This window comes from Dermochelys coriacea, chromosome 7 (assembly GCF_009764565.3).
Source record: "Dermochelys coriacea isolate rDerCor1 chromosome 7, rDerCor1.pri.v4, whole genome shotgun sequence".
NCBI lineage: Eukaryota > Metazoa > Chordata > Testudines > Dermochelyidae > Dermochelys > Dermochelys coriacea.
In genome coordinates this window covers 1,721,068-1,856,899 of record NC_050074.1, presented here as the reverse complement: position 1 = coordinate 1,856,899, position 135,832 = coordinate 1,721,068, and the positions used below count along the sequence as shown (strand labels likewise).

General features: G+C 42.9%; 4 protein-coding genes and 1 long non-coding RNA gene across 14 annotated transcripts; 2 read left to right on the top strand and 3 right to left on the bottom strand.

The window, feature by feature from the left end:
• Window positions 1-16,344: 16,344 nt before the first annotated feature.
• Window positions 16,345-25,426, bottom strand: LOC122460876. Its single transcript, XR_006282467.1, has 3 exons — window positions 25,194-25,426; window positions 22,724-23,061; window positions 16,345-17,953 (listed from the first exon to the last, which is right to left on the bottom strand). It is a non-coding gene; the product is annotated as an uncharacterized LOC122460876 (long non-coding RNA).
• ACOX2 (acyl-CoA oxidase 2) lies at window positions 20,951-52,641 on the top strand. Its single transcript, XM_038409606.2, has 15 exons — window positions 20,951-21,031; window positions 22,780-22,948; window positions 25,623-25,785; window positions 28,802-28,953; window positions 29,842-29,949; window positions 31,738-31,857; window positions 32,422-32,537; window positions 33,380-33,552; window positions 34,869-35,031; window positions 36,109-36,299; window positions 39,190-39,351; window positions 40,428-40,533; window positions 43,999-44,216; window positions 48,431-48,563; window positions 50,063-52,641. Exons 1-15 carry the CDS (start codon window positions 21,014-21,016, stop codon window positions 50,123-50,125), a joined length of 2,055 nt encoding a protein of 684 aa, XP_038265534.1. The 5' UTR covers window positions 20,951-21,013; the 3' UTR covers window positions 50,126-52,641.
• KCTD6 (potassium channel tetramerization domain containing 6) lies at window positions 52,169-61,451 on the bottom strand. Of its 8 annotated transcripts, none has more exons than XM_043517940.1 (4): window positions 59,813-60,159; window positions 55,757-57,597; window positions 54,736-54,843; window positions 52,169-53,561 (listed from the first exon to the last, which is right to left on the bottom strand). In XM_043517940.1, exons 3-4 carry the CDS (start codon window positions 54,760-54,762, stop codon window positions 52,875-52,877), a joined length of 714 nt encoding a protein of 237 aa, XP_043373875.1. In that variant the 5' UTR covers window positions 54,763-54,843; window positions 55,757-57,597; window positions 59,813-60,159; the 3' UTR covers window positions 52,169-52,874. The 8 variants fall into 8 exon arrangements, with proteins under 8 accessions (XP_043373875.1, XP_038265536.1, XP_043373876.1 ...); XM_038409608.2 differs by having other exon boundaries at window positions 57,496-57,597; XM_043517941.1 differs by lacking the exon at window positions 59,813-60,159 and having other exon boundaries at window positions 55,757-56,370; window positions 57,496-58,432.
• A 3,145-nt stretch (window positions 61,452-64,596) lies between these two features.
• PDHB (pyruvate dehydrogenase E1 subunit beta) lies at window positions 64,597-72,457 on the top strand. Of its 3 annotated transcripts, XM_043517937.1 has the most exons (10): window positions 64,597-64,730; window positions 64,779-64,841; window positions 65,120-65,227; window positions 65,318-65,380; window positions 65,469-65,504; window positions 65,651-65,936; window positions 67,465-67,575; window positions 68,339-68,430; window positions 69,523-69,664; window positions 70,313-72,457. In XM_043517937.1, the coding sequence occupies exons 1-10, from the start codon at window positions 64,647-64,649 to the stop codon at window positions 70,456-70,458; spliced, it is 1,131 nt and encodes a 376-aa protein (XP_043373872.1). In that variant the 5' UTR covers window positions 64,597-64,646; the 3' UTR covers window positions 70,459-72,457. The 3 variants fall into 3 exon arrangements, with proteins under 3 accessions (XP_043373872.1, XP_038267614.1, XP_038267613.2); XM_038411686.2 differs by lacking the exon at window positions 64,779-64,841 and having other exon boundaries at window positions 64,628-64,730; XM_038411685.2 differs by having other exon boundaries at window positions 64,677-64,841.
• Window positions 71,907-128,731, bottom strand: PXK (PX domain containing serine/threonine kinase like). The gene is given in 21 exon segments (XM_043517936.1): window positions 71,907-77,684; window positions 84,030-84,089; window positions 85,480-85,549; window positions 86,234-86,262; window positions 86,265-86,319; window positions 87,541-87,618; window positions 88,632-88,680; window positions 92,191-92,269; window positions 92,742-92,859; window positions 94,485-94,646; window positions 96,142-96,170; window positions 96,173-96,193; window positions 96,196-96,241; window positions 97,107-97,211; window positions 99,779-99,853; window positions 100,524-100,597; window positions 101,039-101,116; window positions 104,991-105,177; window positions 113,687-113,734; window positions 115,527-115,577; window positions 128,524-128,731. Coding segments are annotated over 21 exon segments (1,557 nt in total). The 5' UTR covers window positions 128,626-128,731; the 3' UTR covers window positions 71,907-77,643.
• Between the last annotated feature and the right edge of the window lie 7,101 nt (window positions 128,732-135,832).

Sequence of the window (135,832 nt, the reverse complement as noted above, 5' to 3'; positions counted from 1 at the left end):
TTTGTACACAGTAGATTCCTCTGCAGAGGTGTTCTTCTGGCATGGCTGGCCACTCCTTAGCTACGATCCAAAGCACAAAGCACTGGGCTTCTTTGTCTCCTTGGGCAACCAATGCCAAAATGGCCTTTTCTCTCTGCATAGAGTCTCAAAGTTTTCTCTTTGTTTTCAAAGTCAGGAAGCTCTCCTGCAGCTCAGCTTGCTACGTCCACCAGGTTGCTGACACCGTGTTATTGTGAGCAGTCTCCCCCAGCCATGCTAGCTAAGTGACTATCTCCCCCACTCAGTAGTTTGATGCCTTGCCTGTCGCTTTACTTTCATTGTCTCTCATGGGACCTCCAAGTAGGCCAGGCCACATTCCTTTGTCTAGGGCAGGATGACTTACACGCTACCTGCCAAACACATTTGAAGAGCATCTTTCCAGCATATATTTATAATGTTTCACGTATCACCCATACATATGCCACACAAGCCTTTTACTGACCAGCGTGTTGCCAATTTGCATACAACACCTTCCATGACACCTTTTAGCCACAGACCATGACAACAGCACTGGGGTGCTCCAAGGGTCACAGCTGCCCCTTCATACAACTCTTTGGAAAGACGGGTCATTGTGACTGATTTCACTGGGCTGGGCCATAGTCACTAAGTATCTTTACATGCAGGTTTCTAGAGCATCCATAATGAAAAGGAACATGCTGTTGCAGCTGATAACCCCCTCTCATTGCCGAATGCCGTCCCCAGCAGAGGTGGGCAGGAAACAGATTTCTTATCCCATGAAAATGTACAAGACTTTGACATTGGTTCCTGCTCTGCACTGGGACAAACGCTGAGATCTTCCAAAGTTTTCCATGAAAACTGAGAGAGGGACCCACCCCAGAACAGCCAGTAGCTGTGAGGGAGCAGGGAACGATCTAGGATGGGGAAAACCAGTCCCTAGTCTGAATCAGGCAGAGAAGAGACTTGGGCCTGGGTCTTCTTTGTCCCCAGCCCTGATTCCCCAGTCTATCCTAGGGTGGGGGCCTCTCCCATGCCTTCTTTCTCCTTGCTCCCAAAACTCATCCAGGGCCTGAGAAACCTCCCAACGAGAGTGTCAGCAAAACTGACACATTCCCGGGAAAAGTTTCACTTTTGACGAATCAGCATTTTCCAACAAAAAGACTTTTAATGGATCAAGTCCCAACCCCTCTAATTACCAGCATTCTAATTCCAGAGAAGAGGCGCTCTCCTGGCAGCAAAGGCTAGCGTGGCCCTGTGCAGGAGAAGGCTGGGTGCTCTGACTGCAGCCTATCAATGCAATCAGTCATGTCATTACCAGCACTGTTCCCTGGCATTCCTTTGGAAACCCTGGTGGAGTGACAGCAAAGCCTCACTCTGCTGCGCTCACTGTGTGATAACCCAGGCAACGCCATACAGATCAGCTAAGTAATACAACAAAGAGCCCTACCATGGTGCTGTACCATACCCAGCGGGGGCAGACGCCACATTCACTGGGCATCCAATACTAACAGTTGACATGGAAAACAAAGAGAAAGCACCTCTGCCTGTTCATTTGGGAGAAGGAGAAGCAAGCCCCCTCCATGTCTGGCATTTGTTTTCAGGGGAGATATGTTGTCCCATTTGGGCACATTTCCCATTTTCTGTGCGTGTGCCTGGATGCACGATATGAACAAACCAACACGCAAGCAAGATCCCAGGCCTTTGGCCAGAGACAGCCACATCCCAAAACCAGACAGGCTGAGTTTTCACTGTCACTGTTAACAGATAGTGGTTTATCGCTGACTAGGTGAACATGGACATCAGGGTCCAAATTCCTCTCTACAGGGACACAGAATAATTAACATTTTATCACCAACTGCTTTTGCCTTTCTTTCCATTCAGTAAGATGCACACATTTATAAATCAATAACTAGTAATAGTTACTCCTCTAACCTGGTCATGCTGCAATGTGTATTATCACAGTGAGCAGCAGACACCTTGCATCGCCTGGGTTGAATGCCTGCATACGAGCGTTAGCAAGAACAGGTCTCATTCTTAGCTCCAGCGTGGAACTGAGATCTTGCTTTGGATTAAAATAACTGGACAAAGTCTGTGATAGAGAAACATAAGGGGAAGGTGCGGAAATAAGAGCTGTGGCAAGATGAAAAAACTTTTACTGTGAAGCCATTTTGCTTTGGATGCTGCAAACAAATATTTAAGGAGTTTATTGAAAAGAGAAAAGGAGTACTTGTGGCACCTTAGAGACTAACAAATTTATTAGAGCATAAGCTTTCGTGAGCTACAGCTCACTTCATCGGATGCATTTGGTGGAAAAAACAGAGGAGAGATTTTTTCCACCAAATGCATCCGATGAAGTGAGCTTGTAGCTCACGAAAGCTTATGCTCTAATAAATTTGTTAGTCTCTAAGGTGCCACAAGTACTCCTTTTCTTTTTGCGAATACAGACTAACACGGCTGCTACTCTGAAACCTATTGAAAAGAGTTAATTTAGAAGGAAAAATTGGCTAAAACAATCGATAATAATTCTTTACCCTTCTAGGGTCTCAAGGACTGCAGTTAAATCCTTAAATTAATTAATTAAGTCCTGAAGCATCCCTATAAGGCAGGTATTAATACCTCCATTTTACAGGTAGGGAAACTGAGGAACAGAGCAAGTGAGTGAGGAATACTGAAACCTGGAGATGTGCTGAGCTCCTCTGAAAAGCCACCACCCAGCAAACCAGCATCAGAGCCTAGAACTGTGTCTAGGAGGTCCACCTGTCAGACCCCCTGCCCCGCCCTCACCAAGAGGCAAACTGCTTCCCTAGACAGGAAATTCACAGCTACACGTCAGAGAAGATGCTGACTGACTCATTCCCAAAAATGTTCATTGCTCAGGTGCCAGATCACTATGGATTGATAACCACTATTTGTCATTGCAAATGTGCTGCTAACAGAGCGTCCATACGTTAACTCAGACACAATTACACAAAAACCGATACCTGTTTCAAAAAGCCATGGTAGCAGTATCTTTTCCGTCAGCAGCCTGTTTATTAGCATGGCCCCTATGCACCATAAGCCTTGATATGAGAGCCACTGTCTCCTTTCTATCCTTTTGTAAACGTTTTCTTATATTTATTCTCCAGCTGCTTACCAAGGGCTACCTGCCAACCCCACATGCATGGTTGTGACTCCCACTGAAGTCATGGGAGTTGTACCTGTTTAACTGAGGTACCTGATTTAGGTAGAACACACTACTGTGCGTGTGTATAAACTGGGATTACACAGACAGCCCCCTTTGTGCCCTGGTAAAATGCAAGCACACCTGTGTGCTAATAACGAAATGACTGACATGCTGCACCCTAGTGGCAGGATGGAAATAAACCACCCACAAACCTTAGGTGACATTCTGCGTTTCTACAATGTGTTTCTATTGTAATGTGGTATGCAGTGGTGTTGTACCCTTGTAGGTCCCAGGATATTAGCAACAAAAAGGGTGAGGTAATAGCTTCTGAAGTTGGTCCAATTAAAAAAAAATATATGACTTCACCCACCTTGTCTCTCTCTTGCACATGTGATTTTAGGATTTTACAGATGTTCTTCTACAGTAGAGCCCTCTGAGCTCCAATTGTCTATTAGTCACATCTATCAAAACCATACTGTTTTAGATCTAGGAAACTGCTACATTAAGAGAGAACGTCTGGATCTGTATTCAGCTTGAGGTCATTATCAGTCCCAAATTAAACAGATGGCAAAAGTCTGTAGCAACCACAATACAGCATTCTGTGCTGTAAACAGCAGCAGCTACATGCCCAAACAAGAAACGGTAAAGCTGGGACACCACAATCCAATACAAAGCGAACTGATCAAATCCCTTGAGCCAGAAAGCGCAAGTCATCCGCTGCTCAATGTGTGTTACGCATCCTTCTCTCTGCTCCATCCACAAAGCTTGTCAGTCTGTTACAGGGCTTCTCTAGAAAGACTATCTCTTTAGCCCAAGTTGCAGAGACTCATGCTCTGACCTCCTTGGTGTTGGCCCTGATGATATCACTCACATTTGCACTACTGAGGGCATCCAAAATATGTGGAAAAAAGAGCTCTCTCTTCCCCCAACCTTCATAACAAACAGGAAAAAAGCCCATTGGCATAATGGAGGTTTGGAAAAAATGCAAAATCCCAACTCCTATCTTCTGGCACGAGAGGAATTATTAAAGGTAAAATATGAGGAATTGTTCCATTTGGCCCACCCTCCTTAAGAGAGAGCTCACAAGACTGCTGTTTAGCGCAAGCTTACCTTTGATTGTCCAAACTGGTCACTGCATTAATTGTTGGCCTCTTGCAATGGATATAGCAAGATGGCTGCAACTGACACAGACAGCAAGGACAAAAAGATTTAGGCCTATTTGTGCTGCCGACTGTAGTTACAAATTCCAACCAGGTTTCAAATTGCTGTTATATGGCTCTTGGCCTGATTTGTAGAGCTCCTTAGAACAAGGGACCAAGTAACTTCTCAGAACTTCACCTTTGTTCTCTTGCTCCCCTGAGGTGGATTTCCTAGAATTGTTAGTACTGATATGTGTCATTTTAGATGGTCTCTCTTTTTAACTCTCATGACCACACTTCGTGGAGCTCATAAATTATTGAAATTAGTAATAGTCTCTCCCTGCTTAAGCCCATGCTTATGGTGCACTCGTTTTCACTCACCGCCAAGTAATTTGGTAACTGTGAACAAAGAGGTTTTTTTTTCATTGTGCTGTGAAATGGCTTTGGGATGTCTGCGCATAATCATTTTCTACCACAGCTTAAGCTTTCCCTTTTCTGCAGCACGAACACGTTGAACATTAAGCTACCTTGCAAAAGGCAATCCTAAGAGAGAGGGCTTTAATTGAGAGCTCCATTCTGCAATGTGCTGAGTGCCCTCCACATCCTAATAAGTCTTAACCCCTACACGGCATAGAGAAAATTAAACAAAATAGTTAAACCTACAGTGAATGCTTTTGTGCCTTGTTCTGAACTGAGCTGGATGAAATGCAATGAAACCCAAAACTCTCCTGGCTTTAGATTTTGCAATGGAGGCTCATCCCAGATACGGTGAAGACATTCACTAAGACTATGGCTACACTACAGCTTAAGTCAACATAAGTTATGTCACCCAGGGACAGTGCTTAATTTGGGCCAGGGCTGAGCCCCCATGGGGCACCTCTAGGCTCAGCAGTTCATAGCCCTGGCTATGTAAAAAAATTGCTTGAGCCCCGGCATCTCTTTCATTACAAATTAAGCCCTGCACAAGGGGTGAATTAGCCACCACCCTGAGCGGCATAATTTATGCCCATTTAAGTGGACAGTGCTATGTCAGCAGGAGGGCTTCTCCCACCAACATAGCTACGGCCACTCACAGGGGCTGGAGTCATTACAGCTGTACCGCTGTAAGCTCTCTGGTGTAGCCATAGCCTGGGATTCACACACCTTCTCAGAGATCCTAAGGCCGATCTTTCATCATACAGACAGATCATGTGAAACTCATGGTTTTAACATGAAACTAGTAGAAATTCTGAGTGGACTAAAATGTTTGTATGAACCTCTGTAAATCAAAGGTGTTGAGTTTCACATCGCTCTATTTTGATTACTACACAATATATTCTCGAGGGTTCTGTTGACACTAGCATTAAAACAAAGCCATGAACTCTGTGTTTGTAATTATGCTGCAAACCATGGCATTATAGAATTTCCCATTATGAAAATGACAGTGGGGTTAGAATTCCGATACCCCGACTTCACAAGGACAGAACTACCTGAGCTGTAGGAAGCTCGCTGTTAGCAAGAGCAAATATATTACACACACTGCTGAACCCTTCTGATTCCAGACAATAGAAAGCAGTGGAAAAATACACATTTAACAGCCAGCTCTTTGTTAAATATACATATGGCTTTCAGTAAAGTGAAACGACATCTCTGAGTGAGAACTTGAGATCCTAGCTGCATTAAACCCTATTTAACTCAGTCTCATCTGTCATCAGAAAACACTCACCTCCTGAAAGGCATTTTTAATAAGTGGAGTGAAACCCAAAATCACAGGCTTAATGCCAGCCGGGGCTTGCCTTCCTCTGAAGATGCTGGAGGGTGTGTCTTTCAGCAGGTAGAGTATTAAAAGGGCCTTAAAGTTTGAGGGGAAGAAAGGACAAACATTTGAGAATAAGGAGAAATGAAGTTAGTACTTGTTATCTCCTTATTTGCAACATTACTTATTCTCTTTGGTGCAACAGATTCAGGTAAGAAGTCAGGTACATTTCTTTTTGAACTTTTGCTTGGAATGTCTTAGCTAGGACAATTCAAGTGCAGCTCAATTCTTGAAAAGTGACTATGTAAAAACAACAATTTCTTGCTCAGCAGTTCTAGTCCTTGAGTGTTTTCCTAGTCATAATTACTTATAGATGTAATGCTTCTCAGCCATGCAGATAAGAGAAAGAGTGCTGGATTCTTTTCTCTCTTTTTTGTGCATCATCAACAGAAGTGTTCACTAAGGTTTGAACTACAGAGTCATTCAGGTTTTTCATGTTCTAAACAGGATGGGCATTATGAGCTATGTATACAGACTGGGGTGAGGAATTTACCTATTGTCATATATAGAAAACTGTGCTCAGAATTTGTGCTGCAACATTCAACTCCAAGGGGCTCCCTCCTCAACCAGGGGAGACCAGCTCCAAGCAGCTCATGGTGCACAACCCAGGAAAAGACAAATGGTGAAACAGTCAGACAACAGCAGCGAGCATTTCCCCACCCTGAATAACCATGAGTCACCATGCTAGAGACAAAAAGAAAAGAAAAAAAATCTTTTTAAAAAGGAGGCTTGAGACTGACATCAAACTGAAGGGCAGTCGCTTGACGGGTACTGTCTGTGAAACGCTGGATCCCCTACATGGGCGGGAGGGGACACATTGGGAACTTGTCCAATGGCAATAGATAACTTGCATTAGAAGAGGGGATTTATCTAATATAGAAGTGGAACACCTGAAGTTGCGCCTTTCTGTTTATTTTCTGGGTCACTTGGCTATGTGGCATTCCCTTGCTATTTCATCTCTGACTCAGTGTTTTTTTTCTATTAAATAAACTTTTTCTTTCTTGCACCCCCAGGTGTCTGTTGTGCGGGCTATGTGGAGTGTGCGTGCCAGTGACCAGATATCTGGGGAGCTGGTTTCATTATCCTAGGGGGGAAGAACTAGAGGGGAGAAACCCAAGTGTCTGGTAGTTCAGAGCTCAGGAAAGATAGATTTGGGGAGACACGGGACCAGAAGGGCTGTTGGGGTCACTGGAGTAAGTTGGCTGGTGGAAGCCAGCATGACTCCCTCATGCGTGTGGGCTGATTACCGGTGGGAGGGCTTTGAGCCATCACAGCCAGCATTGAGGCTCCACAAGATGACAGAGCAGGCACGTCCAGAACCCTTTACTGGTGTGGGTGATCCCCAAAACATCACAATTGCTTTTCTCTCTGTCTGCACCAATGGGAAATAGAAGTCTTTGCGTTTACCATCCCCCTGAAGACCAACTGCACCTTCATCTCTTTCCACTTGTAACTGAACTCAGCTGTTTTGAATGAAAATGGAAGTTACATGCTTAATGTCACCAGGCATTGTGCACAAAATGTGTCTTGGCATCTTTATGGCAGGCCTGCAGTTGGATAGGTATCAGCAACCCTGTTACAGTATTTATGATGGGTTGTTTCCGTATACTGTACAGATCACAACAGCCACCAGCGCATTCTAGGAAGGTGCAGCGGTGTTCCTAGTGTTGGCCAAGCTGCAGAAAAGCAGGTAACCAGATAGAGCAGATTGCTGGAAGGAAGCTCTCTGCTAGACATATGTCATATGTCTTTAAAAAATAATCTTCAGGATCTTACAGTTAGAGAGAAAGCAAACCCAGTGCACGCACAATAGCAGTGTGGTGTTATAACTGAGAATAAACTTGATCTCACCTTCAGAAGTGGGTGCTATAGGAAGCAGAAAGCAATGCTAGGCATCACTTTGAAGCATGATAAGCACTGTGAACATCATGTTCTGAACTTTTTTTTTTAAGTATTACAGCTAGATACAACAGTTTCCAATGGCGTTTCAGTGGGATCTTGACCCCCTGTAGCTGTAGGCTGATGGCTCTTTGTAGTAAACAGGAGATTTCCCTGCATGATGCTGCATGCTCCTATCTTTTCTGACTCCCCATTAACGTGTTACAATGATTTGTCCCTTCGTAGCCTTCTTGAAGAAATCAGATGCTCTTGAGTTCTTGGGAAAAATCCGCAAGCGCCGTGATATGGATGGAGGCTGTGCTGGTGGGAGATGCACCTTTGAAGAAGACAACGATGTTTTTGATGACACAAGCTTTGGGGTTAGTAGATGGCATGCTGCATGGGAAGCTGGAGGGCTTGAATCACATTACCATAGTAATATGGGACGACTTCATTTGTTCCATTAAGGGTCACTGTGGTCCTTCATTTGCCTTAATTCATGTAGGGCTAGAAAAATGTAATCATAGAAATGCAGGGCTGGAAGGGACCTCAAGACAGCATCTAGTCCAGCCCCCTGTGCTGAGGCAGGACCAAGTAAACCTAGACCATCCCTGACAGTTGTCTGTCCAACCTGTTTTTTGCAGTGCAGATATACCCTATGATGACCTTAGATTAAGACCTTGTATCATCCTGGTACATTGCATAATCTGTAGTGACAAAACTCACCCTGGTGCAGAGAGCCTATACAAAGACGGAGGCAAAACATAAGGCCCTCTTAAACCTCCAGGGCAACAGCAGTGTTCAAGTCCTGGTACGAGCTCTCTAAACTTCACCCACAGTGAATCATGTTCTTGCCCTGCTCCAATGATCACCACTGCACCATATTCCAATTAGGATTCAATATTCACTAACAAGGTAAAGGCACAATATGTTATTTCTCTTGTGGTAAAGGGATCGCTAGTGACTAGTTTATGAGAAAGGGCAACTGATGTGGCAACTGTCCCTATGGAAAAATATTTTTGGGGAAAAGCAACCAAAGCAATGCAAAGTCAGCTGGATTTTTGTTTGTTTGCCCATTGTCACCCAGGTTGACATATGTACTAGAGCAACCTAAAAAAATGTAAAAAGAACGAGGAGTACTTGGGGCACCTTAGAGACTAACAAATTTATTTGAGCAGACTCATGATGACTCATTACACAAACTAAAAACTATTCCCCATGCTAATTTCCCTCTACTGCTACTCACACCTTCTTGTTAATTGTTTGAAATGGGCCATCCTGATTATCACTACAAAAGTTTTTTTTCTCCTGCTGATAATAGCCCACCTTAATTGATTCGTCTTATTAGAATTGGTACGGCAATCCCCATTTTTTCATGTTCTCTGTATATATATATATATATATATATATATATCTTCCTACTGTATTTTCCACTGCATGCATCTGATTAAGTGGGCTTTAGCCCACGAAAGCTTATGCTCAAATAAATTTGTTAGTCTCTAAGGTGCCACAAGTACTCCTCATTCTTTTTGCTGATACAGACTAACACGGCTACCACTCTGAAACCTAAAAAAAGTCTCTCTTTTTGTTTCCCAAGGAAGAGTTCTTGAATTTTTATCTCTTTAGGAGCTTGTTACAGCGCCTTCACTACTCTGGGAAATATCAGGTATCTAGATATTTATACCTAGATCTACATTTTAAAGAGTGAAATAGGTTATTTTGCATTTCTTCTACCAAGTCTGACCTATTAACTATCATAGGCAGTGATGCTGTAGCCATGTTGGTCCCAGGCTATTAGCGACACAAGGTGGGTGAGGTAATATCTTCCATTAGAGCAACTTCTGCTCGTGAGAGAGATGAGCTTTTGAGCCACGCAGAGCTCGTCTTCTGATCAGAAGCTCGTCATTCTTGCCAACGGCAGTTGGTCCAATAAAAGCTATTAACTGTCAACCATTTTCATGGATTTACGGCCAAATGGGACCATCCATAATGGTCATCTACTCTGATCTCCTGCATAGCACTGGCTGTAAAATTTCATCCAACAATTCCTGTAGTGAGCCCAGTGACTCATGTTTGAACCACAGTCCTCTGTGCCAGTTTTCCAGGCTGATATTCAAATAAATTAAAATCCCCAGTTCACATCATCCACAATAATGTATTGATTTGCATTCTTCTACAGCCCCCATTTCCAGGCCATCTGGGTATCACGCATTTAACTGGAAAATGGACCAATTCATCTTCAGCCAAATGTTTGACACAGGCCCTAACTATGACTAATATTTATACTGTGATAGAACCAAGAAGCCCCAGTCAGGCCCTGAGGTCTAATTGTGCTGGGTGTTATACTGAGAGAAAGGAAGACAGAGATTACACGTCTAAAAGCCTACAATGTAAAGAGATGAACACCAGACAAAGGGTGGGCGAAGGGATGCAACCAACAGGCAGAAGGATGGGGTGAGGCTGGGCATGTCATATTAATGACAGGACTTTTTGTCTTTACTGTATTTGTTTTCTCTCTCTTATAAAAACTGAAGAGTCAGTGGGACTGTGGGGCAGTCAGGGTTGCAGCAGGAGACAGGGAGGAATTATGGGAGGGGGAGGGAAACTGAAGAGCAAAGACGAGAAGGTTGTGGGAAATAAGAAGCGTAATAGGAATGAATGGTAAGATTGGGCATTTGAATGGCTGCGGTGTGAGAGAGGGGTAGGTGAAGCCACTCCTGGGAATGCAGCAGGTGACGGGTGGGGAAAGGCAGCATCACCAATTTTCTTTCTTCCCTGCCCAACACTTTCAGACTCAGTTCCACCCAGCGACGGAGTCTCCACTGGAGCCCACCATGACGCCGCAGGTACTTTGCTGTTTGACTCGCTGGATTGCTTTAACCCAGAAGCGCTCTCAGGAGCACAGTTCAGAGAGGTCTTTGATGAGGAAGGAGAATTAAAAGCTGCTGTGATCTACAGACTCATCAAGCCAAGGCAGAGGAGGCCAAAGATGAACCACTTGTAAAGCAGATGACAAATCTCATACGCTGGTGCTCATGGGAAATTTTAACCAGAGAGAGAGAGAGAGAGAGAGAGACGTCAGCCTTAACAACTACCATTGCTAGCCTTGCCCTAGATACCCAGATTAGTTACCTCAGCATTAGCAGTGTCCCCGTGGTAGTTCTTCCAGTCAGCACAGGGAATGTTGGCAGGTCAGAAGTAGCATAATCTGTATACCTAAGGCAAAGTTAGCACGTTTTAAGGGTGATCATCTCTCTCTCTCTCCCTCATTAATTACAATCTTCTGCAAACATCAGGCCACGAAACTTGTCACCCCTACTGCTTACAATCACTACCTCTGGTGGGCTATATTTATTTGTTTTTCTATCACCCCACTCCAGCCTCAGCCCACTTGCTTGTCTCATCCACCTGTTACACCTTTTCTTTAAGATGGTAAACTCTTTCAGGGTGCCTAGCACTATAAAGCCTACCCTGGTTGTGGCTTTGAGATCTTACTGCAGTGTAATTACTTTACTGCAGTGTAATTAGGCTTGGAAGGATTAGATTTTTATCAGTAAATGTCAATAAATGTTGATTTCACCATACACGCACAAACTGATGAAAAATATCTCCATTGATAATTGAAATTTGCATACAGGCAAAGTAAGAAAAATGCTTCTTAAAACCTTATTAGAGTTTGATTTAAAGATATTTACTTTGTATATTTTGATATGTGATGTTGACAGTTCATGTTTTGATGGCTATAAAGCTTGAGCTTTTTGAATCTCAGTGTCTACAGTCATTAAATAATTATTGTCTGCCTCCCATAATTGCCTGCAACAGTGAAAATTTAAATTGACAAAAAATACTTAACCTCCATAATTTTGCACAACTGTGAATATTTACATCAATAAAAATAAACCAATATGATCTGTCAAAATTATAAAAAAAATAAAAATTGAATTCTTCCAAGACTAAGTGTATATTAAATAATCATTTTCATTTTTCAGCTTGTCTATCTGTTCTACAGCTAGAGCTGGGAGAATTTTTTTGGATGAATAGCTTATTTGCCAAACCCTGTCATTTTGGATTTATTGAATTCAAGTTGCATTCGGCTACTAATTTTGATTAAAAAAACTGATTTTTTTAAAGAATATAAATGTTTTGTTTTGACATTTTCAAAATGAAACACTTTGACATTTGTAAAAAAATTTTATGGAAAAAACACACCTGAGAACTGAACGAAACATTTCATTCTATCTGAAATTATTGTTTCCATTTTTCGTTGCAGCAAGAAAAACTTTCATTTCAGTTTGACCAAAACAATTTCCCCCCCAATTCTTTGGTTTGCCACCAAACCGAAAAAAATCTGTTATTCACTCAGCAATGAGTGAGGAGTCAATGGACTCAATTCTTCATTCTCCTTCCTCTCTTATTCTAAACCACAGGATTTCACTGCTTCCACTGACATAATTATCCATATGTGTTCAATTAGAACAATACCCAGCTCCTGCAGACAGGTCAGATACACAGCCTTACCACAAGAAATAAATTTAGCTCTGCTTGGGTTAACTATCTGGCCAAATATACAACTAGTCAAGTGCAAAGTGAAGGTATGGCTCTTCAAAGCCTATAGGTTTCCATTCATTTCATTAATCTGCAGGAGTCTTCACCATCATCTGTTCCACCTGACAACACATCTCTTTGATTGATGCCCAACTGGATCGAGTGGATGGATTCACTGGTGAATGCCCATTTGTGGTCAGAAGAAACCCAAGGAACATTCAGTTGTCCCTCTTCCACAAGTAGAAGAAAAAGTAGCAGAAATTGGCTACTTGGAAGTTGTCTTGTCTGTATTAACTCTGATTAATAAAAGCATGCAAATAACGATGAAACACATCACTCCCTGACTCAGATATTACAGACAAAAAGACACCAGGCTACTCCCTCCTCCTAGACCCCAAGCTACTTGCATTCTAGCTACATATGTAAAAAACAAGTACCCAGAAATGCATTTATCAGGTTTAACTGTCAGAGGTGATGCACAAAACAAGTAAGACAGAACCTAGACCTAAAGGTTCAGAAACAATAAAGCTGAATATTGATTAGAATTTAAACACCTTTTATTTCAGAACTAAGAATAAAAGTGCAATGTGAGGAACACAAAGAGTGTCAACAGCGGTTTATAGATACCACAAATTACCATTTATTTACTTTGCTTTTAAAACTCTGTATTTTAATGTAAAATATTCTGCCTTGCTCTGGATTTAAAAAACAACAACAGTGTTTTCTTACATATACAGGAGTCCTAGAGCTACATTGGTCAGAAATGACAAGGCTGTTAAAGAAAATACATTATTGTCCCGGAGAGGTTGGGAGTGTTGGAGTCATGATACCCTTATTCCAGGCTGCTAAAAAGCAAGGTAAAACTCTGAGCAGAAAGCAGCTTGCAGCCTGGTTTATACATTAAGATGCTTGCGCCCTGCATAAACCAGCCATAATCAAGTTTAAAAGAAATAAAATGGTTGTGTCTAATATGGACACACAATAGCAGGCTGATCTGGTTAACAAGCTCCCTGCTCTAAACACAATGTTGGTAGTAACAATGAAAGACATCCTGTCTAAACACACCTGGGTGGAAGCCCTAAACTATAAGACCAAGAAAGAGGTGACGAGGGAATTTAAAACTATTTTCAATCAAGTCAAAAATTATATTGTGGAAAAGAATTTGTAAACAAAGTTTTAAAGAATTTGTTAACACAACCGGGCGCATACTGTTTTGTTATCAATAATGAAGTTAAAGTGCGGGTCATGGAGAGGTTTAACAGCACTTTAAAATGAAAGATGTGGAGGCACTTTACATCCTGCAGCACCTATTGATATAGCAACATGATGACAGGTTTCAGAGTAGCAGCCGTGTTAGTCTGTATTCGCAAAAAGAAAAGGAGTACTTGTGGCACCTTAGAGACTAACAAATTTATTAGAGCATAAGCTTTCGTGAGCTACAGCTCACATGCATCTGATGAAGTGAGCTGTAGCTCACAAAAGCTTATGCTCTAATAAATCAGCAACATGATGCAGGCTTTTATACACAGTTACAACCGAAGTTACCACAGAACCATCAGTGGGCGACTGACCGATGTTAACAGTTCTAACGCGCTGGCTGTGTGGAAAATGGTCTAGATGGGCAGTTTTAAAATAAAGTTAACACAATCTCTTTTTAAGATCACGTCCTAAGAGTACCTAAATCATAAGGGGCATCAGTTAATTGGGGACTGTTATGTCCGCTGTTGCTTTCACATCTGTGGCAGCAACAATGAATGTATCACTATCATACATGGCAAACTGCGTTATGTTCCTTCGAGTAAGCAGCACATCAGAACCATCACTACGGAAATAAAAAGAAAAGGAGTACTTGTGGCACCTTAGAGACTAACAAATTTATTAGAGCATAAGCTTTCGTGAGCTACAGCTCACTTCATCGGATGCATTTGGTGGAAAAAACAGAGGAGAGATTTATATACACACACACAGAGAACATGAAACAATGGGTTTATCATACACACTGTAAGGAGAGTGATCACTTAAGATAAGCCATCACCAACAGCAGGAGGGGGAAAGGAGGAAAACCTTTCATGGTGACAAGCAGGTAGGCTAATTCCAGCAGTTAACAAGAATATCAGAGGAACAGTGGGGGGTGGGGTGGGAGGGAGAAATACCATGGGGAAATAGTTTTACTTTGTGTAATGACTCATCCATTCCCAGTCTCTATTCAAGCCTAAGTTAATTGTATCCAGTTTGCAAATTAATTCCAATTCAGCAGTCTCTCGTTGGAGTCTGTTTTTGAAGCTTTTTTGTTGAAGTATTGTCACTCTTAGGTCTGTGATCGAGTGACCAGAGAGATTGAAGTGTTCTCCAACTGGTTTTTGAATGTTATAATTCTTGACGTCTGATTTGTGTCCATTCATTCTTTTACGTAGAGACTGTCCAGTTTGGCCAATGTACATGGCAGAGGGGCATTGCTGGCACATGATGGCATATATCACATTGGTAGATGTGCAGGTGAACGAGCCTCTGATAGTGTGGCTGATGTGATTAGGCCCTATGATGGTATCCCCTGAATAGATATGTGGACAGAGTTGGCAACGGGCTTTGTTGCAAGGATAGGTTCCTGGGTTAGTGGTTCTGTTGTGTGGTGTGTGGTTGCTGGTGAGTATTTGCTTCAGACTGGGGGGCTGTCTGTAAGCAAGGACTGGTCTGTCTCCCAAGATCTGTGAGAGTGATGGCTCGTCCTTCAGGATAGGTTGTAGATCCTTGATGATGCGTTGGAGAGGTTTTAGTTGGGGGCTGAAGGTGATGGCTAGTGGTGTTCTGTTGTTTTCTTTGTTGGGCCTGTCCTGTAGTAGGTGACTTCTGGGTACTCTTCTGGCTCTGTCAATCTGTTTCTTCACTTCAGCAGGTGGGTATTGTAGTTGTAGGAATGCATGATAGAGATCTTGTAGGTGTTTGTCTCTGTCTGAGGGGTTGGAGCAAATGCGGTTATATCGTAGCGTTTGGCTGTAGACAATGGATCGAGTGGTATGATCTGGATGAAAGCTAGAGGCATGTAGGTAGGAATAGCGGTCAGTAGGTCAGTAGGTTGCCAACTCTGTCCACATATCTATTCAGGGGACACCATCATAGGGCCTAATCACATCAGCCACACTATCAGAGGCTCGTTCACCTGCGCATCTACCAATGTGATATATGCCATCATGTGCCAGCAATGCCCCTCTGCCATGTACATTGGCCAAACTGGACAGTCTCTACGTAAAAGAATGAATGGACACAAATCAGACGTCAAGAATTATAACATTCAAAAACCAGTTGGAGAACACTTCAATCTCTCTGGTCACTCGATCACAGACCTAAGAGTGGCTATACTTCAACAAAAAAGCTTCAAAAACAGACTCCAACGAGAGACTGCTGAATTGGAATTAATTTGCAAACTGGATACAATTAACTTAGGCTTGAATAGAGACTGGGAATGGATGAGTCATTACACTAAGTAAAACTATTTCCCCATGGTATTTCTCCCTCCCACCCCACCCCCCACTGTTCCTCTGATATTCTTGTTAACTGCTGGAATTAGCCTACCTGCTTGTCACCATGAAAGGTTTTCCTCCTTCCCCCCCCCTGCTGTTGGTGATGGCTTATCTTAAGTGATCACTCTCCTTACAGTGTGTATGATAAACCCATTGTTTCATGTTCTCTGTGTATGTGTATATAAATCTCTCCTCTGTTTTTTCCACCAAATGCATCCGATGAAGTGAGCTGTAGCTCACGAAAGCTTATGCTCTAATAAATTTGTTAGTCTCTAAGGTGCCACAAGTACTCCTTTTCTTTTTGCGAATACAGACTAACACGGCGGCTACTCTGAAACCTACGGAAATAAAGAGAGACCAGAATAAAAACATTTCATTTCATTCGGAAAAGTAATCATTCAATGTCATCTGCACTTTGGGAAAGTTGAAGGACGGTGACTATAAAAAATGATGGGGACCCCTCTTTGTTTAAGAACTACTAAAAGGCCCAGGCTGGTTATGCCCTACCAAGATAACCAGGGATTACCTGTTATGTAGGGGGCTGAGTTAGACTGGATATTCCACAGTCTATTTAGAAAAGCTGGGTTGATTTTGAGACGGGGGCTAGAAATTATTAAGACTCACATGAAAATGGTTGCAAAACATATAACCAAAAATGAAGTGACCCACATATCTAGTGCCATTACACACAAGGAGGGCACATACATGCAACAGGGAGGCTCTGGTCTAGTAGTGATTAGGAGAAAAAGAGCAGCGTTGTGTGTCCATTTACAGGCACAGGTGGGCCGTGGAGTTTTTATAGCATGTTGGAGGGGCCTCAGAAAGTAAAAGCTTGAGAACCCGTTTGAAAACACAATACAACTTTCATTCATGGCGGTCCTGAAGAATGTGCTGAATCCCAGCTGGATTTATTTCAAATAGCCCCTAATCTAACCAGTATTGAGAATCGCTTTTCTGGTGAGGTGTGACCTTGGCTGCTTTAATGATGAATGCCCCTCGAGAATGTTTTGTTTCAGGACACAGGGGTCATTACTTAGACCTCAGCAACACTTTGCAGTGCATGCGCTGCCAGACAGCAAAAGAAGATGGGTCAGACATTGATGACAATGCCAGGATCGCCCCATTGCCAACCTTTTTACCAGCTGGCTGTCAGCCAGACAACAATGCTTACCCTTACAAAGCCTTTATAGAATTGATTTTAAACTACCACAATGAAATCTTCTCTATGCAGGTCTCCCCCAGAGGGTTTCAGGAAGACACAGAGGGAACTCACGAGAAGATCACCTGGCTGGTGTGGGTAGCAGGGGGTTTACACCGCAATTTCATTTTTCAAGAAAAAATGCTGCTGAACGGTGTGGATGTGAAAATTAAACTCACACGTAGTGAAGACACTTTTTGCCTCATGAGTGGGAATGCCGGTTAGAATTATAAAGTGCATATTTAATGCCGTGACTCTCTTTCTGGATCGTCTGAAAGCGGCTCCGGGGGTCCTTTTGGGACATGCAGAGGCTCTAATGACAGCCAACGCAAAGCGCCCTGTGGACTGACTGGGGATGAAAGTGTTTAATATTCCAGCCAGCAGTCACATGAGTAACCAGGAAGTTCTGGGGCAGTCACCCAAGCAGCTCGTTACTGGATTTGCAGATAATGATGCCTTCGGTGGAAATTATGCTAAAAATCCTTTCGACTTTAAACATTACAGTGCTGTCACAAAAATTGTTGCTATTTTCAGCCTCCACTTATAGACCGTTTCTAGTGTGGCTGTCACTTACCCATGGCCTGGCTACCCCCCAAAACAGCTGTTCTTGGGCAATTTTTCTAAGCCGCAGTTCTCTTTGCTCTTTTGAAGCTGGTTCGCGAGAGCTTTCTTCTTCTTGCTGTTGTTGGGTATCTTGGTAGATAGCATATGATGCCTTTACTAAATAACGTGCATAAAACCCAGTTTTAGGATCCAGTAACAAATATTTTTAAAAGTTTTAAACAAAATCCTAGATTTTTAATGAAAAATTATTAATGACGGTAAATTGCTGGATGAGGGATTTGAACTTCTGCAGATTCACAGGCTACTGGGTCTTAAACACAGCGGATTGACCACTCTTGCTCTAATCATGTTAGGGTACAGCTTGGCAAATTACTGTACTCATGTTTCTTCAGTATGTAAATGCATAGCAGAGCTGTCAAAACTAACCCCTTCTTTACACTAAAAGGGATGATAAGCATCTTTTAAAAACTTTACCTATGCACTGTCATGTTTATTTCAAATTACTTTTGAGTGACCAAAATCTTCTGCTTATGTATGGGAGCTGAGGGGCAGAGCAGGGATACTGTATGGTTTATCTCTCCTGAAAACTGCTCTCTGATTACTTAACCAAACAGTCAAGTTATCCGTGTTTCACATTTCACAACACTCCATATAGAATGTCAAAATAGCAGCCATTTGTAATGGTAGCAATTTTTAATTCACTTTAAGTCTTGAATATATTTAAGTTATAAGCAAATTTTAAAAATACAGTTATTTCAAAAACTTGCCACACTTACAGCATCTCAAAACTGTTGTGTAAACAGAATCAGAAACCCTTAACCTTTGCAATTGTAATAATAATCACAAATAACAACTATATCTATGGTCTTGGGTATTATTAGGAATGAGGCCATTTTGAATTTGAATGCTGACTTGGTCTAAATTCTACCATATTTGGGCGAAAATAAAACAACAAGAAAACAAACAAAAAATAGAATAAGATCTGTACATGAACCTGATCTTTAGGAGTCAAGTCTTTTTTGGAGGGGGGCAGTAATTTCAGTAGCTATGCTCAGTTTCAGTCTTTTTTTTGACACCAACATACACATCTACAATCTCTCTTGTAATTGTTACAATCAGAACAAGATGCAGAGAACTAAACTTCATTGTTATCTTCAGCCTGTAGGCGTCCATGTAACAGATTCCTGGGGCTGTTTGTAACTCTCAGTTTTCAAATGAAGAAACAGATTTTCCCATGAATTTAGCAAACTATGTCAAGGGCACCATTGCTTTCAGGAAACTAATAGTTAAGTTTTCAGACGCCCTCAGATACCAAGGCATATAGAAAGAAAAGGAAGGACTCAGACAAAATGTCACCATTTCTGCAGAGAAACTTTTTACATTTTTATCATGAAAATGGCAAGTTTTCATTTTCACTGAAACGACTGAAACATTTTAAATGAAATTAGCAAAAGCACCCACACAGCTTCTGGCCCGCACCCATTTTTAAAGAGGCATCCGAAGAAGCATTGCCTTTAGGATCTGCCTGAGGGGGACTGAACAAAGATCTCCTTTGAGTGTCTTCCCAAATGCACTCTTCATGCGTCAGGGGATTTTTACAAGTGCATACTATAAAAGTATCAAAACCTGTTTTGCTTCTGTTAGGAATTGCCTTACTCTAAAGTGAATTATTGATAATGAGGGACAAAGCAAATATTAACTGTTCTATTGTCTGAGTAAATCTGCATTCCAGTGACCTTCAGTCACACACAGATCTTTGCTCTCAGACAGTCTCCTGTTGCATTAAACAATGGTTCACCGCTGAATCTCCGTATCTGCCATGCAGTTCAAACCAAAGCTTTACGCTTTTGCTTTTGTGAAACAAATAGTGACCCCACAATATTTCCTGGCGCCTCCTTTCCTGACTACCCACTTCTGGGCGGGGCAACGAAGATCTGAAGTGGGGACAACTTCTCACTAGCAAAAAGAAAAGGAGTACTTGTGGCACCTTAGAGACTAACAAATTTATTAGAGCATAAGCTTTTGTGAGCTACAGCTCACTTCATCGGATGCATTTGGTTGAAAAAACAGCTGTTTTTTTTCCACACCCAGAAGCCCACGATGGAGGTGGCTGAGACACTGAGCCTGCATGGGGAGAAGACTCAGCCGCCTAGCACAGTAGGGAGCGTGACACTGCTTCAGAGACAGTTCCCTTTCCCTCACCAGTTGCACGCTGCCACGGCCTGCAGCATGCTCAGGCCCCCAGAGCTGTCATATGCCGGTGTGTCAGAGAGACCCCGAGGGCAACATATGCCAACCAAAGTAGGTGTGTTGAGAGAGCGGTGAACATGACTAGCCCCTATGCTGCCAGGAGGCAGGGCGGCCCTGTGAGGTGATAAAAAGGGAAACATGGTCGGGAAGGGGCAGGGATAGAGAGTGCCTGGGGGAAGCACCCTGGGGTGCAGGCCTGTGTTCTGCTGCCGCTCAGAGCAGACAATCCTAATGGTCCCCTCTGGCCTTACAATCTGTGAACCGTGGAAGGTGGAAGAATTGAGCGGGACAGGGAGAAATACTGGGGGGCAGAGAGGGAGCGGGAGGGAGATGGTGATGTGGCAGAAGCCGGAGGGAAAGGGGAATATGAGTGGGAAAGCCAGGGAGCAGGTGAGGGTCTGAGACGGAGGGAGCCAGAAGGGGGTGATGGGGCAGGAGCTCAAGGCTGGAGGAAGGAGAGAGTAATGGGGTTGGGGGGGCATGGAAGGGGACAGAGAGACAGCTCTGCCACCCCCAGGCTAGGGGAAGGGACACGAGCCCCCGCCACATGGCTAAGGAGCAGGCCTGTGTTTGTGTGTGCGCATTTACGTTGAATTTCCACCCCAAAACCATCTCACACCCACACACATTGCAGGGCTGGGGTGTCCCCAAAGGGGTGAATAGTCAGTGGGCCAACCAAAAACAAAACCATTTTTAAAAATCAACTGCCTGGTGTTTTTGGGGGAGATGCCTGTGTTGTGAGCACTTGGGGTCAGCCCTTCTGTTCACTGCAGTGGTGGCCTGACACCACTGGAGCAGATGTGAGGTGCCACCCAGTAGAGGTCACTGGTGGTGCACAGCAGCCAGCGTGTGCTGCACAACAAGGAGTTAATGACAAAGCCTGACACGGAGAGTACTGGGGAAGGGAGTTTGCAGTCAGCTGCTGAGGAAGTTGGGACTGGACTGGAAAAGCAACTTTCCCTTCTAATGGCTCCCAAGGGGAAGGTAGGTGAGTGTGCGTGTTTGCATGGGTGAATGAAGTGCAGCTAAACCAAAGTAGGAGCATGAAGCTGATGGTTATTGGTTACCTCTAAGCTGCCACGTTTGCTTTTCACTGTACAGCAAGGGCAGTCGATTACATTTGTTTTATTGGGCTGCTCTGGTTGGAGCGACATTTCTATGCCTAGACGATAACTGGCGGACCCTGAATTCAATGCCTTAAGATCATGCCAGGTGTTAAGATCCATCTTACGAAGGGCTTCGAAAATTGAAATGTCTAGGAATGACAGATAGGTTTATGAAGCCAGACAGCCTCTCATCAACTCCGGCTGAACTGGGGATCCGTTTACTCAGCAATAGAATTGTACGTTTGTGTAGAATTACGGTTATATGTAGACAGATTTTAAAGCCAGACGGGACCATTAGGATGCACAAGATATAGAATTTCACCAAGTGATTTCTGTATCAGTAACATGTGGTTGAACTAGAGAGTATCAGAGAGTGTCTGAGAGAATAACTGCAATTAATTGAAAGAGAGTATTCTATTTTCCTTTCCTTTCCCTTGAATTAAATGATTCTGCAGTCATTAAATCCTTATTTTTCAGCAAATCTTCTAAACAGCTTAATCTCAATCCAAAATTAAAGTACTATCAACACATGCATCTCATTTAAAAAAAAAAAGTGTCCCAGCTACAACTGTGCTTAATTGTGTTAAGTAGTCAGGAAGCCTACTTCTTGCTCAGTCATTACCGATCAGGGTTAATAAACAACATGTTGGATAGGGGACATTAACCAGGAAAAAAACTGAACCTAGTGACCTTTTCTCCCCCTGACTTTCTCCAGAAAGAGCAGTGGGATAGTTTTAAGGGAAGAACTTCTGTTTTAAGGGTAAGAGACTGTTTATGGCCTTTTTTTTCCATTCAACATGTAATGGAGGAATTGTGAGTATGCTTCAGATATGTTGTGGTCGTGTAAAGGGAGCTTTTCAAATTGCTATACAGTGTATGCACTGTAGCTGCAGTCCTGCAACTGGATCTCTGGGAGCTGTTGAAGTCGGGTCACTTGCTTGTGTTCACACATGCCTATGCATTTTCCTGCAGTGTCGCAATGTTTGGGGTGCAAAGGCTACCAGACACATTTAGAATGGGGTATGGGGACGGAAGGGTAGTTTTTATAGGAATTTTTAAAGTAAAACGTAACAGGAACCTCTTTCCTTAAACTCTTACATTTTGAGTCCTAATCCAAGATGACCATGTGCCATCAAGTGCCCTAAACATCATCATTCTATGCTGCCATATGGTGGGGTTTAAACAGTCATGCAGATCCACATATTCTATTAAATTGTCATGAAAATTTATCTGCATGGGGACAATATCTACTCCTGCACCTTTTGTGTTGATGATGGATGCCAGTGACAGAAAACGTACAGTATTCTATTTGCCAATTCACAGGGGGAAAAGAAAGTGCCTGCCCTGCACACATAGGATTTTGCCAGGCTGAGTTAGTATCTGCTCAGTGGAAGCCAATCAGCTGGTGCTTTTACAGTTCTTTTGGTTGCACAAAACATCACATTATCAGAAAAATCCAGCAAAATAGCATCAGTCCTCTGAACTGAACTAAGCATAATTCATCCTCATTGTAAGACCAGCTCTAGACTTGCAAGTAGCTAATGAAAATGCTGCCATAGGGGATGCTCACCTGGGTTTTGGAGGGCTGACAGATTAATTCATACCATCTGTTCTCTGGGATTCCAGCAATCTCAGATGGCCCAGTGGAACAGGAGTGGCTATTTCAGGAGCTCTGGTAGCAGAGATGTGAATCCCAACCTTAAAGCTGAAAGGCAGACTGCCTCCTTCAGTGTGGAGAGGCTCACTACCATATTGGATGGAGGTGCTGACAACACCAGGACACGGAGGGCAGTAGGTGAGTGGCCTTTAAAAGACTTGATGCTTTCTGGATGAAAGAGACACTTCCATGTCCCTGTTATGTCTGCTTCTTCTCTGCAGTGGTGACTCTTATACCCAGTGATGAACCGTCTTCTCAGATCAAGCAATAAAAAATTAAAGCAAAGAAAATGTCATAAGGGGCTTTAAGAAAGAGAGAGGCTTGAGGCCAGGATTCTCAGCTGATGTAAGTCAGTCTAACACCAATGGAGCTACACAAATTTACACCAAACTTTTCGCCCCACTTTTCCTCCTCCAAATCTCTGGGTGTCTTCGTAGGGTGTAATAAATTAGGAAAAACATATAATTGAGGCTAAGATTTTGTCATGGGTATTTTTAGTAAAAGTCAGGAAGAGGTCACAGGCAACAAAGAAAAATTCACAGAAGCTGTGACCTGTCCCTGACTTTTACTAAAAATACCCATGACAAAAAGGGAAGGGGCTGGGCAGCTGTGGAGTGGCTGGCAGCTCTGGAGCCCCCACCACCCAGGGGGGCTCAGAACTCCAGGGATCCCCCCTCCCCAGCAGCCAGGGAGCCTGGTTGTTCCATGATTTTGGAGGGAAAGAATGGCAGGTTTGGTTAGGGATAAACTAAATGAGAAGAGAAGGGGAAGAGAGGGCAGGGTAGAAGGGGCAGCTGTGGAGGGAAAGCTGAGATGCAGCGACCGCGAGGAAGCAGGTTGGAGCAAACAGCCAGTTAGCACAGAGCAGAGACAGTCCAGTCAAAATGGCCGATAGTTCTCTGAAGGGCCAAAGGTCCCTACTTTAGCTGCTTCTGTAGCTGCTCCAACACGCTCAAGTCTCTAGCTGGCTCCTCTCTGCAGTTTTATAGGCTGGGAGGTGCATTTGAAATTGTTCTAAAGGTCACAGATTCAAAACCCCGGTCTATATACATATTTCACAATGACCATCAAGTTCAGAACATTACAAGCTTTCATAAAAGACCGTACTCAACATATTGTGATACACAATGTTGTATGGAACCACTTGATTCAATTGCTTATTCTTTGGGGTTCAGACCCCTTGTCATAAATCTAAAGGGAAGGGTAACCACCTTTCTGCATACAGTGCTATAAAATCCCTCCTGGCCAGAGGCAAAACCCTTTCACCTGTAACGGGTTAAGAAGCTAAGGTAACCTACCTGGCACCTGACCCAAAATGACCAATGAGAGGACAAGATACTTTCAAATCTGGAGTGGGGGGAACAAAGGGTTTGTCGGTCTGTGTGATGATTTTGCTGGGAACAGATCAGGAGTGCAGCCTCACAACTCCTGTTAAGTTAGTAAGTAATCTAGCTAGAAATGCGTTAGATTTCCTTTTGTTTAATGGCTGGTAAAATAAGCTGTGCTGAATGGAATGTATATTCCTGTTTTGTGTCTTTTTGTAATTTAAGATTTTGCCTAGAAGGGATTCTCTATGTTTTGAATCTGATTACCCTGTAAGGTATTTACCATCCTGATTTTACAGAGGTGATTCTTTTACCTTTTCTTTAATTTAAAATTTTTCTTTTAAGAACCTGATTGATTTTTTCATTGTTCTTAAGATCCAAGGGTTTGGGTCTGTGTTCAACTGTACAAATTGGTGAGGATTCTTATCAAGCCTTCCCCAGGAAAGGGGGTGTAGGGCTTGGGGGGATATTTTGGGGGAAGACGTCTCCAAGTGGTCTCTTTCCGTGTTCTTTATTTAAAACGCTTGGTGGTGGCAGCATACGGTTCAAGGACAAGGCAAAGTTTTTACTTTGGGGAAGTTTTTAACCTAAGCTGGTAAGAATAAGCTTAGGGGGTCTTTCATGCGGGTCCCCACATCTGTACCGTAGAGTTCAGAGTGGGGAAGGAACCTTGACACCCCTGTTCTCGCCTGGGGGTGTCTGGACCCTGACTGTCATACTCCCTAACTACAAGTGGGTAATTGATTTGACTGGTCCTTCCTACCCTGCTGCATAGAGAGCTGGGATCCCAGAGTGCATTGCTCCACATGATGCACATGTCCCCTGGGCACTGTCCCCCAGCTGAGGCAGTATGGGACAGTGGCCAGGGTAGTCCCAGGATGCACTGGCACAAAGACAGTGACGCAGCATGATATGGGTGGGCAGGCAAACACAGTTGGATACAGGGTTGTGTTACGAAACACCGGCTGTGTGGACACAATACAATGTGGCGTGATAGCCATGTCAAATGAGCATGTCATGACCAGGTTACTGTACTGTAACTTGGTGCTTGTACTCACCATGCAGACAGGACTCTGGAGGTAGCAGCTTGCAGCCATGCCAATGCCAAGGAGGGGGCCAGAGCGTGAGCATGTGTGGTCTGGAGGAGGTTTCTGGCCTTGTCATGCGAAGGAAGGCTGGAAAACAGATCACTAAAATTAAGCTGTGAAGGGAAGAGGGAGATTCTGTGAGTTTGATCAGGTCGAATCCTTGCCTGTGTAGATCACATAGCTCTGCCTCACCTGAAATAGATGCTGGGACCAGGGTTGTCTGCAGAGAGCTTTGCCAGGTGAGGCTTTCCCTGTGGGCAGCCAACACCATAGTAAAGCTTTCCATGGCTGCAGCTTGCTTTCATACACAGCTCAGGGTTTGCTGAGACTGATCATATTGGGGCAGAGGCACCCCAAGCAGTATTTCCGCAGAGTGAGCTCTCCTGTTCTGTTTTACAGAGGCAGTTATTCACAGTGACCCTGGATTTAGCAGAGAAAACCAATACTTTCAGAGCCAGAATGAGAGGTATGAAGCAGCAGTCAGAAAGTCTGTTCACCTCAAGGAGAAAATGCATCAAATGGGATGGACTGAAAACGGGCCTGAAATTAAGTACTGCTATAGGTAATGGCTTTAATATTATTATTTTTCTTTAAAAAAAATAATCTGCTTAAATCACACACACCCCAGTTAAGAGGCTGGAGGCTGCAACTGTTAATGGACTGATTAACAGGGGTTCCCCCACAAGCATGCTACCGATATTTACTTTAGCACTGTGCCTCAGAGAAAAGAAAAACATTAGTATAAAACTCCAAGGGAACCACTCAAGAAGTAACATACAGCTGCTCTTGCAAAGTAATAAAGGTGACTCAGCATACTGGAAATGGCAGCGGATCCAGCTTCCTCGCACTGTCCTTTCACACACCCTTCCCACGGGTGCTGCTTGTGAAGACAGATGTGGCCTGAAAGAACTCGGGCCGGGCTCCCAACTCGCGTGATCCTTTTAAACAATCCACAAGAACAACCAGAAACACATTAAAAATTCTGAGTTAAAATATGAAAGTGGATTGTCAGCATTTACCAGCAAGATGGTAGCATGAGACCTGGAATGATAACTCCAGTTCCCCATGAAAGGTTCTCATCCCCACAGCTGAAGACAGAGAATGCCATCTCAACTGAATTTTTAAGTCTCTTCCGTAGGATAAAATGCTACTCCAGTGAAAGGCCACTAGTATGAAAATCTGACAACATGGTTTGCAAACAGTCACTGCAGCTCAGCTTTTGAATTCATGAAAAAGGCAAGGAATTTACAAAATTGTTGGATAAGTTCCATTTTTTTAATAAAAAAAAAGTTTGGTTCGTGTATTTATTTAGCTATATGCATAAAGGGGGAAAGCTGTTATCCTGGGCTCTTGGAGCCTTTGATAGAATTTTTAAATGCAATGACAAAATAACCAGCGGCTTTCCCCAACCAGAAAATAAGAAAATAGCCTATCAGCACCCTGGTGATAACCCCACACATCTGCTTTCATCAGGTCCCTTTCCCCATTGACATCAATGGGACTAGTCATGTGCTTCCAGTTAAGCGTGTGCATAAGTGCTTTGTTGAAACAGGGCTGAGTGCCTTGCAGGAGGACCGAGTCCCTAGCCTGCATCTCATATATAATCACATGGCAAGTTCTTCAAAGTGCCTCACAGTGTTGGAGATTGTCAGGGTTCCTTCCCCTCTGTGAACTCTGGGGTACAGATGTGGGGACCTTCATGAAAGACCCCCTAAGCTTATTTCTACCAGCTTAGGTTAAAAACTTTCCCAAGGCACAAATCCTTTCCTTGTCCTTGGACAGTATTGCTGCCGCCACCAAGTGAGTTAGACAAAGATTCAGGAAAAGGACCACTTGGAGTTCCTATTTCCCAAAATATCCCCCCAAACCCCTTCACCCCCTTTCCTGGAGAGGCTTGAGAATAATATACTAACCAATAGGTTAGCCAAGTGAGCACAGACCAGACCCTTGAGTTTTTATGACACTAAAAACCAATCAGGTTCTTAAAAGAAAAACTTTATTATAAAGAAAAAAGTAAAAGAAGCACTTCCGTAAAATCAGGATGGAAGGTAATTTTACAGGGTAATAAGATTTAAAACACAGAGGATTCCTCTCTAGGCTCAACTTGAAAGTTACAAAAAGCAGGAATAAACCTCCCTCTTAGCATAGGAAAAATTCACAAGCTAAAACAAAAGATAATCTAACGCATTTCCTTGCTATTACTGACAATTTTTATAATCTTAGATGCTTATTTCAGGTACCGTTTTAGGAGATGTTTTTTTCCTGCCCTGGTCCCTCTGTCCAAGAGAGAACAACAAAGAGAGCACAAACAAAAACCTCCCCCCACAGATTTGAAAGGATCTTCTTCCCTTATTGGTCCTTTTGGTCAGGTGCCAACCAGGTTATTTAAGCTTCTTAACCCCTTACAGGTAAAGGAGGGATTTTATGCTATCCTTAGCTGTATGTTTATGACAGCGATAGTGAAACAGTGGAAAATATCTCTACAAACTGTTTTGAAAATTCATTTTTAATAATGTATATTCCTAGCTAGCTAGCTAAAGAGTTTATCACTACTGTGCAGTACAATCTTCCTTCAGGCATTCCCTCACACACGTTTCTTCCGCCCCACCCTAGGTGATCTTGAAGCTTTCCAAGGTCCTGTACAACAGGAAGGGGATGATCATTTATTAAAGAGAACAAGTGTCCATCAGTTTCTAACAGAGGTGCTTATGATGGCACTGCAGTAAAACAAGGTGTTGCAAATAATGTAAGGAGATAGATTAATCAGCTCCACTGAGCAAAGATTTCCACATGTGACAAAACGTGAGCTACCTTCTGTGCAGAAGGAGAAACTCCAGAAGGAAGGGTACTTCAGACTCCTTCTACCTCTTCTCACTGTTTCTATTTTATAAAAATAATTAAATATTTTACAAAAGAGAAATTTTCACCCTGTGCTACTGAAATGACATTATCTAAGTTCCTATGGGCTGCAGAATCTCAGAATGCACCATTCTGGGACGGCACCGTGCAGTTGAGCCGGTTGGCATGTTGTCAGAGGAACTGACTTGACATTTTAAAAAAGAGTTAGGTAAGTTCAAAGTTGTCTAAGTCCTAAGTGACAGCAGATGCAGCTCAGTCCGTTCCAGCTGAAATCAGTGATATTCAGTATTTTTGGTTGTGATTTAAATAGAAGGAAGAGGAAAGATGAAAGGGGGAAAAGAGAAGAAAGAGTTAATAAAAATCAAAGAAAGTTTAGGGGTTGGATGGTGTTTTTTAGAATCTCAGTTCAATACTACTAAGCTGATCCGAAAAGTCTTTCCAATTAAAAGACAATGAGGTGTAATCATCAAACAAATAACTCTCAAGCAAGGTATGCTATTAAAGACAAAACAGAACCAGCTTTGAAGGATTATTTTTCTCGCACTTCCCGTGTAGATGTGTTCTGTTACAAAATTAATTCAAAAGATCAGTAACAATGGGAACTCAGAACTGGTAGGTGCTGAAGATTTTTTAAAATGCCTTATGCATTGGGACGGTTGCATTAACCATATTCTTGGAACTAGCACTCATGCAGAATACTGTCCGTACGTTCCTTCCAGGGCACTTGGAGGAGACCTAGCATTTAACGTCCACAGAGTCTTTAAGAACAGTATCTTGGCCCTGGGAACAGATGAACAGATTGCCAAATGGATCCCACTTGCTGACAAATACCACATTATAGGAACCTATGCTCAAACTGAATTGGGACATGGTAAGTCTACAGAGAAAATGTAGCTTTTCCTTAGGAAGAAAAACACTGGCCCAGATGCTCAATTGGTGTAAATTGGCTCAGCCTCATGGACTTCATCTTAGGATATGGCCAAAGATTGTTTACAACCTGAGACGCCCTTTGGGGCAATCAGCTGCTCCCACCCAACAAATTTCAGAGACTTGAGTTTAGAGGTTGTGGAGATGTTCAGCTGTGGATTGCAGAAGACTCCCAAAGGAAGAGAAAAAGCCTTTCTCCCTTTATAGAGCTGGCAGGAAAAAAATGGGTGTCAGAGAAAGTCTGCTGGAAGCTGAGTTTTGCTTTTTGATTCTGAAAAGTTCAGGTGGTGGAAGGGGAAGACTTGGAGTTGGATGCCAGAAAACCAGGATCCAAGAGGGTCACCCTCATCCCAGGAGTTGGTTGTGGGGATATATTTGGTTATACGTTTTCTATTCCTGGGAGAGGGATTTGCCAGATTACATCAAGGATAGATGCGCTTGGGAGATGGGTTTTAGGGTAGCACTCACCAGGCTGGGTTCCAAGCCAGAGAGTAAACCACAACATTTGGGGAGTGTCCATACTAGCTTCCAAAAAGGTGTAACTACTGCAAGTTAACTCGAGGGAAAAAACTAGTGTAAAAAAACTCCAGAAGCCTGCAGGTTAGGCCCAGCCTTAAATATCCTATGGAGAGAGCTGCAAGGGCCTGCACTGAATGTACAGTCTCTGGCAGATCCTTCTCTGAGAGGAAGGGGCCAGGTAGGAAGGGAGAGCTAATGATCTACCAGAGGTCCCGTGTCACTTTTCTGCAGTAAGGCCTCAAGGATGTGGTACCCATCTCTCAGATGACCCTTCTGACATACTGAGGGATTATGTCCATCTATCTTTGTGCAGGGACATTTCTTCAGGGTTTGGAGACAACAGCAGTTTTTGACATTTCCACTCAGGAATTTACACTGAATACACCAAAGATCTCTGCAATGAAGTGGTGGCCTGGAGACTGTAAGTACCAAACTCAGAATTACACTCTAGTGTTCCTAGTCTGCACCATTCAGTCACTCTCCCCTCCCACTCCCCGACTTAACTTGGCATGTGGATGTCAAAGCTGCCTTTGCTTGCACCCTAAAACATATTAGGATTACATTTTAAAGCTGAGCTTTGTGACTGGGTGAGCCACTTGTTGTAAATATTTATTCATGTATTTAAAAGTCAAAAGGGACCATTATGACCATCTAGACTGACCTCCTGCACAGCACAGGCCAGAGAGATCCACCCAGTGACTCCTGCTATGTAGGGAATCCTTCTTCTCTACTCCAAGTGACACTATGTGCCCAATGACTTGTGGGTGAACTAAAACAGATCTTGGAGTTACTTCCAGTCTCAGTTTAAAGACTCAAGTGATAGTGAATTTATCACCCCCTTTGGGAAGTTGTTCCACAGGTTAATTATCCCCCACTGTTAAACATTTCATCCTATCTCCAATTAAAAATTTCGAGCTTCAATTTCCAGCAACTGGATCTTGTTAAGCCTTTGGGTAAGTCTACACAGCAACTGGAGATGGATTGCAGCATGTATAGACACACCTCAGATAGCTTTAACCTTGCACACTTGGGTAGCAGAGCAGTGAAGCTGCGGGAACATGGGCTGCAGCATGGGCAGTTCAATCCTGCCTGGGACCCTGGGTACTCACTCGGTTGGCAACTCCGCGGTACCATGGTTTCACTGCTGTTGATACTCTTGCTAGCTCGAGTGAAGCTAGCTTGTGTACATCTACACATGCTGCAAGCACACCTCCAAATGCAGTGTGGAAATACAGACCCTTTGCCTGCTGTAGCAAAGGGCTCCCTCCTGTGGTGTGCAGTGATCACTCAATGCTTAAGGTGCTTGCAAGAGCTCTGCTTTATTCCGTGTCCAGTTCCAACTGACTGTGTTTAACAAGAGCTTCACCACACCTCAACCAGCATCTGTCTGAGAAGCTCAGCCCTAAAAGCCACAGTCCCCAATATCACAAGTGTCAGATGTCTTCTCCCTGCGTAGGTACTCACAGATCACAATTAACCCTGCGATCAGTTTGCTACCTGTCGGTTGCAGACCTTCCCAAAGTACCTTTAGAAATTAGAAACCAGCGAAAGGAGTGGGTTTTGTCCCCTCAGTCTGGATGTGGAAGGAAGGAAGGAATAGTTTTCTGATTACAGAGAAAGATGGAACCAGGAGTCGTGGGATCCGGGCATTCATTTCTTGTGCTAGTTTCCTTACCTGTAACGCTGGGATAACACACACAGTACTCCCTCTGCAGGGTGTTGAGAGGACAAATTCACTAATGTCAGGAAAGCTACAGAAGTGCAGAGTATCAGCACCCGTACTCACAAGCCAGTGTCTCAGGTTCCCCTTGGTTTGAGGATGGCACGTTCCACATACAGCTGCAGAACCCAAGGCAATTACTACAAAATACTTCATACTTCAATAGCATCGTAAATATTCTAGGACCTGTATGAGCATTAACTATTTAGGTAGACGAGTCTCCTCATTTCAAAGGGAAACTGAGGCAGGAGGCTTAAGTGATTTACAAAAGATAATCCAGAAAATGAACAGTGCTAGGAGAACTACTCAGGGATTTCCTGGCTCCCAAGATTCCTGCTCAATCCACTAGATCACATCTTCCTCAAGGAATCATTCACTATTGACTACTCCATGTGTTACATCAAACAGAACCAATGTCTGCTGCATTTAACTATAAAAGCATTTATTGTATCTAATCTAAGAGAAACCTGGTATTCTTTCCCCTTCTAGTGGGCAGATCAGCAACCCACGCTGTGGTTTTTGCCCAGTTGTATATTAAAGGAAAGTGCTATGGTTTGCATGCCTTCATCCTGCAGATCCGCAGCCTTCGTGACCATTCACCTGCACCAGGTAATTTACTCCAGATCCTACAGTGATGCTTCAGTTACCTTGTCTAGTACACTCTCAGCATATTTTCTAAACACTGGGCCTGAATTTTGAATAGTCCTACATGGACACCTGACAGCTGTCCCAATGTAGCACCAAGTACTTATAAAGATATTCCTGAATTTTCAGGGGAGTCTCAAACAGTACTTACAATTGTCAAACATTGGCCTAGCATAGCTATAATTCCCCCAAACCCTTTAACTGAAGAATCATTGGTAATGCCCTTTGGCAGCTTCAGCCTAAATCTACTTTCAATTGTGAAATGTCAAGGCTCCTAGCTGTGCTGCTGTATCCATTTTTGGTATTAACATTGTTCCCCAGGCAGCACCTATAAATCAGTAGATAGGTAAGGTAGGCAGACAGCCCTTTGGGACTCAGTTACCTCCCTCGCACCCTGGGAAAAGTTTTCTTCAAGGGAAGGGTCAGGGAGTTGAATGTTACTTAGTGCTAGATCTACAAACCTATTGAAGTATTAAGAAAACCAAAGTTCCAATGGAAGTAAACAGGATCCATCTTCCCATTCCTTAGGGGTCATTGTGGGAGACATCGGTCCCAAAATGAATTTTGAACACATTGACAATGGCTATCTCATGCTGCACAACATTAATATTCCCAGAGAAAACATGCTGAGCAGATTCTCTCAGGTATGTGATGTATTAAACCACAAACACTTCAAGCAGATCCAAAAACATCTAGAGTTATGGCAAAATGTCATCCTCAGATGTGCATGCAACTTCAATTGAACTCACTGGGAATTGTAGATGAGGGTGGAATTTACCTGTATCCTAAATGTACTCTGTACATCAGAAGTCACAAGTTAGCGGTTAAGGCAGCAGCTCCCAAACCTTTGCCCTGCAAGACCCCATTTTCAGATGTATTGCTTCCTGCAGCCCCAGACAGGATGGAAGGCACCATTTAAAAATGGCAGCCTCCGTGCAGCGTGATCTTGCACACACCCTACATGCAAGGTCATGCTGCGTGGAGGATGCCATGTTGCTTTACAAAAGGGCATCCTTTGCACAGTGTGATCTCCCACACGCACAGGCTGTGTGTGTGTGTGTGTGTGTGTGTGTGTAGTCATGCTGCATGGAAGGTGCCATTTTGTAGAGCAAAATAGCATCTTCCATGCAGCATGACCTCACACGTGTGGTTGTGCTGTGTGGAGAACACCATTTTGTAAAATGATATCCTCCACACATGCAGGATTGCTGCAACCTCATCCACTGATGGAGTGACCCCGCTTGGGGTCACAACCCACAGTTTGGGAACTGCTGTGACAAAGATTACGATGCAGGCAAAATATACTGGTGTCAGCAGAAGAAAGAGCATGTATCTTAAAATGGGTACTTTATTCCTTATATACTGGAATATTTAGCTCCATGTTCATTTTCCTCAACATAAAATGACCACAGAACCATCTATTTTACTGAAGACAACTATTGCCCTCCATGGATGCTGTTTTATTACTCTGTATTTCAAAGTCTAGGTTCTACCAGATGGCACCTACGTGAAACGAGGGTCTGATAAGATTAACTACTTGACCATGATTGTGACACGTGTTCAGATGCTTGGGACTGAAGTTATACCCATGCTGTTGAGGGCCTGCACCATCGCCATCAGATATTCTGTGGTTCGCCGGCAATCCAAGTTGAACCCAAGGTAATGGCATGCAGATAAACAAGGGGGACAGGTGCAGTGTCACACTGTGCCCCCCTTCTCTATTTTATGCTTTTATTCTTGTCTCCTTTCACACGTGATCTCATCACCATGTCATCAGTTTATTCACCTTTCTATTTGAGGAAGGAAATTAACATCTTCCATCGCTATATACACTAACAACTTTTCAAATCCCAGGAGACCCCATTCACAATTACTGTCTGAGATAAGATCTAAGCTTTATATACTCCAACAGCCAGGAAGGATCACTTGTTATCTTCTCCCTGATTGGCCATCCTTCATGATTACATAATCCAGCAGAATCTTGAAAAAAACACTGATGGGGTAGAGAATTCTTCTTCTTCAGTCCCATTCTATTAATGGATGCAACATTAAACTGATTCGCTAGTGAACGCAGCGTTGGTGTAGCCATGTCACTCCCAAACCTGAAGAATAGCTCTGTGTAGCTCGAAAGCTTCTCTTTTTTACCAACAGTTGGTCCAATAAAATATTACCTCACCCACTTTGTCCCTAGTGAATAGCTCATTGTACAGTGTGGAATTTTTATTAGCAGTATAAGTCCCTGTGTAATGACTGTATTAGATGGCTATTGTTCAATTGACTTAGACCCAAAACTTTAAATACTTTCATGATTTATTTATTTATTTCAGAATTCCAGTGAAAGCAAAGTCTCCTTCAAATGTGCAACTCAAACACTGCACCAGTTTGCTAATAGGAAGCTGACTAGTTTAGTTTCATGGGCAAGCTCAATTTTGGGCAAAAACTAAACACAGAAAAAAGTGAAGAATAAATTAGACAAAAAAAGCGGCAAGGTCCAAATATTTTCATAAGAAATACAGGGTTTGACCCAAAGGATAGGTATCGTATACTTTTATAATCTTTACTCTAACAGTGCACATTAAAAAAAATACACATTCTGTATTCAAGAGAGCTTTTGAAGTTTGACCATTTGGATTGGACTATTAATACTGATAACAAGACAAGATGATCTGTAAGTGTGTGTCTCTGTGTAAGGAAGTTGTTGCTGTTGCCAGGGCTTTTCCACTTCTATTTTCAATTATTCTTTCCCTCAGTTGAAGAAGAAATTTTGCTAAAGCACCTTTAACCTTCTGTGCCTTTATTACAGAAACATCAGTGGGAGTTGGTCAGTTTGTGAGCTGCTTTCAGACCAGAGGATCCTGCTTGCAAAGCAAAAATACTTTGGGCTCCTTAGATTACAAAGGCATTTCAAACTAAACTAATAATAATTGCTGTCCACAGCCTTCCATACTTTATAATCAGAAATCATCTTCCTACAGTGATCCAGAGGCAAAAATCCTAGACTACCAGACTCAGCAACAAAAGCTACTACCTCTGCTAGCAACAGCCTATGCCTTTCATTTCATGAATGCCTACGTGAATGAGTTTTACAACAAAGGATACACCGAGATCAAACAGGGGAATTTTGATTCACTACCTGAGGTAATCTGCAACAAAAATAATAAAATAATCATTACTATTATTTGCACACACTGTCCCTAGATCTCAAATAATTTACAAAGCACCCCACTAGATAGATGGGAAACTGAAGCACTGGGATCTTAAATTATTTGCCCAAGGCCTACAGAGAGATTACAACTCAGATCTGGACATTATCTGCATGCAAGAGACAGCATTTGAAAGGTTTTTTAGCTTGAGAAAACATTGTTTTAATGATCCGACAGATCAACGTGGCTCAGATTTACTTCAGTCTTTCCACACTCTCAAAAAATTAACTTCTGGGCTAGGATTGCCAATTTTGGTTGCACATATTCCTGGACGTTTAATCACATGACAATCTTTAATTAAAGATTAATCTTTAATTCCTGGAGACGCCAGGACAATCCTGGAGGGTTGGCAACCCTATTCTGGGCTGAGAACCAAAGTATGTAACTTTGGGGGAAAACCAGTGAGTGCCTGTAAATTGGGATGAGGAGTGCGCTCAGGGTAGGGGGAACAAGGCATGAAGAGGTGGGGGAGGGGGGCGCGAAGCGGAAAGAAGCAGACCAGACATGGGGCCTTGGGGGGAAGGGGCAGAGGTTGAGCACCCCCAGAGAAATAAGGAAGCTGGAGCCTGAGACTCCCCCATGTGAATGCTGCAGCATGAGCTAAAAGGGATCTAGTTCATATCAATGCACTCCTCTTCAAACAGGACTAAGTTAATGCAAAATAGCTACCTTTTCGTTCCACATGGGAGAGTTACAGTGTAGGAATGCTGCAAGTCACATGCCCATAGTCAAACTGCGGGGCCATGTAGACATAGCCTATGAATCACCTGGCAACACGGTTTAGAAAAAGTGCACATGGTGTGAGCATGTGCAAATTTGCAAGGACACAAGTGGACAAAAATCAGGCCCTTGAGTTTGCATGCAGCCAGAGGACCTACACTAAAGTAGTCAGATTTACCAGAGAATACTGTAATTTAGCTTTTTATAAACTTTTAATGGCTTTCATCACAGAAATTGTGTGGCCAAAGGCCAAATTCCTTCACTATTAACAACGTGTCTGCTTTTTATACAGCTTCATGCGCTTACTTCAGGCCTTAAAGCCATAATTACAAACTACTGCACAGCAGGGGCAGCGGTCTGTCTCAGAGCCTGTGGAGGACATGGTTACTCTGCGCTGAGTGGACTCCCTTTTTTGTATACTAAATTAGTCGCTTCTTGTACTTACGAAGGGGAAAACACAGTTCTGTTCCTGCAAACTGCCAGGTAACTATTCAGCCCTGTTTGTGTAATAGCCTGCCTCCAAGTCCTCTCACTCCCAACAGCATCTTCTCCAAAGGACATCAACAGCTTTCCTATAATGCATGCCCAAATCAAACCCATTTCACAAAAGATTCAGTTTTCACGCCCACAGGCAGGAAAGGAGGGGGAACAGTCACTGTCCGTCCCTACTGCTTTGGGTCTTGAGATTCCATGATGATGGTGGTTTGTAAACAGCTTGGATACGTTGTACCTACCTCAAGATCCTGTCATTGGGAGGTGAAGTGAAAATACCCCTCCACACAATAACAGTTAGGGAAAGAGTTTTCAATGGAATTTGTTGCCTTTTAAGGTAATTTTAAATTAAGCTTAAATTTTGAGAAGGTAAACTTGTTCCACTTAGATCAGGCTGTGGCCTGTTCCAGTGATGTTGTTTTTGCTAATTATCTGCAGCAGATAAAACACAGGAAAGGTGCACTGCTAACATCTAATTGGAGTAATAAAACATGCACTTAGCTAAAATGGGAAAAATCTAGTCCACATCCCGAGAGAGAGAGAGAGATCCACCCCACACCTCCATCACTATCCACCCACTGTGCTTGCTGGCAGTACCAGTAGCAACGCCACAGACAGGACGGACTCAGAGATGACCTCTGTACTGTAGTCTATTACTTCTGGAGATGGTCCATCCAGGTCAAGGCTGAGTCACATCAATGGGACTTGGTGGTGAAGCTCACACTGCTTCTGTCTGTCTACCTGTACACAGAAAAAGAGATTCAGTCAGAGGTGAAAGTAAGCCGGTGCACCGTACCGGGACTGGCTTTCCCAGACGGCAATTTAAAGCCCTAGGGTAGTGGCAGCAGGGCTCCGGCGGGAATTTAAAGGGCCCCAGAGCTCCAGCCCCTGCTACCGCCTGGGGCCTTTAAGTCCCCGCCGGAGCCCTGCTGCCGAAGCCCTGGGGTAGCGGCAGCAGGGCTCCGGAAGGGATTTAAAGGGCTCGGGGCAGTAGCTGCGGCTGGAGCCCCAGGGCCCTTTAAATCCCCGCCAGAGCCTGGCCGCCGCTACCCCAGGGCTTGGGCAGCAGGGCTCTGGCGGGGATTTAACGGGCTCGGGGCTCTGGCAGCTGCTACCACAGCGGAGCCCCAGGCCCTTTAAAACTCTGCCAGAGCCCCGAGCCCCAGGGTAGCGGTGGCAGCTGGGAGCCCCCAGGGCTCCTCAGTGATTTAAAGGGCCCGGGGCTCCAGCTGCGGTAGTAGCGGCTGGGAGCCCTGGGCCCTTTAAATCGCCCCCAAGCCCTGAGACTCCCAGCCAGCTCTGCAGCTGGTAGCTCAGGGGTGATTTAAATTGCCGTCTGGGAAAGCCAGTCCCGGTACGGTGCACCGGCTTACTTTCACCTCTGACTGAATCTCTTTTTCTGTGTACAGGTAGACAGACAGAAGCAGTGTGAGCTTCACCACCAAGTCCCATTGATGTGACTCAGCCTTGACCTGGATGGACCATCTCCAGAAGTAATAGACTACAGTACAGAGGTCATCTCTGAGTCCGTCCTGTCTGTGGCGTTGCTATTGGTACTGCCAGCAAGCACAGTGGGTGGATAGTGATGGAGGTGTGGGGTGGATCTCTCTCTCTCTCTCTCGGGACATGGACTGGATTTTTCCCATTTTAGCTAAGTGCATGTTTTATTACTCCAATTAGATGTTAGCACTACACCTTTCCTGTGTTTTATCCACTGTAGATAATTAGCAGACTATGTATCCAAAGGAAAATAACATCACTGGAACAGGCCACAGCCTGGTCTAAGTGGAACAAGTTTACCTTCTCAAAATTTAAGGGATTTAAGTCCCTGCCTCTTCCAGTTGAGGCCACGCCCTCTGCTCAGGACTCCCGCATACTGGTAAGTCCTCCAACTTACTTTCATTCCTGGATTCAGTATTTGGGGCTCTCATGTCAACATCTTTCATGCTCATGCAGTTTTTTTTTTTTTTTTTTTTTTTAAAAGAGGATAAATGCACCAAACACAAATTGCCTTTAACTTTCCTAGTTTTGTGGCTCATGCAGTTTTAAAGAGAACTATCTAATTATCACACAGATGGAATCATGTTAAAAGCAATATCAACACCCATTCTAAACATTCATCAGGACACAAACACTAGACAGACCCTGTGGAAAGCCAGGCCCATTACATCAGGTTGCTGCAAACAGCACACAGAAAACAATATCCCTGTTAACTGATTGGTGGGTTTTAGACTTTTGACAGGTCATAGGAACTCACTGCTCCTCCCTCACCACACAGACACCTTGCAGTTGTTTGCACAGAACAAACAGGTTCAGTGCAGCCTATTGCATCTGCAAACAACAGATTCTTTAAGGATGCATGTCCTAAAATGAAAACTAAACTAAAATTCAACCTGGGTTTGAAGTCCACTAGTTAAGCCCAACTCACAAAGCCATGTTCTTTCCCCAGGCTCTGTGCACCACGGAGGCAGAGTGCTTGGCTCCCATAGAGGAGTGGAGAGCAGCTTAGGTTACTAAGCAACCAAAAGGAGTTATCGCTTAACATGTGGTGTAGGGCCCGTCCAGCCCTGCTTGGCTAACTAGATGTCAAATGTGATACAGTCCGGGTGGGGATGCACAGAAGGAGACAGGAGCTTGTGACAGGAAAATGAGGAACCTCTTTCCCCACCTCATATCAGAGGAGAAAGGGTCCTACATTTTGAGAGTAACTCCCCAGGTTTCCAAACCATGACCCGATATGTATTCAAATACACTTCCCAGGGTTTGCATCTGGCTTCAGCTCAAGAAGCCTCAGGTCTCCTCAAAAGGGGTCACTTTCAGGACATGCTGCAATTTTGGAAACATACCGAGATGAGGACCCATTCTGTCACCCTGTTGTCAGGTTTCTGGTAAAGTGCCTTGCAGCAGTTCACTCTGGCCAGCCCATCCCTCCATCCGCCGCCTATCTGTCTTCGGTGGACTCTGGAAAGTGTCAGGCATGGACCAAGATGGACTTTCTCAAACCAGACATTTACGCAGAGGCCTATCGGCACAGAGCAACCAGGTCAGTAAAAAGGGACTGGAGGAGAAACTTTTCCAAGTTTAACACTCAGGTAGTCCTTGAATTCAAATCCTTCATCAGAAATAAGAAAAGCACCTAAATCGGCTTCTTAGCTTAAAAAAAGGAGACGGTAGTTTAAATTCAGCAAAAACTTGTCATGCCATTTTCGCAGAAATGAAGATTCCGCCCCTTCCCTTTGTAAGTGAGTCAGTTCTCTGCTCCAGATCCTATTAATATTAAATATCTAATGCAGAATAGTAGGATTTTTAAAGCCATGCATAACATGTAACAGTTAACATATTCTGAGCAGCGTTGGGTTTTAAAATCAAAATCAGTAGAAATACAAGTCACCAAATGGAATCTCTGCCATCCAGAGAGATTGCTGGGCGATTTAACTCTGTGTCATTCTAAATGTTGCCAAGAAAAATAAAATATCAGATGCTTAAGAAACTAATTCCTTCTTCAAATTGTCTGTCCAGCACCTTGCACAATGGACCTCCAACTTGGATTCTAGCCCTTGAGTACTACAGCAAATTAATAATAGGTTATACACATTTACAGATCAAGTGACATTGCGGGTCTCTAGAACCCAGGAGAAAACAGCAAGCCAAATCCTCCTCTTGTTTACACCAATGTAAATGCAGAGTACCTCCCCTGAAGTCGTTGTAGATTTATACTGTAGTACATTAGAACAGTATCTGGCTCAGCGTACTGAAGGCAGCAGCGTCAGGGACAATCAGTTATAAATATTCTGTCACAATTTCTTTAAATCTATTGCGCGCGCTCTCTCTCACCTCATTCAAAAGCTAAAGCAAATGCACATGGTTCCAGCTAAACAGAGACGTGAGCAACTATTGGTGAAGGTCCTTTAGTGGATGAGTTGCCTGAGTGTTTTTCTCTGACTTGTGGTTAGACTGTTTCAGTTTCCATGGCCAAAGATCTTTGCCTTCAGGGTACGTGAAATGAAATTCATTTAAACTACTCGCTTCAGACATGTCTTTTTGACATGGTGGGTATGTAGAGTGGTGAATATAGAGTGTGTTTATAGACATGTACAATATAAATAATTTTCTTCCCAGGCTCCTCGGAAACGCAGCAACCAAACTACAGGCTTTGGTTCAGTCAGGGGCAGAACAGTACGAGGCATGGAACAAGTGCACAATACAGCTTGTACAGGCTGCGAAGGTTAGTACAAATCCAGTATTCATTAGCCCTCCTTGGTATGGCTAATGACAGACAACAGGAACCTATGGTCAGCTTAAACAGATTTAGTAACATTCCCAATTATTTACTGTTTGAATGACAGAAGCATCTATTCTATTGTATTCTATTCCGTACAGCTTATACTAGAGCTCGTAGCTGAGATCAGAGCCCCATTGTGCTAGGTACAGTACAAACAGAGTGAAAGACACTTTCTGTCCCAAAGATGTTACAGTCGAGAAAACAAGAGGCAGGAGGGGAAACAGAATCCATAGAGAGGTGAAATGACTCATCCATGGTCACACATCAGCCAGTAGCGGAGGAACTGGCTCCCAGTTCTGTTCTCTCTGCACTGGAACGCAGTATCACAAATCACCATTTAACTCAATTGCCATTGAAAATGTTCATTTCCTTTTGACTTCAGTGCTAGAATCAGAAAAAGTTGTGGGGTCATTGGGGCAAAATTTACCCCAACATAAGTGTATTGGAGTCTCTTAGAGTAACACCCAGGGTGAATTAGGCCTATTTCCTTTTTAGCTTTAAAAGGTATTTCTCCTACCAAAAAACAGGAACCGTGATAAGTCCGATACTGTAATTTCCACCTTAAAAGAAGGCAAAGGAATAAATAAGATCAATTTAGCGAGACCTGAAAATGACCGGATATCCTGATGAAACTGATGTGAGAATTCAGACAGGCAAAATATACATTCCCCACACTGAAATGTGCCGAGACAGCTGAGTTAACTCTCTCTACACTTCAGCTCTTAAATGGAGCACACCAGGTGAAAATATAATTAGAGAAATCTCATTCAAGGGGGAAATTAAAACACTTGGAATTTCATTACGTCTCTAGTAGGCAACAGATCAAAATAAGTTCTCTGGAAAGTTTCAAATTTTGCTGCAACCATGTTAAAAATAAAGTTATCCTCTTGTACCCTTTTTATCTAAAGGAGAACATTTTTGAAAATAAAGATCTGTAGGTTATTTGTTTTACTAAAATTAAAATGTTTAAAATCTAATTTCTTCTGAAATGTGTGCTTGGATGCTCAGCATCAGTGAGAGACTGTCCAAATTAAACTGGACAAAGTATAGATCCCTCACATGGGTGGTGTATAAAGGAAACTGACCACTCAACTGCAGCAGCATTGCTTAGATGTCCCCTTAAACAGGAAACTGCACCCAATGTGCTTAATCCAGCAGCCAAAGTTCACAACAGTGCAAGTGCTTCCCACCAGGAAAATACTGCCCAATGCCTTTGAAAACATTAGAGAGGTTATTCCTCTCAGACTAATCGCACTTTCAAAAGAAACAGTGCACTATGATCTTCCAGCTCAATGTAATCTTTCAAAAGCAGAAGTAACTAAATCCACTTTGAGCAATATTGGCTCTCTCTAATGGCATGACAGTCCAGCCAGCTGCCCAGGGTGTGTGTTTTCACCCTTTCTGGTAGATGGAAGAGCTACAAGCTGTCTCAGTGGAGCAGGGTATTCAGCATGGATAAGTAAAACAAAAAAGTGCAGCATTTATTATTAGGGATGATTGAAAAACTGGAATTCTTTTCTGTGAAACAGTTTGAGTGGAACAAAGATGTTTTAGTTAGAAGTTTTCCCAAAAATTGTCCAATGAATCAATTAGATACATTTCAAATGGAAAGAAATTGAAATAAAAACTTCCATTTTGGAGCCTGCCCTCTCCTCTCCTGACCCCCAGAGAAAGGGATCAGGGCCAATAAACAAAATATTTTCATTCAGCCTTCTCTGTGCAAAAATCTGGAATGCAGGCTTGATCCTGCACTCATTCAAATCAAGGACTGAACCCCCTCTCCCCCATTGACTTCCATAGTCCATGATCTTGGTGGCGGGCGGGCAGGAATGGTAGAAATGGCCCATGCATCACAAGACTAGGATAAATAAGGGCCAGAAATGCCCTACCAACTGTGGAATAGAAGTTCAGTCAGCGGAGAGAGTGACGGACAGAATCTGACCCGGATTTGTAAATAAACAAAATACTGATTGTATCAGGTGTTTATCAAAGCAAAACACAGTATTCAATGGAAGAGCAAGAGTGAAAACGAAGTGAAGCTTGAGTTCTGTGCTGAATTCCCCAGATACATACGTGTGTGCGTGCGAGTGACCCAACCCAGGAATGGAATTAGGACACAAAGCATGGTCATTTGTAACTTTTCCCACCACACTTCCTGGTTCACTGAAGACAGCCCTGAACACGCATCATTCTGTGACATCTTTAGCGCACTAGAAAATACCAAGAGGATTTCAGAGAGAGAAAAAGATATTATTTGTATTATTTCTGGACAGAATTCACCCTCTCCACTACCCCCACATAGACTGCTCGGGTGAATCATTAAGCACAGAAGTCTAGGATTATCTCAGTTTGCATATTTCACTTCGGAGTTCAGCTGTTCAGCTAATTATGTCCGTTAGCAGTGATCATTTTTTTTGCTTTGGGTCAGCAGCCAAAAGGATTTCCATCAATTACCTCAAACAACAAAAGCATTGTAAGCTCCTTGGGGCAGGGACTTCTTTTGTTCCGTTTGTACAGAACCGAGCACAACAGGGTCCTGGCCCAGGACTAGGGCTTTAAGACACTGTAGTAATATGAATAATCAATAATAATTAATTGGAAAGATGCGCATTCATTTGTCACTCCCTGAAGAAAGACTGCAGTCTCCTTAGTTCTGAGCTCCTGGGAAGGTTGAGTGCTGCATGCTGCTCCAGTGCGACATCTTCAGTTGAATGGATTTGTTTTCCCCTCTCAGTCCACACATAATCAACAGTCTTGTGGAGATTCAGTGCGTTTCTGCTATTTCAGATTGCCTGGAATGCTCACTGACAATATTTTGAATAAGAGTAAGCCAAGTCCAGAAGAATTTTTCTAATCTTTATCACAGTGGTTCTCAAAGGGCGGGTTGTGACCCCGTTTTAATGGGGTTGCCAGGGCTGACGTTAGACTTGCTGGGGCCAAAGCCCGAACCCCACCACTCAGGGCTGGGGCCAAAGCCCAAAGGCTTTAGCCCTGGCAGTGGGGCTCAGGTTACAGGCCCCCCACCGGGGGCTGAAATCTTTGGGCTTCGGCTTTGGCCCCCACCCCGCCCAGGACAGTGAGGCTCAGATGAGCTCAGGCTTCGGTCCCCCATCGTGGGGTCATGTAGTAATTTTCATAGTCAGAAAGGGGTCACGGTGCAATGAAGTTTGAGACCCCCTGCTTATCAGTATCCCGGTGGTGATTATTACTGTCCTCCTTTCTCTTCCATGCTGTAGAAGTTAAACATGAATATGAATGGTCTAATCAGAATAAAAACTGGCAGAAAATGGCCAGTGAAAGTGAAAGGTTTTATACCCTTTGCTAGAATGTTTAGGTCACTCAGCATAGCCCTTATCACTGGAGACATTTATGAGGATGCATTCATAGTTTAATGCAACTCTTTCCTAGGCTCACTGCCACTACATCATTGTGAAAAACTTCATAGACACAGTGGAGAAACTTAGAAACGAGGCTGAAATCCAGAAGATTGTGAAACACCTTTGTGACCTTTTTGCATTACATGGTATCTTCTCAAACACGGGAGATTTCCTGCATGCTGGGTATATATCTGGGGACCAAATGGACATGGTGACTGCATCCTACTTGGACCTACTCGCTGTCATTCGGTAAGCTATGATAACATAAAAAAGTTAAACAGCAGCTTTCCCCCCCACGTCCCACAAGAGGGGGGAAATTATGTTAAATAATTGTTAAGGATGGTTAAGTGTGTCACCATCACCAAGCCTGATGGGATATCAGGTTTACATTTGTACACAAGGTCTATATGCAAGCTTTATTTTTACAGTTACACAGATTTAAACCCTTAGAGGTCTGAAGGAAAAAAAAAAGTTCTCAGATTTCATAAATTGCCTGCTTTTAAATATCTTAGTTTTTATAATTAAAATGTTACTACCAATTAAAGGTAACGTTTCAGGTACTTTAAACTCAGCATTTCAGTTTAAAAAGAGTTGCATGCAGATAAGACTTTTGTCACACACACAACTGTCAATGTGGCATTGGACTACTGCATGAGAAGCACAAAATAAAATAAAAATTAAACCAACTACAGGTGACAGTGCAAAATGTAATTCATTGACTTTATGACCGGGATATCATACAGGAAGATTTGGATGACCTTGTAAACTGAAGTAATAATAATAGGATGAAATTTAATAGTGAGAAGTGTAAGGTTATGCATTTAGGGATTAATAACAAGAATTTTAGTTATAAGCTGGGGACGCATCAATTAGAAGTAACTGAGGAGGAGAAGGACCTTGGAGTATTGGTTGACCACAGGATGACTATGAGCTGCCAATGTGATATGGCCATGAAAAAAGCTAATACGGTCTTGGGATGCATCAAGCGAGGTATTTCCAGTAGAGATAAAGAGGTTTTAGTACCGTTATACAAGGCACTGGTGAGACCTCACCTGGAATATTGTGTGCAGTTCTGGTCTTTCATGTTTAAGAAGGATGAATTCAAACTGGAACAGGTACAGAGAAGAGCTACTAGGATGATCTGAGGAATGGAAAACTTGTCTTATGAAAGGAGACTCAAGGAGCTTGGCTTGTTTAGCCTAACTAAAAGAAGGTTGAGGGGAGATATGATTGCTCTCTATAACTATATCAGAGGGATAAATACAGGAGAGGGAGAGGAATTATTTAAGCTCAGTACCAATGTGGACACAATTTTACCTTGACTGTGGCTTTAAATTATTATACTATTTAGAGAAAAATGATCTAAACTAGGAAGTTAAATAGCAACCATGCAGAGTGTCTTGTAGCTTTTAAACATCCAGTAGTACATGCTAACACTATAAATGAAATAACCCTTGACACACTGAATACTTTCTGCCGTTTTACAAGATTTCTTAGTTTGTTTCAAAGTCATGTTTGGTTATAATCAGAAAAGATGAAAAGTTTTTCAGCCGTGACCTTTAAACAAAAACAAAATTAGCCACCGAGTCATTTCTCAGATAGTATAGTAAATTGATCCCTTACAACGTTTAAAAAGCTGTTTTCACATAGGATTTACTTTCCATAATACAGCACAGCAATTTAGATATTCAGTTTCACTGGGACTTTAGACTAAGTTGTTGACCAAGTGAGATAATTGGGATTTTGCACACAATAGTAAGAATACACCCTACACAGTGGACTAGAAAATAGCAATTGAGGCAGCACACATTTTTATTAGAATTTCTAAACTAGGATTCAAAAGATAGCAAACCTAAACCGAATTTTCAAAAGACCTTAGCCCATGGAACTCATAGTCAAAGATACAGCTGAGGTCAAGAATTTAACAGGACTCAAGAAAGGAATGCCCATTTCTTTGGGATAATGAAAACATGCATGGAGTCAATATTTAGGATTAAAATGAAAACAACCAAGAGTTTGAAAGGGATACAAACACTCCAGCTTTAGGACATGAGACAATCTCATTGACAGGGGCTCGGAAGAAACTTCCCATATGAGTGGGTTGTGGCAGGTTTCCCTCAGGGTGCCACTGGAGGTTGGGTACCACTGAGCCCGCCTGACACACCAGACTGGGTTCCCTTTAACTAATTGTACTGCTGTGACAAGCTGCAGACCCACTCCCAGTCTCACTCTTTCACCAGCATACATACAGGTAGGGACACATCCAGCTGTTGTAACATGTAAACAGGCTTTCTGACTAGCCCCTGCATGGGACGGCTTCAGCTAAGATACTCAAGTGCACAGATACTCAAGTGCGCCGCCCCCCCCCCCCCCCGGAGTGCAAACCCAAAATATACCATCTTGCGCTGCACAGAGAACTGTACAGTGTAAGCTCATGAAATTCACTCCCTCCCTCAATATGGAGAGAGATATGCAACAGCTTTTTGCCCCCTCCCCCCGTCCAGTTATGAATTCCACACACTGGGTTAAGACAAAATAAAACAAGTTTATTAACTACAAAACGTAGATTTTAAGTGATTATAAGGGATAATCAAAGTAGATTACGTAGCAAATGAAACAAACATGCAAGCTAAGGTTAATATACTAAAGAAACTGATTAAAACTAGCAAATTCTCACCCTACATGTTGTTTTAGGCAGATTGCAGAGGTTCTTGAAGGCCAGCTGCTCTTGCTTGCAGCTTAAAACTCCAGGTGTTTCTTCCACCGGCCAGACACCTTCTAGCCTGGGTTCAGTCCTTTCTTCCCCAGTTCAGTCTTAGGTGTTTATAGCAGTCATCTTGGGTGGGGAGACAGTGAAGAACGAACCACATTGAGGTCACTCCCCTGCCTTAAATAGCTTTTGCATATAGCAAAACTTAGTTTCTAAACTTAGTTCCCACGCCAGTCAAGTATTACAAGATGGATTCCAGTACCAGGTGACCCTACAGCCATAACTCAAAGGCTGGTTGTAACATCCTCAGGAAGACTTACCAGGAAGGTGGGAGACTACCATCTTCTAAAGCCTATTGTTCTTCCTAATGGCCCTTTCCAGCCAGCAATCTAGACTGATTGCATTCTGTCTAGTGCACATTCCCCAGGTGTATGCACATTTGTAATAGCTGCACAGACAATATTCCTAACTTCAGATAAAAAAATGATACATGCATACAAATAGGATTTTCATATTCAGTAAATCATAACCTTTCCAATGATATCTCACATGACCCGTCTTGCTTAAAATACAACTTAATTATGTAATAATCACATCATAATATTTCTATGAAAAATAGGGGGCTGTAGTGTCACAGGTTATTTCAGAACTACCTACTACAGCATTTTCTGCAGCTGGTACTGGCTATTGTCAGAGGCCAAGATTCAGCAAAGTATTTAAGTACCTCATCACTAGTGACTACTCAGGTGCTTAAAGTCAAGCACATACTTAAATGCTTTTCTGAATCGGGGCCAGAGATAGGATACTGGATGAGCCATTGGATATATTACGTTTATCTCAATATACTGAAAGCTCTGTGTCCCTGAGGAATTCTTAACACATGTAGATTTACAGACATTTTGAAACCAACATGGTATTTAACCCATTGCTTAGTTCTTTGTTTATATGATGACATTATCCATCGCTTGTTGAGATCCTATTTTTTAAGCAGCTTTTCTAACAAGTAAATATAATTTGGAGGCATATTATTGTAATTCCACTTTAATTTCCTCCATTTATTTTTCAAAGGTACTAAAACTAGAACTTCATCATTTTGTGAGGGAAATAAACATTGTCATTTTAAAAAATAAATCCTCTGATCAAATTTTTTTTCTATTAGTAATGCTGTTTAAAAGCTTTATAAGATTAAATCTCTTAGATAACTATTTTACCAGTGGCAGCAGCATCAAGCAGTGAATTTCTAATACAATGATTAAGATTTGCATTTCATTAAAATGACAGTGCCATTGCTTTTAATTGTGTGGGGGCAAGATGCAATTGCCATGTGAAATACCATCTAGAAGTGAAACATATCCTAGTGCTGAGGACCAGCACAAGCCTAGGAACCACTTAAGCCCATCAGCCCACTTTAAGGCACAAGCTGCAGGGCCTGCTGCTTAAGTGCATCACATAAGATTCAATCCTGAGTCAGGGACCAATCCACGGAGGTACCAAGCACCTTCAACTGCCATTGACCCCAGTGGGAGAAGAGAAGACTCGGCACAATGGACAATCTGCCTCTCACAAATTAAGGTATATTGGCCAATAAGCTCTTTCAAAAACCAGGAACATTAGTTCCTAAATCACCAGGTTTCTTCACACTACAGTAAATACTCAACAGCAAATATGAAATTGTTTTCCCCCCATTCGGCCCCTGCAAAGTGGTAAGGATTTCATTAACCCTGCGGTGAGTGCAGTCCATTTGCTTCCCTAGGAATGATGCAGTGCCACTAGTGGATGCTTTCGACTTCACTGATGAAAGTTTAAATTCTGCGCTTGGCAGTTATGACGGACATGTCTACCAACGGCTTTACAAGTGGGCTCAAAAATCACCAACCAACCAACAGGTAAGGACAGTGGGCTACAAACTACCGGCACCTACACATTAGCCTAGGCACACATTATTTAGACATATAACATTCAAGGTTGAAAAATGGAAAACAGCCGGGAGAAAGCAAGTGGACTGACAGGTTGGAATTTTGAGGCCAGAACCTAAAAACAACAGTGTGTTCCTTGGGATGGAGTATTAACTTGTACCAATTACATGTATAGCTCAGAATCTGAGAGTTTAATGACTGAGGCTCTGCTCGAGCAATCGACTCCATGTGGATGGATCTGTACTGACATCAGTTGGGCACTGCACAGCCACACGTCTGTCTATAAAGAGCTACTCAAGCAGGACATCAGAGCCATGTCTGCCCTTGTTCCATGCACAGAACAACCAGTAAGAAGCATGGTTTGGTTCTGGAGCAGTAATCGGAACCTTGTAAGTTTAGACCTGCATGTGCACTGTTTGTTCAGTGAATTCAACGTTCATAGAAGGCATTGGCCTGACACTGCTAGAGCCTGAAATCCAGTTTAACCACATAATAGGTACAGCATAGTAGCGCCACTGCATGATCCTCCATTCTACTGTGCCAGTCTGCCACTGCCCTTTTCTGAAGGAAATGACTCGTAAGTGGGGACCCTTTCATTCCTTGGCAGTCTCAGCAAAGGCTGACTAGTACCATTTAAAAAGGTGTCCTGCTGCAACAAGACCACCCTGAAACCCATCAGATGGTCTTTCAGTCACTGGTGACCAGGACCAGATCTGAACAGGCAATCTAGAGGTCCAGGGCTCTATCTCCTATTACAGTAGCCAGAGCTGTCCAGCCCTCTGGCTGGAACTTTATTTTTTATTTATAGCTCTGAACTACCACTGTGAAAAGGCAAACAACATGCACAAAATCTATATATGTACAATTTAACACCATGGAAAGATATGATAGTTACACACTCTGTATTAACAGGCTGCATATTTACAGGTACTTTTATCACTACTTATCAATAAGTATGTTTATGTTTAAGCAGTACAGGGTATAAGTTTTAAACAAGGTAACTTCCCCCTTCCCCCACCCACACACTGTATTCTTAGCACACTGCCTTCATTTCTAACATCACATTAAAGGTGAGTTATCATCACTGTTCACACTACATTGGGGTTTCTTTTTTAATTTAAAAACACAGCTCACCTACTTAAACAAGATTTTACCTTAGTACTTTTCCCAGCAAACCAAGTACCACTAGCAAATTTTACAAATGAATGCACAATTTGAAGTTTGCCTTTGGTGAATATTCAAGTTAAAAATGTGCTTTCCAAAATTAAATGCTTTGCATCCTCATTTCGATGAGCAGCACTTCATATTAACAATGTTGGGGGATCCCAGGTACCAAGTTGGGGGGCATTACACACTACTGTAGCATATTTTTAAAAAATTACACTTCAAAGATCATTCTGAATTATTGAGAAATCATTGTTTCTCCTTAGTCACTGCTGATACCTTCCTATATGCTCCCTCTTCCACAGGTAAGCCAGGCCTATGCAAGTTACCTGAAACCACTTTTTCAGAGTGCTCTATCAAAATTATAAAGATCAACAGACATCATCTTCTTTGGTTCCATGTATGGTGCACTAGTTAGCACACTGCCAGTGTTTTATAAATCATAAAGAGTAACACAGAACAGTTCACTGTACTGTCTGCAAAGATCAACTGGAATTCTTAGTCATTTACATTTAAGAATGGAAGAAAGCCAAACAGGTTTCAGCTATGTCTATGGTTATACAGAGTTCCATTAGGAACTTACCTATTTTATTTTATTTTTTTTAAATATGTTCAGAGTAGCTGCAAAAGCTGCCATATTTAGCAGTCCGATTCTCAATGTTTTATTATATTCAGGTTAAAAATAATTACTTTCTTGCTGCCTGGGACGTAAGTTTGTTGAGCCCATAAAATGCATTGCACAGAATCAAGGAACTTAAGTTAACAAAAGTAATGTAAAGTCACAGCCATAGGTTCTAAAACCAGCTGCTTAGATTAAAAGCACTGTTAAAATGTAAACTCTTTGGGACAGGGGACAGAATTCCTTCTTGTATCTTGTTGAGCGGTGAGCACTATCTGCACTTAAATAACCAATCGAAACTCACACAGTATGTGCCAGCTTCAACTTGTGAAAATGATCTATTATGATGAAAGTTGCTGATACCCTTTCCGTAAACTTCAGCCTCCAACAGGGGTGTGTGATTTAGGGTTTGCTTATTAAATGGGTCTGTGGTTATCAAGTAAAAAGAACAGGTATCTCCTATTCGGGGATTAAACCAAGCATTACATTGCAAATAAATGAAGAAATGTTGTGAACTACTTATTTTACGATTTTCTTGTACTGTTGCAAACAAACTATTTTACAGGGTTCTTATATTGGAGTTTGTCTGGCAAGAAACAGAAACTGCTTGCTGGAGCTTCCTCGGTTCACCCTAAGAGCAGCCTTTTCCTATCTGAATAAAATAAAAATCACTTCATGCTAACAAACAAAACAAAAAAACCCCTATCCCCTAAGCACCAATAATAAGGGAGGTGAAGATATGACCAAAGAAAAACATGGCACTGAGAAAGGTCTCCATGGTCAGAGAATTGTGAATGAGCCAACCTGAATAAGAAGTCAGCTGACTCGGGTTTGCAGGACTATAAAACTGAAGCGTAGACGGTCAGTCTCAGTCTGCAGCCTGGGCTCCCTCCCTTTGTAGTATCACAGAGCCCAAGTATGGACATCTACACTGCAATTTTGTAGCCCTACAGCCCGAGCCCTTTGAGTCAGCTGACATGGACCAGCTGTGGGTGTTTTATTGCAGTGTAGACATACCCTAAGCCCAACCAAAAAGCTACTAAAGTGGTAGCCCAGGCTGCAAAGCCCAGGCTCTCTCTGACTGTACTCGGGATGCTGGGGTCCATATTGGCCAGATCAGTTAGACCAGATATATAGGACGTTTATATACCTAAAGATGATCGTGAATTATTTAAGGCAGACAGAAACATTACAACCTAGAAAGAGGAGTAAGCAGAATTGCATTGGCCTAGTCACTCAAAGCAGATACCAAGTTTATTTCAGTGTCTTCTAACTTTGATTCCTGTTTGTTAGTGTCTTTTATGCATAATTCTACAGAATGCATAAAAGAGGCAAGGAGCACTGTTTAGGGAATTGGGAGATAAGAATGCGGAGCCAGAGTCCCATCGACTTCAACAAAAGCAGCCCTGTGCAGGGTGATGAGAGCTCTGAGACGTTCTGGCAATTGATTTGATGAATATTTTGAAACCGGATAATGTTTCCCACCAGGTTATATATATTCAGACTCTAGATGTACCCTGGATTAGCATCCTTTAACTAGCATTAGTCCTTTCCAACTTCCCATTAGTCAAAATATATAACTTCCCCTCTTAATTTTCAACTTGGAAATTATTCCTATAGAAATATGATGATACAAGGTCCACTAAATTGAATGTTAAGAGTGAGCTAATATTCCTATGCACCAGAATAGGGAAAGTAGTAGCCTGTCCAGTTTTACTTTCCTGTATTGATATACCTTACTCCCCCCTTTTCCTAGAATAAATTAGTAGGAGAAGACAAAAAATACAAGCCCTTATTTCCATATTTGACATTTTTATTAGCTTCTTGCTGGCAGGCATTACACTTGGGAATAATATTGCACCAGGCATTAAAAGTATGAATTCTACCACAGGGATATTTTGCATTCAGAATCCAGTATAAATATTTCTAATCACATTTTCATGGCTACAGATATTTGGTTGCTTGATTTATATGCATAGAAAAACAGTTGTCATAACTGTAAAAAGCCATACTTAACAAGTACTTTAAAAGGGTAGGATTTGTTTTCATAAAATATTACAATACTGTTTATTGATTTAGAAACTAGGTTAGTTTACATGATGCTAGCATTTCCCGCATCTGCATCTTAAATCCTGTTTGTTCTTTACTCTGAGTGTTTTAGCATTAAATGGATTAGAGACCATTTAAACAGGTGAATTTAGCACTTTAGGTCGAAAGAGCTGACATAAAATGTCCTACCATACTGATATTTAAGACCCCCCTCTTTAAAAAAAAAAAAAGTGTCTTAACAGTGTGAACAGGCACATGCATATCTTTTTCTGGACAAGACAAAAAACAGATTTGCTAGAGCATGTAACTTCTCCAATCCTTAATGGTTATAAATAAATAGACTCATAAAAAAGCCCATGCTGTTGCTTTAGTCAAAACCAGATTCTCTCAGGTATGCTGTTCCAGGAAGTTGTGTGTAACCACTGAAATGACATCTGTGGAGTCATACATCAGTCATCCGTTTTCCGAGCCAGTCTACAGAAAGTCCAGTTGTGCTCCACTGTATTTTCATTGGCCCGCTCGCTCATATGGTGAACTCTTGTATTTCTGATAGAGAAACCTTGTTTTGTAATGTACTCCATCAGATGGACTCTGAGGGAAACTTCCTGGTGGTAATCACATGGCCCAAAAGTAAAGGAAACTTGGCAGTCTCTTGTGTCCATCATGTGCTTATTCCACTTGGTAAAGTGGTTTGAAATGCCTTCCAGTAATGAATGGACCTTAGTTGTGATGGTTAACTGTGTTATGATTACTGCCACTGGATTGGAATATTTGGAAAGTTTCCGTGTGCTGGACAGCTCCACTACTTCCTCAAAGGTATCCACAGGATACAAAGGCTTAGGGTCATTAAGACACTGGATTAGGGGTTCAATTTGATAAAAATCTGCTTCTTTTCGAAGCAAGTCAAATTCCTTGAAGTCCAGTGGCAAAGTCAACTCTGAAGTCCTTAAAAAGTTAAGAACATACCGGAAAAGTGGTCCATCTCGGTCAATGAAGTAATTGCCCTGAGAGTCCCTGGCAGTGGGGAAGTCTCCCCCGAACATGGCCCCAAGCATTGAATCAGGATATCTCGTTAGAGTGGTGAGGGATGTTGTATATAAGTGTCCACCCACATTTATTGTGACTGGATCAGTCATCTAGAAAGAAAGAAATTCCAGAGTTTATCAAACTACCACGAGAGATTTCTTATCATCAACACATGGCAGTTGCTGTGAAAAAGCTGCTGCTCTAGAAAGAATTGCAACTATTCAGCTTGAAATCTACCAATGGTGTTATACAGGAATAAATTCAAGAAACCTAGCAATAATCCACACCTGGCAACTTAGAAAGCTTATCTTCAAAGTGCTTTACAAGTATTAACTAAAGCCCAAGGCTCACTGTCAAATAACTACTTCATCCTCTGCAAAGTAAATATTTTCTCCATTTTACAGATGAAGAGACTGATGCACAGCGTAAGTGATTTCCCAAAGGTACGAGTCAGAATTTCACCTCTGGCTCCTTGCCTTCACAATATCCCTTTTACTCGAGAAGGAACTAGTTTAGCAGGTACAAAAGCTCTTTCCAGAAAAAATGAAAGGATGTAATGTAATTTTAGACCTAGGACCAAGAGCTTCCATTCAAAGGTGCAGCTAGGGGACATCATACAGAAAACTCTATCAGTCAAACAGTACTGCTGCATAGAGGAGGGTCCAGAGCAGCAGAGCTAGCCTGCAGCTACAGCACCCAGATCGCACCAAAAAAGGCAGGGGAGAAAAAGGATAGGGCACAATCCTGGGCACGGACTCTGACAATGAGGGCAGAGGGCCAGCCAGATAAGCAGACAGACAGAAGGGAACAGGATGTTTAGAGAAAGAAGAGAGAATGAAAAATAAGAGGGGTGTGTGTAGTTTTGTTATGAAAGGTAACGTTTAAGAAGCAAGAATATTTTTCCAAATAAAATGACAGCAAAGTAATTAAAGGAGCAGGAAGGGAGAACATATTTTTTTCAACTTTGTATACCAGAAAGGTGGCTTTTGAGCCCAACGTCAAATTGTATCTTTTTAAGAGCAATATAGCCCTCTTCTTGCTGTTGTGTTCAATAATTACTACTATTTGGCTGAAGATTAAGAACATGAACTGTCCCAACACACAATATGAAATGAAACACTTATTAAAAACAAACTTATTTGCTTATATTATTTTTACTAAGTTCATTTTCTTCACTCAACATTAAACCCTGGGTCTAAACAAGGCCAAGAGATTCGACATAAAAATCTGGAAAGCCCAATTCTATTTTTCAGCATGCACACATCTTTATATTGGATCACTTACCATATATCCCCAGTCTCCATTATCCATCTGTTCTGTTGTTTGATCTATGGCAGTCTGAGTTTAATTGAAGGCTGCTAGGAGGACACACAATTCACCTCCTATTTCCCCCTGCAGGTTGGGAAAAAACAAAAAGTGTGGCAGACTGTAAGTACTTACAAGAACAAGAACAGAGCAGAATATTTCTAATCAAAGAAAGACTTGTGCCATAAACCGGTCTCTTGCATTCAACTAACTACAAAGCCACGCCAGTACAGGTATCTAACAAAGGAGAACTTCCCTATCTGAACCTTCCAGCATATCCTTCCCTGTTACTCGACAGATTGCTGTCTCTAGAAGCAACTGGTAATCACTTTGTAGGCTGTCCTAAGCATTCCAGTTTTGTTAAACAATGAGTCTGTCTTTGAAGATGATTGAAACGGAGAAGACGACCACATTAAACCATATCTCTTTTGCCCAAGTGAAATATAAGTAGTCCCAGTTACGTAAATCAGAAACTTTATTTACCCACCTATTTGTCTGAAAGTCCATCTCAATAGGTGGGTAAATAAATTTTCTGATTTATGTAACTGGGACTACTTATTAAACCATATCTCTTTTGCCCAAGTGAAATATGTGGTCGTCTTCTGCATCTTCTATATCTATAGATATACACGTACACACACACACACACACACACACACACAGAGATATATAATTAGAATTTCAATAGTATTAATCAGCAATTCCGCATAAAATTGTACAGAAACACAAACCCACGAGGCGTCACTGTGTTTAAAAAACAGTGAGAATCTCACTGGAGTTAATGCTTCATTAGAGGGAATTGCAACTTGGCTGCAAGAACGTGAACCACAAAGTGTGAAATCAGAGCCCAAGCTGCCATAGAAACTTGCAAAGCAGTTTACTTTCAGTGCATTTTTATAAATAAATAAGAATACATTTTCAACAATATTCCAACAAGAATGGTTTGAAAAAAGTTTTAACCATAACTTTCTAAGAGATATCCTCAACAGAGTTCACTCGCACAGCCAGGGAAATGACTGCCTCCACTCCAGGAATGATGGGTGAAAGCCTAGTGCCTGGAATTTGCATGAGATCCCTTCTGGTCTTAAAAAATAAATAAATAAATAAATCTATAATCTATAAGCAGTTTGGTACAAAAATAATCCTATGAGAGCTTTTTAAAAACACATACAGACATGTTTTACTGTTGCAGTATTCAGTCTCCTTACTGCACTCCAATCGACGATCACCCAGCAAATGAAATCACAAAGCTCTGGCTGAGACAAAACCCTTCATTCTTCTGTACCTCTTCAAACTCAGACCCCCCAAAAATCTGCTCTTCTCTTTACTCCCTAGCAAACAGGGGGTCCACATCACCCACTTCTGTAGAATGTGGAATAGTTCAATGCTTTCTGCTCAAAAAAGGCTCAGTAGCAGAGTACAACGGCTCTCTCTCAAAAGGTCAGCCAGGCACTTGGAGAACTGTGATATAGCCACAGCACACACTGCATCTCAGAATGAAAGCGCTTCAGTGTCCAACTCGGCACTGTGACGGGGCAGATTAGCCCCACACTGGTACAGCGGGGGTTAATCCTTCCCTCCTAGCAGAGGAAGCCATGCCCAGACATGCTCCACCTGGAAGTCAGGTATAAAAGCCTGCAGAGCTGCTCAGTCAGGGTGGATCTTCAGAGGGGAAGGAGGCTTGTTGCTCTCTGCAGCAGAAGAGAGGCTTGCACCCTGAGACGCAGAGCCCAGACACGCCCAGAATCTGAGAATATGTAGGAAGTGACCCAGGGAGTTCTTAAAGGGGAACGGTGCTGAGACTGTTCAGGCCGGCGTGTTTTGGGAGGATCCCCACCGGACCACTGGTGAGGAGAACTCACCACTTGCAGGGCCCTGGGTTGGGACCCAGTGGAATGGGTGGGCCCAGGTCCCCCTTCCTGGGCTACCCTCCTTTGAGAGGAGCTGGCCCCATACAGTGAATAATATGGAGTCTGGCCACTAGGCTGCACTACTCCACTAGGGAAGAGGAATTAGGTTGACTCTGGCCATTGGACTGCACTACCCTAGGAATGCATTGTATGGACTCTGGCTGCTAGGCTGCCCTACCCTGATCGGCAAGGGGAAGTAGATGGACTCAGGCCTTTGGGCCACCCTGTGCAAACTACAGAAGGGTTTAGAACACTGACTTGGGCGTAGAGAGACTGCTACCTCCTGCCCCCCCGACCTAAGTGGCTGACAAGGTACTAGCACTGCCACAGGCACCTTTTGCACATTATGAAAAGCAACCCAGTTAAATATGATTAATCACATCAGAGTCCCATATTTACAAAGTGCAGGTGGAGAGCACCTCAGGGTAGTGTAGTAGCAAACAAATGCTGACCTAAAAGGTGGGAACAACCTTGGAACACCAGCTTGACTGCCATATACTAGAATTCATTTTATCAACAGTAAAGGAATTAGTGGTCCAGAAAACAAGTCTTCACAGCTTTTATTTGCTTTTAAGAACCTTCAACCTGAGCACAAAGTGCAACACACACATTACAACAGGGAGAAAGAGCAGGGAGGGTTTCTGATCAATTCTCCATTAACAACACTGGAGAAGAGCAGCACTCAGACTTGTGGTAACAGTGAGCATCAAGGACAGCTGGCTACCTAAACTGCACAGCAAACAATGGAAAGGAGATCCTCCTGTCTCCAAAGTAGGTGTGAAGCAGCACTAACATTTTAAAAAGGAAGAAGAAGATAGTACATGCTCACCGACGTAAAAGATTTTCTTTTTCAAATTTCCATTATGTAGCCGATGCCAGTCAACTGCAACCTTCCAAACCCTGGGAATTGATAAATCAAGCAAAAGCTACCCTTTTGGGTGATCATAAAGGGAAAGAAATAGATTATATATTCCTGTCTGTACCATGGTAAAAGGCTTCACTTGATCACAGCACTGCTATGTAACACCAGGGTAAATAATGTATGAAAGCAATTAGCTCAGACAAGCCCATGTGTCAAATTAAATAAAGGGCATCCAATAAGCTACATTGATTTTGTGTAGTATTTGAAGGTCACTAGACATACAGAAATCTGCTTAGGTAAAGATAATATTAAAGTGAGGAGCACATTAGAAATACTCGATAGCAGCATTAAAACTGCATCACATCATAAGTTAAAATGCCACGTGCTTCAGAAACAATTAACTTTCCTCATCAGAATTAGCCTGGAAGTTTCTAGGTTCCTCTTTTAGGCAGCTGTGTGTATAGTGATTATTTATTCTGGTCAGGTACAACTCAAGCATAATGAATATCTAGAGGCAGACTAGAATGGAGAGGAAAGCCTTTGACAGCTCTGCCTTTCAACCAATGCATTGAATTATTTTAGTTAAAGGGATTTAACCACAGAATCTTTAAGATAACTTATCTGCAACTAAAGAGAATGAATGCTTTCTCGGGGTTAAAGTCAGCAAGCTAGCAGAAGACTCCACTTAAGCCCTATTTAGCCCACAACCATTTCCCCCACTCTGTGCAGAATGTTGACCACATAATAAAAGGTTAATTGAGTGCCATCATTTTGAGGCTGATTTCAGGGCATCTAAAGAAAACTGTCCTCAATAAGCTTTTTTGGGAAAGATACACAGCACTAGAGCAGTTAAGCACGCTTGCCATTTTACCTCAGCAATGGCAAAAAAAAACCCCAAACGAATAGCAGAAAGCAAGTTTCAGAGTAGCAGCCGTGTTAGTCTGTATTCACAAAAAGAAAAGGAGTACTTGTGAGCTGTAGCTCACGAAAGCTTATGCTCAAATAAATTTATTAGTTTCTAAGGTGCCACAAGTACTCCTTTTCTTTTTAGTAGAAAGCAAGTGACTGATGACAAGTGGCTATTTGATGAATGATACAATGATCCCAGTATATCAAATCTGTGTGATCCCATTTATATCAGTGCAGCTTCGGTAAATGTTGTTTAATATTTCATGACTCTAGAGATCTACTATACTACCTTATTATCAGGCATAGTGCTTATTATAGTCATTAGTCCCATTACTTCAATGGAGCTGGGGGACAGGGAGGTAGAGACAGTGCAGGCTCAGAGTACATATTATAATCAGAGCCATCTGAGCATTCTCATGTGCACCATCCATACTGTGGATGAAGGTTCAAGCCAGATTGGAAGAGATTTGACCCTGTGGGGTTCTCAAGCTTTCTCACTGTGTGGATCCCATTTTCACCCCAATAATACAATGTTAGGAAAGCGTTTCTTCTCTTTAGCCATCTTTTCCTGCAATTTATCAGCTAGACTTGAGAACAGCCAGCACCATGTGACCTGCCAGCTGTTTGCAGACAAACTGTCCACAGACAACTGCTTTGGAGCCTACAGCTTACTCTTTTCTCTCCAATAAATCAACTAAAAGTCACTCCTAGTTCCAGTCTTTAACAGTCTTTGATACTCCAGTATCAAAATATTAACCCTGGCTGTGTGCCTTCAGTAGGTATCTTGGCTTTCTAGATCATTCAAGAATTTATAGACATCTTAAAGACGGTGTTTTAAAAATCAAAGGTTGCAAAGCTCACACTCCCACTACACGGTTAAATACATTTCGCTATTCAAACTACTCCCAGAGAGCTACTTAAGATTGGTCACTGTCTTTGGCATTCAAACATATATAGATGAAACAAATGCCCTAGCTCCAAATATAGATAGTTACATTTGTCCTGAATTGCTCTGCTCCTCAGCTGTGCACAGAGTTTGAGAGTGAATATTTTCATAGAAAATGGATAGAAGAAATTTAAGGCAGTCACTTGAGTTAAAAGAAACCAAGGTGGCACAAGAAATAGCTGCATTTGCAAATACAATGGAAATGTAATCAGAGCACAGCATTATTCTTAACTAAAATATAGATGACTTGACTTTTTCCTTAATACAACCCTGTTCAAGGGGTTGTAACTCAGCTGCTTTGCTTCACTCCACAATGAATCATGGTTTATACATTTCCAGAACCAATTTTTTTTCTAAAATAGGTTACAGACAATCAATATTTGTCTTTTTTGCTATTTAACTTTAAACAAGAAAACAAAATTCACATACAATAGGTAGCCTTCATGTTTTCATCTCTGCATGCTTAGTTGCTTTGTTATAATTTACAGCACCATCAACTCTTGATGGCGAGAGCGGTCTCAAACATTTTTTGTCAGAAAAACCCCACAAGGCTTAGTTCAGATCTTTTCTTTTAGCTACAAAAATTTCCATTTCAAAAAGGTGTTATTAGAGGAGGTTTGGGAACAAATGGATAAACTGAACAGTAAAAAGTCCCCGGGACCAGAGGGGATTCTGAAGGAACTCAAATGTGAAATTGCAACACTACTAACTGTCCTCTCTCTAACCTAATGACAGGTTTCAGAGTAGCAGCCGTGTTAGTCTGTATTCGCAAAAAGAAAAGGAGTACCTGTGGCACCTGAAGTGAGCTGTAGCTCACGAAAGCTTATGCTCCAATAAATTTGTTAGTCTCTAAGGTGCCACGGGTACTCCTTTTCTTTTTTCTCTCTAACCTGTCATTTAAATCAGCTCCCCTGCCAGGTGACTGGACCAGAAGGCTAATGCGACACCAATTTTGAGAGAGGCTCCAGAGGCGAACCTGGCAATTACAGGCCAGTAGGCCGGAATCAGCACCAGGCCAACCCCTTGCGCCGCAGTAAAGGGCAGACCGATCCGGCACGTGGATGAACAGGAGCCGCTGGGGCAGAGTCGGTGTGGAAAGGGCCCTCAGGCCTCACCACCCTACCGGCGCTCGGCGTGGGGGCGGCGAGCCTGCGAGCAGGAGTTCAGGCCACGGTGTCCCCTGGGCTGCCCGGGGATGCAGGGGGGAGCCTCCCCTCCCGCGGGTCACAGGGATGAGCCCCCCAGGGTAAAACCGGCACCTGGCCCCCGGGAGTGTGCCAGTCCCGCGCGCAGCGAGCTGCCCGAGGCGCTTCTAACGAGCTCGGCGACCCAAGCCCCGCAGGGCCGCCCCGCGCCGGGCACGGGACCCGGGACCCAGGCGTCCGGCCCCTCCCTCCCTCGCGTCCCAGCGCCGGGCACGGGACCCAGGCGTCCGGCCCCTCCCTCCCTCCCTCGCGTCCCAGCGCCGGGCACGGGACCCAGGCGTCCGGCCCCTCCCCCCCTCGCGTCCCAGCGCCGGCCCCGGGACCCAGGCGTCCGGCCCCTCCCCCCCTCGCGTCCCCGCGCCGGGCACGGGACCCAGGCGTCCGGCCCCTCCCCCCCTCGCGTCCCAGCGCCGGGCACGGGACCCAGGCGTCCGGCCCCTCCCTCCCTCGCGTCCCAGCGCCGGGCACGGGACCCAGGCGTCCGGCCCCTCCCCCCCTCGCGTCCCAGCGCCGGGCACGGGACCCAGGCGTCCGGCCCCTCCCTCCCCAGCGCCGGGCACGGGACCCAGGCGTCCGGCCCCTCCCTCCCCCCCCAGCGCCGGGCACGGGACCCAGGCGTCCGGCCCCAGCGCCGGGCACGGGACCCAGGCGTCCGGCCCCTCCCCAGCGCCGGGCACGGGACCCAGGCGTCCGGCCCCTCCCTCCCCCCCCCCCCAGCGCCGGGCACGGGACCCAGGCGTCCGGCCCCACTCACCGGCTGCGCTCGCGGCTCCCGGGCTGTGGAGGGGCCGGCGACAGCAGCGGGGACAACCGAGCGCGAACCCCGCGTTCCTCCCGCCCGGCCCGGACTCCGCCCCCGGCCCCGCCCCGCCGCCGAAATTCCTCTTCCTCCAGCTCCCGTCAAAGCCTCCCGGCAAAGAGGCTGGTCAGCGGTTCAGAGCGTGCACGGGGCTGGCTCGTCCCTCGGGGCTGGAACGGTGGGTAGCGTGAGGGAGCCCAGAGCCCTTGGCCCAAACTGTAAACCCTGTGTGTGTGATGGAGACCGCCTCAAGCCAGGGGGTGCATAGCACACCCCTGCACCCTAGTGCCAGCACCCGTCCGGGGTGCAGTAACTCCGATAGCACCACTGGGTTTCTGCTGAACAGCCTCTGGCAAGGAGTTCCACAGGTTGACTGTGCCTTGCGTGAAGAAATGCTTCCTTGTGTTTGTTTTCAACCTGCTGCCTATTAATTTCATGGGGCGACCCCTAGTTCTTGCGTTATGAAAAGGAGTAAATAACACTTCCGTATTCACTTTCTCTACACCGGTCATGATTTTATAGATCTCTCTTATATCCCCCCTTATTGTCTCTTTTCCAAGGTGGAAAGTCCTAGGTTTATTATCTCTCCTCAGACAGAAGCCGTTCCATACCCCTAATCAGTTTTGTTGCCATTTACTGAACCTTTTCCAATTCCAATATATCTTTTTTGAGACTGGGTGACCACATCTGCACGCAGTATTCAAGATGTGGGCGTACCATGGATTTATATGGAGGCAACATGGTATTTTCTGTCTTATTATCAGAGAACTATTCACAATGATTTCAAGATCTCTTTCTTGAGTGGTAACAGCTAATTTAGACTCCGTCATTTTATATGTAGAGTTGGGATTATGTTTTCCAATGTGCATTACTTTGCATTTATCAACATTGAATTTCATCTGCCATTTTGTTATCCAGTTTTGAGAGATCCTTTTGTAGCTCTTCGCAGTCTGCCTGGGATTTAACTATTTTGAGTAGTTTTATATCATTTGCAAATTTTGCCACCTCACTGTTTACCTTCTTTTCCAGATCATTTATGAATATGTTGAGCAGCAATGGTCCCAGTACAGACCCCTGGGGGACACCACTATTTACCTTTCTCCATTCTGAAAACGGACCATTTATTCCTACCCTGTGTTTCCTATCTTTTAATGAGTTACCAATCTATGAGAGGTACCTTCCCTCGTATCCCATGACAGCTTACTTTGCTTAAGGGTCTTTGGCAATGGACCTTGCCAAAGGCTTTCTGAATACCTAAGGACACTATATCCACTGGATCCCCCTTGTCCACATACTTATTGACCCCCCTCAAAGAATTCTAGTAGATTGGTGAGGCATGATTTCCCTTTACAAAAACCATGCTGACTCTTCCCTAACAAATTATGTTCATCTGTGTGTCTGCCCGTCATTAGTTTAAAAACTGCTCTTTAACATTTTTAATGTTAAGTGCCAGCAGTCTGGTTCCATTTTGGTTGAGGTGGAGCCCATCCTTCCTGTATAGGCTCCACCTAAAGAGTGTTGCAGCACTGATTTATCTAGTCTGACCCCTGCTTTGGATACACAGATCCAGCCCCGTTATGATGGATCTGTTCCATCTCATTAACTTAACTTTCAGATAGACACAGGGAGCTCTGGGTCCATCATGGCTACATCACAGGGAGACAGTGTCCCCGTGGAGCAGCATGAGCGCTGTGTGACACAGAAGACACACCTTGGCTGTGCAGAGCCCAGTCCCAGGGGAGCCACTTCAGGCTCCAGGGTGGTGTCTGGAAACCCCATTAATGTGTGTTGATGCAAGTGTTGTGGTCTTGTGACTTCACTATCTGACACCACACTCAAACACTGGGACACAGCGCAACAGTCAGAATCGTGCAAGGCAACTACCAAAGTCTCCCCAGTACCAGCTGAACCTTGGGCAGTGGGATGCAAGTGCTGCTCTCATCTTCTGGGGTGAGACCTGTGGCCTGCAGCTCTGCTCCTTCAGGCTACTACTACAAGAACGAAGCCCATGTGCAGGAGTCAGCACTTTCTCAAGAGCCAGCAGAGTGTGGAACAAGTGCCCACAGACAGTAAGGACCATTGCAAACCTCACTCCCAGGGCCGAGCTCACTTTTTTCAACTTGCAGTCCCTACTGTAACTACAGAGGTGCATAACGTGGCCAGATTTGGGAAGATTTTCACAGGCTCATCCCTGGCGCTACGGCAACCCCCCTGCTAAGTTTCAGAGCCCTGTGGCGAGGCACGGGCGCATGACATCCCTGAACGAAAAACACGCTAGTTTTTTTTACGGGGTCAAGGATAATAACTTTTCCCCAAAAGGAACAGGGAGGACTTGTGGCACCTTAGAGACTAACAAATGTATTTGAGCTTAAGCTTTCGTGAGCTACAGCTCACTTCATTGGATGCATTCAGTGGAAAATACAGTGGGGAGAATTATATACACATAGAGAGGACATGAAACAATGGGTTTTATCATACACACTATAAGGAGAGTGATCACTTAAGATGAGCTATTACCAGCAGGAGGGCGGGGGGGAAGGGACCTTTTGCAGTGATAATCAAGGTGGGTCATTTCCAGCAGTTGACAAGAATATCAGAGGAACAGTGGGGGGGAGCAATAAACATGGGGAAATAGTTTTACTTTGTGTGATGACCCATCTACTCCCAGTCTCTATTCAAGCCTAAGTTAATTGTATCCAGTTTGCAAATTAATTCCAATTCAGCAGTCTCTCGTTGGAGTCTGTGTTTGAAGTTTTTTTGTTGAAGAAGAATTGCCACTCTCAGGTCTGTAATCGAGTGACCAGAGAGATTGAAGTGCTCCCCCGCACCCACCAGGCTGAAATCCCCTTCCCCCTCTCTCAACATTACCACATCCAGCTGGAAGCAGCACCCAGCATGGCCAGCGTCAGGCCAAACCGGTGAAGTCTGACAACACCAGCAGCTGGAGACAAGTCTTCCATGGGCTCCTGCCCTCTGGGGAAGGCAAAGCTGTAAAGGATGGCGCCTCCGTACTAGTTTTGGTCCAAGCGGCTCACCGTACTCGCAGGACAAAAGGACGTTCGCCCCGCGGGTTGGCGGAACCCGCTCAATGCCCGGAAGGGCGGAAGCGAGGCGAAGACATCCCCTGCGGCCGCTTCTGTCTCGTCTCGTCTCGTCTCGTCTCGTCTCGCGAGAACGGTGAGGAGCTCCGCCCCCCTGCCGGGCAGTGACGGGGCGGTCCCGGCTTTGATTGGACAGACAGGGGGCGACGCTGTGACGTATGGGGCTGACAGGCAAGGGCAGGGGCAAGATGGCGGCTGCCGCAGGGGCACTGAGGAGGCTGGCGCGATGCGGGCCCCAGCAGGTAGGGTCGGGCCGGGCCGGCTCCGCTGCCCCCGGCGTCTCTCCGCAGGGCCTGGGGCGGCTGCCGCAGCTGCGCCGCGGGATTCACGGGTCCGCGCCGGCCGCCATCCAGGTAACGGGGTCGCCGGGGTGGGGCGCGGGCCAGGGTCCGTCGCTCGGCCGCGGCGCTGCGTCCGGCTGGGACGCTGGCGGCGTCAAGCGCTGAGGAAGTGGCCGAGCGGCGTCATGGTTTCACCTTCTGGGGGCGGGGGGGCCTCGCTGCGCCGGGACCCCTTTCCTGCAGCCCCGACAGCTTCGCTGGGGCGGCCCTCGGCGTGCGCCCGGCCGCTGCAGCTCCTCGCAGGTTTCGGGGGGCCCCGTACTTGCCCTGAGCGTTCATCTCTCTGCCAGGTGACTGTCCGTGATGCGTTAAATCAGGCATTAGATGAGGAGCTGGAGAGGGACGGGAGAGTGTTTTTGTTGGGAGAGGAAGTCGCCCAATATGATGGCGCGTACAAGGTGAGTGGACTCGTGTTGATTAATTGAATTAACTAATATTTGGAAACGTAATCTTAGCAACCCAACGTTTTTTTTTTTTTATAATTGCAGATTAGCAGAGGTCTCTGGAAGAAATATGGAGACAAGAGAATAATAGATACTCCTATATCGGAGGTATGAATAAATTAGAATCTCTCTCCTCTCCCCCCCCCCCCCCGGCTTTTGAAGTCATACTCATCCTTAGTTTCTGTTTCTTTTTAAGATGGGCTTTACAGGAATTGCTGTAGGTGCTGCTATGGTAAGTAATTTCTGACACTTCAAAGTGTGATCAGTTTTCTCTTGGTTTAATACATTTAACAGAAAAATGTTAAATGCAAAATACCTTGCTATTATGATAGTTAAACAAGTGTTTTAACTACTAATATAGCAGTCTTAATTTAACAGGCTGGGTTGAGGCCGATTTGTGAGTTCATGACCTTCAACTTCTCCATGCAAGCAATTGATCAAGTTATAAATTCTGCAGCCAAAACACTCTACATGTCTGCAGGCGTAGTGCCTGTCCCAGTTGTCTTCAGGGGTCCCAACGGTGCCTCCGCTGGAGTCGGAGCACAGCATTCACAGTGCTTTGCCGCTTGGTATGGGCATTGTCCCGGACTGAAAGTAGTCAGCCCTTGGAGTTCAGAGGATGCGAAAGGTCTGCTTAAAGCCTCAGTCCGGGATGACAATCCAGGTGAATGGAACTTTTTATAAATACCACAGTCTAATGATTAAGTGCTAGCTGCTTAAACTTATTCTCCAATTAGTCTCTGAATGAATTTTTTTTTAAAGCAAATGTAACGATTTGATTAACACCTAGGCTGTTTAAAATCACAGCTTTATTGGAAAGATTCTCCATGCCCTTATAGGAGCAATTAGGGTCTTTCCCCACACTTTTCGTAGTATAGTATGTGCAGCTGACTTCATGGCAAGTTATAGGATCAATTTGTGCCTTTCCCAGCTCCGCTTCAGTGTGTGGTTAAGAACTTCACAGAAAATTAACACACTACTGAAGTTGAGCTGTCCCAGGTAAACAAACTACACACACAAGTTTCTAACTCCTCTATTTATAAATTACTAGTTACTAACTCAGTAGTGCCGTCTTGTTGAATCTACATTATAGAGTAGAAAAGTCCAAAGTTACTCTGTCTATTAACCGTACCACATAAATCACTGTAGTATTGGGCACCTTTGATGCATTGATTTTTTTTTTTTTAAAGACTGACACTGACTGAAACAATTAACTTGGGAATTTTAAGGGGGCATGCTACATACAGTGGCTTTAATGATAGCAGGCACAAATGTGCAGTGGAGTGTCTTGTTTTGGTACCTGTCTCTAATATATAAATACCTATTACTTTGTTTATATTAGAAAAAAGCAAAGTCAGAGAAATGTGCCTGGCCCTTGAAGCAGAAAGCAGTAAGGCTTGTGATAGATTTAGTTCCTGGTGGAATTCATTAAGGAGTATTAGACTCACCTCCTGGGAAGGTTCTGTCTCCTATACAAATGAGTTTAACTACTATTGTTGAGAGTTCCATTATGTCAAAGTTCTCTTTTAAAATCTGCCTAAAACATGATATGGGCTCCTTCTTTTTCTTTTTCTTTCAGACTTCCAGGATCTAAAAGGGAGAAATCTTACACAAACTCCTGGCCTAGTTCCTCTTGTTTAAATTCAATTTAGAGCAAGAATAGGGAGATCCAGATGTTTAATTTCTGAAGTGACCAAGTAGAAAAAGAGAATTAATACTGTATTGCCCTATTAAGGAACTAGTCTCCTGCATTCTTTCCCACATGAATAATGGGACTGCTCATAGGAAAGGTTGTTGGATCAGGTCTTAGGCTTCTGCCTACCACCAAATATCTCAAATCACCAAACTTAAATGCTTACAGTTTTTGGGTTTTTTTTGTTTTGATTTACCATGTTAACAAACAGGATCATTTAGTCAAACTTTTAAAACAATGCTGTACTACTAGCTGCTCAGGTTAACTGAGACATATTTTTCATGCTGATACAAACATGCTACCTAAACTATGCTTTTATTGCATTTATTGTTTACCCTCTTGTAAGTAAGCTGAGTTTAGCATAATGGAGCCCCCTAACACTTAGGAATTTGGGGGGGAAAGTAGAGTAGGGAGGAGAGGTTGGATGATGCTGTATAGTGCTTTCATCTGGAGAAGTGCATCAAACTAACCAAAGTAAGGACTTTTGATGTTTTTTCAGTTGTAATGCTGGAAAATGAATTGATGTACGGAGTCCCTTTTGAAATGTCAGAAGAAGCTCAGTCAAAGGACTTCCTTGTTCCTATTGGAAAAGCCAAAATAGAAAGGCAAGGTAAGTTCAGAATACTCTTAACACTCCACATAATCTGATCCTCAAATTCTCCTACTCTGTTGGGTTGCTTTAATTAATAATGTATTTTGCATACAAAACACACTTTTTCTGTGGAATAGGAAAATATTTAAAGGGACAGAACTCTAGAAGTTGAGTTTGGACTTTAACATACTGTACTAACCTCATGTTAATAAAACAGAACATCACTTGGTCCCATCCTTTTGGTCACAATATCTTGGTCATTAGAAAAAAGGTGCAATTCTGGATCAAGACTGGAATGAACCAGGTAATAGACCTATGTGCTGAGTGAAATCTGTCATTTCTCTTCCTTCCTTGCATTCAGACAACCACTTTTGTTTAGAATCTTAGTGACCTTTGATGTGCTGAACAAACTTGCAATGGTTCAAATTTCTTATTATACAAAAGTTCTTTTGCAGTGATGAGAACTTCATAACCATATCATGACAAGTTGCTGCTACTAATCCTGCATGCAGAGTGAAGTGTCGGACACTTCAAATACGCAAACTCAGGATGAGTTCAGATGTTGAATTTCAGGCTATTCCTAATGTATAAATCACTTACTTCTGAATAGACTAAAAAGTCCATTTAAATCAGTCTTCAATCCTTATGTACTTACTATTTCAAAGCTGGACTGTGTTGTCTTGAGCTCTCTTAAGGCTACTTATAGCTACTTCCTCCCACATCCTGACTTCTGTAGTTAACTCGTATGTAACTTGATCCATCACCAGCTTCTGTGTTTCAGGAACCCATGTTACTTTAGTGTCACACTCCAGATCTGTTGGACACTGTCTGGAAGCAGCTGCTGTACTTGTCAAAGAAGGTGTGGAGTGTGAGGTGCGTTATGGGAGGATTCCAGTCCCTAGTGAAGAAATTCATTACTCTTTTTAAAATTGAACTAAGGCCATGCAAAATTAAGTCTAGTAAACTGTTTGCACTTCAAAGTATTCTTTCCATCACTGATTTAAACAATGATGGAGACACATGCAAGGAACATTTATCTGCCATCCCCTGACTTCCCATCGTAGAGCTGGGGCCAAATTAATACCATGTATGTAAGTCAAAATCACAAGCAAAAGGTAAGCTTGTGTTTTGAAATGGTCTGTTTATGCATGGCAGTAGCACTGCAGCTAGGCAAGATGACTTTTAGTGGGATTCCTAAAAGGTGACCAGGGGTTTGTCTAAACAGTTTAAAGTGGGTTTATTTTTAACTGATTCAGTTAAATCAAAGGCTGTGTAGACATTCAAATCCGTATAAGTCTGGCCTATATTGATCTAGCTTGTCAGGAACAGGCTATAAGCCATACTGATATAGGTCAAGTCTATATTGATTCTAGCATCTAGCCCTTTCACTAATTTAAATTGGTTTTAAAATCAATTAGTTAAGGTAAACAGATGTGCTCTGTGTGTGTTCATATTTTAAACTACCTAGAGACGGTGAAAGCGCTATTGTTTGCCTTGATCCAAGGAGGCTTAAAGCAGAAAAACACAAGTGAATGTGTGTGCAAGGCTCATTGCCTACACCTCTATATGAAGGTAGGGGATGACCAGAAAGTCAGACTTCTGACATGCTGGAGGGTGAGAGAAGAGTCTGTAGCATGATGTGGTGGCTAAAATTAGTCCTCTACATGCAGGTAGAAGCATCCTATCCCAGAACAAAATGAGTAGTTCCTCTTTGTACTGTGGGTGGGACTCCAGCTGAAATACAGAATTTAGGTACCTCTGCAGAGGAAAGAGATGGCTAAAATAATGGATGCAGAATATACACAGTTGGAGGAAATGCCCTAGATCTCAGGTTGAAGTGTTGACTTTCTTTAGCCACTTGTCCTTGAGAGGATAAGAACAAAGTAATAAGGTGAAGTTATAGTAAGATAGGCTTAAAGGACCTCTTGCAAAAACAAAAACAAAACACTTAACACTCTCTCTAAGGTGGTAAACCTCCGTACCATTAGACCAATGGATGTGGAAAGTATAGAAGCCAGTGTTGTGAAGACAAATCATCTTATAACAGTGGAAGGAGGCTGGCCGCAGTTTGGAGTAGGAGCTGAAATTTGTGCTAAGATCATGGAAGGTAGGTCAGAATAGCTTCTGTAGCTTATTTAACTTTGTATTGTACGTTTCCAAAGTTAGCTCACTAACCTTAAACATACTACTTCCATGATCCATTAGCTGGTCTAGACAACTGTTTTTGTGGGGGAAAAGGAAATTTTTAGTCAAATCAAGGTTCAGGTTTTCTGTTAGACTTTTAACCATTTAACTTAACAAAAGCACATAGAAGTGAAAACCTTTGCCCCTTTATTCTACTGTGGCCTATCCCCACTAGAGCCAGAGTTTGCAGAGGCTGTGTAGGTGGTAGTCAGTTAGGTAACCTGGTAATGTGCCCTAGAAGGGCACGTGGGACACGCATCTTCTGCTCCCCTCCATAAACTTTCATTGAATGTGTAAAACCAAGGAATCCTTGTGGCACTTTAGACTAACAAATTTATTTGGGCATAAGTTTTTGTGGGCTAGAACCCACTTCATCAGATGCATCATGAATGTGTGAAGATAGTGAGAATTAAGCAAGAATGTCTATAGGTTTAGGGTTAACACACCAAAGGACAGCTCCAGGAATAAAGGGATGGGCCCATGGATCACTTTGAGACCCTAACTCCTTTGAAGAAAGTTGTAGCTAAATATGCATTGGCCTTTTTCCTAAGACCTTTTTATTCTATTCCAGGACCTGCCTTTAACTATTTGGATGCTCCAGCTGTGCGTCTCACAGGTGCAGATGTTCCTATGCCTTATGCAAAGATTTTGGAAGACAACTGCTTACCTCAAGTGAAAGATATCATATTTGCAGTGAAGAAAATATTAAATATCTAGGTTTTATATACCTGGTGCTCTTCCAAAGTGTGTCTCAAGAGCATTAATGGAATGGACTACAAACTCTTACTCATAACAATGTTGTATAGCTCTATTGAGCTCTTTGTATTGAGGGAAAAGTTTAGGTGACCTTTTAAATGTATTTATGTAGTTTAATCTGTGTTTAGTGGGTCACCCGCTCAGCTAATTTCTTCTACCTAGCTAAGCAGTAAAGCACACTTACATGTATGGGTGCCAGACTTAGTCTGTAAAATGTGAATCTGTATTGAAAGCCTTAGGTATTACAGCAGGTGAAAGGAAAACTATATCTAAATAAGCCTCCCTCTGTGCCATTTACAAATGGTAAAAGAAATAAAGGGTCACCTGTGCTATGAGTTGCTTCTGTGGAACTTAGAGGTAAATTGCAAGGGACAATGAGAGATGCTGGCTGCAGTACATTAGTGGTTCTAGTTTAGTGGAGGAAAAGAATGTGTGTAGATGGTTCCCCATCAAAATCCCATGCTCTTAGGCAGCTGTAACTAATGAGCTGCAGGACTCAAGGTGCAGTTTCTTTAAAAATGCTAATTTATTATGATGGTGGAGCTGCCAACTCTCTGTGCAAGATCACTCTCTCAAAATGCTTGTGCTGTACAGGTGCTTTCTGTGCTTTACTGATTGTAAAGAGGAAATAAGTCAGTGGGGACTATTTTTGTTCAATCCAAGACAAGCTGCTCAACTAAGTTTAGAGGAAGATCAGTATTTAGAGTCTTAACCCTTTTTAGCAGTTTAAATACTTTGACTATACTATCAACAGCAGCACCTGTTTAAAAAACAAGTTTTTAATCTTAATTCCTCATCCATCCACTCAGTTTCACCACTCAAGTCCTGGTAAAATAAAACATCTTTAAAACAAATATATAATTTGAATAAAAAAACAGCCCCGATTAAGAGATTAGAGAGCTTGATTGCTAAGTGGTCTTAACTTTAGAAATAATGGAATGCTTGTTTGGATGTTGTAGTACAGGTTTAAACCACTCCTAACCCAAATAAGAGTAGATAGCAAAGGTGCTATGTTTAAAAAAGGAGGCAATAGTGAAGTCGTTCTAGAGAAACTAGACAAGTGCTGTTACTTTAAAAGTGCTTCCCTCTAGAACAGTAAGTAAACTTCTGAACAATGGTTTCGGGAGAAGCTAGTGATAGCAACAATGCTGACAGGCTGGGGTGACTAATTATCAGTCACTTTCAGATGCAGTACAAAACATATCTTCATGGAGGGAACTGAATTAGCCTCACTTACCTACCCAAAGAGCCAAATTTCTTCCCTTTGCATGGAAAGTCAGGAAGCTGATGTAGCACTAGCTTGTCATTTCAGTACTTATCACTTAAATACAGGGTGTAGAAGCTTCTCCTACATTAGATTCTCTATTTTACAGCCTAACTTATTTTAAAGCAGTGACCCTCATTCTGACTGGAGGAATTCCAGTGACATTTATTTTAATAAAAATATGACATCACAGGTTACATGAAACTTTATACACAATGACATTCTCTGCATAGTAAACACTGATGTGTACTTGAATTTAAAATGGATTATCTATAATCCTTTAAAGTGCAATTTGTTTAAGGTTTTGAGCAAATCATAGAATAAAAGGATCTTTTCAGTCAGCATTTTAAAACAAGTGTTCTGCAACTTCCCGAAGAAAAAAATTTCATATGGATGCAAAATTTGCCTGTGTGAAAACTTCCCAATCCAGAACTTATGTTGAATAATCAGTGCCAATTAACTCCCATTTTATTGCCTGAATTAACAGGCTGTTTCCCCAGCATATGTGGTAACTGGAAACAGCTATACGTTTAGGGTAGTCATTCCAACAGTACATTAGTTACATATAAGCATGAGAAGCATTCATGCTGCACTGTTGAATTCTGGAGTACCCTCCAATGGCAAATATGCCATAGAGACAGAGTTAAATCTAGTTTCCTCACCAGTGTACTACACTTTGGATTAAGTGCTTTTTTTTTTAAAAAAAAAATTATCTAAAGTAAATGGCTGGTTTTTGATGCAGCAAAAAATGTAATGTGCCAACTACAAGGAATTGTAGGAAAATAGGGTAGACTAATACTAGATTTTCAAGTGTTTGAAAACAAGGGTTAGAGTGGAATCAGATGTACTGAGTCAGTATCCTCATGCTTGTTCCTATTTTCAGATGGTTAAAATATTGCTTTACCTCCCTCCCTCCCCAAAAATCACTTAACTAAGAAGTTCATTTTAACTGGAATAACTGAAGTCAAGAGTTATCACCACAATATGGCAATGAAGTTCAAACAGTGTAGTGCTGTTACTCAAGAACAAGGAGAAATTTCTCTAGAAAAAGCTGAAATGGCTCTGAACAAAAACAGCTGCAAAATAATAGACCACCATGAAGTGGCTGACCATGCCTCAACTTAGGACATTTGTTCATGGGAAAAATATCCAATCCTGCTGTCAAGAGTTAACTTCAGCTGATCCTGGGAACACTGTAGTCACATGTGTCTGCTTTCTTCAAAGCTCCTTTCTGAAAGTTTTGAATGGAGCTAAGTAAGGCTTCTCGGCTGGCACTGGCAGCAGGCGAAGGGTCAGGATGCATTGCCCCATCCATTGGAGGAGGAAGTGGAGGAGCTGCTGGTGGTGGTGGTGGCGGCGGCATAGTTGACACTCCTGTTAAAATGAGACAATTACACAAGAACACACCACCACAAGATTAGCTGACCAAAAACAAGACTAAGCTGATCTAATAATTGTAGCTGCCTTGCTAGAATAGTAATAAGTCAACTAGAGAAGTCATTTATTCAAATAAATATGTAACTTCTTGAGTATTGCAAATAGGTACCAGATTGGGGAGACGGACGACAGAGAAATTAGATACGAGAAAGATCTAGGAGATCACATCCATCCACCTGTAAGTACAGGCTATACAGTCAACTGATAAGAGATCATCCAAGTCACCTCTGAAGGGAAGCCCTGGATGCCCCATTACTTGGAGACTCAAGGGGCCATAACTACAAATAAGAATCTTGCACTGGCTGAGAGGGATGAAATTAAAATGATTTCCAGGACTTTCCCCTCATCTCTGATTCCTGCGGTTTGTTTCTTAGTGCTAACACCAAGTGAGGCAGTCTGCCCCCATCTCACAAAGCCAGACCCAATAAATAAAATAGTTGGGCTGTGGCTTTAAGTCTCTTACTGTGTCCCCGGTGTAGTTACGCTGTAAAGTCTGTTTTTTCCCCTCTAGCCAGATTATTTTCTAGTCCATAAACTCTGTTTTTAAGGTCATTTGCTATACATGAAAGTATTGATAAGGGGTATAGAGACCCATTTTCTAAGAAATAGAAAAAGGCAAGTTCTTATTAAATTACTTATTGAGTAGCAATATCCTTTTATAGATTACACTGCATCACAAATTCTTACGAGGGCCACAAAGAGACCACAGTGCTGGCCAGTGGCACTTTTAGCACTGAAAAAATTTTGACTTGTATTGCTACACTCTGGTTTCTAGATCAGTTCTCAACCCTTTTCTTATAACTCCCCTGGCCCAGCTGTGCCATAACTTTTTTTTGCATATAAAAGCAGGGCTGGTGTTCAGGGGTAGCAAGCAGGGCAATTACCTGGGGCCCCAAACCACAGGGGGCACTACAAAGCTAAGTTGCCCAGGCTTCAACTTCAGCCCCAGATGGTGGGGCTCGGGGCTCTGCTGCAGTCCCACATGGTGGGGCTTCAACTTTCTGCCCTGGGCCCCAGTGAGTCTAATGCTGGCCTGCTTGACGGACCCCCTGAAACCTGCTCACCGTTCCCACAGGGGGCCCCAGGCCCCTGGTTGAGAACCACTGGTCTAGATCACATATACGCTTCACTTTCTGTAACTCAGTGCGTCAACTTTACACTCTACATCAAAATACATGGGCACGTAAGAGCCAGAGAGTTTCAGATTGGCTCCCTTGCAAACCCACATCACGTGGCCATACAAAGTCAGAGCTGGGGAATTTAGTTAGGCTTGGAAGGATTTGATTTTTTAGCAGCAAATCTGGTAAATATCAATTTCACTGTACACAAAGATGAAAAATATTTCTATGGATAATCAAAGTTTGCAGATAGGCAAAAAAGCTGCTTGAGAACTAGTTTGGTTTAAGGTATTTATATCTTTTGACACGTGCTGTTGACAATGTGTGTGTTAACAGTTTAAGCCTTAACTTTTTGAATGTAAACATACTTTAATTATGGTCTGACCATAATAGACACACGGGAAAGAGGGGAATGTGAAAGACTACAGCATCACACTTAGTCATGCCAGGTTTAGTGTATCTGGAGCACAGAGGTGAAAAACTGCCATTATCTGACAATGAACGGAAGTGATAAGAGACTAAGGGAAGCAATAGTTACCAGAGCAGAACCACATGCTGCCATATTTCCTATTAACCTCAAACACTCCCAACGACTACGTAAGAAATTAAGTCACACAGAACAACATTCAAAAGTATTCAATGCTAAGCCACAAGGAAAGCAGCTGAAGCAATCACTTCTTCTCAACTTGTTCCATTCTTCCTTGTTGCTGCTTAGTCTCAGACTAGTAAGTGGTGGTGAAAAATAAGTGCTGTAATAAAACAAGCTGAGTTCTAGAAGGAAAGGAGCTTAGTTTGACACATTTCAAGTTGTGTCAGTTTCAAATTGTTCCTATGTGGAAAAATCTACCTCAAAAGGAGAATGTTTATACAAAAAGCATTTTATTTGGCCAGTGACTTAACTGCATTCCTATGGTTATTGTACTTCAGACACTTGCATATGGACAGTGTGTCCCTTTCTCACAGCCAGCACCTCCTGCAGGGGGGGGAGAAGGGGGAAGACAATCCTCTGATGGGGAAACAACGAGCCTGTTCCTATGGAACTACTGTGGCTGTTTCAAGACTTTGTTTTACTTTCCTCCTCTCCAGTAGAAATGCCAGTGTCCAAAGAAGGACTCCCACACTGGGCAAATGTGGGAACCATCTCTCTGTTGCAGAGATTTTTTTTAAATCCATCCCTCTCTTTGGTACTGAGCTGGAAGCAAGTTAATACATATTTGAAAATCAGAGATGATCCAAATTCATCACTGTGTAATTCACTGACCTACCTGATTTGTCCTTATGCCAGCACAGATAACTGGACCTGAAAATCTAAGTTTATTAATAACTTATCCCCTCCATTTAGAGCTCACTAACTAATGTACTCACTTATGATCAGCAGAGTGTGAGGAAATACTATGAAGAGTGATACTTAAAATTCAAGGCAGAAGGAAGAACAAATGGTGATCCACAGCAAAAGCTGAGGCAGGATGGTAAAGCATTAGGTTGAAGTGGTCAGAGTAGAACAAAAGGGTAGGTGAAGTCATCCCACGTCCTTATTATTTTAACTTGTGATCAAATCGAATTAGTCATTAATATGAAATGCCACAAAAGAATCAAGAGCATCTGAGAAGGAATGATGATTGTATCAGAGGACACAAAGCAGAGAAACTGATAGGCTAGGACAGAGAAAAGACTCTGAACACAATAAAGATGGAGAAGATAACATACTAAGAGGCTAAAAAGATGAGTTGTCCAATACTGAATATTAACAACAAAGGCTGGACTTCTGTAAAGGGACAATGATAATAGTAACAGAAGGAAAAAAAACGGTGTAAACTTGATGAGAACAGAGTAGAAACGTCATCATACATCTAATAATGGATCACTATTTATAAATCAGTCCAGGGCACTAATGTTACCTAGTTTCTAGACTGGTTACTGTTTTGGAGGGGGAGATCAGTTTTACTTTTTGTACTTTTTTAGAAAGCACTTAGAGCTACATACTATGCAACGAGCTGAACTGGGAAACAGAACTGCCAGCACCACTATGCAGTAAGGGGAAACTCAGCTTTTCTCTATTACGGAGGCACTTTAGTTGATCGACAATTATAAATCTGAATTTAGCCTTCACATAAATGTAGCTATTGAAACCGTGCTCTAAGTCAGGCGGGAGAACCACCTCCAAAACATCATATTTGTTTCATTGGGGCCCATTCCATCATACACTTACACGAGTGTCTCAACTGACAGGGTCTAAGAGTTTGCAGGACCTGGCTCTAGTTTATAAAAATGACACAGTTATTTCATTTCAATCAGCACATCTTATAAAAGCGTCAGGCAACAAGTCATCTCTTTGTACCTTCACTCCCTGCTACGGAGTCATTCGGTGACTGGAGACCCTGTGGGCATGTCTGCACTGCAGTGCAAGGCCACAGGTTTGAACGCCAGCTCAGGCCTAACCTCTTCCATTTATATCAAACTGCACAGAAACTTGGGTTCCCACTGCCATGGGGGTGGAGGTTCCAAGCTGTACTGCGTTGCAGCATAAATGCAGCCTCATTGGACACGAGCTCTGGGAGGCCATAATAGCCATGGGCCAACTTTCTTTGTCCTCTGCACAGTCAAGTTTGATGGACAGTCAGTTTTCCCCACACGCACCGCAAACAAGGGTGGAGTGGCTGGATTCTGGAGAGGGTGCCAAGAAGTCTGGGATAGGGGTGGTTGGCACTCGGGCCCACATAATGCCGGTGTAGACGCTGGAGCTCCAGGTTGGGATCCGAGGTTTCAACGATTCCTAACCCTGCAGTTATAATTGAGGGTAGACACTCAAACCCTAGGTTAACAAACCAGGGTCTGCTCATTGAGTTCTACTAACACTCTGCTTACCACTGCAGTGTAAACTTACCCTTAGAGCAGCTCTACACCCCACAATAAAAACACCCTTGTCGGATCACTCAGGCTCACAGGGCTGCTTAAAATGGCTGTGCAGACATTTGGGGCTGGACCCTGGGCTTTGGGACTCTTCCTCCACATTGTGGGGCCCCAGAGCCTGGGCTCCAGCCCAAGCATCTACAGGCCAAGCTGTTACAGCCCCAAAGCACAAGTCAGCTGACATGGGCCAGCTGTGGGTGTTCAACTGCAGTGTAGACAGACCCTCACTCACCTAAATATACTTTAGTGCAGTTGCAGCTACTGTCCAGCAGGAAACTACTTTACAATATGTCAGGGAGAAAGCGACTTGATGCAAGAGCTTGGTGAGCTTTTAAAGATGCTATATTTAATTAAAATAATTAATGAAGTAGTTTATGATCTACTTCTTCTTTGTTCCTTTTCTATGCCATGAGAAGTTCAAGGTCTGTGTTCAGCTTTCCCATACAGAAACAGAACATCTTTAAAGAGAGAAATCAGCATTAGCTTACCGTTACCGATAATTCATGTTCAAAATGATGTAAGCTCTATTGAAGACAGCAGAAAGAGAAAGAGAGACAGAGACAGAGAGAGGATACAAGTCATTTTCTAGTTCTAGTGTCAGTCAGTCACACAGTTAGCTGTACAGTAGTTAGGTACCTAATGGTTATACTCATACATTTTTCTATGAATTAGAATGAATTGATTTGAACGTTTTTAAAATGCCTTTATATTAAAAACAAAAAGCAAATAATTGTGCCCATAATGTAATGAACTACACTTTTCTGTACTAAATCCTTATCGACTGATGAAACATTTTGTTTGTAACTCTCACACAGACACCAATGCCATCCATTTAAAAATGCCCAAATGTCAAACTCTGGGGGTCTTGAAAGCACTTTTAGTTACACTAAGGTATATCTTATTTAGAGTGATTCAATAATAAAGCTGTATGAGAAGCAGCCATAGGAAATAAAATCCATTCATTTTGTATGTAACATACCCATAATTTCTTTCTAACCAGAAAACATTTAGATTATGCATCTGATCTGTACACTCAAAAAAAGAAGACTTAATGCAGTGAAGTTGGCTCATGGTGACATAAAGGCAGAATATCAGACATTATGACCATCAGCAGGGCATCTTTCTCCTTGAAGGATTTAAAGCCAAAGCAAAAACACCCATAGTCAAGTCCTGCTCCTGGGGTCAACTCCACTTACAAGATTGACAGATTCTAAGGCCAGAAGGGACCATTATGATCATCAATCTGACGTCCTGCTTAACACATGCCAGAGAACTTCCCAAAACAATCCCTACAGCAGACCTTTTGGAAAAACATCCCATCCTGATTTAAAAATGGTCATTGACGGAGAATCCACCAAGATCATTGTGAAATTGTTCCAAAGGCTAATAACTATTGTTAAAAGTTTACACCTTAACTCAAGTCTGAATTTGTCTCATCTTCAACATCCAACCATTGGATTGTGTTATACTTTTCTCTGCTAGATTGAATAGTCCATCATTAAATATTTGTTCCCCATGGAGGTATATAGACTGTGATCATGTCACCCTTTAACCTTCTTTGTTAAACTAAATAGATTGAGCTCCTTGAGTCTAACACTATAAGGCAAGTTTTCTAATCTTTAATCATTCTCATGGCTCGTTCTCTGAGCCCTTTCCAATTTCTCAACATCCTTCTTGAATGGTGGCCACCAGAGCTGGACACAGTATTCCAGTGGCAGTCGCACCACTGCCAAATACAAAGATAAAATAACCTTTCTATTCCTCGCTCGCCGATTCCCGTTTATGCATCCCAGGATCACATTAGCTCTTTTTGGCCACAGTGTCACATTGGGAGCTATGTTCAGCTGATTATGCACAAGGACCCCAAATCCTTTTTGGAGTCACTGCTTCCCAGATACGAGTCCCCCATCCTGTGTGTGTGGCTGACATTCTTTGCTTCCTAAGGAACAAGGAACACCCATGAGGCAACTTGGGGTCCCTCACATTAGTAGGGAAATGAATCGACCAGAGATGTCCTTTTTCAGCCCCTACTTTCCTGCCTAGAGCAAACTTGCTCATTAAATTAATGCTTCCTGGGGTCAGGAGGCATGCAATGAAGAGTGAGTTATACTTTTATAGCGTCCCTCTATCCCTCTACTTTACGTAGAAACTCCTGACCACAAAAATGAATGGATTTTTTAAGTGAGCAGAATTAATTGCAGTCGGGAAAAAAAAATTGAACATGCAAGGGGGAAGTGACAATCACTCTAGCCAAAAGCTCAGAGCCACAGGAACCTGCTTATTAGAATCAGCATTTGCCACCACCTAAGTAAGGTATCTCGAAAAGATTTGGTCGTAAAGCTGAAGAGAATAATTTGCAACAAGTTTAGCCTCCTCTCTAGCAGCATGTCTGTTAGCCAGCCCTGATTTCTGTACATGCTATTCAGATTTAATTGAATTCTTTTGGAACTTTTTGCTCTATGAACAGATTGCAAGTGTGACATTTGAGTTATCTTGCTTTGTTGTAATTTATTAAAGTCACATAGCATTGTTTCTTCTCCGTGAGTGGGTATGCACACAAGCACTACCGAAACACATTTATGGGTCCAAATTTCTCTGTGAATACTCACATATGAGTCTTTGAATTCATCTTTCTGCACTAGAAGTGTTGGAAAGCAAACACAAAAGGGTCATGAACATAGCCAAAGTGAAATCACGAGAAATTCAGAGGCAATATTCATTGGATACTTTTGTTTGCATTACTCATTGTTTGCTAGCAGCTTAGCACTGGCAATATTAAAACTAGGAAACAGAAACCAGCCCGAACTTCCTATTTGGGCACCAATTTGCCCTTAACCCTGAATGAAGTGAAGGGGAGATGAAGGCATATGGCTCTTTGCAGGATCAGGCCCCTCAGTAAGCAATACATTAAAAGTATTCAATCCCTCTAGTTAAGAGGCTGCACATTAGGCTCCACTGTAATGTCATTCACGCCGCTTAGATAGGCCATTTTAAAAACACAGTAGGGTTCCATTCCACTAGCTGCTAAGTGCTACACGTCCTAATTGCTAATGGGAAGGCATCACAGAAGGCAATCTACCCTTACTTCCTCTAATGTAGTGCTGGTGATGTGACTAATTCCCCAAGCACAGCGTTGAATGTCACTTACCAACATCTACCCCCAAAAGGTTCAGTACTCGCACTTCAGCCACAATTATGGAGATGTCTAAAGAGAGTTAGCTATTTAGACTCTTAATCCTAGGCTCAATCAAATCATTTTTTTCCTCACGAAGTTAATCAATTAAGGGGCAAAGAAATTGGACTTCGTGGCATTTCAAAGGTTCTGAAGGTCTCACAGCTCTTGAACGGCAACACTGTTAAATGGTAGGAGTCTAACTTATGTGCTGTGACACCCCAACCTCTGAAAGCAACTAGCCTATAGGCACCATTATACAACATTCTCATTCACCAGTAAAACTCTTCTAAATGAGCAGTTTAGTCTGCTGAAAATACTCTCAAGGACGGATCTCTCGTATTTGCCACGAGGAATCCAAGTCAACCACGCTATAGCCCATGCAAGGTGATGGGACCGTCAGCTGCAGTGTGGGTTTGTTTTGTAACATTTTAGGCAGCTTTCGCAAAGATGTGCAACAAAACCACTACTTATTTACAATAAATAAATAAATGGTCTCCTCCATACGTGTGGAATTGTACTTCAGTTATACAAAATATAAAATGTAGATGCTAAAAGAAAATAAATTGTGCACATAGTACAGCTTCTTAATTCACTGGACCTCGCCCATAACAAGAAGTGCTCTAATAAATGCCTTACTTAGGATCCCTTAAAGAACTGCCGGGAGTTCCAGGAAAGCTTTGAAAGAAGGACAGTATTCTGAAAGGTTTTGCGGAATATTGGTTCCTGTACTCCTCTCATTCCCTCTCAGGGCCTGATCCAAAACCCCTGAAGTCAGTGGAAAGACTCCCATTGATTTTAATGGGCTTTGGATCAGGCCCTCACTCAGGTCAGACACCTTGGGATCCAGCTCCCTCTGCTCCCCCTTCCCAGCTCCACATGTGCACATACAGTACCTCTGCTTGGAGGGCAAGGGGCTGTTGGGGACAGGAGTTCATGTTTGACACAATCAACCCCTATTCACTCACCCCTATTCACTCATCACGGCATATCCCATCATCACAACATGCCACATTATCACACCAACTGCGAGTGACAGGAACAGGATCCAGACCAGAAAATCTAGAGGAGAAAAGCTTGAACACCTCTGCCAGTCACCTCACCAATTAGTGTCCGCATGAACTTTTGTCCTTAGTCAAGAATCAGGGAATGGGGAATACAGAAACGCTGCTTCTGTAGCCTGTATCATTAGGATACAGATATTCAGGCTGCTCTGCAAAGGCCTATACTCTAAGAATTTAAGTGTATGCTTATCACTTAGCTAGTTATAGAGGTACAAAACAAGGATCAAAAAATCAGTCTGCCTGTTTATAGGCCTTCTCTCACTGTGATAGTCTAACGCCTTGGTCTTAAGCGAAGGCCTCTGGCTAAGCAACGGAGGCAGCTATAAGCTGGGAAGCGACCAGTCACCTCCTCACATTCCAAACTAGTCACATTGAAATAAGGTACTAGTGGGCTGTTAGGCATCATTATCAGGACAGGATTGTATTCCCATCACTTCCAGATAAAGGGAAGAGCCTAGAAGATGTAAAAGGAAACTTAGTTTGATAGCATCCTGTCTGGCAAGAAATCACTTCAATAGTTGTGGTTGTGAAAACCCTCATTTCTGTATGTTTTAATCTTTATGGACTCCACTTTTCTATTGTTAATCCGTCTGGTTCTCTAATTGTTTGTTTGCTGTATAATTAATTTTGTTGGTTGTAAACCAGAGGTGGGCAAACTAGGAAGGAATAAGGCCTCTAACATGTATCTTCTTTCTAAACAATAAGAAAAGGAGTACTTGTGGCACCTTAGAGACTAACAAATTTATTAGAGCATAAGCTTTCATGAGCTACAGCTCACTTCATCGGATGCATCTGGTGGAAAAAACAGAGCCTCTGTTTTTCCACCAAATGCATCCGATGAAGTGAGCTGTAGCTCACAAAAGCTTATGCTCTAATAAATTTGTTAGTCTCTAAGGTGCCACAAGTACTCCTTTTCTTTTTGCGAATACAGACTAACACGGCTGCTACTCTGAAACCTTTCTAAACAATGTTCTTCAGTTGTGTCAGGTTTCTCTCCCCCCTCCCCCCCATTAGGTCATTTAATGGTTTGGTTGCACAAAAGTGGAAAAGGCATATTCCTGGTGAAAATCAGAGACCCAAGCCCCCCTAACTTTCTTTATAGCTAATATTTGAAGTGCCAAAATTATATTTAACCATTCCAATTAATACAAAATTAGATGGTCTTTTTATACCATCCTGTATGTATTCAGTTTACAAAAAATACATTCTTAAATGGTGGCAGTACTAAGAATGCCTGAAACAAATCAGAAGTATCATCACAATTTGCATGCCACAGCACTTTTTGATTAGCACAAATGCAGGGACTATTTGCATAGAATCAAATATGTTATGGACTAGATCAAGCAGCCAAGAGCACAATGTCAGAAGGATGAGGGACATAAGATAGAGTGGTCACACTGGAGATGACACAGAAGCCAAACACACATGCTGAAACTGACAAAGCATATTTCAGTTTAAATCCACATCAATGTCAAGACATGAATCTAAGTAAAAAAAAAAAAAACTAACTTCATTTCACAAAACAAAGATAACTATTTTCTAAACATCCCTTTGGGAAAGGTAGAACTGTTTCTTGCATTTTCATCTAATTCCTCTCTTTTTTAAAATGCATTCAAATCTTGGAGGGAAAAACCCCAACCAAAACATAAAATAAAAGTTGGCACACCTGGAGGATAACAACGTCTACTTCAATACAGAGCATATAGTGGCATCCCAATATCCTAAATCCAGTGGAACTGGAAGACTGAGTCGTTCTTAGAGAGGACATAGTTAATAATTCTCAACATATTCTGAACTTGACAGGGAAAAAACCTCTTTACTGACGTTTGTGGACTACAGTGTCTTTTAGAAGGTCAATTAGAACCAACGAACCAATCACATACATTTCCCTAACCAATTAATGTAGCCTAGATGTAGAAGCTAACGCCGTTCAATGCAGCAGGTTCCTTGGACCAGAAATCAGGTGAGCTAGTCACTACTGCACAGGTAGTCGGTATCGATGTTTCCTTCTGAAAACAGATAGTATTAGCACCCTCTAATAATGCTCCTCAGTGATCCTTACACTTACATTTCAAATGTCAGTGTATTGTGGATTAATACTTGGATCTGCATCTAACACTCGGAGAGTACAAAGATGATACAAAATTGCTGAATTATAAAACAGAGCACTCCAGAGCCAGCAGACTGGATGACCAGAAAGCAAAGCACGTTTGTGAAACAATGCAAGGTCCAGAGGATGTCTGGAAAGTACCAATGAAGGTAGGATTAGGGTAATGCAGATTTAGACACAAGCATTTGTATTGTGTGGACAGATTATTTATAGGAGTATTACAGAGAAATTTGTTAAACAAGGCAGCTTTGATTGTTACAAGGCTATCTAGGATGCTCAGAAGAATCCAACTGTCTGAACTTTTGTCACTAAAAGGTAAATAAATGTCATCTGTACATTTTTATGGCCAGTCCTTGTCCCTAAAACTCTATCACACCTAAGGATACAATAGATCATCTCCTGCCCTAGAAAAACTCAATAGAAGACAGACCAACACTGCAATGGCTCTTTCACTTACCTGCTGTAGAGGGTGGAGTGGGGGACGATGGAGATGTCAGAGGGGAACTGGCCCCAGAGCCTGGTAAACAAAATAAAAACCCAGTAACTACAGCTGTGATTTCAGGATTCTACACAGTAACATGGGCCTTCGGAAACATTTTTACTTACTGATTTTACTTACTGCTTCCACTGAAGTCAATGATTTAATTCCAATGGACTTGAATGGGTACAGAATCAGAACCTGTCTCAACTGACAAGCTGCACAGTGTGGATGAACAGACTAGGCTTGACAAACATCTCAACACATACTCAGAATTCCCCAGTGGGGAACACTTCTTTTCAACAGCAGGCAGGCTGTTTAGACTAAATGCTGTTGGATTTCAGAGACTAAATTTTGCTCTCCTTTAGGTGCATGCCACCCACTGCCTGCAGACTTTGACCCCATCTCTTTTCTAGGAGAGAATTTTCTAGTCAGTTACTATAGCTTCACCAGTTACTTTGGTAGTGGACTGTATTTCACAATGCTTTCTGGAACAGTTACACCCTTTAAGATGGGCACTTCTTCCCCTTGCAAGTAATTTTAGTTAACAGAAACTGGCTGCACTACTAGACAGTTCAGCAGGTGACAGCTTACCATACAGAGCCATCTTCAGGACTAGACACAGATGCAGTAACTTTTTTTCCCTGTAGCTCTTTGATTCATTTTAGTAACTTCTTATCAAGAAATATAAATTTCAATAGCGTTTCCATGTGAAGGATGAAGTATCCAATGGATTGACTGATCAATGCTATTGTAAGTAACACCATACCTTCCATCCAATGCTCAGAGCACTAAGAGGTTTTCACCTATTCATAAAACTATAACTACCAGTGACAATGTTTTTAATCCCATATAGACCATGATGAAATAACCAATAACTGTTCTATGTACTTTAGGCATTCATATAGCCACTCATAGGTTTTTCTTATTTAGCTCATTTAAAGTTACTGCAAATCAACTAGCGGTCAGCATTTAACTTCTTGTCAACTGTCTAAATGGGCCATCTTGATTATCACTACAAAAGTTTTTTTTTCTCCTGCTGATAATAGCTCATCTTAATTAAATTAGCCTCTTACAGTTTGACAAATTCCATCTTCTCTGTATGTATAAACATATCTTCTTACTACATGTTCCATTCAATGCGTCCAATGAAGTGGACTGTAGCCCATGAAAGCTTATGCTCTAATAAATTTGTTAGTCTCTAAGGTGCCACAAGTATTCCTGTTTTTTTTTGCGGATACAGACTAACAGCTGCTATTCTGAAACCAATACTAGGATCAGCTTGTAATAGTCGTAGTATACAACAGAAAATTCAAAGTGATTTTAGGTTTTCTAACGAGCATGTAATTTGATTTTTTTTTAAATCCAAAAGAGAGAGAGAGAGAGCGCGCGAGTGCTGTAAACCTGTTGAAAGGACCCTGTTAGTTACCTGAATTGTTTGAATTGCTGTATTTTGCCGAGCGTTCTTCCCCGCTTTCGAAGGCGGAGAGCTTTGACTTCTTTAAGAATCAAGAAGAGAGAAAAGATAGGAATAAACAGCATTTCCCATTTCACTGCATCCCTTACCAAGATGCCTTTGACACATGAGGATTTGCATCAGCCCCCAAGGGGTTATTATAGCATGCAGGGATCACCAGTGCTTTATCCACACTCTTCCCCAGAGCGTACTCCTGCTGTCGCAGTCCTATGGGCCAACTCTGCACCAGCTAGGGAATCGTCCATTGCTGGGGAATATCCTCAGCTGCCCACTTTGGGCAGCGATATGGCCCTACTGCCAACCAAAACAAGGGCCAGGAACTGGTCCTCAAAAAGAGAGCCAGAGATGCAGGAAATGTGCTACAGATGCAGGAGATAGCTTTCCCATCCCGTGACAGAATGTGAGAAGGGGCAGGCTGTTCTATGCACTTTAGGCATTCATATAGCCACTCATCATTTTTTCTTATTTAGCTCATTTAAAGTTACTGCAAATCAACTGGCAGTCAGCATTTAAACATTGCTGCACAGTGCATCGCCTGGCTGCATACATGAAAAGAATCAAAACAGATGTTCCCTCTCTCTCAGAAGTGTTCCTGTAGGTCATGGGGGTGAGAGCACATTATTCTCTCATTTCCTCAGCACGTACTACACTTGTAATGTAAATACTTTCTACATGCCAGAAACTCATGTTAAACAATCCCATTTACCTTTCGTGCCAAGATTTTTCTTTTCTTTTCTCTTCCTCAGAACCATGGTGAGACTGAGCTCTTGTCAGTCTTCTATGCTGGTGAATCTTTAGAATACGAGAGAGACAGAGAGACCAAAACAGCCCACATGAAATGTACAAAACTTTTATCTGGCAACCTCAGAGAAGGGGAAACACTTGGAGAAAATACTCAAGTGGCTTTGCATTTTTTTAAAATATTTAGATCTTTGCTACTGGTTTGGGGTTGGGGCCCAAAGACCAGAGTTAAAATAAAGTTAGATTTATAAATGTTTAGGGAACGTTTTGGGAGCCACTCACTGTGGAAATTCCACTAAAGACAATGGCAGATCCATGCATACAACAGCTGCACAATCAGGCCATGGCTCCTTTACTAGGGAGCGGAGGGGGCATCAAATGTGCTGCAAAAACAAATGTGTTCCAACAAGATTATTCTCCACCACATGGACTGGATAGTCTTCCTCTAAAAAGCATTCAGAGATCATACATCTCATACTGATCTCCTCCTCAGCTAGAAGTGGGCCTGAGGAGGAGAACCTAAGACAAAAACATTCCCAAAATTTGGAAAGCTTGAATCTGATCCTAAGTTTTACATCTGGTTTCCTTCCCTATAACAGACTGGGGGAGAACCCCGATTCAGACACCCAAACTTCAGAAACTTTAGATCTGGACTTTCTGACTCAAACTTATCTATACATTTCAACAGCCCTTTTAAGGCTACTAAATTAATACTCAAGAATCCAAAATAATACAGTCGATTAAAGGCACCAATTGCACTTATATTTTCTAGCTTACATTTAAAAATTAATCACCAGATTTCCAAATTTGTCCTCCAGTTTTTCCATGTATTTATCTGCACATGCAAAAGCCAATACAGTGCACAAAAATCTATCATGTGTGTCTCTATCATGCCAAAGTGTCAGAAGCCAGGAAGTTTGACAGCATGATGCCAATTAGCCATTTAGCTTATATAGTTTTTAAATATGATAAAGGTAACTAGAAAAACAAACAAGTTTTTGTTTTATATTTTAAATACTCTCATGTTCTATCTTACATTGTACAGCATACCTTTAAGACACCCAAATATAATTCAGTTTAAAAATAATCTGTTCTAAAATGGTTTCTTACATCTACTGCAATAGTCTCACAGGCACACTTCACCTCACTAAGATTTATTAAACCTACTGATGAAAATCTTTAACATTTCACCATTTGTCATATAATCTTTGGTTTAAAAGATGAGGGGAAAAGAATGTCTGTGGGAAAACCATAAAGAAATGCAGAAATTACCAATTTCTGTTCTTCAGTTAGTCTCTTTTCTATGCACTCCTTGGCAGTTTTCAATGCCTCTTTTAACTTAGTGGGAATCTGGTAAAGGAAAGGGAAGAATCATGATATGGGATGCCAAGCAGAATTAACACACAGCTTCACTGCCAAACATCCACTTTTAATCTGAGGTATTTTTCGATCTATGATAAGGCCCCAGGTTCTAACACTGATTGTTTAATGAAGGTAACTGTATCCACCTAGACCACATGGGATTTTTGCAAGCACTGCTCCCTCCAAACCTGGCTGCATGCCTCAACAACAGGAAAAGAATATGGTATATTATGAAGGAGTTAAAGCCAATGTTAATCTAGCAGCTGTTCAGATATAAGGTGCTTCAGATCGGACTGTGGACTAACTGATGGTTCAGAGTGGTTCTGTTGATTTCTTATGGGAAGGTTCCAAATCAGTGGCAAGGAGATTGCTCTCCCATGCAACCCTGCAGGAATATGTTCTCACCATTGCTGTCGAAACACACGTGGCAAGTAGTTGGTAAAAAGACATGGCGCAAGAGCTACATTATGTTACTCGTGCTTTGAAGAGACTGTTTGTCCTGAATCTCCTACAGAACTTTATGAATTTCACATTTGTTCATCTTATAACCAAGAACCACCAAAGAAAATCTTGCCGTTTACTTCTCTTGTCCACTATCTACAAGTAACTTCTTTTCTGAGGGACAGTTTGAAGCATCTGCAGAATTCGGTGCTGAGTAGCCTCCCCCATTATCCCTAAACCCTGCGTTTGCTTTACGTTTGTGTCAGCAAACGGCAATTGCCATCATCCTTAAGAAAAAATCTAATGAGTAAAAAAAAACACAAGTACTCCCAGGGACATGTCAATGAAAGAATCCAACGAACAAGCTCCCTTGTGAAGTGCTGCTGAAAGAAACAGCAGCACTGGTGTCTTGGCAGCCTTGAACACAGCCAAGTGTCTTCTTCCCCACAGGTCATTCACCCAACCCCACATTTTGGATGGATAGCACCAAGGACCAAAGCCAGCCACATAACCACGCAGTCAGCAGCAATTCAGGATCCGCCAGCGTCATTCACTTTTACCTTAAACTGTGGTTTCTCGGAATTCGTTAGGAGAATATCACTGAATAATCTGAAAGGAAAGAAAAGTTCAAGCTGGTATGTTATTTCCAAGAGACAGATAGGATCAAGAAGAGAATGCAGCATTACCACCACTCCCTCCACTGCTGCTTATTCTTTGCACTAAGACAAATTGGGTGAGGTAGTATCTTTTATTGGACCAACTTCTGCTGGTGAGAGAGACAAACTTCCGTGCTCACACAGAGCTCTTCTTCAGGTCTTTGCACTGGCATTTATATGGTGCTTGTCATCCAGAAGGTTCATAATGTACAAATAGCAATCCTCCCTGACACAGCCACCTCTGATGTGGAACATAGCAAGACTAGCTAACAGCTTTAGGAGAAGACCAAGAAAACACTTTGATAGTTGAAACAAGGTAATTTTAGTTAGGCAAAATAGAATCTCCCAAAGCCAACTCTCCCCTTGGCTTAAAATGCCATAACTACTACAGGGGTCAGGTATTTGGGGGGGGTTTATATATTGCATCTAAAAGATCATCCTCTTTCTGACAAGAAGCTCTCTTTGCACAGTCATATGTTATTATTCAAAACACTAAAGAGCATGGAAAACATGGGAGTAAAGCTTCACATTTCTATTTACCTTGTAGCCCATAAGATTATTTGCTAACTATTATATCCTACTAATCCAGCCAGCTGTAACAAATAATATGTTTCTCTTTCTGAATTAATCCATTTCATATTTCATTCTTATATGTTATCAATATTAATTCCTATGAAATTAGGATGTGTTGAGGCATGAGATAGGTGTTTCCTAATAATTAATTATACATAGAATAAGTTTTCTAAAATGCAAGAAGCCTAAAGATCAGCTAAATAGCTAAAAGTATGATCAGTTAAGAGTAAGTCAGCATAAAAGATGGCAACCTTTGGCACAGACAGAAATGGTCCCTAAACATTGGGGAACCTAAGGGGAGGAACTACACAACACTGAATAGATTTATCCACCGTCTGCAACCGGTTGGTAACTGCAGGGTACTCCACAAACCTGGAAGTCGCCAAGAGAGCCTAGGTGGGCAGTTTTTGGAGTGAGACAATCCTTAATATGTAGAGAGTAAGTGTCATAATCCACCAAGATATAGGATAAGGGTACCCATACATTTCTTGGGGTACGGAAACAAGATTTGGGTATAGTAGTTTGGGCCTGAATTATAGAGCGTCAGGATCCTATAAAATACCATGTAAGGATATCTTAGGGAGACTTTTCTTTGTTCTCATATATTCTATAGACTATCCTTTTAGCTACCTACCATTCTATCTTCCGTCATGCTATCAGCTCAGCTTGTGTAGTATAGCATAACTACTCAGCATTCCGAACTATTGGGAACATCGTGTTATCAGGCATGCCAGGAGTAAGGCTAGTCCTTCACCTCCTATTACTGGGTCCTCAAGAAAGGGTGTGAGTATGTTAGGTTAAGGTACTTATAATACGAATGTTACCACAGAAGTTTTGGAATTCTTTTACTGTTTTGCAGTCATAAGTTTCATAGCATTTATTATTCTTTTGTTAATCTCAAAGTTTTTATCATTTTGGTATTGTCCTCAGTGTAAGTGTTTTTGCCAAGCACCTCAAGAGTCCTCTCCTGATATAGAGCTCTCTGAGTTCTTGGACCCTGTAGTCTGAATTGGACAAGAACCTATAAATCTTCGGGTCGGATGCTATCAGTGGCGAGCCATAACTAACCCATAAAATTCAGAACAACCACCTGAATTTTAACACTCCAGTTAAAGTAACTGAACAAGGAAAAAAATGTTTCATTCAATCCCACTAGATAGCAGCAACAATACAAATGATTAATCTTTTCAGAGCACAGGGGAAGTACATTAGAGGGCAACATTAGTCTGAAACTAGAAATATAAGGTTTCCAGCTATATTCTTTGAGAACACACTAGAAGGTTGTCCAGTGAAATGTCAGAGTTAAATCCCCATGACCGATAGTTTAGAATTTTGACACTATTGCAGATCACCATATGTTAACACAAGTGATGAACTTATCCAACATCCCAGATCCAGACACTCAGGAACAATAGTAGGCAGAAAATTCAGAGAAAGGTGTGATAAAGTTGTCAGAGCCCTTTAAAACCTGCTTGTACATTTCTTTTTCCCCTCCCCTGCTTTTTAATTATGTGCCCTTTCCTAAATTAAACAGACTCTTTCTACAGAACAGTATTTTATTTAAGGAGAGAAAGGTTTATTTTTATTGTATTGGCATAAACACGAACCCAGAACCTACACATTCCAAATCGTGCTGCATGTACACATCAGGTCAGACTGGACATGGATTATCTTCTCTAACTCATGACCTTTATAAATTCCTACATCAATACCATTTCCCTGTTGTCAGATTTCTGTTCATTTCCTCTCTCCCCTCAAAAAAAAAAAGAAGACAGACGACAAAAGACAAGACTGCAGTGACCCTTTCCCACCAGAGAATATGGAACTCTGCAGCACGCCCCAAAATGTGTGGCAAGCTACGCACCGTGGGACTAGTCCACATTCTAAAGGACAGAACATTATACTGCCCACTCCCTATGTTGAACACGAATGTTGAACAAAGCAATAAAATCTACTTTGTTAATCACATCACAGGCTCACTGCTAATCAAATCTATTAAGGATCACTTCTAGAAGGAACAGCAACCCACAAAGTTCTGCATCTTAGATGTTTTCTTATCATCCCTCCATGTACTTTTGCATGTGTTCATAACTGATGACTGGGCCCATTTAAATAATTACAGCAACATGCTCTATACATCAGGCTTATGTTTTTCAGTGTTAATTACTTCCATTTTTCAGGATTTGTTTTTAGCAATTTTTGAGTTTTATGTAGAGGTCCAAAATCAAAGGTTTTCAGGGCTTTCTTTGTATACCCTAAAATAAGTATGTATAGAATGCAAATGTTATATATTTACTCATTACAGTAATATATACTGTAATGAATTATCTCCCGTAATATTCCCTAGCATACTTTAATGTAGAACTGTTTTAAACAGCACTGTGTTAAAGTGCATTAGGGAACATTTAGTGCACATCAGCAGGATCCACATGGACCAATTAACATGCAGCACATTAGTGCGCTTTAGAAATCTCACCCCAGTACCCCACATTACTTGCTCCACATAGACAAGCCCTTAGATACAAGTAACCATTTCCAGTGGGTTTTTTGAAATGCCAATTTTTTCTTTTTTAAATAAAATAAGCAGTGTTTTACAGGTGTGTTTTCAACTTTAAACATAGTCCTTCATTAAAACGCAAACACCCGAGAGGGTGAATGTATTGTATGCTACAATATAGCAAGGGTCAGAATAGTTTAAGGAACATCAATCATATTTCACAAGTGATGTACATCAAATAAAGTTAGACCATTAATGCTCTCATTTAGGAGAGATTATTCCTCCCCCCAAAAACCCTATTATGAATGATGAGTGGACAGAGATACTTATATTAATATGAGAAAAGCTAACAATACTACAAAGTCTACAAAAAACAAGGCAACGAGAACTTACGACATCTGTAAGATCTTGGAGACAGCTGGCATGCCATTCTTTATGGCTTCACAGGAGAGTATGGATTCCAACACTGCCACTTTAAAAAGGAAGGAAGAGAAAGAATGAGCAGATTTTTATACTGCAGGAACACATTTGCTAACATTGCTTTCCTTGTTTTCGGACAAAAGATTAGGAACTGTTGTGTAACGCTCCCTAACCAACCTTTCAACTTAGACAGTTCAAGAGCAGAAGATATTACTTTTACCAGATGATCAGAAACTGTGTAGTAAAGAAAGAATGATAAAGCAACTCAGTGCATCTGTGCCGTATATATTTCTTCAGGGAAAAATGAATCTCACAATATAGAAATGTACAGGTATGGTACATTTTCTATTGTAGTTAGTTTAGTAAATAGTTATCCAACCTCAGAAATCTCCTTCGAAAGTCACAAGACATTTTAAGTAGGTTTCTAGTGTATTCCAATATGTCCTTTTAGTTTGATTAAAAGAAAGGCAGACAATTGAAGTTACTTTAAACAGAGGATAATACCTCCCCAATAGTATACTGACCGACTGATGCCGATGGAGCAGGAGGGAAGCCGTCCACTGGGATTGAATCTGGAGGTCTCCCATATGTCATTTCATACAGTAAGTGACCAAAGCAATGTACATCAACACCTTCTAAAGTCTAGGAAGACAAAAGCCCAACTTGCTCAAATCAAGCAATTTTGCACATTTCAGTTTCAAGATTTATAATGATCCATTAGAGAAGGATGGGCTTGTGATTAGGGCACAGGACTGGGACTCAGGAGATAAAGATTCCACTCCAAGTTCTGCCACCAAACTGTGTGACCTGGGGCAAGTCCCTTAGTCTCTCTGCCTCAGTTCCCCATTGATAAACATAATCCCAATCGTCTCATGCTTTGCCTGTCTTTTCTATTTAGATGCTAAATTTGGAGGGGAAGAGCAGTCTTGCTATGAACACAAACTGCACCCAGCCCAAATGGCTCCTTTAATAAAATAACCCTTTCACAAGTGATCAATTTGGCATTTTCAGTTGCTGGTGACAATACAGCTTAATAGTTGACTTAACTATTTTTTGTTCACACAACCCTTATTCCTACAGAATAAATATAGTGTTTTTGAAAATCATAATACTGAAAGGAAATCTTGAGCTAGCGCATTTTTCTAATATTATTCAAATAGTAAACACCGAGGTTTAATATACTATATGTAAATGTATTAATAGTAAAAGTACACATGCCCACACCACACACCACTGATTTCTAACCAGCCAGTAAGTAGATAAAAAGGAAAGTATCCAAAGAAAGAACTATTTGTACAAAATACCAGAGAGAGATTAGTGCATTTGGCTTAATTTAGCATAGTGACATAAGTGTTAATGGAGGATGGATGTTCACTGGCATTTAGGTTTAGTAGCAAACACACATGTGGATGCACTTATTGCCTAAGACTTTAGTAAGTTTTGATGGCGCTGATAGTAATATAACCATGAACTTTTGAAAGTTTCTTTGGCAACTCAGTCCAACTGTTGAACAAGGTCAGCAGCTGTCCCATGTGATACCTTATGTAATTTATTACGAGTACTTGAGAGCAAGGCAACATACCAGTTAAAAGCTTGCAAGTTCTACAACAGGGCAGATTTCCCAACAGAGGGAAAGTTAGGTCTAGCTTCTCTGCAGACACAGAGTGTACTGTGATGTGCAAATCTGCAGCTGAGAAATAACCTGCACCAACTCCCACCCAATTTATGATTTTTGAAGAGCCAGACATCTACATAATGCCTCTAGCCCATTCATCTTAGAGTCTATAGAATGCAAATGTTATATATTTACTCATTACAGTACTATATACTGTAATGAATTATCTCCTGTAATGTTCCCTAGCATACTTGAATGTAGAACTATTTTAAACAGCACTGTGTTAAAGTGCACTAGGGAACATTTAGTGCACATCAGCAGGATCCACATGGACCAATTAACATGCAGCACATTAGTGCGCTTTAGAAATCTCACCCCAGTACCCCACATTACTGCTCCACATAGACGAGCCCTTAGATACAAGTAACCATTTCCAGTGGTTCCATTCTCTATTTCATTCCAGGGATATATTCTAACTTGAGCAGATGCCTACAGAAGTCATATTTTCTACAACAGCATTAAGGTCACTTTTCAGGGTTGACAGTCTATTGTAATATTTTATTGTCAAGCACAAGTTGTTTTACTTTCACATCTATGATGAATTTTCACATATGAAATATCTATTTGTTGCTTTATATTTTAAGTGACTTACATTAATTTTCCGAAATTGAGAAAAATATGATCGATAAAAGGATGGGAGTCCCAGCAAGGAATTCTCTAGATCCAGCAACCTACATGTATCACCGTCTAACACCACATTGGAGGAATGTAGATGCCCATACGGAAATCCTTTTTCATGCAAGAATTTTAATACCTAAAAGATCAAAGAGAAAAGTGTCACTGCGACGACATCTGTTTGGATGATTGTCAGACAATGTTTGAAGTGTACTTAAAAGAATGCACAATGGATGGATAAGCTCCCCAGACTCTGGGTCTTTCATTTTTCTCCATTCAGCTCCCACCTTCTAGCCACACTGTCAGAGTCAAGCCATCTTCTACAGCTCTTCATTCACAGACTGGGACTGGCACCACCTTTATGATCACACTCATCCCTACACCTCACTTGGTGGTTTCCCCAACCCATCAGGCTCTAGAGGTTCACGTTCTCACATTCCATTCTAACAACTGTTTCCTCTAGCCACTTCAATCAGAATCTGCTGCATTTGGGTTTCTTTTAACATTGCAATAAGTAGCTGGAATCTGAACCATCCTGGCTTCCCCCATAAAGGAACTATCCTATGAGATGCACACCTGTATTGCTCTTCTCCCATGGACTCATGGGAGTTTCCCCTCTTCTCCCACAATTCTACAGGGCTCCCAAGAGGGCTTCTGAAAACTCCCTCTGTGAAGCCTCTGCTTCAAAGCATCATGTCAGAAACAGTGGGATAAATGGGGCAGGACACCAAGGATCAAGAGCAGAGAAAGTTCTTTTGGATAAAAGGATCTCTGGCTCTGGTTAACATTGGTGCCAAGATTCATGATTTCTCACCACCAAGTACTAAAGGGATAAAATAGACTGGACTAGAAAAAACATCAGAAGAGGAGATATTGTACTATGATCTTACCAGTGGAGATAATATGATCTTAATCAAGAGATCTTGAAAGTTGACACTGATCAAAACACTCACAATAAACCTGGAAGTCATTTTCATGTAAACAGCACCAATACACATATTGAAAGGTTCTTGGAGCAGAATAAGAGGCTGATAAAAGGGGTTTATCTACTGTGTCTTAAAAATAAGAAAAGGGTCAAACTGAACAAAAAAAAGTCTACAATATGGTTTTAAAACTTTTTTAGAAGACTAATACATTTAGTGATGTAGACTGTAGCAAGTAAGAATGATTTAAAAGGACGCTGCTAACTTGAATTTTTTCTTTAAAATTTACTAATTTGGAAAAATTCCAGTTTCTGATGGAGCACCCTTTTAAGTACTAGAGCCGGATTTTTTCAAAAAAAAAAAAAGTTACCATAAAAGCACTGATAAGTGTATCTCTGCTCCCGTCTATATTTACGGGTCTTTCCAGCAAGGAATAAAGGTAGTTACTTAGTCCCCAGTGCAGCAATTGGATCCACATGGGCAGACCCTGGCACCTGTGCAGAGCTCCAGTTATATCACAATGAAAGCTCCATGCAAGCATAAAAGTCTGCACACAAGGATCCAGTTGCAGAATGGAGGCCTAACTATGCAGGGGACTACACTGAACTGAAGGATACAACATTCTTAACTCCCTTCCATTATAATCTTAGCTGTTAATTATGAGATTATCCCTTTAATCACAAATGCATGTTAGACAGTAAAAGGAGTTACCTCTAGTATTTGTCTCCCAAATGTTTTATTTGCTGAAGTTCAAGACCTTGAATTTTTTGGGATTGCAGTACTTCTTCAGAAATGGGTCTTTGGGTTTTGCCTTAAAAAAAAAAAAAAAAAAAAAGTCCACAGCTTTTAATAAAAAGAAAAGGAGTACTTGTGGCACCTTAGAGACTAACAAATTTATTAGAGCATAAGCTTTCGTGAGCTACAGCTCACTTCATCGGATGCATTTGGTGGAAAAAACAGAGGAGAGATTTATATACACACACACAGAGAACATGAAACAATGGGTTTATCATACACACTGTAAGGAGAGTGATCACTTAAGATAAGCCATCACCAACAGCAGGGGGGGGGGAAGGAGGAAAACCTTTCATGGTGACAAGCAGGTAGGCTAATTCCAGCAGTTAACAAGAATATCAGAGGAACAGGGGGGTGGGGTGGGAGGGAGAAATACCATGGGGAAATAGTTTTACTTTGTGTAATGACTCACATTCCCAGTCTCTATTCAAGCCTAAGTTAATTGTATCCAGTTTGCAAATTAATTTCAATTCAGCAGTCTCACGTTGGAGTCTGTTTTGAAGCTTTTTTGTTGAAGTATAGCCACTCTTAGGTCTGTGATCGAGTGACCAGAGAGATTGAAGTGTTCTCCAACTGCTTTTTGAATGTTATAATTCTTGACGTCTGATTTGTGTCCATTCATTCTTTTACGTAGAGACTGTCCAGTTTGGCCAATGTACATGGCAGAGGGGCATTGCTGGCACATGATGGCATATATCACAGCTTTTAATGAACATCTAAAATGCCATGTTCGTACTAAGCAATTATAAAGAATAAACTTGATTTACTCAACAGTAAAACATAAAAAGCACTTTCTACTATTATAAAATACGCTTTAAAGACCATAAAGTAACAAAACATGGCAGAGCATTTTGCTAAAAATCAGTGCCAATCTACAGTACCTTATAGATCAGGTCCTTTAGTGTTCCCTTCTCACTGAACGGTCTAATTACCAGTGCTGAGGATTCATTGGCTGTGGCAAAAGTGACTTTGTAAATGTAGGGATGCTGCCAAAAGAAGCAGCTATTAGGAAGATTCATACATTTTCATGTGGATTACAGTAAATTCATACTAGATTCATTTAACAGAGAACATATGTCCTGAAACAATATCATGCATTGGAATTATTTGTTTATCAAAAAGACAAACCAGAGTCTGCAGTCACATCCGCTTAACGGACAATTATTTTAGTCTTAACCAAGGGCCAACAAAGCAGGGATTTTATTCAACTTCCACTGAAGTAGGCAGGAATCTTACTACCAGTTTCAGGAACAGCTGGATCAGGCCCTAAATTAGTAACTCTCACACAGGGATGTGCACAGGAATTTAAATTTGACTGCATTTGAAGGAGCGTGGTCTGTGCCCCTGCCGCAGCCCTGGGGCTGGAGGAGCTTGCTCTGCTCCCACCAATTATTGGGGGGTGCCCAGGCCCCCCTTGTGCACACCCCTGCCCACACATGATAAAACAGATGCACTTAAACAAGAGGTGACCAAGCACAGGGTGCAGGGCAATTTGGTGGGCATCAAGGGAAGTTAGGAGGTTGCAAACCTCATTACCTGCGCTCTTCCTCCTGATCTCTTACACTGCAGTCAAAGTCACTAGCTTGTTGAAAAAAAAAAAAAAGTTAAGGGTCCTGTAAACACTCATGCATGTGAGTAACTTTATACAGCATAGTCCCATTAAACTCACATTAAAGTGTTGTTGCAGCTGTGTCAGTCCCAAGATATTAGAACGACAAGGTGGGTGAAGTAATCTCTTTTATTGGACCCACTTCTGTTGGAGGGAGAAACAAGCTTCCAGGCTTACACAGAGCTCTTCTTCAGGTCTGGGAAACTTACTCAGACTTGGTCGACACTACACACTCTGGTATAACTGTCGCTCTGGGGTATGAAAAATCCAAATCCTTGAGCACTGTAGTTATACCAACCGTAAACCCCCATGTAGATAGCACTGTGACGGCAGGGCAGCTTCTTCCACTGACCCAGCTACTGCCTCTTGCGGAGCTATTAAACTGATAGGAGAGCTCTCTTCCATCATCTTAGAGCATCTTCACCAGACGCGCTACAGCAGCACAGCTGCACCGACGTAAATTTGTACCGTAGACCTGCCCTTGGTGTCTCACAGCTAACTGTCTCACAAGACAGAACAGATTGTTTAGCATAAGTAGTTGAATAGTCCCTTGAAATATGTGTTAAGATGAAGTGGCCTGTTATGTTCCCTATAACTAAAGGGGTATTAATGGGCCATGTCACCTTGAGTGGTCCCTTGAAATACGTATTAACTATTTATGCTGAACAATCTGTTCCAAATTGTGTTTAGCTGTGAGACACCAAATGTGGTTATGTCTACATGAGAGCACTTACAGCCTGCACCACTGTAGTGCTTCTGGTGAAGATGCTCTCGGCCAACGGGAGAGAGTTCTCCCCGTCAGCTTAATGACTCCTGCCTCCATGAGAAGCAGTAGCTATGTCGGTGGGAGAAGCTTTCCAGCCAATGTAGCGCTGTCAACACTGGCGCTCAGGTCAGTACAACTTATGTTGTTCAGGGGTGTGGATTAATCATCTGTTATACCGAAGTAATTTGTAGCAGAGACAAGGTCTAAGTTTCCCAGACCTGAAGAAGAGCTCTGTGTAAACTCGAAAGCTTGTCTCACTAACCAACAGAAGTTGGTCCAATAAAATACATTGCCCCACCCACTGTGACTATTTATGTTGGATAAAGTTACTCATGGGTTTGTGGGCTCAGGCCCTAGATTTGCATATGAGGTAGTTCAAGACTAAGAATTCACAGCACTAGTTTCATAACCTTTTCAGAAATTAATATCACTCACTGGAGTAACTCAGTGCAAGCGAGCACTATTTACTTTTTGCTGACAACTTTGCTTGCAGGATTGGAAAAAAAAAACAACCATACACATTTAAAACTTGGCTGTAAGAATTATTCCCAAGGTGACAACGCAAAAAGCAAGAGAGTCTCAAAGCGGAGACAGGCCGCACAGGACTCCCTTTGGAGTCAGCAAATACCATTCCTTATTCAGATAGAGTTATTACTATTGGATCCTGCCATGTGGTGTTCCCTGGAACATAGGAAATAAGAGCACTGCCTCTATTGTTTCCACAGCCTTTGCCTCCAGGCTACTGACAGATTGCAGACAGAGTACAGAGAATCACAACACATTTCATTGATATCCATGAGATCCTCAGGACATCTCTGATGAATTGTTAAACAATTAAATTTATAGACAGCACTATCCTGACAGCTTAAAAATCTTGGACATTTACAATCAAAGATGATGCTAACTCAAAAGTATTATGGAAAGATAGGAAGAGAAAAAGCACAGCAGCCATGACTGACATTTCTGGCATTACTACTTTCTTGGGCGATTACATATTACCTCACCAGGGTTTAGGAGGCTTAACTAGTGTTGACAAAGGCTTTGAGCACTTCAGATGACAGCAGTTTTATGAGTACACAATATTTTTATATTAGACTGCATACACTTTTTCAGGATTAGTCCTCATAAGGGTTAGTTTTGGGTTGGCTCAGTTTAAGAGTCATCAAGGTAATACTCACAGAACAAGAAGAAAGAAGTTTCACAGCGCACTGGAAGTCTTTATCAGACAAGTATTTATCAGGGCCAAAGTCAGCCTAGAAATGAATACAAACAGTAAGTCATCAGCTGAATAATACACAGAAAAAGATGGAAGGATTTTCACTTAGTTTTCTCACAAGTTACTAAAACAGCTGCTTCAGCAAAGTTTACCTCTAGAGCAAAAAAGAGGGCAAAATATAATGCAAGGTAATGCTTTATACATTATGAAAAGAAAAATTCTAGAAGCTAAACTAGCTCACAATTGGTTCACATTGTCACTTAGAGCTGGATCCCAAGCGCCCAAGTTTACATGTTTCTGTTATTCATATGCAATATCTGATAAAACACTATGAAGCTAGGCTTCACTAAAATAAGATCTTGAGCATGAACTCAAAACATTACTTTTGTTGGGGACAAAGGCAACCACACAGAGGGGTTTTATAATGCTGCTTGACCAGTTCATTTATATAGTTATCTTGAAGAATCTGAAAGGAGGATTATTTGTGGCACCTTAGAGACTAACAAATTTATTAGAGCATAAGCTTTCGTGAGCTACAGCTCACTTCATCGGATGCATTTGAGCTGTAGCTCACGAAAGCTTATGCTCTAATAAATTTGTTAGTCTCTAAGGTGCCACAAGTACTCCTTTTCTTTTTGCGAATACAGACTAACACGGCTGCTACTCTGAAACCTGAAAGGAGGATGAAATTTAAGATGCAAGCATACCCAACTTAACATTAGTCGCTCCTTTGGTTGATTCTTACTCTTCATTAAAAAATACCTCTTACGGATTCTCCAACCTAGAAGGAAACACAGTTTTCATTTTTGTTTTTAAAAAAAGCTACTGAATCATAGCAGGGTTTATGTGCTCACTCTTTATTATGCTTCTCCAATAAGAAAGTTCTTCTAGATTTACAAAGATCTCTATCAGTGGGGCATTATACCAACATACACCACAATTATGTCAATGTGGAAAGATACATAAATAATTTAAGGCTTCAATGCTTAGTATTATCAGTAGTAAGACTCCAAATCCTTCATCAAATTCAGTTCCATATACATGATAGTGCTCTTCTAACTTGGCTCATACTGTCAGCATAATTCTCCATTTTAATTAAGTCTCCTTCACAAAGAGAGACATTTAAGAAGAGAGAATTGACCAATATATTTCCCCCCCAAGGAACATTAACATGACAGCCATGTCTCTCCTTGACCAGAGACCCAAACTGTCAATTTCTTACCTATATCTTTTAGTGGCTCTACCACCTCCCACTTTGGCTCCGACCGGAAGAACATCGAAACATGCTGTAAGGCAATTTCTGCAAAGAGATTTTTAGAAGTCTGTTAATTATACACACATTGCTGAATGGTCAGTCAGAGGCAAACTGCAGTGACTCAGGCTTTGCTTCACATGTAACAAGGCAGCAAAATTGTTCTTCTTTTAAATTAAGTCACAAAACATGACTAAAGTGTTTGGGCTTTTAACCTTAAGTAGTTTAGGTCTTCCAAGAGAAGAGTGTAAATCAGCTGGTTTAGGGAATGCAAACTTCATGAGTTAACATTGCTGCTGTACTAGAAATGGGCCTAAGCCACAAGATCCAAGACCACCCCAAGAGACAGTTCAGACCCAAATCCAAAGCTCATGGTTTGAATTTCCCCATGTCTAGTCTGCCTCACAACAGGACATTTCTTTGTCATTCACCTTTCATGCCAAATTTTAAAACCTTAATTGACATTTAATTCTGCTATTTCTATGTACAAACTATTCATCTATTTATTTTACTCTTTGCTGCTCTGCTCCTGCTGAGCAACAAGAGCTGACTAGTGCAAAGGCACTTACTTCCCTGCAGACATTCTGCTGGCAGCCTCCAGCGTGCAATTCTGAAAAAAATGAAGCCATTCCAGATTACTGGAGACAGACAGCACTCCCCTGCCGCTGGAAAGGCAACTCTGTTAGGAGTTCACAAGGTGATTTAGAAACAATCATTAGGGAAAGCAGGCAATGCACTGAATGCATCCGATGAAGTGAGCTGTAGCTCACGAAAACTTATGCTCAATTAAATTTGTTAGTCTCTAAGGTGCCACACATCCTCCTTTTCTTTTTTCAGGCAAACAATGAAACTTCTCTAATGTCACTGATCTTGTTAGGGACAAATAATGCAAGTGAATAAGGATGCAGGGTTTTAGATTTTATTTGACCCGTTGTGTATTTGCCTGTGACCATTTGTGGAAACATGCTTGGAGAAGGGGAAAATGGTGCAACAGTCATTGTTTATTGGTACAACAGTGACTTAAAGTAATGTTACACTAATGGGGTCTGCCAAGATCACAGGAAGTGACTTAATCCTTATTAATTCCCCTGCTACTTGCTGTAACAGTAATCTTGATGATGAACTTGCTCAGAATTAATATGGATGTCAGAATACTTCTTACAGGATCACCACTCTTTGTTCAGTGGTAACTGATATTTTAATGCATTACTTATATTTTAGGTCTCCTCCATAGCTTAACATAAATGTCAGAGAATGTTTAGGGAAAGGCAGTTCACTGTAGGCAGAGACTGCAGACACTAGGACAGAGCTGGCCAAACTTACTGACCCACAGAGCTGTATATGACAATCTCCAGAAGTTCGAGAGCCGGGACGCATCTGCCGAGGCTCGGGGTTTCAGCCCTGCTCCTGCTGTGAAGCCCTGAGCCCCAGCAGGTGCGCCCCACAGGGCTGAAGCCCCAAGATTCCCCTCCTCGCTGAGCAGAAGCCACTACCCTGCCCCCCTGCTGCAAGGCAGAGATTCTGAGCTCTCCCCCCCCTTAAGTAGATGGAGAAGGGGATAGCAGGTGGGGGGTGGGGTGGAAAGTGGGCTCCACAAGCTGCACTTTAACTGTAAAAGAGTTGTATACAGCTTGCAAGCCACAGTTTAGCCACCCTTGCACTAGGATATTTCACAAAGGGGGAGTGGACACAAATGGAAAGTAAACAGTATGTTTCTGCTTTGCTAGGTTGTGCTTTTACGAAAATAAAAGGTGTGCATTTAGCAGTTTATAGGGGAGTTGACACTCTATGTCATCTCTATTATGGTTTTCCCAGTGGTTAGTGCTACAGAAATAAGTTGTAGAATGGCTTCCTTTGTTTAAAAGCTTCTTTTTGGGGTGAATTAGGCTATCACTTTACATCAATCTAGCACATTTTATAGGTCTGGACTTCACCAACAGAGGAGGTGCCTCTGGGTCATCTCCCCTTCCAGCTGCAATCACATAAGCCATTTCTCCTCTTACTTGCAGTCCTGAGGACCTCCCTCATTGCCCTTCAAAGCCACCTAACTGCAGCAACTAGTTACAAGGGGAAGCAATATTGAGCATATTTAAATTTACTTTCTGCTTTGTTTACTGAAATGCAAGTTTGAACCAAGGAGAGAAATGAGAACCATTTGGTTAGCAAGCTTCCTCCACAGATGATCAGCAAGTTTGAGAGCTGCAGTTATTGTTTTTTTAGAATCTTCTGCATTTAGTATCTTCTGCAAGAACAGAGTTTTCAGTCAACAAGAACTGAAGAAAATTCCTAGTCTCCTACAAAAGGATTTATTGCCAGCAGCTTTAGTATGGACAACATTTAGAAAGTCCAACAGGAAAATCTTGTTTGGACAGGTACCATAAAATTCTTCCTTCTCTCATACTCGCCTGCTACGTGCTGGACTATGGAGAAAGGGGGAAAACATACAAGTCCAGAAGCAGCAGTACATGTTGAAGAAGGATTGGCTCCTAACAAGCTGGATGAGCTCCCAGAATGACGGTCAGTATGGTCAATTATTTATTATTAGGATTAAAAACATATATACACACACGCACACTTTAAATTTTTCCATCTCCCCAATTTATACTATGCACCTATCAACATTTCTCAAGATGCATGATAAAAGCACATCACATGCATATTTATATATTGCCACAAATTTACATAGTGCTTTGCACAGATCAGGACACATTCCCAACTCTGAAGAATTTAAAATCAAAGTAGAATCATAATACAATAATACATAAGTCTTTTACAGTGCTTTTCATCAATAGATCTCACAGTGCTTTACCAAGAGGCGAATATCATTATCCCCAGTTTACAGGTAAGAAAAAATTGAGGCATAGAAAGGTACAGTGACTTGCCCAAGACCACCCAGCAGGCCAGTGGCCAAACCAAGAATAGAATCCACATTTCCCAAATGCCAGTCCATGGCTCTATGTGTAAGGCCAAACTGTACACACGGGACAAGACATTGGACAGCAGCCCAGGAAAAGAAGGTGTAGCAGTTACAACTAATGTAAAGAAGACAGGAGGGATTACTGGAGGAGGTGGGTTTCAAGAAGGAATTTGGAAGAGGAAAGCAAGGGAAGTTGACACCCCAGGTAAATTCACTCACCCTTATTGGTTAAATGGGAAGAGTTTTAGAGGGTTAAGCTTGTCTCACCCACGTGTTACTGCAAGGATGAGTTAAAGTCTATACAGCACTCTAGAAAAGGACTACCTTAAAAAACAAAGCAAATGAGACATGGGGCTGGATGTCAGGATTCCAAGATTCTATTCCCAATGGCTCACTGTGTGACCTGGGACAAATCACAACCTCTGCCTTAGTATCCCCACTACAGAAGTACCACCTCGGTATTACACTGAAAGCTAGGCATGAAGAACGCTAAGTGTAAAAGTGCCAGCTACCCATGATGCAGTGGGCAGGAATTTGTGAGCTATAACAGCAGTACACAGTAATATATGAGGTCTCTATAGAAACCATGAAGAGTTTGCACCATGGGCTTCACAAAGTACTCAGCAAAGCTGAACTAGTTCCCTGCGTTTCTTGGCTCACTGCCCTAGCTCAGGTACAATAGTTTAAACTGCCCTAGGTAGAGTCTTATGTCTCCCCTCTTTACATTTCCTCCTACTGATTCTCTCGGTCCTGGCCACTCTTTGTGGTACTGTAACTGCAAACTTGGTAACAGTACAGTTAATGCACAGATCTGCTTCATGACAGACAGCATGTGGGCACTTCAGAGTAAATTCACTCCTCTATGCCCCAGTATCACTCTTTAATAGTATTAATGCACAATTTATAAGTGAGACTGGTCCTCTGTGTCTGGAAGAGGAAGTAAATTTCTCCTGTGCCCTTCGCTCAGCAACTATCATTAATGCAGTTTTACAATCCTTCACTTACCAGTATAGTTTACAGAATAGTTGTTTGGATCCAAGAATTTTTTTACCAATTCACAATTGGACAGTATGTGATTGGAAGTGATGACGTGGAGATAATTCTCAAGTCCCTTCTGTCTTTCAGCGATGAATTCACGATCCATATTCCCAATCAACTTTTTGGGAGGTAGAGGTAGATTTAGAGCTGAGATCTTAAAAAGAGAGAGGAAAGATAATATTATCAAAAAACTTCCTCTTTTAATGTCTCATGGAGGTAAATATTGAGCCATAAAACACTAGTTTTGCGCTGTTCTAAGAACCAGGTAATTTTTAAAAAGGATATTGAGAAAGTCTATATTGGCGTTTTGCCTTAAGTTGTGTGTGTGTGTGTGTGTGTACAGTGCTGAAATAGTCTGATATGTACTCTCATCTCAGAATGTAGAGTTTTGTATGTGTAGCACCACCAAAAGTGCCAGGAGATTTATGTGCAAGAGCCACACTAACAAAAATGAGAATAAAGCACGGTGTTTTCTCAGCATACCTATGTCATAGCACAAACCAACATTGCATCCTAGTGTCTGCTCTTGACAAACTCTCCTCTCCCATTTAACTTGTGCACAGATTGGTAATAGTTTCTAATTCACGCACTACCATTATTGTGACTTAAAGAAGCTGGCAGTAATTGTTTTTAACTTACAGTTTCAATTATATGAGATATTCTTCACATCCCATTCTAAAATTTTTGCTATGTGACATTATACAGGTAGAGCTGTTACGTTTCACCCCAGAAGCATAGGCGCCAACTCCGTGGGTGCTCTGGGGATGGAGCACCCACAGGGAAAAATTGGTGGGTGCTCTGCACCCACTGGCAGCTCCCTGCCCCCCCCTTCCCCAGCTCACCTCTGCCGCATCCCCTGAGCACGCTGCTGTGACCTACTTCTCACTCTGGCTCCCAGCGCTTGCACCGCGGAACAGCTGTTTCATGGCAGCAAGCGCTGGGAGGGACGGGGGAGGAGGGGGAATGCGGCGCACTCAGGCGAGGAGATGGGGCTGGGGTGGGGATTTGGGGTGGGGTCCAATAGGGGCATGGAGGGGCGGAATTGGGGCAGGGACAGAATGTGGGCTGGGTTAGGGGCGGGGCAGGGGTAGAGTCAGGGTGGGCCGGGGGGGCGCAAGCACCCTTGGTCACCAGGAAAAGTTGGCGCTTGTGCCCAGAAGCACTACATTCTAGTGGTGGATCACTATATACTCCTTACCTACATGTTGTGAGGCTTTAGTTAGTTAATGTTCATGAAGCACTTACAGCTCATCAGATAAAAGATACTGCAGAAATGCAAGGTATTATTTTAAAGAAATCAAAAGATTGTGTTTGAAAAACAAAAATGTAGGTTGAACACAGTATTTATATCTACTTGCGTCATATGAATTGATACAAAATTAAATTATTCATCTTTCCAACACATCCCTGTACAGCAATCAAAGCAGATGCCTCACGGTTACTGAGCCTTCATGGGAGAAATCCTTAAGAAACCAGGTGTCCGTCACAGAGGCCCATGATGCCAGCTGGCAAATGTTACTGTTCTGTAACAGCAACTCCTAACAGGCCTGACAAACTCACTACTCCTATCAGAGGGGTAGCCGACGCATATTAGTCTGTATCCGCAAAAACAACGAGGAGTCCTTGTGGCACCTTAGAGATTAACAAATTTGGGCATAAGCTTTCATGGGCTATAACCCACTTTATGTAAGACCTTAAATGAAAGCCAGGATCATACTGATCATCCATATTGTTGTGAAATGTATGTACAAATACTGTGTCAGAAGTTGCAGACACGCACGCGTGCACTCAAAATATATTCCTAAAAGTGTCTGAATCAAGGCAGGGTTGATAAATAGGTTTCTATCAGACAAAAGATGTATATTCAGCGGTCTGCCTCAGTTCACCTGCAAATCAAACAGCGGAAGCTTTATTTGCATACGCAGTCAACATGAACTCAACTCACCAGCAAACAAACCCCGGGGGGGGGGGGGTCATCCTGACTTTAGGAACAACATAATGAATTTGGGTCTTATAAGGAGAAGGAAAGCTTAAGGACACCTCTATGCTTCTCTGAGGAAGAATAGCGCTTGGGGATAGTAAACCTGGTATTTCTGTTAGTTGCCAGTGACAGGCTGGATGTCACAGGGGAAGACTTCAAGGGGTATCAGGGACTGGGGTGCACCTATTAACCTGCAAAGCAAAGTGAGGGTTAGCTTTGGCTTGAGGAGACTGTATGACAGCATTGCAGAAAAAGAAAGTTGTGGGTGCACAATAGCTGCTTTTCTAAAGAAAATAGTTCCGGCACTGGGAGGACACTTCCCCACACCGCCTCCAAGTGCTCAAATTGGAAAGTAGGTGGGAACATTTGATGGTTATACCATCCCCACTTCTAACTTCCACCAGTTGGAAAAGTAGGAACAGTTTAAAAAGCTGGAGGAAACCACCACTTTTTGAGAGAGGAGGCAATGCCCTTGCCCTTTCCCTGCTCCTCCCTCCACACCCATGTGAGCTCTTTCCAATCCCTGGCATTATCAATGTTGATAAATGCGAAGTAATGCACATTGAAAAACAATCCCAACTATACATACCAAATGGTGGGGTCTAAATTAGCTGTTACCACTCACAAAAGAGATCTTGCAGTCATTGTGAATAGTTCTTTGAAAACATCCACTCAATGTGCAGCAGAGTCAAAAAAGCGAACAGAACATTGGGAATCATTAAGAAAGGGATAGATAATAAGACGGAAATATCATATTGTCTCTATATAATCCATGGTATGCCCACATCTTGAATACTGCATGCAGATCTGGTCACCCACCTGTGATGTTATCTGGTTAAAATATGACCATACAGATCATTGTTGCAACTACCGTTATATATTTGCAACAAATCTTGTACAAAATGTGGCATGTAAGATGTCTATGGAAAAGTTATGATTTGCTGATTATGATTATACTATCTGAATGCATATATCATTTTTGTATGTGAAGTTAAGTATTGGCTCTATACCTGGATTTCAAATGTTTGCCCCGAGGGAACGCCCAAAAGGTAGTTAGCCAGCACATCTTGGAGGGACTATTCAAATTATGTGGCTCATCAAGAAACAAGCAAACACTTAACTGACAGTGGACCATGGGAGATGCCCATCTACATTGAATGGGCAGTCCTGCAAACGTGCTGTTTGGGGTATAGGTAATGGCTTCTACTGTGTCCAAACCTTCATGCAGGGACACGTGACTTGCCATTGTGACTCCAAACACCATCTTGTCACCTGTAATTTTCCACTAGCTGTGCTGAGGGCTTTGTTTGAAACAATGTGTTTCCCTCTACATGGCAGAAGATATAAGGCTCTGGAAACACCTCCATTTTGCCTCTTTTCTGCTCCAACCTCTGGACTATGAACTTATATTAATGGAAGCATTCTAACCAAGGAATTGAGAACCTTCAATGATTTGGAAGCAGACAGAGACTTGACTTAAGCCAACAGTTTATTCCATCACTGCTACAAGCCTGAACAAAGAACTTTGCAATTATTGTATGTATTTGATTCCTTCAACCAATTTTAATTCTCACCTTTCTTTCTTTTTATGAATAAACCTTTAGATTTTAGATATTAAAGGATTGGTATCAGTGTGATTTTTAGGTAAGATCTAAGTTGTATATTGACCTGGATGTGGGGCTGGTCCTTTGGGATCAGAAGAACTTATTATTTGAAGAGACTGGTTTTAAAGAACCACTCATCTCTAAGTGTAGTGTTTTCGGTGGTAATACAAAGACTGGAATGCCTAGGGAAACCACTGTTATGACTTCTTGTTACCAGCGTGGTGAAATAGAAGTTTACTTTTGTTGCTGGTTTGGTATATCTTATGGGGGATTAGCCACCAGTCTTGGGGTGTATCAGCCCTTTTTCAGTAGTTTGTCCTGAATTTGACATCCTCAAAAGAGATATACTAGAACTGGAAAAGATTCAGAAAAGAGCAACAAAAATTATTAGGGATATGGAACAGCTTCCACATGAGGAGAGAGAAATAAGATTGGGACTTTTCAACTTGGAAAAGAGATGACTAAGGGGGGGGATATGATAGAGGTCTATAAAAATCATGACTGGTGTGAAGAAAGTGAATAAGGAAGTGTTATTTACTCTTTCACATAACACAAAGACCAGGCATCACTCAAATAAGTTAAAAGGCAGCAGGTTTAAAACTAACAAAAAAAAAAGTACTTATTCACACAATGCAGTTAATCTGTGGAACTCTTTGCCAGAGGATGTTGTGAAGGCCAAGACTATAAACAGGGCTCAAAAAGAACAAGATAAATTCATGGAGAATAGGTCCATCCATCAGTGGCTATTAGCCAGGATGGGCAGGGATAGTGTCCCTAGCCTCTGTTTGCCAGAAGCTGGGAATGGGCAACTTGATGATTCCCTGTTCTATTCATCCCCTCTGGAGCACCTGGCATTGGCCTGTCAGAAGACAGGATGCTGGGCTTGATGGACCTTTGGTCTGACCCAGTCTGGCCGTTCTTATGAATCAGTAGCGGACAAAATGTTGGTAGGAAAAATAAGGTTATGTGACTGTCTTAAGTTACTGGAACACATGCAAAGCATCCTAACCACTGTGCATTTCCCCACATGCTCACCCTCCTACTTTGAAGGGGAAAAAAAATCTCATTTGCAGGCTAAGCAAACACACACACAGATAGTTACACGTCAGTCTGAGAATCTGCACCAAGATTCCGCCAAGATTAAAGAATTACAGCAAAGCTTCAGAAATCAGATGCTTTTTCTGTTTAGAAGTGCAATCAATCAACAGAAAAACATGTCAGATCACAGTTGACACAGTACTCCAGATGAGGCCTCACCAATGTCCAGTTTTGGGCCCCACACTACAAGAAGGATGTGGAAAAATTGGAAAGAGTCCAGCGGAGGGCAACAAAATTATTAGGGGACTGGAGCACATGATTTATAAGGAGAGGCTGAGGGAACTGAGATTGTTTAGTCTGCAGAAGAGAAGACTGAGGGGGATTTGATAGCTGTTTTCAGCTACCTGAAGGGGGTTCAAAGAGGATGGATCTAGACTGTTCTCAGTGGTAGCAGATGACAGAACGAGGAGTCATGGTCAAGTTGCAGTGGGGGAGGTTTAGGTTGGATATTAGGAAAAACTATTTCACTAGGAGGGTGGTGAAGCACTGGAATGGGTTACCTAGGGGGGTGGTGGAATTGCCTTCCTTCAAAGTTTTTAAGGTCAGGCTTGACATAGCCCTGGCTGGGATGATTTAGTTGGGGTTGGCCCTGCTTCGAGCAGGGGGTTGGCCTAGATGACCTCCTGAGGTCCCTTCCCACCCTGAGATTCTATGATAAGGCTCTTCCTCTGAGGGTTAGCCACTCACTGCTTTACAGAGAAGGGGCTCTAGTTTAGGTGACCATTTTCAAACTTTCTCCAAATGCTCCTGGGGCAGATTTCGTTCCTTGATTCGGAAAAACAAATCTGAATATTTAAGGCAAGCCCAGTATTTTCACCTTGGACTTCTGCAACCCCACCTGCCAAATCACAAGGGGGACTGGGATCATATTTATGGAAAGGCACCTCAGTGAGGCCCTGACTACACGTGCTTTAGGGGAGGGAATACTTACTGGGCTCTAATTCAGTACTCAGAGAAGTAAAGCCCCCAATGCTGCCAGTGAGATTTTTTGCCAGAGAAGGGCCAATGCTTTAGCACTCTTATCTTCAAACTAGAGCGTTCTTAGGGATCTCTGTGATAATTCACAGTGTGTTACAGCAAGTCATTAGCTCCCTTAGCAGAGAATGGTCTGAGGAGTTCTCTCAACAAAATGGAGATCACATGACATACAATTTCCACACTTCTACACTAAATAATCTCAAAGTAAAAAGAGGATGGATCGCGAGAAGCTTTTTAATACAGTACACTAGGGGAGACTGGTTGAGATTTTCAAATGCAGTTTGGAGATTTAGTCACAAGTCTCCCATTAATTTTAATGGGAGCAGTGTGGCTAAATCCCCTAGTCCAGTTAGCTTTGAAAAAATCTCAGCCCTCTCTATTATTTTAAGAGGTGTCCGGTAACAAAACAGTACAGACAACAAAAATCCACAACAATTCCAGGCTCTGCAAGATATCCAAGCACAACATCCTGAAGCAACAGGCAATAAGCAGGTCAAGAATTAAGTGAGTCAGTAAAGAACATGGGTGGCTTACAGCTTTAAGTCCAAGAGAAGCTTCATTTCTCTTCCAGGAACAGGTCAAACTTTCATAGGTAATTTTACTCTGAATTAGCTTCCTTCTCTACAGGGGGTTTTTATTTTGTTCAGTCACAGGCCTGAACATTTCTATACAAAATGGTGCTGTTCGGACTTTTGGAAGGAACTAGGGACTGTGCTTCTTAAAGAATCAAGTGTACACATGTGTATGCAATGCTGGAGTTATTTTACATAACTTAGTGGAGCAGGAGGAAGAAAAAAAATAACCTTAACATGCCCCATTTCCCTTTGTGTCACCCTTCAAATATTGGGACAGAGAGTGGAGCTAAAAGGGATGTGTTGGGGCAGTGCTACACAGCAGCCAACACTGTGGAGATTCCTGACAGCACTGCAGCCAATCTACAGCTTAAAGCAATCGTTCTCAATCTGTGGTCCGCAGACCCATCGAGGCCCACAGACTACATCTAAAATATCCAAAGGGGTCTGCACCGCCATTCAAATTTGTAGGGGTCTGAAAATGAAAAAAAGATTGAGGACCACTGGCTTAAAGTCACTTTAAGTAACCCTGCCTTTCCGCTGTGCTTCAAGTTCTGTGCTGTGCCTCCTAGAGGATATGTTCTCACTCCTCCCAGCTTACAGATAGCAGGAATGTCTGTTGCTAAGCGTCTTTATTACTTTGATCCTTTGCAATCTTCTGTTATTTACTAAAACTGCTTCTGAGGAAAGATGAGTTGAACATAATGCGAGCCATTTGGGCTTACCTGAGACTGCCCTGGCTGGGGCATCTGCCCACCACCTCAAAATAATAATTCAAGATGTTTCCGCCAATACAAAAATAATTACAATTCCTCAACAGACTTGTTCCCTCCCATAAGCACTCTCTTTTTACCTCCGGTGAACCCATGATGCAATTATTCAGTTAGAGTTTTGTAGAATGCATTACACCCGCTTTTTACCAGTCAGAGGTGTTGTAGATTGTGATTTGTCACAAGCACGCTCCATTTCGCTCTCCTAGGAAGTGGTATGCATTTTAAAGAACAGCAAGTATCAACCTACACAGAGGATCAGGAGGGAAAGTCACAGGGTTTGTCCATTCAGTAGGATTTTCTTTTCCTGCTCATGGGAGTTATTTTTAAAATTGCTCCATTCCCACATATGCGTTCTCTTCTGAAAAACAGCTGGAATCCAGTCGTCTCCTGCTGAAGTCATGTTTGGGCTGAACACGGCGAATACATGCCAAGATATACACAACCTAACAGAGTAGTCGTGAACATTGTATGCTGCATCAGTATATTAAGGGCCCAATTTTGGATTCCGTACTCAGGCAAAATTCCCAGTTAGATCAAATGAAGACAGTGGGAAATTTTCCTGATTTAAAAAAAAAAAAAAAAAGTGCAGGATTGGACCGTAGAAGACAAAGAAGAAAGTAAAGTTGGTCAATTAATAGTGGTCATACAAAATCTTGAGTGCAAATTCAGACCTAGTGGATAACCCCATAGAACTCAATTAAGTTACACCTGCTTAAATTGAGTCTGAATTTGGTCCCAAGTCTATCTTCAACCCTCTACAATGTCATCCCTGCTTCTGTATTTAATGGTGCTCATATCGTGAGCACAGTTCAATGTACTTGTCCATCTTGTTCACTAGACTTCACGAAGTAGTCAGGTTTTTAAAACCAACAAGGAAATGAAAACCAGAAAGGCCTTAAGGTCCTGCAGTCACACTACATGTGACAGGGGGAAAAAAAGAGAATAAAGTGACAGATAAAATCTATTCTTAAAACACCAATAGAGCTCACTTCTTATGTTATTTGTCTGGTGTTAAACTAAGAAATCCTGGAACCACAAGCATCCTTCCTGTAAATGTTAGTCTCTGCCTGCCCCTCATCCCATACACACTTTGCCTTTTCCTACGCAAACTAAAAGAAACCACTGTCCTTAAAAAAAAAAAAAAACAAAAAAAACCCCAGTCAATTCAGTGTTTAACTGAGGAACCCTTTGCAATTATACAGAACACCATCACATGATAAGCAGCATCTGGAAGTGCTTTTAGAGGAAGCCAGATAATGAGATACATAGCACTTCTGTGCTGAATTAAGACAGTCAGTATGTGCCTTCGTTTTGTGCGAGTCAAAGAAAGAAGGGGTAATAATAGTACACCAAACCAGAACAAGTCACATCACTGAAGGGAAAGATTCAGTATCTGCCAATCTCCTGTCTTTAGATTTAAATTGGTCAGAGAGGTTACAACCAACATTTCCCATGGTAAAACCTAAAATAGCTGAGCATTTCTCCTTGTTCAAAAATGTCAGTTTATAATTTTAAAATTTAAGTAATTTCATTTTCAGCCATGTAAGTTTGATGCTGTCTCTGTTCTCTTCATTGTTGCATATAAAGAAGAAAATTTTAAATACAATATAATATATTAATCAGAATTATAGTTATTTATCAGAGGAAAAAATCTTACCTGCAAACTACTATTAAGCAAATCAAAGTCACTGTATCTTCTCACAATCTGCAAAACATAAACGCAGTACTGAAGCAACACACTAGATTTTATGTTGCAGAATTTTGTGATAACTAAACTGCATGAGGGAAACAATTCTGACTTGCAATCTTGGTTTCACTAAGCTTCTCTGTATAAATGCAAGACTGCTGGGTTTACACTGCTGTCTATGAGTCTATGCCAGCAAGTGAAGAGAGAGAGAAGAGTTGCTCACTGTGATGTCTAATCTTGCAAGATTCATAAATTCCCAGGCTAGAAGGGACCACTGATCATCTAGCCTGTCATCCTGTATAACTCAGGCCACAGAACTTCCCCCAGAAAACTCCTAGACCAGAGTTTTTAGAAAAATCATCCAATCTCAATTTTAAAACTGCCAACAATAGAGAATGGACCACGACACTTAGTAAATTATTCCAGTGATTAACTACTCTCACTATTAAAAAAGTACACATGATTTCCAGTCTGAATTTGTCTTGCTTTAACTTCCATCAATACAGCTTCCTAGCTGTAATATGATATTGCAGCAGCTTCATTATAGGTGTTTGCAGACACCTTCTGATTTTTCCATCCTAGAAGCAACATTACTTCAAAATCATACATTCAAAATCTAGAAAAATTTAACTTGACCTTCCCCAGAAAAATCTCTATCTGGTAGCAGTGGATGCTCACCAGCTCTTCACAGGATATCATCATCATTACTTATTTTTATTACAGCACAGCCTGGACAAGACCAGCCGGGAGGCAGGTTCTGGCAGACTATTCGGACCCCATAATTTAGGTTTAAAAACAAATACCATCTATAAACACCTGCATATTATATAATAGGAACACACTGCAAGGATTATTCTTTGTTTGGCCTAGAACATCCACAATGGCAAAAGACAATGAGGTCTTCTGTAACTACCACAACCATGTCGTTCTTCTAAGATGAAGAGGTCAGATAAAAATGTTCCTCTAACAATCACAACTTTCAGAAGCTTTGGTTAAATATGGAAATAGAAAATTTATTCCAGAAAAAAAAAAAACTTGCTTACAAAACTAGAGCAAACAATGTAAAGCATCCTAGATTATTCTATCTACCGATGACGTACATAAATAAATAAAATAAATAGGAAAGAATGCTAGGGGAAGTGTGTATGAGATCAACTTGAGGACTTTTATTCTGTGTCCCCTGGCAGGATTGTCAAAATCTAAAGGAGTGACTCACCAAACTTTACTCCTGGAAGTTGCCCACTGTTGTTGGGACAAGTAGCCTACAAGTGGTAAGAGTTGGCACAAAATGGGCCTTGGTGTTGTATCTTAGGTCATATGGATATAAGAAAGCAGGTCACATGTACTGGTTATCTGGACGACCTTATACACTGAAATGAAGCCTTCATGCTAATTAACACTAGAAACAACAGTTTGTGACCAAACACATTCAAGCATTTCACATGCCTGACTCACTCTCAAATAGCATTTGGTCTCTAAGCTAGACTTAGACTAGCCAGGATGAATCCAGGTCTTTTTCTAGGAACAGTGGCCAATTAGCCACTGGGCCAAGGCGGCCTGTGCCCTGGGGCCCCGGAAAAATAGGCACCCCGACCGCACTTCCCCAGCCCACCCAGAGCTCCTGCTGGGGAGTTGGGGAAGCCCCTGTGCCCGACCCCACTCCTCGGCATGAGTGCCGGGTGTGGGGGGATGACTCCAAGAGGAAGGTTAGGGAGGGGCCCCCACTTCCTCTGGGCCCCACAAAACTGTAATCTGCCTCTGTCTAAGAAGACCGTCTGTTTAAGTGATTTAAAATTTAAAGAGAGATTACCTGCCAACTGTTTTCCATGGAAATCCCTCTCTGCACACGAATTATATATTCCTAGAAATGAGAGGGGAAAAGAAGGGAGAGAGTTATTCAAAACAGGAACTAGTGACTCAAAAAGAAGTGTGAATGCATAGTCAGCCTTCTCTTATAATGGATTTAAAATGACCCACTATGAAATTTGGAAAAGCTCAGAATTTTCACCATTTCTGATTTAAATTTAGAACCTCCCAGCTGGGAAGTGTTTTGATCAGGAGTCTCATTCAGACCCATCTCTAGAACACACTGAAAGATGAAATAAAATTTAAGAGTGTACAGGTTTCTGAAACATTTAAGCACTTTCATTTACTTTAATGAGAGACAATAGTGAATACGTATCCTCCTGTTATCTCAGCCAGTAAAAGTTGGAGAAAAATCTGTTCCTCAAAGATCTAACTTTTAAGACATCTGCTGGAATTACAGACACCTTCATAGCTGAACAAACTCCAGCTCATCATTCCCAACTTTACTACCACTCATTGCTGCTGAATGCAAAAATTAATATGGAAAGCTTAAGTGAGTGGATGAAGGGGTTAAACACAGCGTAATATGCTTGAATAACTGGCACACTTCTATTACTCCTGATGCAGTGTTTCATTTCCAATGCATAGCTCATGTTCATTGCTTACAGACAAAATATATGCATGTATATTTTAATTATTGTTGATTTTTACCCATTCATCTTACATTCCTTAATTCCTGGACTTAATTCTTTTCAGTCTTTCCCTTCATTTCCATAGTCATCTTTACACCATGCCTCTTGAAATAGGGCCTTTGAAAATGTTTTCAAAAGTATCCCACAATAAAGTGTATTTACCTATATTTCTTTGTGCATCCCCATCTCCTGATTTTGCTCATCCCTTCTTATAACTAGAGAAACCCAAATCTCCCACATGGCAAAACACATGGGTGAATTCTATTCAAGCAGTATCTCTCCACATAAATCAGCATAGGGATGATTTCCACACCATTCATTCCTCTTATTATATACCCAATTATATTACAGTTATCTTTCCCCAAAGCCAAAGAAGAGCCCTGATCCCCAACCCAGGTACAATGAAAGGCAACAAAGTTAACCCTGATTTACACCAGTGTTACAGAGATTAATTAAGCAGACACTTGAAATGCCTAATTCACAGCTAACAGTTGCGTTTTTCCATTTCCTGATTCTAATCTGTACCTTAGGAAGTGGGAAGAGACTGCTTATATATACACAGACAGGAAAAGTAGTAACCGCTTATTCAGCAAGTCTCTAAGGAACATTAGCTGTTTCTCTGAAAGAATATAAGGGAAAGATGATTCATGATGTTTGGTCATTCATCGTTACTAGTATTTTAAAGGAAGTGGAGTTATTGCCGATCTCCCCGACTGCTCACTGTTTACACAGGGACTGACCTTCTCGTTGTACTACTAGAATGCTCTCAGGCAGGCAGAATGGAGGCATAGCTTCCATTTGATTACTGCTTGGGAAAATATAAAATTGCTTTCAATACAATACTGTCTTTCGAATAAAATACCAAACAGCACAGCTCATCCATAGAGGCCTTATCCCCTTCCAACATGCTATCCCCATCGCCACAGTAAAATTCCTTAGAAGATAGAATTGTGATTTTTTGATCAGAATCTCTTACACAGCCCTTGTCCCCTTCAGCTACTTTTTTAATCATCAGGCCTCCTCTTCCACTGCAATCAGCTCTCCCACAATCCACTGACTCCACTGGGTCAGACAGAAATATTCCACAATGAAACTCACTATTAAGTAACTTCTGACTCAAAAAAAGGTAGGCTGCTTCACAGGTTCCTCGCTCCTCATCTGTTTAATACCAAGGAGGTTTGAAAAGCTGACAAAACTAAGGAAATCCGGGGTCATCTTCAGTTCATGTCAAAAGCTTATCAGAGGAAAAAAGCTTTTCTAGCTTCCAGCTTTTTAATGCTCGAAACTGGAAACCTAATTAAGCAAGAACCATCACCAAAATACTAGTTGAAGAACACTGGATTGAGAGGTTTCAGAGTAGCAGCCGTGTCAGTCTGTATTCGCAAAAAGAAAAGGAGGACTTGTGGCACCTTAGAGACTAACAAATTTATTTGAGCATAAGCTTTCGTGAGCTACAGCTCACTTCATCGGATGCATTGAAACTATTTTTAATAAAGGGTTCTAAAAGCCCCTTTTAAATGCTTATTTGAAAAATCTTCCAGTATGGAAAGTAGCAGTGTAATGATGAGAGCTGCTTAGACCCGTGGGTCCTCCTTTAATAAGGGGCAAAGTCCGATTATTAAAACCACCTCATCTAAGATATTGCTGGCACAAACTGATGCCTACCTGCAGTGTAAACAATGCAGCTCACGTCAGCTGTATCTTTATTATTATAATGTACACACCATTCCATAATGTATAAAAATAAGACCACAGCAGAAGAAAATTAGAGACGCATGTTGAAATTCACTGAACAAGGAAACCACTTTGGAGAGAGCAGAGAAAAGGTGCTGTCCCTCTTCCCAAACAGGCTAGTTCTCTTGCCTTAATGCAAAGTGTTTTGAATTTTATTAGAGGACATCTGTAAAGGATGTGCTTAGAACAGGATCATACAGAATCTGGCAAGATGCCTTGGACTCCTACAGACTTCAGTGGCATAGGGACAAACTCAGCACTTTGCAGAATTGATCCTGGAGACTGTATACAACAGTTACAGTCCAAGTACACTGTAGGCTCTCAGGTCAGGGACTCTTCCTTTGAGTGTACAGCAGCCAACATAATTTGGCTGCCATCCTCACTGGGACCTTTGGGTGCTATAGTAATACCAATAATAACAATAATAATAATTAGCAGTGCTATTAGAAACCTTCATGCTGATATCACTAAAATAAGTTGTGTGTTCAACAGTAAGATATCTTGTCTTTTAAGCTATGACTGTATTTTACAAAACTACATTGGACTGTGTTTGAGGTTTTCTTCAAAACACACACAACTTAGTTTTTTTTAGTTAATGGTCACCTTTAATGCCGATTCCATTGTGTGTTTCAAAGCAAAGGAAAATGCTTGAAAAGAGGCTGAATTCATTCCAAATTAATGGCACAAGGATCTACAACAGTTTCTAAACAACCAAGATTCTCTCCTTCCTAAAGTTATAGCTTTAGAAAAATGTAGTCTGATTTGTACTACATAAGATCTAGAGAGAGAGATTAAAAAAATCTGAATCATTAAAATGAACTAAAGGGATGATTATATCTTTAAAAACAGTGTTCCCATTAATTGTTAATCAAAGAAAAGCTTTCAAAATATATTTTGAGGAATTATCTCAGCTTTTAGCTTCTAGGCTACCTTAAGGCAGCAGACTAATGGAATGGCAAATTCCACTTCACTGTTGTAATTTCAACGTACAATACACCAAGCACGGAAAGAATTTATTCCAGAGAGGACATGCATGCACACCCCCTAATGGTTTTACTACTTTAAATAGTTCTGCAGCTCGCAGGTCCAGGCATGCAACTACTGCAGCAGGGATCTGCAGAGAATATCATGAAAGAGACTAGTTTTCCATTTAAGGCTTAAAAAGCAAATTACAGAAACAAGTTCTCATCTACAGATGGACACGTAAAAACGCTCAACATCTAAATAGCTGAAACACATTAAAGCCTTTCTGCTGAAAAGGCCTCCGCTATCAGAACATGGTATCTTGTTATTAGGCCTCTTTTACAAGTATTTTACCTTAAAACACATTGGACACCATTCTGCTCCAGCTGAAAGGAAATTAAAGAAAGGAAGATTTTTGCCTGCTATAGAACTGAGATCCATTCTTGGTACACAGGTACTGTCTGACTTGCTAAGAGCAGATCTTGCAACTGGACCACTATGCTCACAGGAAGCTATGTGACAGGTTAGTCACACTGGTTAATGCACTACTAGAAGAGACTCAGATACTACAGTGATGAGAGTGGTATAAGAACCTATACAGAATAGAATTTAAAAAGCCCCAATGAAATCAAATCCAGTTGCAGAATCAGGCCTTATACCCGGAGGGTTATATGAAGTGCCACTGAAATGTATATGAAATATAATTGATATGATGTTCAAAATTAAAGCATATGTACATGGTAAATATTGAGACATGGAATTAGCTATGTCCAATTATACATGCTAAAAAAAATCCCAGAATCTTTACATTGTGTTTAATCAGAAAAAGAGCTCTCTAAAATTAGATCATGGTGTTCCATATATATTCTTACTTAGTGACTTCCAGATCAAGTGCTATCAGTCCACAAGCTAAACAATTTACATATAGATGTACTGTGATTTCGTTTCAGTGTAGAAACTTGGGAGGGGTGGAAACAAGCTCTTTTTTGGTTTGTTTTTGTTTGAGATACAGGGGCTGTCTCCTCAGTCTTCACTAGCAATAAAGATTCAAAAATCAAAAAAGTCAGCTGACAATTTTGTTGCTGCAGCATGAAGCTGAACAGAACCCTATATATGTACTGGCTCCACAGTGTTAACTGACATTGAACTGTATCTACTCAAAAGATCCTATGATACACGGTGAGCCAGTCTGCTGAGTGAGTAATTTTTATAGTGATTTTATAGCCATTTTTTTTGACAGACGACACACTTGGTACAAGTTTAAGATGTTTGTGTGTGTTCTCTGTCAAGTGAAAGAGTTACATTTATTACCATGAACTGCAAACTTTTGTCCGATATTTCAAATACCAATTTCATTCCTTCTTCGGTTTCTGACTAATTCAAACATATGTAGTAGGTTATTCATGCTGAAGTTTCCTCCTCATCTACAAGAAATAGGAATCCGTCTGCTGCCAAATGTAGGATTTTATTCAATGCCATTAAATTTATATTTCCCCAATATTTTAATGTCATAATATCCAAACTGTTGTATTTGACCTAATTTAACAGAAGCAGGCTAATCCACTAGAAGAATCCATTTTAAGTATCCCCATCACTAATTTTTGTCTTGAATTTCGTATTTTACCATGTTTAGAGATTTTTCCCTGCAATTCATCACCTTTATCTTGTAGTCACTGGTTTATTCAAAACTCTGACTATTTCTAGAGCCTATAACAACTTTACAGAGTATTCCTAGCCTGGATGTCATATGAAAGTACAACATTAAATCAAATCTGGACTCGGATCTTGGTTTGTAAGAGCTATGGAAGAGAGTGTTTCATTTGATAAATCCAATGGAAAGTTTTTAAGCAATCCCCGCAGGGTTTGCAGACCAACTATTACAACATAGCACTAGGCGACCTAGTAGTTTCAGATTCAAAAGAGGAAACAATCTATTTTCATTGTTCAAACCAACACAGAGGCAAGATTTAAAAACAAACAAAAACAAAAAACTGATTTTTCACATTTTCTGCTTTAATAATCTTAGATGCCATCAATATCACAGATAAGGATTTTAACTGTTAATATTATTTAACATGGCCACATCCCCTGAAATTATGGATAGAATATATCACTGGCAAATGAACAAGTTCATTTGTAGCCCCCTTTTCCTATCTGCTATAGGGCAATGCTAATTTATGAAGCTTCTGCTCTCCATGTATTTGTATGAGATAAACACATTTATAGCCAGGATTTCTTCCTTTTGGGGCCTTTCCTTTGAAAGCCTGAAGGGGTTTTCATTAGTCTTCCTATTTCATTCAGTATTTTCATTTAGTCTTCCTATTAATAAAACATCACCACCACCCTGCGTCTTCATTATGTCAGGAATACAGTAAAATGAAATGATTCCTCCCCCAAGATGTCTTGGCAAGTGCCTCTTCTTGAAGGGAATCCTAGCGCTACACTTGGGATGTTACTGTAATTTATTTTCCCCATAGAAGTTCAATTCAGATGCACTATACATCAATTACTTCCTGCTCTCACCCAGTTTCCCAGCTCAGAAATGAGGGGATAAGGTCAGATATGCGAGATGACAGGGTAGTAGCTTTACATCAAATAGGAAATCCAGACTGCTGTGGCGCCTGGTATTTTGTTTTAACCATTACCCCACGCTGCCTCTATGTAAACTATCTGTGCTATGCACACCTCAAGACCATTTTATTTTAATTCTTAACGACAGAGCTTCTGCCATAAAAGCTATTGGAAATACATGCACCTGAAACGGCTTTTAAATCAAAAGCACAGTGGTACTGCATTCTGATCTTTTTGTGCATTTCTGGTGAAGAGCAGAATTAATTACTATTAGAATCTTCCTCAATGTGAATTAACCACATGGAAGTACAAAGACAAATGATCAAAGGTTCACAATACTTGCTGCTGAAATCCCACACATGGAAGTCACATCACACAGAGTATTTGGATAGAAAACTGCTTTAAGTGCTTTCTGTACAACAGAACTCTTTGTGGGTTTTTTTTTTTAAGTCAATTCCTGCTAGAGAATCGACCAAAAAAAACCACAAACCAAAAGACACAAAAAGCTATTGTTATCTTTGTACTTGTAAGGGATTGTAATAAATGGTGTTGAAAACAGTTAAATGGGGGGGGGGGGGGGAACACTCACAATGAAACCAGAATCTGGCTTGGTAGCACAGGGAAACAAATTATATACGGTAATCACTCATGCAACTAAACACTCTTACACATCTCAGTTTATTAAGACACAGGTAAAAGGTAAAGGGTTTGTCAGAAAGTATACCTAACATAGCTTTGGTTACAATGCAAGTTTGACCTCGGCTCAGAACTTAGAGCCCTGGGCTTGTAAACCACTAGTCACGACTTCTAAACTCACTGATGCCTTCTAAAAGATTCCTCAGTTTTAGAATCCTGTGTTCAGAGGGAGATTCTTTTACAAAAGTTAGTTCATTAAACTACCAATCTGAGATCCTCAAACAGAAAGCATTGCAGAAGCACAAATTATTTGTACTCTTACAATTTTGATGGCATAGCATGCTTATTAACTAAAAATAGAGCACTATCTACCTCTATGGTCATTCATGTTACAACATTCACCAGACACAAGGAATAAGTCAGAAGCCTGCTGTCATGATATGCTTGCCTCTAAACAATGAGTAAGGCTGAAAGACACACTCCTTAATGTTCAAAACAAAGTCTCGTACCAATGCACCCGCTGCTGTGGAAGTACACCTGGCCTTATCTCTTACATCCCCATTTCCTGCTAAGTGGGTAAAGCTCTGAAACATGATAACATACAGGTCTCCTTTTCTCTGATTCTGTACCATGGTACTGCTTGATAATACCATGGTAAACACAATTTTTAAAAGTGCAGTTATACTCCAAGAAAGGGCCTATAAAAATAGCATTATGGAATTCCGTTGTTCTTGGGTATCAGTGACCCCAGACAAAGTCTGCTCAGTTTTTAAGAAAATGGTGTCAGGTGTAAATACGTCACAGGAAAATGAGCCTGGCAGCTGAAAGTCAAACTGGGTTCTATTTGGCTAAGCATCATGATCACCCCTTGTCATAATCTGAGTGCTATGTTCTGCCCTCAGGTTTCAGAGTAGCAGCCGTGTTAGTCTGTATTCGCAAAAAGGAAAGGAGGACTTGTGGCACCTTAGAGACTAACAAATTTATTTGAGCATAAGCTTTCATGAGCTACTGCTCACTTCATCGGATCCAATGTAGCTCACAAAAGCTTATGCTCAAATAAATTTGTTAGTCTCTAAGGTGCCACAAGTCCTCCTTTTCTTTTTGCATTCTGCCCTCAATTACACCTGCGCGGCCTCATTGTCTTCACTGGAGTTGCGCAGATGGAAGTGTGGGCAGAATTGAACCATATGTTGTCACTTGCATTAGACTCCAGCTCCACTCCCATCGCTGAGATGGATCTGCCAGGCTAACGTAAGCAAAGAAATGTTAAAATCTTACTTTGGCGCTAGGGTAAGCAGGCATAACTGTGCAGACACAGTGGGAGATGGTCTGGGTAAGGGCTAATCTATACTAGAAGTGCGACAGTGGCACAGCTACATTGGTGCAGCTGTGACACTGGAGTGGATCTGGGGAAGATGTGCCAATGGGACAAAGCTCTCTCATCGCCATAACAAAACCACCTCAGTGAGAGGCAGTAGCTGTGTCTGCGAGTTTGCTGTTCACACCGGTGTTTAAGTCGTTGCAACTTACATTGCTCAGGGGGGTGGCTTATTCACACCGAAGTGACCCCGGTTGCGCTGGCGCAAATGGTAGTGTGTGCAAGCCCAAAGAAGAGGGTGCATTTACATTGTGACTTTATTGACCAGCACAATACAGGTAACCAACAGGAACAAGAAGTACAGTTACGGCACACGGCACAGAGCCAGTCCATGGAGCGGAGAGGAAGGGACGGGGCTGCACAGCACTGGGATCACTGTATAAACCCAGGAGACAAAACCCAGCTACGGAGACATCAGAGCAACACAGTGAGCTGCCCTGGGGCTTCTCCCCACCCAACCCCAATACCCCGGGTCTCAAACTCACCCCTCCGCAGGGCTCCCCCACACACCCCGGCTCCCTGCCCCCCTGACACACACACCCCGGCTCCCTCGACACACACACACACACCCTGACACCCACCCTCCCGGCTCCCCCCCCCGACACAAACACACACACACACCCCGGCTCCCCTCCCCCGACACACACACCCCACACACCCCGGCTCCTCCCCCGACACACACACCCCACACACCCCGGCTCCCCTCCCCCGACACACACATCCCTGGCTCCCCTCCCCCGACACACACACACACACACACCCCCCTCCCGGCTCCCCCCCCGACACAAACACACACAACCCACCCCCTGGCTCCTCCCCCGACACACACACACACACCCCGGCTCCCCTCCCGACACACACACACACACACACACACAGACACACCCTGACACGCACCCACCCTCCCGGCTCCCCCCCCCAACACAAACACACACAACCCACCCCCTGGCTCCTCCCCCGACACACACACCCACACACACACCCCGGCTCCTCCCCCGACACACACACACACACACACACACTACCCGGCCCCCCCGACACACACAGCCCACACCACACACACACACACACTACCCGGCCCCCCCGACACACACACACACACACACTACCCGGCCCCCCCGACACACCACACACACACACTACCCGGCCCCCCCCCGACACACACACACACACTACCCGGCCCCCCCGACACACACACACACACACACACACTACCCGGCCCCCCACACACACACACACACACACACACACACTACCCGGCCCCCCCGACACACACCACACACACACACTACCCGGCCCCCCCTCCGACACACACACACACACACACACACTCTACCCGGCCCCCCCTCCGACACACACACACCCACACACACACACTACCCGGCCCCCCCCGACACACACACACACTCTACCCGGCCCCCCCGACACACACACACACACACACTACCCGGCCCCCCCGACACACACACACACACACACTACTACCCGGCCCCCCCGACACACACACACACACACACACTACCCGGCCCCCCCCGACACACACACACACACACACACACACACACACACACACACACTACCCGGCCCCCCCGACACACACACACACACACACACACACACTACCCGGCCCCCCCCGACACACACACACACACACACACACACACTACCCGGCCCCCCGACACACACACACACACACACACACACACACACACACACACCACACTACCCGGCCCCCCGACACACACACACACACACACACACACTACCCGGCCCCCCCGACACACCACACACACACACACACACACACACACTACCCGGCCCCCCCGACACACACACACACACACACACACACACACACACACTACCCGGCCCCCCTGACACACACACACACACACACACACACACTACCCGGCCCCCCCTCCGACACACACACACACACACACACTACCCGGCCCCCCCGACACACACACACACACACACACACTACCCGGCCCCCCCGACACACACACACCACAACACACACATACCCGGCCCCCCCCACCCCACACACACACACACTACCCGGGCCCCCCCTCCGACACAAACACAACACACTACCCGGCCCCCCCTCGACACACACACACACACACACACTACCGGCCCCCCCCGACAACACACACACACCCACTACCCGGCCCCCCCTCCGACACACAACACCACACACACACACTCTACCCGGCCCCCCCCGCCGACACACACACCACACAACACTCTACCCCGGCCCCCCCTCCGACCACACACACACACACACACTCTACCCGGCCCCCCCTCCGACACACACACACACACACACACACACACTACCCGGCCCCCCCTCCGACACACACACACACACACACACACACTCTACCCGGCCCCCCCGACACACACACACACTCTACCCGGCCCCCCCGACACACACACACACTCTACCCGGCCCCCCCGACACACACACACACACTCTACCCGGCCCCCCCGACACACACACACACACACACCCGGCCCCCCCGACACACACACACACACACTACCCGGCCCCCCCCCCGACACACACACACACACACTACCCGGTCCCCCCGACACACACACCACTACCCCCCCCCACCCGACACACACACACACACACACTACCCGGTCCCCCCGACACACACACACACACACACACACACACACACACACACTACCCGGCCCCCCCGACACACACACACACACACACACACACACTACCCGCCCCCCGACCCACAAACACACACACACACACACTACCCGGCCCCCCCGACACACACACACACACACACACACACACACACACACACACACACACACACACACTACCCGCCCCCCCCACACCACACACACACACACACACACACTACCCGGCCCCCCCGACACACACACACACACACTACCCGCCCCCCCGACACACACACACACACACACACACTACCCGGCCCCCCCGACACACACACACACACACACACCCGCCCCCCGACACACACACACACACACACACACTACCCGGCCCCCCCCGACACACACCACAACACACCACACACACTACCCGGCCCCCCCGACACACACACACACACACACACACACACACACACACACTACCCGGCCCCCCCGACACACACACACACACTACCCGCCCCCCCCCACACACACACACACACACACACACACACACACACACTACCCGGCCCCCCCCGACACACACACTACCCGGCCCCCCCGACACACACACACAACACACACACACACACACACACACACTACCCGGCCCCCCCGACACACACACACACACACGCCACACACCCCGGCCCCCCCGACACACACACACACACACACACACACACACAACCCGGCCCCCCCGACACACACACACACACAACACACACAACCCGGCCCCCCCGACACACACACACACACACACACACACACACACACTACCGGCCCCCCCGACACACACACACACACACACACACTACCCGGCCCCCCGACACACACACACACACACACACACTACCCGGCCCCCCCGACACACACACACACACACACACACACACACTACCCGGCCCCCCCTCCGACACACACACACACACACACACCACACCTACCCGGCCCCCCCTCCGACACACACACACACACACACACACTACCCGGCCCCCCCTCCGACACACACACACACACACACACACACTACCCGGCCCCCCCTACGACACACACACACACACACACACACACACTACCCGGCCCCCCCTCCGACACACACACACACACACACACACTACCCGGCCCCCCCTCCGACACACACACACACACACACACACTACCCGGCCCCCCCCTCCGACACACACACACACACACACACACTACCCGGCCCCCCCTCCGACACACACACACCACACACACACACTACCCGGCCCCCCCGACACACACACACACACACACACACACTACCCGGCCCCCCCTCCGACACACCACACACACACACACACACTACCCGGCCCCCCCCACACACACACACACACACACACACACACACTACCCGGCCCCCCCCCGACACACACACACACACACACGCCCACACACCCCGGCCCCCCCGACACACACACACACACACCACACACACACACCCGGCCCCCCCGACACACACACACACACACACACACACAACCCGGCCCCCCCGACACACACACACACACACACACACACACACTACCCGGCCCCCCCGACACACACACACACACACACACACACTACCCGGCCCCCCCCGACACACACACACACCCACACACACACACTACCCGGCCCCCCCCCGACACACACACACACACACACACACTACCCGGCCCCCCCTCCGACACACACACACACACACACACACACACACTACCCGGCCCCCCCTCCGACACACACACACACACACACACACACACTACCCGGCCCCCCCTCCGACCACACACACACACACACACACTACCCGGCCCCCCTCCGACACACACACACACACACACACACACTACCCGGCCCCCCCTCCGACACACACACACACACACACACACACACACTACCCGGCCCCCCCTCCGACACACACACAACACACACTACCCGGCCCCCCCCTCCGACACACACACACACACACACACACTACCCGGCCCCCCCGACACACACACACACACACAACCCGGCCCCCCCCCCCCCCGACACACACACACACACACTCTACCCGGCCCCCCTCCGACACACACACACACACACACACACTCTACCCGGCCCCCCCTCCGACACACACCCACACACACACACACACACTCTACCCGGCCCCCCCTCCGACACACACACACACACACACACACACACTACCCGGCCCCCCCTCCGACACACACACACACACACACACACAACCCGGCCCCCCCGACACACACACACACACACACACACACCCCGGCCCCCCCCGACACGGGCGCACACACCCCCCCGGCTCCCCCGCCCGGCCCGGCGCTCACCGTGTGCGAGTGCAGGCTCTGGCTCGCCTCGATCCCGGCTGTCAGCGGCACCGTGTCGTCCAGCAGCACCTTGCCAGCCCGCGGCTTCTCCATGACGGCCATGCCGGGCCGGGCCGGGCCGGGCCGGGAGCCGAGCGCGGAGCCCGCGCCGCCGACCTGCCTCGCGCAGCAGCGCCCGCCGCTGTCAACACGGGGGAGGCGCCGGGCGCCGCCGGCTCTTAAAGCCCGAGGCCGCCCGGCCCCGCTCGCAGCCTGCGCGGCGCCGGGCCCGAGCCGCCTCCCGGAACTGCCGTCAGGCCGCGAGAGCCGGCGCCCAGCCCGGGGGGGGCGCTCGGCCCAGAATCCCCCCCGCCACACCCAGCCCGAGGGGGGCTCACCCCGGGCCCCCCCGCCACACCTGTCCCGGGGGGGCTCACCCCGGCCCCCCGCCGCCACACCCAGCCCGGGGGGGGCGCTCGGCCCAGAATCCCCCCCGCCACACCCAGCCCGAGGGGGGCTCACCCCGGGCCCCCCCGCCACACCTGTCCCGGGGGGGCTCACCCCGGCCCCCCCGCCACACCCAGCCCGGGGGGGCTCACCCGGCCCCCCCCGCCACACCCAGCCCGGGGGGGGCGCTCACCCCAGCCCCCCCCCGCCATACCCAGCCCGGGGACCACCCCACAGCCCGCCAGAGGACCCACCACAGCCAGCCCCCCCCGCTACACCCAGCCAAGAGACCCAGCACAGGCCAGGGGGCTCACCTCAGGGACCCACCACACCCAGACACCCAATATGTACCCAATTGCATACAACTTGCACTCTACCTAGGGCCTGAGCAGTGATCTCGGGCTAGCAGACCTAGCTGCACCCATTCCATGCATTTGGTAAGTTATTCTACCTTAACGCTATTGAGGTCATTTACCTGTCTAGAGCTGCTTTTGTAGGAATCAGCACGAGGAGCAACTCTGTGAGAAAGGACAGGTCCCAAAATGGTGCAGATTTTTTGCAAAAAGCGGTACAAAGAAAAGCAACACAATCCAGGGAGAAGTTGCTAGATGCGGTGCGGGGGGGTTCAATTCTATTTATTCTTTCTGTAACAAATTATTTTAATCAAACTACCACAAAAGAACCCAAGCTGCACTCAGAGTTTATATTCTGAGTTTTGGTTTTTGTCATCGCAGTAAGATTTCTTACAAAGGTTTAAAGCTCCAAACTGGACTACCCCACCTTCAGTAGGGTGATGCATCAAAATGATTTATTATTTGATTTCAGTCGCACTCGAAAGTTCCACTTAGGATTGCGACCCCATTCTGCCAGGCACTATACAAACACAGTGAGGGACATGATCCATCCATCTTCCCAAGAGTTTACAATCTAATTTAAAACCAAATGAATAGGTGTGGCTGCAGAGTTATTGCATTCTTCATAGTCTTAGAATAATCACCACCATGCTATTATTTTAAGCAGCACTGCTCCCTTCCTACTCTCTCCCATTGTCCAACTTGACCCCAACAATGGTCCCATCTCTTCCTGCTATTTATAACCCCAGATCCACAGGGAACAAGGCCACTTCATCCCATGCCCAGGGCCCTCCATTACCCTAGCTTCAGAGACACCTGTTTTGCTCCCAGACTCCCTACAGTTTATGGCTATCAACATCTGGATTTAGATTTGGTAACTGCCCCAAACTACTACCCACTGTTTCTTAGCCAGAGGTGCTGGAACTAGGAATGCTGGGGGTGCAGCAGCACTGCCTAGCTTGAAGTGGTTTCCAACATATCATGGGTTTACAGTTTTGTTCAATGGCTTTCACCCTCCCCCACTATAAAAACTGTTCCAATGCCACCACTCTGACCCAACAACCCCCCCCCCCCAAAAACTTGACCTATTATATCAAATGGACACAGAACTGCACACACAGGGTGGCAGAAGGAAAAGGAATTAAATTCAAAAGGAGAATTGGAGTTGGGTGCCTTTGAAAATCTTCCCCAAGGTTATACAGAGAAGGCCTGATCCTGAGAGGTCCTGAGTGTACTTGACTCCTCCTCACTGGGAGTTAAGGAGGCTCAGCAACTGACTGTGTTAGGCCCAATGTAATAAAAAGAAACCAAATGAAGCACCTCAAACTGAGAAAAAGAAACTGAAAGTCATGTGCAGTCAGTGCTGGTTCTGTGCAGGAATGGCCAGGCTAAACCCAGTGCCTCAGAGATGAAGCAGCTTACACATTTTTCCTGAGATGAGATCACACTGAATACAAAAAAAGCCTTGTCCACCCCCATCTGCCCCCATCCGACCTCCTCCAGTTTTGAGGAGCCAGATTACAGCCCTCGCTCCTTTGTTAAACTCATTTTGTTTATCTTTGCATTACAATGCGGCTTTGTAAGGACAAAACACCATTCACTTCACAATATACACAAACATATCTGGACAATCTATACTTTAGAATATGTTACCCTCATGGGGATTTTGCTAAACTGCCTGGGGAGAAGCATTTATACAGTGAAAAATAAAAAACGTTCTGAGGTTGGTGATAGTCCCCAAAATGAATTACATTAATTGTGAATAAATGTATTTCTAAGGAGGTGGGAGATACTATGGAAGGCATAGATGGCATATTGGGCAGGGACGGAGGACTTTTGGCCAGCAAACTATACAAAATTCACCAGCTGAGGAGAAGGGCTGGTAGTTCTTCTCCTGACACTCTCCATTGCACCAGTGCTGGTAGGTAATTTTTAAAGGTTCACGACAGCATCGCTAATCATGCTGGCAAAGAAACAATGGAGGCTATAATGCTTCAGGCTCACTTGTTCTTTACTCCCCAAAAGCCTAATCTGTTTGAAACCTTACTTAGCACCACTAGTAACCAACCAAAGGCTTGGTGGGTCTGGACCCAAGGCACATTTCAATCAATTTAGGATGAGCAAACAGTGTTTAGCAACATAAATTAATCTCGGATAGAGAAAACCTTAAGGCCCTGATTCTCCACTGCTTTGCACCTTGCCTAGTCATTTATACCTGCATGACATGGGTGTAAAAGGCTACTTAAACACTATGGACAATAGGCAAGAAACAAGGCTGAAGACAAACAGGCCCTCTATTGATACCTTCCCTAACCCACCTCCCTCCAGTTCTAATAGACAAATTCCACCATTGAGTGTCATTTGTTTGTTTACAATTAGATTTTGTAAGACAATATGCATTTTACTTATTAATACCTTCAAACCTCATCTCTAAACCAATAATGTACTCTCCCCAGCTTAGCATAGAGGCTGATTGTGATCAGCACTATATACAAAGTTACAAAGGGCAAAGGTAGTGAGGAGATTTGGGAAATAGCCTATTGCAGCAATACCAACTGGAAGTGACAAAGTCGATCATGTGAGAAAATCCTGCTAATTAATCATGCAGTGTGTATCAGCATCCTTCCCCTCAGCACAGCTGCAGGTTAAACTTATAGCAGTTGTCCTTTGCCATTGGTGTTTACTTGTTACTGAAATAGGTGAAATAATCATGGCTAGAGGATAACAGTAATGTTTACACACAAGTCATTTGAATTCTTGGGGGGGAGGGGGGAACGGTCCAGGAGCTCTCATGAATTCACTATCAAAACAGCTCATCCACTACTTTAGGATGTAAAAAGAAAAGGAGTACTTGTGGCACCTTAGAGACTAACAAATTTATTAGAGCATAAGCTTTCGTGAGCTACAGCTCACTTCATCGGATGCATTTGGTGGAAAAAACAGAGGGGAGATTTATATACACACACACACACAGAGAACATGAAACAATGGGTTTATCATACACACTGTAAGGAGAGTGATCACTTAAGATAAGCCATCACCAGCAGCAGGGGGGGGGGAAAGGAGGAAAACCTTTCATGGTGACAAGCAAGGTAGGCTAATTCCAGCAGTTAACAAGAATATTGGAGGAACAGTGGGGGGTGAGGTGGGGGGGAGAAATACCATGGGGAAATAGTTTTACTTTGTGTAATGACCCATCCATTCCCAGTCTCTATTCAAGCCTAAATTAATTGTATCCAGTTTGCAAATTAATTCCAATTCAGCAGTCTCTCGTTGGAGTCTGTTTTTGAAGCTTTTTTGTTGAAGGATAGCCACCCTCAGGTCTGTAATCGAGTGACCGGAGAGATTGAAGTGTTCTCCGACTGGTTTTTGAATGTTATAATTCTTGACGTCTGATTCCCCCCCACCCCACTCCACCCCACCCCCCACTGTTCCTCTGATATTCTTGTTAACTGCTGGAATTAGCCTACCTTGCTTGTCACCATGAAAGGTTTTCCTCCTTTCACCCCCCTGCTGCTGGTGATGGCTTATCTTAAGTGATCACTCTCCTTACAGTGTGTATGATAAACCCATTGTTTCATGTTCTCTGTGTGTGTGTATATAAATCTCTTCTCTGTTTTTTCCACCAAATGCATCCGATGAAGTGAGCTGTAGCTCACGAAAGCTTATGCTCTAATAAATTTGTTAGTCTCTAAGGTGCCACAAGTACTCCTTTTCTTTTTGCGAATACAGACTAACACGGCTGCTACTCTGAAACCTACTTTAGGATGTGTTGTGGTATTTTTTGGCATGGGTGAGCATGGTAGAGGAACATAGAGCCAGAAGCAGGAAAGAAGAATAAAATTATTGAACATCTCTAATATACTCAGAGGAAGATCTCTTTATGCATATACAGTAAATTCAGTCTATACAGCTGGTCAGGCCAAGACCTATGCACCACTTGAGTCCCACATAAGACCTTAAAAACAAGGCCTAGATGTGCACAGGTCTTGTTCTGTCCCTCTGCACAGAGATGAATTTCACTGTTATAGAATGAGTGTAATGAGCATGTAGAGTAAAACATTAGTAGACGTGGACCTCAAAAAAAGCAAACATCCTTCTGAGATGTATTAGCAGGAGTGTTGTAAGCAAGACACGAGAAGTAATTCTTCCGCTCTACTCTGTGCCGATTAGTCTCAACTGGAGTATTGTGTCCAGTTCTGGGCACCACATTTCAGGAAAGATGTGGACAAATTGGAGAGAGTCCAGAGAAGAGCGACAAAAATTATTAAGAGTCCAGAAAACATGACCTGTGAGGGAAGATTGAAAAAATTGGATTTGTTTAGTCTGGAAAAGAGAAGACTGAGAGGGGACATGATAACAATTTTCAAGTATGTAAAAGGTTGTTACGAGGAGGGAGAAAAATTGTTCTTATTAACCCCTGAGGACAGGACAAGAAGCAATGGGCTTAAATTGCAGCAAGGGAGGTTTAGGTTAGACATTAGGAAAAACTTCCTAACTGTCAGGGTGGTTAAGCACTGGAATAAATTGCCCAGGGAGGTTGTGGAATCTCCATCATCGGAGTGTTTTAAGAATAGGTTAGACAAACACCTGTCAAGGATGCTGTAGATAATACTTAGTCCTGCCACTAGTCCAGGGGACTGAACTAGATGACCTCTTTTGGTCCCTTCCAGTTCTGTCATTCTATGATCCTGATACATGTCATTATCCACCTACCTGAGAAATAAGATGATAAATCAGTATTTGTCAGAAATAAATCATGTTGCTAAAGTACAAACACTGATTAAGGGAATACAAACTGCCTGGCACTACATTGGATTATATGGAAGTTTAATAATGATTTACTTATAGTGCCCTAGGAAAATTAGAGCATTTGCACATTGAGCTATCACAGAAGTTATGGTCTCAATGACAGAGAAAAACAGGCAACTTTTTTTTTAAAACACAAGACTTCATACAGCTACTCCATAAAGAATGAAATAGCCAATCTGAACTCAACTTTGCCATCTGTTGTTTAGTTTGATTTTCCCCAGTTAGTTTGTTTGCCAAAAGAACATCTTTGAAATAACACAGGACCCTCAATTGTACAGATCTTCCACTTTTGCAGAACATAGCCTTACATGTGAAATCTGTCTGAATTACCGTAAATTCTTTCCATAGCAACAGTATTGCCTAGCAGAGGTCTGAGACTATCAAAAGCCTTTGTAGATCAGACTTCTGTCTGGAGCTACCACCAGAATTCTTTCAGCGTCTCTGGTGTCAGGTAATGCAGCAATAAAAGTAGTGCTTTCTCTGCATTCTCCTGTTGGGAGTTCTTTAAGGCCTCCCCATATGTACCGTAATTAATCTGGATTTTCATTTACTTTTAAAGGCCTTGGAACTTACTTTTAAGGGCAGTATTTCCTCCCAACAACCCCGTAATATAAATGATTTTTAGTCTGCACAGGTTTTCCAGAGCATAGTCTGTATCTATACTACAGGGACTACATTGGCTTAGCTATGTCCATGTAGACAGGTTTCAGAGTAGCAGCCGTGTTAGTCTGTATTCGCAAAAAGAAAAGGAGTACTTGTGGCACCTTAGAGACTAACAAATTTATTAGAGCATAAGCTTCCGTGAGCTACAGCTCACTTCATCGGATGCATTTACAGTGAGCTGTAGCTCACGAAAGCTTATGCTCTAATAAATTTGTTAGTCTCTAAGGTGCCACAAGTACTCCTTTTCTTTCTATGTCCATGTAGTTAAGGTGTCATAATCCCTTATGTAGATGCAGCCTACACCAATGGAAGGGTTTTTTCCATGCGTTTAGGAACATCACCTCTCCGAACAAAGTCAGCTACATCAGCAAAAGTGTTCTTCCATCAACATAGCTGCATTTACACTGAGGGTTTGGTTGGCATAGCTCTGTCAGTCAAGGGTGTGCATTTTTCACACACCCTGACTGCTGTAACTATGTTGAACTAACTTTTAAGTATAGACCAACCCTAGTAAGCACAGCTTATTTATATGATTGAAATAAGTAAGGCTTGGGCTACACTTAAAAGTTAGGTTTTTAAGGTCATTTTTGTTGAAAGCCTAATTTTTAAGCTCTTCTCCACAGCAGAGAGGGTGAGTTGTAATTGTTGTCAGTGCCCCCAGACTCCCTTAAGCTCTGAAGCAAGACCACCATGACGAAAGGAGTTGGAGGAGCTGAATGTGATGGTATGCTACAGCATCAGTTACAAGCTTCAGTGTCAACATTATCAGCTACCAATTTTATTTTAAGCAGTCTCAGAATATGCTTATGTATATATATGAACCCTACCCAGAAGCTGAAAGAGCTATTAAAAGGATCCCATGAAAAACAATGCTGATGTAGAGTGCTAATTATTGCTTGGGTGGAGCACACAGGAAGAACTACCAGCTGGTTGATGAGCCCTCTTCGCTTTTTAATTGTCTCTTGTATCCAAACAGATCACCAGAGATAACAATCTGTCACAAGACAAAAATAAAAGTGTGGTATAGAGAAGTTTTAAAAAGTCTGAGCTATCAT

What these genes read in the sequence shown, in the direction of transcription:
- ACOX2 (XM_038409606.2), top strand. An exon ending in GAAGTGGTGGCCTGGAGACT is followed by an intron (nt 29,950 to 31,737) that starts GTAAGTACCAAA and finishes TTCCCCTTCTAG; the next exon opens with TGGGCAGATCAGCAACCCAC. An exon ending in CTGTTCCTGCAAACTGCCAG is followed by an intron (nt 36,300 to 39,189) that starts GTAACTATTCAG and finishes CCCTGTTGTCAG; the next exon opens with GTTTCTGGTAAAGTGCCTTG.
- KCTD6 (XM_038409612.2), bottom strand. Translation starts at nt 54,762, where the DNA reads ATGGATAATGGAGACTGGGGATATATG. An exon ending in ATGGAGACTGGGGATATATG is followed by an intron (nt 53,562 to 54,735) that starts GTAAGTGATCCA and finishes CTTTCTTTCTAG; the next exon opens with ATGACTGATCCAGTCACAAT.
- PDHB (XM_038411685.2), top strand. Translation starts at nt 64,677, where the DNA reads ATGGCGGCTGCCGCAGGGGCACTGAGGAGGCTGGCGCGATGCGGGCCC. An exon ending in AAGAAGGTGTGGAGTGTGAG is followed by an intron (nt 68,431 to 69,522) that starts GTGCGTTATGGG and finishes ACTCTCTCTAAG; the next exon opens with GTGGTAAACCTCCGTACCAT. An exon ending in TTGTGCTAAGATCATGGAAG is followed by an intron (nt 69,665 to 70,312) that starts GTAGGTCAGAAT and finishes ATTCTATTCCAG; the next exon opens with GACCTGCCTTTAACTATTTG.